This window comes from Enhydra lutris, unplaced genomic scaffold (assembly GCF_002288905.1).
Source record: "Enhydra lutris kenyoni isolate GAN:26980312 unplaced genomic scaffold, ASM228890v2 scaffoldscaffold29, whole genome shotgun sequence".
Classification (NCBI taxonomy): Eukaryota; Metazoa; Chordata; class Mammalia; order Carnivora; family Mustelidae; genus Enhydra; species Enhydra lutris.
This window is the reverse complement of record NW_019154113.1, coordinates 6,684,241-6,828,419: the sequence shown is the minus strand read 5'-3', so window position 1 is coordinate 6,828,419 and position 144,179 is coordinate 6,684,241. Positions and strand designations below refer to the sequence as shown.

The 144,179-nt window shown below is 46.5% G+C and overlaps 1 protein-coding gene across 1 annotated transcript; it reads right to left on the bottom strand.

Annotated features, from left to right (window-relative positions):
* Window positions 1-53,524: 53,524 nt before the first annotated feature.
* LOC111152640 (family with sequence similarity 169 member B) lies at window positions 53,525-118,696 on the bottom strand. Its single transcript, XM_022511179.1, is given in 9 exon segments — window positions 53,525-54,198; window positions 55,493-55,581; window positions 60,055-60,186; window positions 63,896-64,078; window positions 84,988-85,165; window positions 91,451-91,536; window positions 114,829-114,928; window positions 118,450-118,660; window positions 118,662-118,696. Coding segments are annotated over 9 exon segments (1,200 nt in total). The 3' UTR covers window positions 53,525-54,012.
* Window positions 118,697-144,179: the final 25,483 nt, after the last annotated feature.

Sequence of the window (144,179 nt, the reverse complement as noted above, 5' to 3'; positions counted from 1 at the left end):
TTAAAGTCCCTCTGAATCCTCCCCATTCAGAGTCTGCATCCCACGTGAAAAGTCATTTCTGTCCATATCCCTGGCCTGAGCTCACTATGCCATCTGATGTGAGGCCTGGAAAAAACAATTCGGTTGTGTGTCCAGGAAGGAGGGGAAACCAGCTATTGTGAAGGCAAGTAGCTCAGCCAACAGTCCCTGTGATTCCCAGGGGGCCATCATATGAGGGAATGTCTATGGAGGAGGGGAGAGCAGTGTGGAGGCAGCGCTGGGAGAAGGCCGCACTGGATTCAGTCCCAGCTCTGCCAAGGACTAAGGCTGTATCTTGGCCCAGATACTGAACCTCATGTAGCCTCAGTTTCCCCTATATGTGATATGATGCTTAAAATAACTGGTTCCAGGGTTGTTATGAGGACTGATTAGAGCAATGCATAGAAGTGTGGGCTTTAAATGATTAAAGACCAAATATGGGACCCTTTGCCAAGGAAGGACTTTGATAATCTCCAAGAGGAAGCAGGAGAGAGCTAATGATTCCTGCTGGTGGGAGGAGTGTTGCTCAGGAAGTCCCCAGCCTGAAAGCTGTTCCTTACCCCAATCCAGGAAAGCCTGCCCGGCACATGGCCCCTGCACTCCGGCCCCACCTTCTGACGCCACAGAGTCTGCCCTTCTCCCAGAGAGGCAAAGCAGAGGCGTGGTGCCCTGAGTAGGAAGCATGACCCCAAATAACAAGCAAGTCAAGCAAGTATGAAGAGGTTTTAGCAGAAGGTACCACAAAGGAGGGAAACATCCCCTGGCTCATCTTTGCTTGGATCCAATAGCATCATGTAGGATCAGAGAGAACCTCCAGTGTGTAAATCCACTCTGTCTTAGACAGTGACCTTTGGGCATTGGCAGGGAGAGGGACCGAAGGCTTTTTCCCAGTAGTCCTACCAGCCTTGATACAAGGATGTCCCTGTTCACTTCAGAACCAAGAGTGAAAGGAACGGATCAGGACCCTACAAATGGACATGTGATACACCAAGGGGATTGAGAAGACTCAGTGAAGACCAAAAGAGCCATATCCCTCAGCCACACACCAGAGGAAGCCAAAGGCACCTCCTCCTCCAGCCCCCCAAGCCCAGAGAACACACCACTGCTCACCCCTTGGGAAAGCCTTATGCCGAGCCATCCCAAATGACATCATGCTGCCCATGACTGGATTTTCTTTTGGCTCTATGCCTGAAGTCAGGAAAAGGCTTTTATTCTAAATCTCAACTTCATGGCTTGAGGCTTGATCACTTAAGATGCCTAATGGCAGGGCTCTCTCTTTCCCACTTGTCCTCAGAAACCACAAAAGGGCCGAGCTCCTTCTAGCTGTCAACACTACCAACCTGAGGACAGAAATTTCATCCCCGTGGTTACAAAATGGCTGTCTAACCTCCAGCCCTTCCACTGCTGTTCCAGGCCGGAAAAAGAGCAGAAAGGGAAGGCAAAAGGCAAAGAACAAAGGGCAAAAGGCCCATGCCAGCTGACCCTGCCCCTTTTAATCAGGAAAACCAAAAAATTCCTCAGAAGCTCCGCCCAGTAGACTTCCATGACTTTGGCCAACACTATATCCCATAGTCACCCCAACTGCAAGACTTCATGGGAACTTACATTCTTTGGCCTGTACATTGTTCCCCTAGGGGAAAAAAAAATCTGTTCATAAAGAAGAAGGGAAAACACATATTAGGCAGACAGCCAGCAGTATTGGCCACAGAGTATATCCAAAAGGCCCAGAGAACTTCACTTTGGGACTAAAAATTAAATCTGGAATCGGGACTGAGGCAGGTAGAATGCCTTTTTTAGCATCCACTCTGACAGTTCATTTCCACCAAGGCCCAAATGCCTGGGACAAGACTATCAGTACATCATCCCCTTGACTCACTCAAACAGCTCAAAATGTGTGCATTTCCACATAATTACTGATTTCCTCAACAGATTTAATGTCTAAGTTTATCTTCACTTTAATCCAATTTCATGCTTGGAGCAGAGGGATTTCGGCAGAAGGTCTTCCTTAACCTTCTGATATCATTAATTATTGCTACACTGGGAGTTAGTGCACGGAACAAGCAGGTTTTTAAATAGAAATCATTTGTCTCTCAGCAGGGAAACTAACGGCTTTATTTCCGAACACTCAAACTGCTGCGCTTGAGTAATCGGTTCATGGTGCTCTCCCTGCGCTCACCTCTGTGCGGGATCAATCCTTCCTCCTTGGTTCCCAGATCGGCCCAATTTGCCACCTGTAGCGGGAGGAGTCCATTTCCTCCTTTAATTGTTGAACGGGGTTTTCAAGAAGGAAAGGCCAGCCTTTCCCTGAGCTCTGGGCATTTGGTCATGGTTCCTGGTGATTTTCTGCTAAAGGAAATCCCCTAACTCATTAAAAAACAAAAAAAGAAAAAAAAATAGATTAATTGACCAGTTCAGTAACAAGTCGCTCCAGGACCCAATAAACTTTGCAAAAAGTACATTCCAATTACAACTGTGCTCAGCGGGAACCCAGTGGGTAGACCAGCATAGTCTTTCTCCAGCGTGCAGGAATTTTTACATTTTCGTTTAGATTCCTGCCACTCGTTTCCTTCAGTGTGGGCCATGGGTCCGGTCACGGTTCCCCCACCCTGTCACTCTACCAGCTGCTATGGCCCACATGGTCAGCAAATGACTCTGTGACACCAGGGCGGGGGGGTGGGAGGTCTCAGAGAGGGTGGCTGCAGGCTTGAGTTGGCAGGAGCCCTTGCATGAGCCATTTTGGCCACGGATGGACCATCGTCCCTAGAGCACAAACATCTGGGAAGCTGTCGGAACTCCCGGCTGCTGGTGTAGCTGCAGCCTTGCCCTCCACAGTAGGAGAAGGTCAGCAGGAAGAAGGGATTTGGGTAACTAGCCTGATTGCAAAAGCAGGCCAAGGGAGTATGAGATAAGGCACTTGCTGAAAGCCTCAGTGGGGACACTTCTGAATGGCTCTGCTCCCTTTAGGGTGAGCTACACCAGCATATGGAAGCCTCAGACACCAAAAAACATCCCCCCTGAAAGGACACCAAGTAGAGAGAGTAGAAGAGATTTCGTGCAGGTACGGATTCCGCATCAACTCCATAGATGCTCAAGCAGGACCCCGTGTGTCAGCTCTCATCTAGAACTCAGGGGCTGCAAAACCCGTTAAGTCAAGGTCTTTCCCTGCCTCTCAAATAAAACACAATTTAGAGGTAAAATTAAAGCTACTAAAGCATTCTAAATTCAGCATCTCTTTTCTCAGCTGTCTTCCCCTCAACACTTTTTTCCCACCCCAACTTCCTTGCACTAGTGTCTCTTCCAATGCAGGCCAAAGGAGCTCCTGCCACCAAGCACGGAACGACAGGACTTGTGGCACAGGAGAAAAGGCCAAGTCAACACCTGGGTCTGTGTGGGGACTCAAGGGGAGGGGCTCTTGCTTCCAGAAACCCTCGGCTCACAGCCCTTTGGTGACCTCTGGCTGCATGCCTCAAAGTGTGTCCTCGCCATAGCCGACAAACTCAAGGTCACTAATCAAGGCTGATTTATCTCAACACTCCCAGTCATTGGCACAGTGTCCAGAAGCTAGTAGGTACTCAATCAGGGTTTCTCAACCTCGACACTATTAACATTTTGGACCAGGTAATTTGTCATGGGGGCTGTCCCGTGCCCTGAAGGATGTTTAGCCCCGTCCCTGATTCCACCTGGTACATGCCATTCCAGTAGCATCCTCCACTCTGGTTATGACAACCAAAAATGTCTCCTGACGTTTTGCCTCTTTGGAAAACCCTGAAAGACACAAATGTTTGCTAACACAGAGTTAGAGGGAGAAGCAGGCTCTCCGCTGAGCAGGGAGCCAGACGTGGGGCTCCATCCCCAGGACCCCAGGATCATGACCTGAGTGGCAGGCAGATGCTTAACAAACTGAGCCCCAGCCAATACTGCTTTTGAATTCTTATTTCTCATAGTGTTTCTCATGACCTTTGTGGAAGACCCCATGGTTGGGGAACAGGAGGATCACATAGACTCACCAGGCTCTTGGAGTTTGCGACGTTTTCCCTGAGTGTTGGTGCTGTTGCCCATGAGATGTTTATCTCAGAGATGGAGTAGTCGTGGTCATGGTCAGAGAGCATGGCCCCTGCTGAAAATCCCTCAGGCTAAAACATCCACAGCCCTTGGTGCAACTTGCAAGTTTTCCCATGATCTCAAATCCCCATGTCCTCACCAGCCTCATTCTCCACCACCCGCTATGGGCCCCTTACGGGCCAGACACCATGCCAACCTGCCAGCATTCTCCAAGCCTGCTCTGTCCTTCTTCCTTCTGCCTGGACCATCTTGGTCCCTTGGCACTCTCCAGGATGCCTCCCGATGGTTCAGCCCTGGGCTCTGAGCTCACCACCCCTCCTGGAGCAGAGGAAACACCTCCCTCAAACCCCCACCTGCCACATTGCTGCAAATGCCAGCAGGGCTCTGCTCTAACACAGGGCCAAATGCACATGTTCCACGATGGGTACCATTACTGGGTTAAGGCCTGAAACACAGCTGCTGTGCCCACATCCACACGATGTCATGCTGAGTGACCAACTCTGTCCATGCTCCGCCCGAAGCAGTAACACAATGGTAACTCAGTTTTGTTTTGTTTTTTTAACGTCATTTACGGAAAAAAAATAATAACAAGCAGTTGATTAACTAAATTTGGAGTTGGATTTTTTTTTTCTACTGGTTATTTGGGCACTGTGAATATACAATCAGAATTCTTGGTTCGCCAGACCTTACAACAGTATTCTAAGCATGCTACAGATATTCAAAAATTACACACTACAGTGGGAGGTGTTTTAAAAAACACATTAGTAAAATTGGATCTACAGCACCAAGTGTTAACGACGGTTTAAAATATTAATGCATGTTGGATGCCAACTTATTCTGAAGGCTCAACCAGACTTCTAATTTGGCAGGGATAATTTCATATAGGCAATTAGATACACGTGCAAATATTTAACTCTAAGTTGCTGCTTATACCATCGGAATATAGTGGTTTGTCAACTAGCCGCCTGGTTGGCAGGGCCAATTAAGGGTGTGCCCATATGACAACAAAATCCTCTCCGCCTTTTAAAATTCTCCCACCTTTTCAGCATTCTGGGAATACAGAATAAGAAAGGTTCAAAGATACCTCTGAATTCTCAATTGTCAATGGAGTCGAAAGGGCTGGAAATATGCCAGCTATAGACAGTCACCCATACTTCCCGTCACATGTCTCCTAGGAGATCATGAATCGCTGAGTTGGCTAAACACACTCAAACTCATCCTTCAGTTTGGATGGATTTTCAACAATTGCACATTTCATGTAAGAAATGAACATTTTTGAAAAATCAATTAGCATATGAAAGATCAAGTTTCACCCTATATATTAAATAGTAAGTGCTAATGTGTGTATAAACACATACACACACGAATGGGAAAGATATGCCAATGGAAATGTGTAAGGAAGCCAGAATTTTCCAATGTCCAGCTTCACCACTTGTCCTGAAGAGCCAAATGACAGGAAATCCAGCATAACATACAGGAGCAAGAACCACACTTGGGATCAGAAGGTAGGATCCAGCCTGGCTTTTTGGTTCACAAGTGTGTGACCCTCGGGAGGCTAAACTCTCTGAGCCTCCATTTCCTCAATGGCAAAGTGGGAAAATCGTCTCAACCTTGGAAGGATGTGGCAAGAACTGCAACCGAAGAAGTCAAATGATCACTTTCTTCCTTTCTTCCTTCCAGAATAAGGGAACCCAGCCCTCCAAACCACCCTTGCCCAGGGCCCATGGTCTTCTGAGGGGCTTATGGTGCAGGGAGCTTTCTCCGTGCTCCTAGAGCACGCTGTGGGAGGGCTCCTTCAACAGCCACATGTCTCCTGAGACACATTTCTAAATTAATACAACACTGTATTCCAAATGAGCCTGACATTGGACAAGCACTGTGGGGCTGGATTCAATAACATGAACTACCCCAGTGTTTAAGTTATAGGCTTTCCAAGAATTCCAAGAAGCAACAATCTTTCAAGACAGCTATGGCACATTTTAGCCATGACACCCATATTTCAGGCTTCTAGCTTTTAAATATAGCAAGCCCTTCAAATTCCCTTAACAACTTAACTCACCAAGTCCATCCAAAAAATTCCCAGATACACATATTCTTTCTTATGTAGCCCAAAGCAGCAAGCTTATATGGCATTTTGTCATTTATTGAAATGCTTCTGTGCCTTGCAAAGATCAATCCTAATAATAAATGTACCTTATCTTTTTATCGGTTGGTCAGCCATTTTGCAAAAGACAATCTGATCCTCAAAATTCTCAACAGGGACACCTATTAGTATCTTCAAGCTGAGAGCCCACAAGAGTTCGCACCATTTTATGTCACAGTCAACAGCAGACCACGCAAACACTGTTCCCACTCCTTACACCCTTGTTTCAGTAGGACAGCAGAGCAGCATATGTGAAAGGACAAAGATGGAACCATTGGACAGAGAGGCCCTATCGGGCTTACTAACTGTGTGACTCTGGACTATTACCTACCCCTTTATAGCCTCAATGTCCTCATCCATAGAATGCAGTAAGAAGGACAGAGGACCAGAACAGATGTTGTCCCAAAGAAGACACACAGGTGTCCCACAGACACATGAGAAGGTGATCAATATCACTCATCATCATGGAAATGCAAATCAAATCCAACAATTGTTAGGATGCCGTGTATCAAAAAGACAAGAATAAACAAGCATTGGTGAGGGTGTGGAGGAAAGGTGAACCCTCGTGCACTGTTGGTGGAAATATAAATTGGTGTAGCCACTCTGGGAAACAGGAGGGAGGTTCCTCAAAAAACTAAAACTAGAATTACCATTTGATCCAGTAATTCCACTTCTGGGTATTTATCCAAAGAAAATGAAAGCACTTATTTGAGAAGAAATATACAGCCCCATGTATACTGCAGTGTTATTTACAATAACCAATACATGGAGGCAGCCCAAGTGTCTGTTGATGGGTGAATGGACAAAGAAGATGTGGTACACAGGTACAATGGAGTATTACTCAGCCGTAAGAAAGAATGAAATCTTGCCATTTGCAGCAACATGGGTGGATCTAAAAAGGTATTATGCTAAGTAAAATAAGCCAGACATAAAAAGATGAACAGTGCATGATTTCACTTATATGTGGAATCTAAAAAACAAATGCTCAAACCAACAGCAACAACAACAAAAAGAGAGAGTCTCATAAATGTAGAGAACAAACTGGTGGTTGCTACATGGGAAGGGGCTGGGGATGGGCAAAATGGATGAAGGAGAGTAAAGGGAGTAAGAGGTACAAACTTCCAGTTATAAGATAAATAAGTGACAGAAATGAAAAGTACAGTAAAGGGAAAACAGTCAGTAATATTGTAATACACTTGTCACAGTGAGCATTTCATAATGTATATAATTGAAGAACTATGCTGTACCCCTGAAACTAACTTAATATTATATGTCAATTATAATTCAATTAAAGTAAAAAGGATGCAATAATTACACCAATGACTTGGGATCACTGTGCTCCACTGTGTTCCAGGTGCTGTTGAACAGAGCCCGAGAAGGTCCAGTGCCTCAAAAGAACAAAGTGCTAAACCCTTCTTTCTGCACAAACAGAACACCACACTCAGTGTGCTCACCTCACTGCCCTCAAAGCCATTACCGGTAGTGGCACAGATTTGTGGTGAACAAAAATCCTCTCTGGAACTTTCTCTTCAAAAAGTTATTTCTAGAACTTTTTTCTTTCGAAAAATAATACTGTTTTTCAGATAACAGACTTTATTCTGTTTTCATCAGTTTATACAGGCATTCAGCGTGTGTGTGTGTGTGTGTGTGTGTGTGTGTCCTGGCAGTCTGATCCCATGAACAGCTTCTTGTAGCCACCACTACCATCCGAACACGGGAATTCCTCTTGTAACCCCTTTACAGGTGCACCTTAATACCAACTTTTTAAAATGGACTGGGGTGCATAGCAGCATAAGTCACAACAGAGAAAAGGTGGAAGGCATCCAAATGTCCACTATGGATATACAAAATGTGGTCTATCCATACAACAGAATATCATTCAATCCTTTTTTTTTTATTTTTTTTTTCAGTGTTCCAAGATTCACTGTTTATGCACCACACCCAGTGCTCCATGCAATACGTGCCTTCCTTAATACCCACCACCAGGCTCACCCAACCCCTCCACCCCTCTCCCCTCCAAAACCCTTAGTTTGTTTCTCTGAGTCCACAGTCTCTCATGGTTTGTCTCCTTCCCATTTCCCCCAACTCACTTTCCCTCTTAAAAAGGAAGGAAATCCTGACACCTGCTACCACCTGGATGAGCCTTGAGGACATTCTGCCAAGTGAAATACGCCAGTGACCAAAGGACAGATACTATATAACTCTGCCCATATGAGGCACCTAGAGTAGCCAAGTTCATAGACACAGAAATTAGAACGATGGTGGCCGGGAATGGAGGAGGGGAAGAGTTGGTGTTTAATGGAAACAGAGTTTCCTTTTACAGGATGGAAAGAGTTCAGGAGGTTGCTGTCCAATAATGGGAACATACTTAGCATGACTGAACCCTATGCCGAAAAATGGTCATGATGGCAAATGTTACGTTATGTATTTTACCATGATTAAAAATAAAAATAAACTAGAAATAAAACTGATTATGATTATGTGGACTTCCAGCACTTCCAGGCCAACTTCGGAGTCGTTCTGAGGAGGAGAAAGTGTCACATTGCAGTTACACACGCCACCCCTGGAAGCAGGAGGCCCCAGGCTCAAATCCCAGCCTGGGATGTTTACTATCTACGTTGGCTCCCTCCAGGAAGTTACCTATTCCAACCCCATTCCTACTCCTTCCCCATCTGAAAATGTCAATGGCAAGAGAACTTACTTCACAGGGTTCTGATGAAGATTAAATAAGGTATTGCTTCTGAAAGGTCCATGGCCTGTGTTTCATGCTCAGTGAATCCAAGACGTGGGCCTAGAAGGCCACTACCCTCCTGATGGGTTTTCCAAGCCTCTCCTGTAAGACAGGAGCTGGGGGCTGGTTTAGAAAGGAGCCTAGATAACAAAGTAGATCACCAAGCAGAGCAGGCCCCCTGTTCCCAGGTCGCCATCTGCCCATGGAAGGACCTGGGAACCCCAACTCACCCCAAGAGCGCTCCAACTCCTCACCCACCCCCTTTGCAGTTTTTATCACATTTCTATTGATCTTCAGTCACAACAGTTTTGTGGGTTTTTAAAATTTCAGTCCTAAATCCCACTTGCCCCGCATTGGTAGCTTAAAAATGTGAGAGGTCACAGAAAATATAGGCCAATGAAAATAACATTGCAGCAAGAAATTAATTGCTAAGCTTGTTTAATATGACAGGGGACTCCCTAAAATCCTATTATATCATTCCCTGCTTCCTTTCGTCGTGTGCACTGATTCTGTGCACAAAGGCCAGGGCAGGCTCCCCAGTGCATTGCTGCATTAATTTGACATTTCTGGCTCCAATTAACCTTACATTTTAGCTATTTTCTAAAGATTGTTCTTTTAATTTGCGATAAGGTTATTTTTTTTTTCTGTTGGTGCTCACTGGCTTGTGCACAAAGGCCTGTTGTAGAAAATCCAGCCCAGTTTCTGCATGCTTCAAGGTAACATACTTTGTCTATACTGGTAAGCAGAAAGGTTGGGTCAAAGACCGTCTCACACCATGTGTGTTAGCATGGGACAGGCCTGATTCCAGAGCTGGGTGGAGTGACCTACACAGGTATAGTGGGCATATTGAGCTAGCAGCCCTACTCAAGGCAAGATCAAGAAAATCAGATATAAAAAGAACACTGGGGGGCGCCTGGGTGGCTCAGTGGGTTAAGCTGCTGCCTTCGGCTCAGGTCATGATCTCAGGGTCCTGGGATCGAGCCCCGCATCGGGCTCTCTGCTTGGCAGGGAGCCTGCTTCCTCCTCTCTCTCTGCCTGCCTCTCGGCCTGCTTGTGATCTCTCTCTCTCTGTCAAAAAAAAAAAAATAAAAAAAAAAAAATCTAAAAAAAAAAAAAAAAAAGAACACTGGATTCTGACTCAGTGGATATGGATTCAAGTCCAGTCCCACCGGCATCTCTTACCAGCTCTGTTATCACAGGCAACCTGGTTCATTCTGTGGAGCCTCAGTGTTCTCACCCACCAAATGGGGCAAAGCCATCTCCCTCTTTGGAATATTAAATAAGAGATCACTAGGACACTGCCCTTCTCAGAAGAACCCTTCAGGAATAGGTTCCCTACCTGCCTCTCCTAATGTCACACACAGTTCAAGGGCAGCAGTCAACAAACACAGACTGTGGGCCAAACCCAGCCCACCACTTGATTTTGTAAATAAAGTTTTATTGGAACACAGCCACGCTCATTTATGTCTCTTATTATTAACAACGGCAGAGTTGAGAAGTGGTGACAGAGACTTTATAGCCCTCAAAACCTAAAATATTTACCTTCATAGACAAAGTATGCCAACTTCTAGAGGAATGAAAGAAAGCAAGGAGGTCATGGGACTTGGCACCATGGTACGCCTCCTTTACTGCTGCCTGGCTTTGCCTCGCGGCTGGATCCTAGAGGCTTGAGAACTAGGGAAGATGCTGGTGAGTGTACCCCACCTACGCCAAGCACAGCCGCACAACAGAGCTTCAGCTGATACTGTGGGTGATGCCTGCCTCTCAGCTGGGGACCCTGGGATTAAGAATTCTCAGTTTCAATCGTTTCTCTCCAATCATCTTCGAAATTGAAGCCCACTGTGGGATCAGATTTGACCTCTGCAAACACAGAATCGATTTCCCGTAAGGTATTTTGAACAAGGGACCCTTCCCCAACTTCCTTCTCTAAACTGTCACCTTACAGCTCCTTCCGTTGGAAGGGCACTGTGCTATGGATGACACTTGGAGGGGAACATAAATGAACCAGATGGCAGTCCTTATCGCCTTGATATCTATACTCCAATAGGTATAGAGTAATGGGTATATCTATACTCTAACAGGGAACATACACATAAAACGAAATGTGTGACACAAAGTGCCACCCAGGCAGCAAATGAATGTCTCCCTCTTACTCAGTGTGTGGTCCAGGGACCAGCAACAACAGGGTCACCTGGAGCTGGTGAGAAACTGGGAGTCACAGGCAGAAGACTGATAAACATATGTGTCAACAGGGTCCGCTGGGCATTAGAAATACAAGAGATTATAAAGGGAAAGGGGTTCCGGAGCAGGAGGGGGAGCCTTCAGTTCCGATCTGATGGCTGGGAGAGCAGGAAGACAGGCAGAAAGCAGACAGCCTCCCTGATAGATGCAGCCCCGAGAACGCTCTGGCCAGACCAGCAGCAGGTGGCAAATGAGCTGGAGTGGACAGTGACCATTTCAGTGACATAACCAACCCCCCTCTTTATCATCCTGCCCTTACTTCCCTAAGTCCTGTTTTTGTTTCTGTAAGCCTCAAAACCTATGCGTAAAATCACATAATTTTTTAAAAAAAATTCAGATAAACCTGTTTTTATTTCTTGAGTTTGAGTAACCTTTTCTCAAAAGATGACCCTTCTCGTTGAATGTTGATATCACTTTTCTGCCAAACCAGTATTTAATGAAACTGTTTTATGGCTGAAATGTCAGGGATCATTTTTAAGTGCTTCGTGGACCATCAGATATATTCGCACCCCCCCCCCCCCCCCCCCCAAGCCCCCAACACGATCTTCCTCTGTCAAAGCTTTATGTTCTCCGGTAAGCTAAGAAAAAACTTTTCCAGCTTTTGGTATGCACAGAAAGGATTAGAAAGATATTTTTTCACACTTCAGGCATCAGATGCTGGGTTTTAAAATACCCTACATGGTGTGAACTTAGCTTTCAACATCAAATGCAGCTTTAATCCAAGTTTGAAACCAAGTGGCTGAGAAATGAAGATGTTGAGCAGCAAAACACACGCCGCAGAGCGAGTGTCGTGCCGTGAAATTGACATAAGTTTGGGCAAGTGTAGCCATTCACACCCAAATAGACATCTGGAGATCCACATGTGATTCTGGATCCTCCACTTCCATCCCTGGTGGGGGGGGTAGGGGGGGAGTGTGTATGCACAAACACACACACACACACACACACACACACACACACGCCAGTTACTAGACATACCAACTGAAATGTCGTGTGTCCTTTGTATTAACACCCATTCCATACGTGTACTCGACATCTGTACTAGGGCAAAGCTGGGGAGATGCCCAATGAAACACAGTTGCTACTCTTCCCATTTTAAAAAGAAATAGGCCCTCACACCCTGGAAATCACTGTGTTCTGTGTCATCGAGATTTGCTCTGTTTTGACAACTCAGATTATTGAAGAACAGAAAATACTAGTTGAGCCTCTGTAGGACTGGGGGTTGACTGCCTGCAGGTACACCCAGGGGTGACACTGCTGGTGATGTGCACCCCTGGCCCCGGTGCTTGTCCCACATTTCCAAGTCTAGCCTTTGTGATGTGTGTCCTTGTGGCTGTTCTGTGTGCCGAACCTCAAAGGCAGGTGATCAGTGCAACAGGAGAAACCAGCTTCAGATTGTAAGATCTGGCCCTAGTCCTAGCTCGACAGCCTGGCTCCCTCTGTTTAGCAAGTGAGCCTCAATTTGCTCCTCTGGAAAATGGGCCCATGTCGTTTCCTTGCACGACTTAAGATTCAAGGAGTGGAGGTAAATGGGCTTCATATACAATACGGGGGCCCCCAAAGCAAGACCACCTTCCTGAGCACGTGGCTGTCACCAAGGAAAGGGCAGACTGGGGCCTAGGTAGATCCAAGAAACTACAAGGGGTCAAAAAGCCTTTCCTATGCTCACCCTCCAAAGTGCTTCTTCCCAGGGAAAAGCCCCTTTAATATTTAACAAAGTATAACGAAATCCTTTCAACATTAGCACTTCTTCCAACCCAACCACGCCCCTGAGAGTATCTTTGGAGAAGTCAGCTCTTAGTTTTTATTGCTTTGAAGCCTGATTAAAGTCATCCTTTTCAAGCATTTCATAACAGCATCTTTAATAGCCACACGATGTGCAAGAAAGCACTAATAATAAATGTTTTATCTTTAGCCCTCGTAGCAGTCCCTACTTCACAGATGAGGAAAATCAAGGCACATGAGGTGCAGTAAGTCGCCTTAGGCCACAGAGCTCACAAGCGGTGACGCTAAGATCCAAACTGAGGGCTGTAACTGGCCAGCACTCATTCCCTTCACCACCGAGCTCTCCTGCCTTACCAGCACTCCTTAGAACACACCCCGCCCCCAACTGATACTTTAGGGTATTTTAGATCCACAGGAATATTTAGGGAGCACCTGAAGGGAACACTGGGAAGGTGAAGGTAGAAACAAAGAAATGGCCGTGATGACATTGGTGTCTAGCTCCCAAAGGGACCACCCTGACTGTCCCAGCTGAAGCCTGTGTCCCTGCTTTATTTAGAGCTTCCTCCTTCATGCTCAGAAGTGGCCAGGCCAGGTCAATAAACTGTATGGTCACCGTAGGGTTAAATCTTTTGCAAAGATATATAGACAGTAAATGAATAATAAAAGGAATTTGCAAGAGGCTGTTCTTATGGAAAAACTTGCCACTGTTTCTCTGCAAAAATCCTGGGCAGACTTTATCTCATGCTTTACGATTTTTAGGACAAAGTCCTTAAACCTAATCTGGATCACAGATTATAACATTTCTCTATAAATTAAATATCCAACACCTTAGTATGCAATACCACAAATCTAGGGGTCCTGGAGAAAAAAGATCATTCCCAAACTCTGTTTTAAAACCTTGTCACTTCCTGTTTTAAAGTACACATTCGTGTGTGTGGCTCTGTTTTGCTTTGCTTTGTGAATTACATTCCAACTTCAGTTTACCTTTACTTTCTAATTTATTCCATGACTGTGGCTAGTAAATAAAGGAGACAATTATTTAAATCTTATTCTAATTACATAGTTTAAGATGATGTTTACCCGAAAATTGATAAATGTGTATGTTCCACTGAGTTAATAAAAAGTTCCATTTTATAGAAGTCTTTCTGGTTAGTTAACTCTAGACACCATAGCTAAGTCCATAAGGAAAGTTGAACAGAACCATGTAATTCCCCAAATCTTAGCTATTTAAATGAGGTATTTGGGTTAATAATAATTAAGGCATACTGGCGCATCGGTGTGAAGATTTCTCTCTGTGCTGAAAGGTGTTAATTTTGTGAGAAGAACCCGCTGCTGGTCCCCACCCCCACCACTGCAGGATCTCTGCTGGGGGATCAGAGTCCATGCTACCACCTGAGGGGTACCAGAGGAGGAATAAAGGATCTTCTGGGTTCAAACCTGCCAACACAAACAGCTGGTGTCCCGAGAGGCCACAGTTCTCTCCAGGAACCCATGGGTTTGCTCCCTGAGACCTGGAAGCCAAACCAATGCCTACCCACTACCAGCAATTAGCACAGGATACAGGGAAGCTCTCCGTGGCTCTGTAGGGTTCCTATGCCAGAATGTTCCCCTGACTAACTCGGGGAAACTGCAGACAGACAAAAGTTTGGGGGCCAGAGCTCCAACTTAATCAACCTTAAATAAAGCAACTATTTTCCAGGAACAAAGCTTTTTCTAAGCTGCCTTTTACATAATGCAATTACACACATTTCCAATTCTTTTCTCAGAGCCCCAGAGCTGGAACATTCGTTTCCTGTAAAATTGGGACCTCTGACCCCCTTCAACGTTGAAGTGTATCCCAGGTTGGGGCTACTGATTATCTCCTTTTTATTTTAGCTGGTTTCACTCAAAGGACAAAACATAGGGTCCTTGAGCGTTTGACCCTCCTGAAAATATTTAACATCTGAATTAAACCGACAGGCTTTGCCGGAGTGCTCTTCACATTTTATATCTGAGGCTATTTTCCCCCAGCACTGAATCACTAAAACATAAGTAGATAAAGACAGCCCTGATAAATTGTGTTCCCTGAACTAAACGCCATCAAGCAAATTCTTGAATTTTCCCTTTTCCGCAGCAAGTGTTATAAACCGTTCTACACCCTCCGTGTCCCCGCTGGATTCAATTATTCTGGAAACAAACATTATTGTTCAAAATGAAGATCCAGGGGCTATTAGCATGATCCAACAGCTGTACTAGGGGTGAACCCAGAAGCAATGAGGCAGAGATGCGGATGGAGGCGAGAAAGGCTGCTTTGATGGAGGATGAGAGACAATAAAATTATACAGCCATCTTGTTTACTACCCTTTCGGGATTAACGCCAAAAGACCCATTCCGTGACAATGGACTGCAAAGAGGAATAATGGGGCTTATTGGACATTTCCAGAAGGCATGTCTGGACTACCTTTTTCCCAGTGAATCAGTCAACAATATTTATTAAGCACCTCTGTCACATAAAACATGCTGCAAGGTGCTACAGGGATATGGAAAAGAAAGCAAGCACGGTGCCTTTCTCAAGAAAGACAGGCATTCTTCTGCCTGGTAAACTAAGTACCTATTTCATGCAAAGTAATAGGCTAGACATGGGGACTAAGAGGAGAGACACACTCTAGCTCGAGGCTGTGCGTGCCCAGCAACCATGCAGCCTGTGGCTTCGGTGACCGTGTCAAGGCTAGTGGTCTTGTGGTCCTGGCCACAGCTGGACTCAACAGGGCAAAACCCCAGATCCTGGGTATGAAATGAATGCTCCTGATGTCTGATGGAAACCAGCGGGAGTCTTTTTTGAGAAGCTGAGCCACAAAACAGAGCAGGTCAATGCAGTGCCAAAAAGGCCACACAGACTCGGGCTTAGAGAAGGGGCCAGAACACAGGAGGAGATAGCAGCAGAGATGACCAATGTCACGTGCAGCCGATGTGGCCAGAGCTGTAGGTGACTGTGTGGCCCCTGAGAAAGGGGACAGGAACTCAGGCACTGTCCTCTAGGCTTCAGCGTACACAGCTCTCTCAAAGTGGGGCTCCAAGCAGATCCCTGGAGTTGGGGGGAAGGTGGGTAGAGTGGCCCGTATCTGGCCCATCCTTGAGGGATCTAACAGAGAGGGGCAGAGGGTCTCACCTCTGCAGATGAGCTGGGGACTCAGAGAGGAATCCACAGGTGGGAGCTTGTCCTGGAAACATTTTTAAAGGGATGAGCCCATGGGGCACATGGGTGGCTTGGTCAACTGAGCATCTGACTCTTTGATTTCCACTCAGGTCATGATGTCAGGGTCGTGAGATGGAGCCCCAGGTCAGGCTCCATGCTCCCTGGGATTCTCTTTCTCTCTTTCTCTCCCTCTGTCCTTCCCCCTGTTCATGCTCTCTTTCTCTCTCTCTCTCTCAAATAAGTAAATTCTCTAAAGGGATCAGACCACAGAGAGGTATGTGCAGATAGACGGATGGAGAAGCTGAGCCTGAGGAGGGGGCAAGAGCTACCAGCTGGAGGCGAGCCCCACTCTCCTCCTGAGGGCCAGAACCTCTGAAGGACCGACAGGCACAGATGCATGATAACGATGGAGAGGTGGCTCTGGAGATTAGGTAGGCCCAGAGTAATAACTGCATCAAACAGGGGCACTGATCAAGTGCTACCAAATGATTTGTGTCCCCACCCCCACCCCTGCCAGAATCCATGTGTTGAAGCCTTGACCCCATGGTGATGGTACTTGGGGGTGGGGCCTCTATGAGAGAATCAGGTTTAGATGAGATCATGATGGTGAAGCCCCATGATGGGATTAGTGCCCTTTAGAAGAACAGACACCAAATGCCTTGCTTCCTTTCTCTCTTTCTGCCAAGTGAGGACCCAGTGAGAAGGCAGCCAGCTGTCTACAAGTCAGGAAAGAGGGCCCTCACCAGAAACCAACCATGATGGCACCTTGAACTTGGACTTCCGGCCTCCAGAACTGAGGAAACAGATTTCTGATGTTTAAGCCCCCTAGTCTAGGTTTTTTGTTTTATAGCCCACACTAAGATATCCATAAAGTGGTCCTTACCTTCTCTTCCATGCTCCTTCCCCAGGCTCCAGTCTTGAGGGGTCAGTAGCCAGAACTACAAGCTGAGGGAAGGACAGCAATGGAGATGACCCCATATCCTCCCATGGGGGAGGCCGCCAACCCCCGGCCTAGATGTTTTAACTTCTTCTGAATCCGATTCAGGGCATTAAATACTATGCAGGACTGGTATCTTCATTCCTGGAAGGAAACTCCATTTGCTGTAGATGCTACAGGACCTCCTATTCCTTTAGAGTGACAGGTAAGGTCATAGAGTCCAGGGGTGGCAGGAAAGTGGGGAGAAAATTGAGTTGCATTTTGATCACATCCCCAAGCTGTGAATGTTTAAGAAAACAATAAGGAGTGACTGAAAAAAACCGTCCACCATGGAGGTGGCTTCAAGTGAGGCACGTGGAATGAGCAAGTTCAAGTAAGTCAGGGCAGGGAAGGGAGAAGGTCAGGACAAGAAACTGGGAGGGTTACTGGTGACCAGAAATTTGACCTGGTCTAAGCAGGACAGTGGCATGAAGTAAGCCACGTTTGGGGATGATAGCAGAAGCAAGACCAGTTAGCAGCTTTATAAATTCCTTAGCCAAGAACATTATTAAGGCCTGCGGGTCAGACGCACAAACAGAAGAGAATGGGCACAGTGGAGGCATTCAAAGGTAGACTCCACGGGACCTGGTCACAGGCTGGCTACCGGTGGGAGGTGATGGACGAGAACAGTCCCAAGAGGATGGGATACCACTGACCTGGGAAGAGCAGAGCAGCTTCAGGATAAAGATTTGCATTAGTCAGCGCTCTCCAGAGACACAGAACCAACGCGAGACATATAGATACAGAGATTTATTCTAAGAAATTGGCTTAGTACCTGGATGGAAGAAATTGGCTCACATAATTATGGAGGCTGGGAAGTTCAAAGCTGCACCGTGGCTTGTAGGCTCAAGACCTAGGAGAGCCAGTGGTGCAGTTCCAGTTCAAAGGAAGTCAGCTAGAGAATCTTCTCTCGCTGTGGGAGGCCAGTCAATTTATTCTATTCGGGCCTTCAACTATTAGATGAGGCCCACCCACGTTGTGGAAGCCACCAATCTGCTTTACCCAAAAACCTACCAATTTAAATGTTCATCTCAACCTCAAACAACCTCCATGTTGACACATAAAATTAACCACGACAAAGAGCACTAAAACACCCATCTTGCTCAGTTGTCCACGAGCACAGTGGGAGCTGATTGCTCTCCTCAGTACAGAAATGTCAAAGTTCCCAGCCTCCAAGGATGGGTACACATCTCCTTGAAGAACCATGTGAGGACTTCTACTGATACCAACAGAAGCAAGTCCCCAGCTCTGCTGTGTCCAACCTGCAGCACAGAAGTCATGGCTGTTAGGTGGAGCCTTTGGAAACTTCCCAGCTGTGCCCATGAGCCAACCGGGGACATCATTACCAATTTAAGACAGAACTTTCCAGAGTTCACCCACATAGTCACTATGGTGAAGGAGGGGGAATATGAAAAGTTTTACCGATTTGTGCAGATGATAAGGATTTTCCCAAACAAGGAACAATGTCTTACCAAGCAAATATAGAATCTATTTTGTACTCTGTGTTCTCCAAGTTCTGGCTGGTCTAAACACTACAGGGTACCCAGTATCATCTTGTATCTGTTGGATTTTTTTTTTAAGATTTTATTTATTTATTTGACAGACAGAGATTACAAGTAGGCAGAGAGGCAGGCAGAGAGAGAGAGGAAGGGAAGCAGGCTCCCTGCTGAGCAGAGAGCCTGATGCGGGGCTCGATCCCAGGACCTGAGCTGAAGGCAGAAGCTTTAACCCGCTGAGCCACCCAGGCGCCCTGTTGGATGTTTTATAATGTGTTCATGCAAATGTGTTCCTGCACCTCTCATTTACACCTTAAGACAGCTTTGAAAGTTGGGTCATTATTCTCCATTTACAAGTTAAGAAAGAACACCAGGTGTCCTCACCAGCCTACAGCCGCTAACTCTGAGCCCAGTGCATCTCAGGCAACACAGCCTCTTCTAGAATGGAAGCCAGATGAATGACCAAACCGTGGGGCACTGGGATGGATCCTAGTGTAGATGTTGCTGATCATGGTGCATTAACCCTTAAAAGGAGGAAGGGGTGATATAATCAACAGGGGGGAAAGGTGCTGGGAATAAAAAATGGAGACCCTGCTCCCAGTAGGTCAGCAGAAAGCACATAAAAATGACGCAAGAAAATAACCCCTTCTTCATGTCACTGCAGCCTCTGCACACGGGGACATATTCAGAGGCAAGCAAACCAGAGTGCCTTCAGGGAGGTAAGCTACCCAAAGAGATGCTGGAAGGATGTACTTTCAGTAACAAGAATTATTATGGCGTTCCCTCTCTCTCTCTGCCTGCCTCTCTGCCTACTTGTGATCTCTGTCTGTCATATAAATAAATAAAATGTTTTTTTTAAAGATTTTTATTTATTTATTTGTCAGGGACAGAGGGAGAGAGAGCGAGTGAGCACAGGCAGACAGAGAGGCAGGCAGAGGCAGAGGGAGAAGCAGGTTCCCTGGCGAACAAGGAGCCCGATGTGGGACTCAGTCCCAGGACACTGGGATCATGACCTGAGCCGAAGGCAGCCGCTTAACCAACTGAGCCACCCAGGTGTCCCTAAATAAAATATTTAAAAAAAAAATAAAAAGAATTACTATGGCAGGCAAATTCTAAGATAGTCCCTGAGCTTCCCTCCGCCAGTATTACCAGTATACCCCTACCTTCTCCCAAATATTCCATCATCAAAAACAAATCTGTGTTCTGCCATGAAGGGATTTTACAGACACAACTAAGCTTCCAAGTCAGCTGACTTGAACTTAACAAAGGGTGAGTGTTCTGGGACTTCTGACACCGAACTAACCACCTGAGCCCTTAGATGGGACTGGGCTCCTCTTGGCCAAAGAGCCTCAAAGCATAAAAGGAATTTGATGTAGGGCACCTGGGTGGCTCCCTTGGTTAAGCATCTGACTCTTAATTTCGGTTCAGGTCATGATCTCACAGTGGTGAGGTCGAGCCCTGAGTTGGGCTCCCCACTCAGTGGGGAATCTGTTTGAGAGTCTCTCTCTCCCTCTCTCCCTTTGCCCCTCCCCCTGCTCTCACATGCATGTGCGCCCACGTGCTCTCTCTCTAAATAAATAAATAAATAAATCTTTCAAAAATAAAAAGGGATTCAAAGCAAGGGCAGAGCTCTGTGACTGACTTTGAAGATGGAGGAGACCATGTGGCGAGGCACATGGGTGTCCTCTAGGACCTGAGAGCAGTCCCCCACTGAAGGTCCGATTAAAGGAACAGGGACCTCATCCCCACAGTGGCAAAGAAATGAACCTGACCAGCTCCATGACTGAGCTTGGGAGCAGATTCTTGCCCAGATCCCCCATGAAGGAACACAGCCCGGCCCACACCCTGATTCAGCCTGTCAGAGCCTGAGCAGAGAATCCAGCCCTGCCACATCAGGACCTTTGACCTACAGAACTAGGAGCTAACACATGGGCAACCCATTAAGCCACTAAGTATGTGGTAAAATGTTACACAGCAGTAAAAAAATAACTAATATAAATGCTAATACTCAGAGCTTCCTCTTTGCCAGACAGGACAAGTTTAATTAATTCAACTCATTCCCGGGACCCGTGAGGTACATACCAATCCCCATTTTACAGGTGAAAAAATCAGGGCCCAGAGCATTTAGCCAATTCTTAACCATTTATTTTTTTTAAATAAAGATTGTGTATGTGTAAGACTTGCAACAGGTTTTGATATACAAACACGTAGTGGAAGGACTACAACAGTGCCCATCCCATACTTACCGCATCGTGGCTGCTGTTGTGACAGCACCTGAGGTCTCTCAGCAAATGTCCAGGCTACAATTCGGTATTATTAACTCTAGTCACCACAGTGCACTTAGCTCTCTAGAATGTATGCAGCCTACGTAACCGAAACTTTGTACACTCTGACCAGCATCTCCCCATTTCCCTGACCCTCCGGTAGCTGCTGTCCTTTGACTTTTCCAGATTCCACGTATAAATGAGATTCTACAGTATTTCCCTGTATCTGGCTTACTTCACTCGGCATAAGGTCCTCCAGGTTCAACCATGTTGTTGAAATGGCAGGATTTGCTTTTTTAAGGCTGAATAATATTTTATATTCAATATTTCATATATATATATATGACCCAGATATCATACTTTCTCTGTCCATTCATCCATCTATGGACACTTGGGTTGTTTCCATGTCTTGGCTATTGTGAATAATGCTACAACGACACCAATAACGTTGCAAGATACCAATTGCAGGCACGTAGGTGGCTAGCTCGGTTGAGCGACAGACTCAGTTTCGGTTCAGGTCATCATCTCAGGGTCTTCAAATCAAGCCCTGTGTCAGGCTCCATGCTCAGTGGAGAGTCTGCTTGTCCCTCTCCCTCCCTCTGCTTGCACTCTCTCTTTCTTAAATAAATAAATGAGTAAATAAATAAATAAAATAAATAATAAAATAAAATCTGTTTAAAAAGAAAAGATATTTAAAAAATAATAAAAATAAAAAACAAAAAGAAAAGATATTGATTTCATTTCCTTCAAATATATGCCTGGAAGTGGGATTGGTGGATCATACGAATTTTTGAAGTCATTCCATATTGTTTTCCGCACTGGCTACACCAGTGCCCATCCCCATCAACAGTTCACAGGGTTACTTTTGCTCTACATCCTCACCAGGAATTATTAGCTCACACCTTCTTGACAACAGCCATTCTGACATGTGTGAGGTGATATCTCATTGTGGTTTTGATTTGCATTTCCCTGATAATGGGTGAGACTGAGCCCATTTTCATGTACCACTAGTGTCTTATCTACTTCTTCTAACATTTAGTCAGCACTGAAATTCCACATGGCTGCTGGCCTCCCCCACTTAGAGCCCTGGATCACTTCCATAAGCCCTCATCTTTCTACTCAGAATTAGTCTGAGGAGTACCTGCCTCCTGCCTCTCCCACTGGGGCTCTAGTCTTACCTTCTTCAAGGCTGACGGGGTACCTCCTTGAGTGAGGTGACTCGGGGGCCCCCAAAATGGTGCTGAGTAGCAAATAGGTCACCAAATCCAGCAGAGGGTGAAAGGCAGTGTGTTGCTTTGGTAGGCTGTCGTAACAAAGTACCACCAATGGGGTGGCTTAGAAGACAGAAACATAGGTCTCACAGTTCTGGAAGCTATGGGGCCAAGATTGTGGTGGTAGCAAGGTAGGTGTCTTCTGAGGCCTCTCTCCTTGTAGACGGCCGCCTTCTCCTCTCTGGGGCTTCACATGTCTTCCCCCCCGCACATGTCTGTGTCCTAACCACCTCTTCTTATAAGGACACCAGTCCAGTTGGGTTAGCTCAGACCCTCATGCCCTCATGTGAACCTAATTATCTCTTAAAGGACCCTACCTATCTCCAAATCCAGTCACGTTCTGAGGTACTGGGTCAGGACTCCCGCATAGGAATTTGGGGGGTGAGGGGGCAGGGGAAAGGCTGGGAAGGAGACACAATTCAGTCTATAAGAGGCACCACATCCAAAACCAAAGGTTCGAACAAACTTGTTAGAGCCCAGGTGAAAGGCTCCTCAGGGCTCCGTGCCAGCATTTCATGGTCTGATGCGCAGCAGAGTTGCTGTCCCCCTGATTCTATCTCCTCTGTCTCCCCAACTGTCCCTCCACCTGCGCCCAGGAACCCCGGGCCTGGCACCCTTTCCTGCCCTGCTCCCCCACCCAGAGACACAGTCGGTGCCCCACAGAGCACCGGTACCACAGCACAATCAGCTCTTCTCCTCAGAATTTCAAAGGCGAGCAATATTTTGCAGTTCAAGTGGGGCCAAGGGCTGACATTAAACAAATTTCAAGGGTTATTTGAAGTTAATTGAGTTTAATCATATAATGATTTTATAATTAGTCATAGTGCTCTTGTGAGTGGACCCAGGCTCTGAAGAAACGACCGTAGCAGCCAGGGCAGCATTGGGGGAAGGCAGCAGGGCCAGGGAGAAGGGGGCGGCTTGCGGAAGAGATGCTCTCGTGCCCCTGCTGGGTCCCCAACGGCAGCAGGCTCGAGCCGGGATATCCCAACTGGGGTTCTGACACCCCACCGGGCTTGCTGGTGGTTCCTACATGTCTGTCCGGCTGACCTGGGGTGGAAACCTCCCCCCACCCTCGTCTGGGCTGAAATGGAGCCTTAGCACCAGGAGCACAGCACAAGGGAAACTTCTGAGGTGAGCAGACTCGTCTCCGGCTCCACAAATGTGGCGCTAGACCAGACCATGAATTTAGCAAGGCTTTTAGGCCAAAACACTGACTGAACGTAATCGAGCAATAGGCCTGAACTCCAGAGCAGGAATCAGCGATAGCTGGCGGCCAGGCTCCGATCCCTGCAGGTCTTCCAAGTGGCCGTGGCGTGGGTCCAGTGTCCCTCCCCGCAGCCACACTTGGGTTGCAGGTTGGCTTCCAATACCACAACATGCGGCGCTCAGGACCTCACCGTGCCCTTGACTGACTAGATTATGAGAGCCTGGCGGAGACTCCATGGACTGCTCCAGGAAGCTGGGCCTCTCAGAGACAACCTGACTATCTTGGGTGGGTCAGGGGGAGGCTGAACAGCCCCGCGTGACAGAGCACAACATATCCTCCTATATGTGAGTCCTCAAACAATCAGGTAATATTTTCCTTATGGCCACAAAAGGAATGGAGAAGGAAGCTCCCGTTTATGCAGCACTCGCTCATGGTCAGACCCTGTGTCGTCTCATTTGTTTCTCGGGGCCACCTTCTGAAGTCCCAATGGAACAGAGGCTCAAACAGGTAAAGTCACCTGCAGAGGTCACACGTACAGGGCCAGGTCTATCTAACCACGGCACCTAGGACCACACATCTACCACAACACACCAGCTGGTGGGTGGAAAGAAGGCATGGTGGGAAATCTGGGTGGGTTAGGGCGGAAGCCCCCCCACATTGGGCAAGGGCACCAGGAAGTGGCTCCAGCCCACTGCCCTTGCCAAGGGAAGTCCTAGGTTCCGGCTTACACGGAATGTCAACGAGAGGAACACTGAGGCTTATCTTTGCCTCCCCAACGCCTCCCCCACAGAGGTCACATCAACCATAAGGATAAGATTCCAGGGAAATGATTCAAGGAGAATAAGGCATGGGCAATTAAAGTATAGACTTCAGCCTTCTGGTTTTATTTGATGACAGAAACACTTTTAAAAGACAGTGTGTAGGGGCACCTGGGTGGCTCAGTGGGTTAAGCCTCTGCCTTAGGCTCAGGTCATGATCTCAGAGTCCTGGGATCGAGCCCCGCATCGGGCTCTCTGCTCAGTAGAGAGCCTGCTACCTCCTCGCTCTCTGCCTGCCTCTCTGCCTACTTGTTATATCTCTCTCTCTCTAATAAATAAAATCTTAAAAAAATATATTTAAAAAAACAAGACAGTGTGCAGTCTACATGCCCATTGGCAGATGAGTGGACGAGCAAAATGTGGTCTGCTCATACAACAGACCCGAAAAGGAAAGAGATTCTAACACATGCTACAGCATGCGTGGACTTGGGAGTCCGTCATGCTAAGTGAAGCAAACATATCACGAAGGACCAAACCCACATGACTGCACTTCCCTGAGGTCCCTGGAGTCATCAAGTTCATAGAGACGGAAAGTAGGATGGTGGTGGCCGGGGGCTGTGGGGGGAAGCAACGGGTGTTGGTGTTTAATGGGGGACAGAGATTTGATTTTGCAAGATGAGAAGAATTCTCAAGATGTGTAGTAGGGACAGGCAACAACGTGAATGCACTTAACACCATTGGACTGCAGACCTAAAAACTATTAAGATAGTAAATTTAATGTTGTGTCTATTTTACCACAAAAAAAAAGAATTGGGAAAAAAGGTGCCATGAAGTCAGGGCCTGTGCTACTTCCCGGAGCTCCTGGGTGGGCACCCCCCACAAGCCACCTCTAGTGGAGCTTCCATTTCTAGAACAAGTAAGGTGAGGCTATAGAGGCAAAGCCAGAGCCCAGCCTGACTGAGCCTCTTCCTCAACCTACAGAACTTTGTCCCTAATAAATACTTGACTGGGGCTACACCTAGGATAGTTGACTTTGTACAAGGTCAGGATCCAGACACACCCCCAGCTGGCGGTACCGCTGCGCTTGGCTGCCCCGTGTTGGCATTGCCTCACCTCCCCCACCCCAGGCACCTGTGGCTGCGGCTCCTTGACCTTCCCCATTCACAGGCAACCCCAAGTTTGATGGAACTGTGACATGCAGTGCCACATTCTAGATGGTGCCGTGACGGCATAGATCACATATGGATGACACACCATGGGTGACATACACTGCCTCTCTTACACACGCTCATGCACACAAATGCTACATGATTTGCAGGAGCCCACACCAACGGCACCGCAGGGAAGGGTATCTGCGTGCCTCCCCCGACTCCAGCCTACAATCCGCATGCTCAGCTCCTACTGACAAGGCCACCAGACAACAGTGACTGTCCTTCAGGATGTCGCCTCCTGAAAGGCCCAGCAGGAAAGGGAATGGCAATACAAGGCAATGGGGCAAGGACAGAGGGAAGCCCCGATGTTCCTGAGCACAGACGGAGGCCCCAACCTGGAGGTGGGATGGAGCAGAAAGGGGTTCCCCGAGGGAGCCACTGACTTGAGTCTTAAAGGACAAGGAAATCTGGTCACCAGAGGAGAAGAGTGGCCCAGAAGAGGGCCACAGCCCGTGTGGAGAAAGGTGGATGAGAAAGGCTAGCCTTGCTGTGCCCAGTCTTCCCTTCTCATCGCTCACTCGCTGACGGGACTTGCTCACTAAAATCCTACAAGTTTCCATTTTATCGTCCCCAGAAGGGGAGCTAGTGCATGGAGCTGTTAGGCTGCTTCTCCAGAGAAGGTCTTCTCCCCAGCCCAGCTGTCTGCCCACCTGAGGCTCTTGCTTCCTCAGCAGATAATGCTGTCCTCACTGCCCCTTCAACCTCTGGGCTCCTGTCGGTTTCTTCCTTAGGCCTCCTGGCTTCCAGTCACTTCTCTCCCTCTCTCTCTCTCTCACACACTCTCATACAAGCACATACACTCACACTCACACAGGCAATATACACTCACACACAGACACACTCACACACCCTCACATCTTATACACTCACACTCACACACTCACACACATTCATATATCACCCATACACGCTCACTCACACATACACTCTCACACCTTGTACACTCATACACTTACAATCACACCTGTTCTCACAACACTCACATATACTCTTACATTCACAACCTACAATCTTTCATACACATACCCACTCACACACACACCTCACACACATACTCTCCCAAAAGCATGTACATTCTCACACACAAACACAGGCATATACACTCACATACAGACCTTCATATTCTCACACATCTCACATACACACACTCATACATCTTGCACTCTCATACAGTCCACACACTGTGCTCTCACAACTCACATACTTTCACACACATATCCACACTCACACATCCCACACACATATATACCCACATACATGTTTTATGTGCATACACACTCTCATACTCACACTTCTCACACACTCACACATTCACACCAAGGCACACTCTTCCACACTCATCACTCACATGTTCTTGCACACACACACACACACACACACCACCCTTCGACACACTATCATCCACACACTAATACACACTCTCTCACCTACATACACACTCCCCCACACACTCACGCTCTCACATACATAATCTCACACACTCACAAATACACACACTCTCACACACGCAGTTAATCTCTCAGTCAATTCCGTTCATCACTTCCTTCCCGAGGGGATCCTGTCACCTTCAGCTTCCCTGCTGCTCCTGTCACTGCTGAGCCCTTAAAGCAATAGTCTACAACTCTGGCTACGTCCCAAGAAAGTGTTTCCCAGAACATTTGTTGAAAATGCAGACGCCTGAACCCCATGCTGGGAGATTCTACTTTGGGTAGGCCTGGGCCCAGAATCTGTGATCTTAACTGATGATTTGGAGGTGTGAGGATGAGCTGAACTGGTATAACCCCTTGCTTGCCCCCTGAGAGACTTCTCTTCTCTCCATGTGCTTCCAGGTCTGGAGTTCTCCTGGAGAGCTGAAGGCATGGGAAGGTTGGTCCCTGACCCTCTGAGGTTCAACTGTTCTTTAGGGAAAGCACCATTTTAAAGCGACACTAAATGCAATTTCCATCACTCATGGAAAGACAAACCATGAATGAGGGTCCCTACCATGGAACTGGTACTGTTGGTGACATCTGACTATCTTAACAACTCACCAGGCCAGGTCTGTGGCTTCCAACATCCATGCCCCCTCCATATGGGATACCACCACTAAGACCTTCCATCAAGAGATCTGTTATTAACCCCACTGACTTCCCATGCCATTTCGTTCAGACATTCTGAAATTCAAACCCTCTGTCCATACTCAGCAGCTCGAACTGTGGGTTTTTAGAAAGTTAACTAGCATTATTGAGCCAAAATTCAGGAACACAACTAAACCCACAATATCTGCCAGTGCCTGGTTTAGATGATTTCAATTCTAAGTGACACACCACCCAGATTGAAACTGTTTTAAAATATGGACTTTGGGGTGCCTGGGTGGCTCAGTTGGTTAAGCGACTGCCTTTAGTTCAGGTCATGATCCCCGGGTCCCGGGATCAAGTCCTGCATCGGGCTCCCTGCTCAGTGGGGAGTCTGGGTCTCCCTCTCCCATTCCCCCTGCTTGTGTTCCTGCTCGGTCTCTCTCCCTGTCAAATAAATAAATAAAATCTTATAAAATCTTATAAAATAAAATAAGGATTTTGATGACTTCCTATAACAGGGTGTTAATCTGTTAATCAGGTGGGACATTAATCTGTCCCTCAATGGTGTCTTCAAGGATTGTACTCTGCTATTCCCAGTCAACTTCCTCTTAACACTGCTCCTTTCAAGGTTCAAAGTGGCTACCACCAGCAGCCCTCCATCCAAGCAGATGGGCTGGAAGGCAGATTGTTCTTATCCTGCACCAGAGAGAGCTCCCCCTCCACCAGTCCATCAGGAGGCTCTGGAACTTTTCTTATGGGGCTTACATAGGTACAATGTGCACCCTTTGACTCAGCTCGGCCGCCAGAAGACTGCTACAGGCTGATTCCCCAGCCACATCTCCTGCTTCCCATAGCTATACTGAAAGAGGGGGGCCTAACAAAATTGGGGTCCCCTTAGGAAGGGAAATTGAATGCTAAGTAAATGGCCCCAAGAACCCCTACAGTCCCCATAATGTTAGCTCTTCTCACGGCAAAGCCTGGATCAGACGCCCTTGGCCAATACATGATCAGAAGCCAGCATACGCTCTGTGCAGCACATCTCTCCAGAAAGAAACTCATCCAAGTGGGAAGCTTCACGAGCCAGTCCTGGCAAAGCCAGACGCCTCCATCACAGAGCCCTTCATTGCTCTTATGGATTTGCAGGAGTTCTTTCAGTGCTTTGCTGTAAGCCCCTGATTAAACATTAATAAAAGGTCAAGGTTTTGGTCCTAGGGACCCCCTGACAAAAATCACTCTTTGTCTCTCTCCCCAGGAACCCTCCTTTTGCAACACTGGACTCTTCTCTACCTCCCTGCATGTCCCGTGGCAGATTAAGGGCTGAGAGACCATGAGAACAAACCGTCTTTGGCGCACACAGAGGGAGACATTTCCAAAGCTTTGGCATTTAGGAATGCTGCCCCGGATCTCAGGCCTTTGGGGCTCTGGCTGAAAGAGTTTGGGCTTCCCCACAAAGTACTTCCAGGCCACGAGGAACGGGTGGTCAGCATACTAGAATCTCTGCCTTCAAGGCCACCTTTCCTGTAGGTTAGTGTTATTGATTACCTACACCTCGGGCCCTGACAGGTAATCAATAGGCCCTCTGACCCAGAGATGTGACTTGGCCTGTGGGGGCTTTAAAAACAAGAAGTGAACATGGCAAGTCTGGTTTGCGCTTTTCATACACGAGAATTACATTTTTTTTTTCCCCAGAGCTGCAAAGCTGTTTCTGCTCAAATTACCCCAACCATCTGAGGAGAGCATAATCAGAAGGTTCTGTTCATTTTTCCTGCTGGTTAGTTCCACAACCAACTCAAGCCATTAAGAACAAGTGACAGGCCAAACTTTGGGGAAATCTATGGATGCCCCCAAAGAGCCAGGGCTCTCTACCATCATTGTTTAGGGGGGCTCACCCAAGCTTCTCAGGAAGGGATGCAGGGAAGGAGGATGCCGAGGTGGGGGGAGGGGAGAACACGAAGGGGACTGAGCATCTGCCAGGGAAGAGGAGAGAATATAGAAGCCATCTGACATTGTGACCCTCAAAAATGGAAGGTTCATGGCCAGCGATAATGACACTGACCCTGAGAATACTGATGTAGTGGGACGGGGTGAGGAGTGGAGCTGCGAAAAGTAAAAGACTCTCAAAGAGAAACAGAAACCCAGTACATCTGGAATGATTTCTGATGTCACCTCCTCCAGGAAGGCAGCCCTAATACAACTCGACACCCTATATAGACCAGGAGCCATCTTCTCAGTGTGCCCATATTCCCTGGGCGCATCTGTCATGCTTTCTGCGGGTCTCTGTATGTATGTATATATTGCTGTCCCCTCGAGGGTGAGTGCACTGAGGTTGAGGGTAGGATCAAACCAGGTCACGTTGAAATCTCAGCCCCAAATCTTTCATCTCTGGCCCAGAAACTGGCAAAGAATCAGCTGGATGCCATATAAAGAACATAGACTTTCACATTGAGGGCTAGGTCCAAATCTTGGTTCCACAAGCAAAGGGAGTTTAGGCAAACTATTTCGCCTGTCCCTCAGTGCTATCATCTAAGAAATGGGAACACTATAAGGCCCACCTTATCGAGGTGTACTGAGAATTAGAGATAGGGTACGCTCAGGGCCTGGTGCATGGTTGGCACTCAGTAAGTTGTAGTTACTTTGGGGCAAGAGAGCGGCGTGGGCAAAGCTGGGGTATCTGTTACCATACAGGAAAAGTTAACCTCACAACGAATGCCAGGGTCATTCTGAGATATCAGATGGCTGAGCTGAGTAAAAAAATATTAAGACCACGACTTCTTTCTCTCCAGTCTTAAAAATGATAACCAAGTCTAGACATCCAATAGGTCATCCGAGGAGACTTCCTCCAGGAATGTGAATGGCTGAACCAGGGAAGGCAGAGGCACCACCTCTGTGTAAATGAAGTTATGGCAAATATTAAGCTGTCAAGAACACCAATGCCATGTGTCAGCCAGGATATGCTAGGTCGTGCTGCTGTAACAAACGGCAGCGAAATCTCAGTGGGTTACAAGTCATGTCATACGTCCTTTGCCGGTCTGCAGAGGGACTCGCTTTGGAGGTCCGAGCATACTGAACAATTACCATGAATGAGTGAATTAATTTAGGAGCGAGCGAGTGAAGGCAACCACAGATTCCAACCAAACATGGCATTATCACAGTGCTCATATCCCCAAGGAAAATAACCTGAAGCACAGGGGCATCTCTCATCTCTTTCTCCCAGTGCCAGGGGGAGAGGGAGTTCTAGAGGGTCTCACATTGGCAATTAAATGCCCAGTTTGTGGGACACGGTCCATGTACAATCCCTGGGGCCCACCCAAACACAAAGGGCCCAGGAAGTATAATCCCAGATGTGCCTAGAGTGGAAGTTAAAGGACACGGTTGGTGAAGAGCAGTCCTGAGCCCCCCCCACACCACAAGAGAAGGAACATCCAGTAAGCTCCATCCAAACCAGCCCTGGACAGCGGCGCCATGACGATGACTCGGAGGAAAAGGCATCAAACTGCTCCAGGAATCCAGCAACTCAGAGAAGGGGGTCATGGCAGAAGATGGCTTTACTTTGCCTTTAGCAAAGGGTGGGGGGACTCAGAATTTCCTCGCTGCTCTCTTAAAAACAAAAGTCAGCTGTGTTCCTACCAACTGAGCACGCACGTCTTCTCACAATACTGCCTGTGTTGGGCAAGAATAAGACAGAACGCCTCCAAGAGTTCAGATTCTTGTACAGGGTGAGAAAGGGCTTCTTTCCCTAATTTGGAAGTGAGTTTTAAAATGTGCAAAGCAGCAGAAATTCCTCTGGGCACATTACTCTGCCAGGTACGGCTGTGAGTTATTAGCAGCAGCTCCCCCTGGCTCTGCCAAGGCTTACAGGGGACTCAGGAAAGGACCTCATTTTCCAGGTCAAGATCATTAGGGAGTTTAATTAGCACCTTGGCTTCAGAATCTTTATGTAAGCCCATCCTCGGAGGCTTATATAAAGTCGACTGGGGATCCCCATTCCTTGCCAGATGGAAAGTTCAGTACTCCCTAAGATATCTTTGGACTCTTGGGGCTTACATTCACAGGGTTCCTATGGTGCTGCTTCCCTTTTACCGCTGTTCGTCATCCCACCTACGGAAGGGAACCATGAGCAAGATGCAGACATGGGGAACTGTCTTGTGTGACTCTACCAGCAAGGGCTCTGGTGCTGCGTGAACAAAACGAGGACATGACAGTGGGCTGGCAGATGGGGCACCGGGGTTCTTGGGTATCAGGGACAGAAGCTGGCCTCTAGCCAGCCCTAGGTTGAATGGCAGGGGAAGATTTTAAGCAAGGAGTGAACAGAGTCAGAGACGTACTTTGGATGGATCTCTGGCTATTGGTGAGCAAGTCAACAGAAACGGAAAGAGGGCAGAGGGGAGGCTCCCACAGGACTGCTGGTGCAAGGCCAGGTGTCTGAGCTGGGGTCGGGGAGGGGAGGGAGTGAGTGAAGCAGGGACCGGATTTTGAAATAGATTGAGAAAGCAAAGTCAGCAGGGCTTAATAACTGAAAACAGGGATGAGGGAGAAACAGGGATTCAGAGGGTGATGGGAATCAGTGGAGGAAGAGGATGGGGAAGCCAGAATGTGTCCAGAAAAGAGCAAGTCATCCAGCCGAGCTGGCAGGTGTGATGTTCTTAGGAACAAGATATGGTGGGGGGCTTTGAAGGCCGGAATGGGGGGCGACTTTGTGCTGAATCTTGTAGGAAAAAGGCAGCCCCTGGAGAGTGTTCAGCAAAGAACTAGCAGGTCTGGCTACCTTTGCTGGCAGCTTGTCTGTCTTAGCTGGGATAAACCAACATGGAAGAGCCTTAGAGACTCACTTCCTTAGAAAAACAGAGAGCAACATTTCTATGAGGGATATGGTGATTCTGAAATAGCTCCCCAAATTCTTCAGAACTGCTCCCTCTAAAGGTGGGACCTAAGTCCCCTCCCTTAAAGTTGGGGCTGGCTTCTGACAAATAGAATTTGAGGGAAGAAACGGGATCTGACTCCAAGACTAGGTCTTAAGACACATTGCATCCTACCCATTGCTCTCTCTCATGGACCTGTGCTCTGGGAGAAGGCAGCAGCCAGGTGGTGAGAACACTTAAGCAGCACCGTGGAGAGGCCCACAGGGTGAGAAACTGAGGCCTCCCGCCAACAGTCATGGGAGCGCACTATCTTGGAAGTCCATCCTCTGGCCCCAATCAACCGGTCAGATGACTGGGACTCCAGCGTCTTGGTGCTGCCTCACCAGAGGCCCCGAGCCAGAACCACCTGGCTAAGACGCTGGCAAACTCCTGACTCTCAGAAGTGTGTGAGATAATAAATATTTGTTGGTTTTAACCACTCCATATGGGGGCGGGGTAATTTATCACACAGCAGTAGATGGCTATAGTGGGCTGCTCAGAATATCACTGGAAGCTGAGTGATAAAGTAAAGGGAGAAAGGAGACCCGTTAGACAGCTCTTGACAAAGTTTAGAAAAGATACGTGAGGGGCTGAAGGAGAGTGATGGGAACAGAAAGGACTGGACCACCCAGGACTGATGAAAACCAGAAACGCTAGGGATCTCAGTAACTGGTTGACCACAAGAGGTGTAGGACAGACAGATCGCAAAGATTACTGAAAGGTTTAGAGGCTGAGAGGTTTGAGAGGGACCTAAAAGCCTTTTGGAAATGGAAATTGCGTGCATATGTCCTTGTCATAAACATCATTCCCACCACTGTTAGTTTGAGTGCTTAGAACAGTTTTCCCTTTTTTTTGAAAGACTTACGGATGTATTTATTTTAGAGTAGGGGAGGGGCAGAGGGAGAGAATCTTCAAGCAGACCCCCTGCTGAGCGAGGAGCCCCAGGCAGGGGTCTCCATCTCACAACCCTGAGATCATGACCTGAGCTGAAACCAAGATTCGGACGCTCAGCCGACTGAGCCACGCAGGCACCCCAAGAACAGTTTGCCTTTTAAAGAATATATTCCCAAAGATGGCTTCTTTGAAAACTATTTCACTTAGAGGGGTTTCCAACACACCAACTCAGTTCCTGAAAGGACCAATGCGGGTCCTCTTCCACAAAAGAATCCCCATGTTGGTGTCGTGCTTTCTGAAATGTTTGTGATTGTCCTTGAGTATTTGAGGAACTTGGGAGCTGGCCTGGCCTCTTTCGGCGGTCAAGTGAGCAAGAGAAAAACCCTTTCCAGCAGCATCTCGGAGCACGTGGAACGCGTGCGTGTGGACCACGGAGCTGGCTCACATGCAAATGTGTCCACGGGCTCACGGCCGCCCCATCAGAGTCCCCAGGGGAGAGAACATCGCAGGCACCACGCTGATTGACCCGTCAACACTCTGGAGCCGAGCGGGGAGCAAAGCGCTCAGCTGGCCCCGGGCGGAGCGTTGAGCCGTCTTCTGCAGAGGACTCACGCATCAGTCGGGACTCTTCTGTTGGACAGCACAGGCAGCAGATGTAGATACGCCTCTGCCAAGCGCCAGATACAGCCCAACATTTGGCAAAAGCGGAGGCTGGCCCCCTGGAAGCTGGCACATTTGCACGCTCCTCGCCTGAAGGGGCCCCAGACACGCTGCGGGGATTCAAGGTTGAACGAGGAAAGGAGAAGCAGTGCAGGTGCCCGCCTGCCACCAAATGAATTCACACTCCTCCCCCGAGGTCATGTCAAGGTGAAGGGAAGGTCAAAGCAGAGTAACAGGGAAGGTCGTTTTATTCTTTATCTTATTCACAGGCACCTCCACCTCCTTCATTCGGGCACCCATCACGATCCTCCCGTGATGGCCAGTCAGGCTGACCCTCCAGGCTGGGGTTTTAGGGGCCTGTGCTCGGTCACCTGCTCTACAGGCAGGTACTTCGAACTGACTGCCAGCTCCACTGCCGGGCCTCTAGAAAGAGCCCCAGCAGAGGCCCTGCTCGCCTCCGCAGAGGCTCAGGGAGTGCTCTGTCTCTGCCATCGGATCAGCGGTTTTCAACCACTGTGTGCTCTGTGTCACCCAAGGGGGGCTGAGTGATGTCTGGAGATGCTGTTTGATTGTCCCAACTCTGGGAGGAAGGGAGGTGCTCCTGGCCTCAAGCGTGTGGAGGGATGCAGCTAAGGTCCTTACAGAGCCCAGGACAGCACACAGTCCTCCAGCCCAAAGGCTAGTACTGCCCGGGGTGAGAAGCCCTGGTCTGGAGGGTCAACTCCACCCAGGCAGGTGTGGGGTCTTTTCTTGTTCACTGCTTTGTCCCCAGTGCCTAGGACACCGAGACTGGCTCACAGGAGGTCCGAGGGCGGGGCAGTTGGCAGTGGAGGCACACTGTCTGGAAAAAACTAAAGGCTGGATGAAGGAGCATTACTAATCTTGGCTTCACCTATGTATCAGAGTTTTAACGCCCTCCAAAACCGCACCCATCCAAGCCCAGCTGTCGATGTCAAGCCAGATGCCCCTCCTGGCCCATCGGGCAGCATCACTCTTGGTCAGCACACTTACTGTGCACACTCTGGGACCTACACGTGATCTTACGCATCGTCCTTCACTCTCATCCCTAGAACCCACAAAGTCTGAGCCTGCACGCACACACGTGCACACGTGGGTATGCACACACGGGAAGTAGCATGTGGGGCCACGTGACTCTTGCCCAGTGCTGGAGCTCTTTGACCAGTGCCCAAAGACGTTCCCGTTCCCACTGCAGACAAGACCCTGAGTTCTAAACTCAGCCGTTGCAGAGTGGTCCGGACAACGTTTCCCTTCCCCTTCCAAGCTGCCCCCTGAAAGAGCAGGAACCCCAGTGAGACATGACACGGACACCAAGTCAGCGTGCCAGCCTCTTCCAGAAGGGTCACTGCTCTCCTGGGCCCCTCCAACCCACCCCAGACCAGCGTCCCTGGTGACTGCCCCGGCTGACCGAGCAAGAAACAAAGTAAAGAGAAGCTGCTGACCCGGTGTCCGCACCTGGCCTGCCGGCCAAGCTTTACATAATACTGGTGGCAGCTCCATTTGAATGAAAAGTCCAGCCTTTCTGCAGCCACCTGGGAAGACGTCATCTGCGACAGGGAACCATGCAGTCTAGAATACCAGAAACACAAGCCGAGACCTTAAGGGACCCGAGCACAGCCTCGATGGGGGGAGTCCCTGAAGTTTGACCTTCCTCCTTAGCGGGGACTGAAGGTGTCTCTACTGATCGCCTCTCTTCCGGTCTGTATGCTGATGCTTTGACATCTGAGGCCTGGCAGACCCTGGAGGGACTGCCCCCTCCAGGGCTAGCCAACTCCTAAACAATTCCATGATGTAGAGTTTCATAGGCAAACCCACCCCTCCAGCACACCACCCCCCAGTGCCTCCTCTATCATGCTGGTACACTCAGAGCAGCTAAGCCTCTGCCCCAATCACCTAGGACCAAAGCACCTGACAACTAGGGACAGACCCTACTCCCCAGAGCCCTGAAGCTATTCAACCCAGCCAATCCCAAGCTGCGCAACCTGCCTCGCTCATCCCTCCCACGGAAACCACAAAAACACTCTTAACCCCCATTTTCTCCTGCTCCCTGTGCCTCCTGATTGGCTGGGGCAGGCCCCCTGCAGCCCCAGGGGGAGTTCTGGGCCCCTGGCCCTAGAGAACTGTGAATATGATAAACTTCTTTAGGACAATCATCATTTCTGCTTCTGGTCAAAACAAAACAAATCCCAGGGGCCCTCAAAACAAGGCCAAACCAGCAGTCGTCCGGCATGCCCATGCCATCAGCATTTCTAGATGCCGGGGCCCACCCAGGCCTGGGTCGTGGCAGTCTGTCCAACACCTTCTCCAGTCTCAGTGCTGGAGGAGTTAAGGGAAAAGGCAGCCAGGATGTGAGAGCGGGAGAAAGGACACCTCGTTTTGGAAGCACCAACTGTGTGCAAATACGATGCCCATTAGGGACATTCTGCCTTTTCTCATGGTTACAAACTCTGAACACAGGAGGGACCCTGAGGCACTTGGCCTCACACTCATCAGATCTGGAACCAAGAATTGAACCTGAGACTCAAATTCAGACACCCCATCCCCATGGACACTTTAAAGCATCAAAAACGATGTGTCCTTTTTCTTTGCTAGGACTGGCAAGGATCATGCAGACAAAGCCACCTACAGGGTGTCCTTGCTACAATCATAGCACGTCCCCTGAGGCCTGGCTCTCCACCGTCCCCTCCCTGGGGACAATCGGTTGTCGGGTAGCCCATGGCCAATCACCACTTCCAGGGTCCCTTCTTCTTGGGAACAGTAGCATTTTAAAGCTCCAAGGGGGAGGAAGCCTTCTAAGTGTTTTCTCCAAACCCCTGCTGTTTGTACCCATAACATATGCTGAAGTGTTTTAAAAACTATGCAGCAACACTGCCAAAAAGGTAAAAGGTAGATTGTTCCCAGGCCAGAGCTGCTCCTTGGGGAGGACTGAACGGAGCAGCCCTGCCAGTAAGTCCAGAGAACGGGACGTCTGCGAAGCGTGGGAACCTCTAGCATCGCTCATGCCTGAAGTCGGGACTTCCTGCCAGAAGCCAGGAGGCCCATTCAGCTCTTGCAACCACAGCAGAGAAGAAAGACATTTTTTTTTTCCAGAACCCACATTGAAAAAGAGCCACCTTTTGACATGACAGCGTGTGCATAGATCCTGCAGAAGCAAAGAGAAACAGAACGAGCTCGAGCTAGGAGGAGGCACTCGGGGAAGGTTCTGACTTTAAATCTGCCTCCAGATGTCACACTCAAGAAGAACAACATCCCCTGCGCCGTGTCCCCCAGCACGATCGTACAGTAACACCAGACATGGGCAAAACAAGGAATGTCCTACTTAAAAAAAAAAAAAAAAGGCAGAGGTACTGTATGCTTTAGAAATGTCAATGTCATAAAAGAAACAACTATTGGGGCAACACTCCAGATGAAGGGGTCTAAAGAGACATGACTAATAAATGTAATCTCTGCTCCTCAACGGGATCTCATAGTACTGGGGGGGATGGGGGGGAAATGTGAAAAAGGACATTATTAGACCAAGTGACAGAACTAGAGTACAGATAGATTAGATGAAACTACCATATCGATAAAAATCGATAATCACTGTGATCCCACAAGCGAGCATCTCCGTTCTTAGGAAATGGAGACTACATTTAAAATTTTTTTTAAAAAGAGAAATATGCATTGAAATATTCAGGTTTGGGAGCACCTGGGTGGCTCAGTCATTAAGCATCTGCCTTCAGCTCAGGTCATGATCTTGGGGTGCTGGGATCGAGCCCTGCATTGGGCTCCCTGCTCAGCAGGAAGCCTGCTTCTCCCTTTCCCACTCTGCCTGCTTGTGTTCCCTCTGTGTGTGTGTTTGTGTGTGTGTGTGTGTGTGTGTGTGTGTGTGTGTGTGTCTCTGTCAAATAAATAAATAAAACCTTTTTAAAAAATTATGAAATATTCCAGTTTGTTAGGCCATGATAGACATAAAGACCGGGGCAGAAGAAAATATTACACACAGAGCAAATCCGGGTCAGGGGTGTGACGATGCCCTTGTACTAGCTGCGATTTTGCAGCTCCTGTCCATTTAAAATTAATTCCAAATAAAAACTTGGTTTTTAAATCTGATCTTGAGTGGCTACCGGCAGAGGGGGAGAACGTTCCACCATCAGAGCATTAGCTGTTGACAAAGCAAGATCGGGCAGGGGCGGCACCAGCACGGGTCCAGGAGAGAACTGTTCTGATCTTCTCCAGTACCTGCTATGTTCCAGAAGCTTCCCTAGGTCTAGATATATAGTAGGGATTGAAACTGAAACTGACAGTCTCGCGGAGTTTATAGATCAGACAAGCTGGAAATCACACAAGTAAATTCCTCCCCAGAAACTGCTGGAAACTCTAAGGGAGAAGTTTGAAAAGGTATCAAAAGCAGTAAAATGGTAACGCGAAATTACAGAGGAGTTAGCCCAGAACAGGAAGCAAAGGAGGGGCCAGGCAGAGCAGTGAGGAGAAGGGGCCCCCTCCCTGACACGAGACCACCTCAAGGGCACCATTCACTCCGCTGTTTCTTGCACTTGGACATCTTGCTCCCTCCAAGTTCATCTCCCTTAGGCTCTCTTGGACGCACCTGGCTCTGGCTGGCTGGCTTCTCGCCCTCACCTGGTCTTGCCTCCTGCCCCTGGGGCCCAGCTTCTCTTCTCTAGAAGAAGCCTCATTCTAAAACTAGAGCCTCACCCATGCCTCCCGGGGGCCTTCGCAGACTGAGCACTTTCTTGTCGGCCTCTCCAATGGACTCAGAACTGTGTCCTGTGGGGGCTGCCCTGATTTTCTCAGGCAGCCCTGGGGCTTGGGGAGCTGATCTGGGGGGGAGGAGGTAGGGATGCCAGTGGAGCAATGTGTCCCCAGAGCAGCAGAGCCCCCTGCCTCCTCTAATGCCCAGGAGAAGAGACAGATCTCAAGACGTCCCAGCAGGGGCAGCCCCCTCAGTCCGGACATGGCTTCCAGGGATGGCTCCTAGAGGCCACCCTTTTTCAGGTGTGGCCGCCCTCAGACCTTCTGTGCCTCTGTTTCCTCACCTGTAAACTGGTACACCACAGGCCCTCCCTCGTGGGGTGTGGGAGGATCCCACCAGTTCCTTCTTCTAGAACAGTGCCCAGCACACAGAAGGCATCTTATTGTCTCTGCTGTTGTTGTGCTTAGGGCTGGGCCAGCCTCATCTTCCAAGAGACAGCCAAGTCCGGGGGTGTACCTAGACGTGGCCCTGTGCCACCCAGAACTCCACAGAGTCGCCACGCCATGGTGTCTAGCACATGGGGAGGCTCTTGGATTGGCCCTGCCTCGACCTTTGACTAGCCCTAAACCCAGGGCCCGCCCTGTGCCGCCTGCTGTCCTGCGGCCCCCAACACCCACAGGCCCCCTCCTTCACGTGCCCTGGCCTGAAAGCCTCAAACCCAGCCGAAAACTCTGTCTCTCTGGAGGCCTTCTGCATGTCCCCTGCCAATCGGTGTTGCTTTTCCTTTTACTCCTGTCGCCGCTAAATTGATGCACAGATACACGAAAGAACAAGGGGGATGCAACCACATTAGAGGCTTTTCCGGGGAAGAAAAGAGCCTGTGGCCACTTTCATGAGCACTCCTCCACCGACCGATATTAGGGCCTGTGATCTGACCTATGCCACCCCACGGGGATAGGGAAGGGAGCAGGAGGGAAGGCATGCAGTGTATGGGGAGGGAGACTTGCAAAGTCCTAAAGAGCTTTCCAGCTAGTCCCGCAGTCAGCGTTCCCCCTGGCCAAAGCCTCCTGGCTGCATATCATTTCCTGAACATCTCAGTGAAACAGGCCTCGGCTCACAATGGCACGTTGTTATTTCCCTTCGGGAGGCTGGTGGAACCCAGGGAAGCTGGGAGGCGGTGCCCGCGCCACGCACGGCCCGCAGGAAAGTGCAACAGCGCCATCTAGTGGTCGCGTCTGGCAGCTGCGAGGTCCGCGCGCAGAAGACCCAGCTTTCATTCTAGAGAAAACGTGATCCTGCCCCATCCATACTCTCAGCGTGGTGACAGGACCTCCCTAGCTGCGAAGATACAGCAAGATCGGCTACGCGGCCACATCATTAAGAGACGTAATAGCCAAAACGTGTACAGAAGGCTGACTTGTTCGGCTTGGGCGTTGATGAGGAACCCAAAAGGGCAACAGCACAGGATTCCTGGAACTCCCAGTGCATGAAACCTGGTGCGGGGCCTCTGGGGTCTCAGGGCCTCTTGCCACAGTGAAACCAGCCAGCCCAGTGCCCATCTGCCTGGCCTGCCTGTTAGCAAAGCTGTCACAGAAAGGCCTCCTCCAAAGGGAGGAAGACTGTGTTCTTTGGAAGAGAGACCTCAAAGGGGCACAGGTTCTCAGACCTGAGTGTGCATCCGTGTCACCTAGAGGTTTTGTTAAAATAAGGATTCCTGAGCCACAGCCAAGGCTCTCTGACTTGTGGGTCTGGGGTGGGGCCTGAGAATCTGCATTTCTATCACATTCTTGATTACATTGATGGTGCTTATCCAGGGCCCCACTCTGAGATTCCCTGCTTAAGCCTAACAGTTATTTAAAAAAAAAAAAAAAAGTCTCATAGTTAATTAGCTGGACCGCTTCTCCCTAAACATTGCTCCCGTGGTCGGCACTTATCTTACTCCAGTTACACTGCCAGAATTCTGGCAACTCTCTTAGGAAAAGCCGGGGAGGAACCTAGAGGACGGGTCTCTCCCATTTTCACACCATCACAGGTTGGACTCCACCAGGAGACAAAGTCAGACCCAGTGCCAGGCCTGCTGACACTGCAAAGACCCTTGGTTCCAACCACAGCATCGAGCAGGACAATGAGCTCAGGATACCTACATCCACATTCACAAGGGGGCAGCTGTACATCATCTCTGCAAAGTTAATGCCTGTGTGCTTTCCACAACCTTCCCAAAAAGACTCGTACTGAGGTCATTCCATGCTTGAGATTTTGAATACAAATGGAAAACTTTTGCACTGGTACAACCAGCCTGATTCCTTGACAGGATCCTATTCTTAGCCTACAATTTTGAGCTTGCAGGCTTTGCCTGACACCCTGACCAGTAAACCAGCACATGTGTTCAGCCAATCAGAAGTGTGCCGTGCTCTTAGTACTAACCTATCACATTCTGTCCAATCAGACCGCAAGGGTATTTACCCAATCAGAAGTGAGCATTGTCCAGTGCCCCATCCCCATTGTGTACAAGCCAATCACATCATAAATGTTTCCAACCAATCAGAAGTGAGAGCAATGCTCTGCGTCCACCATCACAGCCAGTCAGACCACAGATAAATTTACCCAATCAGAAGTGATTAATAGGTTGAACTCTGCCCACAGAAATCTACAACACCGTTTATACCCATTCTGTTAAGAACGGTTTCTCAGTTGATATGGCTCTTAATTGCATCAAAGATCAATTGAAAAGGTGATTTGCTTTTGACTGGGAACTACGGATTCGTTACAAATGTTTGCCTGTGACAAAAATGTATAAAAGCTGGAGAAAAGCTAACCCCCTCAGAGTTGACTTAACCATTAGCACAGCAGGCACTCTGCCTAGGGCTCAAGGAAATTATTTTATTTTAAAATAAGAAAGAAAAAAAGAAAAGAATACACTCTGTCCTGGGTTCGATTCATCTTTATATTAACAGAGTAGCAAAATGTAACTTTTTTTTTAATGGAGAAAGGGGCCCACAGAGGCAAAAGCACAAAAGCCCATGGAAGTCACACATCAAGCAAATGGGCAGAATTAGATTGTCCTGAAGGCCAGTAACAGCTGTAACCATCTGTAGTTGTGTATAACTGCTTTGCCTTCTATAACTCTTTGCCTTCTTTCTCTTCTACAAAGACAGAGTAAACTGGAGTAAAAAGCATATCGGTCTGGACTCTTGGTTGCAAGTAAAAATCAAACCAAAAAAATTCAAACTGGCTTAAGCAAAAGAGAGACTGCTATCTCTTGAAAAATCTAGGGGGATGCTGGCTTCAGGTACAACTGGATCCAGGGACTCCATCAAAGCCACCAGGATTTGGCATGTCCCCATCTCTCTGCTCCAGTTCCATTTTCAGGCCCTCCCCTGTAGCCACAGGATGACAGCAGTCTCTCCATATTCACTTCCCACCAGCTTCTTCTTAGGCAGCTTAGACTCATTCTGTCTTGACTAACACATGCTCTGACTGGCCTCGGTCAGGGTCACCTGCCCCACTCAGACCTCAAGGCCGAAGAGCCACCATGACAACCCAATGGCACGTGCCTAACAGGTGAGAAGTCTCTGCATACATCAGGGTACAGGATCACCCAACAACCCTGGGGGGCCAGGATCTTATTATCCCCATTTCACAGATGAGGAGACTGAGGTCCTGACAGGTTAAAGGGTTCATCCAAGATCACCTGCACAGAAAGTGGCAGAACCAGAACACTAAGCCAAATCTCCAGACTCCGGATAAGCACTTGGCCACTTCACTACTATCTCCTCGCAGTCTAAGAATCAAGGAGAGAAAAGTATCACACACCCAAAAGAGGTACAGGGGGAAGAAAACAAGAAAATGTGAACAAACTTTTACCAACACCCTTGCTGGTCAGTTCACTGCTGTAAGTCCAAGAGACAGCCTTCCAGGTCAAGTCCTTGTGTTGTTTTCCAACCTCTGTCATACCCACATGACTCCTGCAATGTTGCCACGTGTACTATTACTTGTTTTCCTTAAGTCAACTTGCCTATTCTACTTACAAAAATGGGTTTTAAACATCCTGTCATAACAGTAAATCACAACAGTAGCCTCTTTCCTCAAACGAAGACTCCTTTCAAAATCAACCCAGAATGATTCAAAGTGGTCACCTGTACCCCACTCAACATCACCATGCCTCATCCCAGGCAGGGTAGGGTCCATGGGCTCTGTTTGGGGAATCAGAGCTAGCTGGTCACACCAGAACACAGGCAATCACTGTGCTGTTCCGCTAAGGTCCTCTCCGCTGTGCCCACCACATCCCACAAACACTGGGGTCCAGGGGAGGAAAGGCAGAGCCCTCTGGGGCAGGAGGCATGGATGGTAGGCCCCAAGTGTGGCCAAAGCACTGCTCGCTTAGGGCTCAGTCCCCTTCCTCCATCATAAGGCAGCTGGGTCTGCCGCAGCATCGTGATAGCTAATTTTATGTGTCAACTTGACTGGCTCACAGGGTGCCCAGATATTAGGCTATTATTTTGGGGTGTGTTTGTGAGGGTGTTTCCAGATGAGATCAGCAATCGAATCAGTAGAGTGAGTTAAGATGATGGACAATGGCCCTCCCTAATTGTTGGGCATCATTCCAATCCACCGAGGGCCTGAATAGAACAAAAAGGTGGAGAAAGAGCTCTCATTCATTCACTCTCTCTCTCTCCTTCCCTCCATCCCTGCCTGACTGCATGAGCTGAGACATCAGTCTTCTCCCCTTAGACGGGGACTGACATCCTCATTACCCCTGGTTCTCAGCCCTTCAGACCCAGACTGGAATTCACACCAACTTTCCTGGACCTCCAGCTTGAACATGGCAGATCCTGGGACTTCTCGGCCTCCATAATTGCAGGAGCCAATTCCTTATAATCAAGCTCTTCTTGGAGATGGACAGGTTGGCAGATAGGTGGATGGAGAGGTAGATAAACACTTTAGTAATTCTGTCTCTGGAGAGCCCTGACTAAAACAGCACCCTTGGCCTCCTACCCTCACTAAGGTAAGACGTTATTCAGGAGCCACAAGACCCTCAGTGGCTTCCAGAACACTCTTGGCTGGCCTGTTAGTCATCTCAGGTCCCCAGCTTACTTCCTCCATAATTATTTCTGTGATGCTCTGGGTGGAGGAGACCAAGGCAGCCCTGGGGTGAGCTGTGGCCATACCCACATCTTCGCCTACAGTTGCTCAGACCAGCTAGCCAGATGTATGGTAGTGTAAGTCTCTGCGGAGTTGGGAGAGAGCCTTCAGAGCACCCACAAGGAGCACCTCACTGTATGGAGATGGAAACCTGCCCAGGGGTCTGTGGCTTTCCACCCCAGGGTCAGGGGGGCAGAGATGGGCTAGGTCACAGTCCCCTGACTCTTGATACAATTTTCCCTCTTACTCGATCAAGAATATTCCCATTCCCAAATTAAACTGGGTCAATTAGGTTCCTAGCTCCAAATCCCCCAGAGGAACAATCTAGAAAATGGGCCAGAGTGATGAAAGAGAAGGAGAGAAGGGAATCCAAATCACAGCTGCATAGTGATCTGTCTCTAGGGACATGGTCCCCAGGGTTTCCTAAATCCCCTCTCCCAGGGGAGATTACGGAGGGGCTGGCAATGCTGAGAGGGAGCATGGGGTCTGGGGCATGGATGGAGGAACCAGCCTGGACTTGTGTTCCTCCCCTGCAAGATTTGCTCCTTAGTCAGTCAGTCAATGCACCCTCCCTTGGGAAGCTGGGTTGGGGCATCCTGGGACCCCCTGCAGTGGAGCGCAGAAGGGAGGAAATGTGCTGAGTAAGAAAAATAAAATGCCATCAAATGTCAAAAATGAGTCAGGCTTAAAGAGTCCTGCCCTGGGGTGGGGGGTGGGGGGGGCACCTTTAAAGAGACAGAATTGAAATCAGGATCCTGAAGAGGCATCTGCACCCCCTTGTTCACTGCAGCATTATTGATAAGAACAATGACACGGAAACAAAGAGCCTGTCCACAGATGAACAGGGAAAGGACACAGGGAATATACATGCCATGGAATATTATTCAGCCTTAAAAAGGGAAATCCTGTGACCAGCAGCAACATGGCTGCAACGGGAGAACATTCTGCTGAGCAAAAGAAGCTGGACACGGATAAATACCACAGGATTCCACGTATGTGCGGCACCTAAAATAATCAGACCCCTAGAAGCAAAGAACTGAATGCTGTTTACCAGGGGCTGGGGGAGGGGGCCGGTGACAGTCCGTGAGTGAGTTCTAGAGATCTAACGTACAGCAGAGCGCCTCCAGCCAGCCACACCAGGTATCATACACCTGAAACTGGTGAAGGGGGTGGATCTCAGGTCAGGAGTTTTTACACCAATATAAGGGGCACAGGAAACTCCTGGAGGTGACAGGCCAGACCATTACCCTGATAATGTGGTGATGGTTGCACGGGTGTGTGCATATGGACAAACGCACCCAACTGTACACACTAAATATGTGTAGTTTCATGTGTGTCAGTTTACCTCAATGAAGCTGTTTTTAAAAGAGAACTGGGGCGCCTGCGTGGCTCAGTGGATTAAGCATCTGCCTTCGGCTCAGATCATGATCCTGGGGTCCTGGGATCAAGCCCTACATTGGGCTCCCTGCTCAGCAGAACGTCTGCTTCTTCCTCTCCCTCTCCCCCTCCCCAGCCTTCATGCTCTGTCTCTCTTGCAAATAAATAAAGTCTTTAATAAGAGAGAGAGAGGGAGAACCAAAGGGAACAATCTCCCCGCTTCCCTGAATGGGAAGGATGTGGGCCACATGAATGGGTGTACGAAAACCAAGAAGGCAGGGTTGCCTTGACCAGCAGCACACCCGCTTCCCTTTCGAGACCACATCTTCAAAGCTCTCAACCCGTCGAGGGTCTGGGGAGGAAGCAAGGTCTCCCACTTTCCCCAGCAGCAAAGGGAGGCAGGGTGCACTGCACTGAGTCTTTATTTTTGCATTGGAAAGCGCACAAGGTTAATGAGGAAATGGGGAAATCTGGAACCTGTCTGCAATGCCTGGACTCCCAATGAAAGCTAAACATCTTTTCCTTTAAAGCACACCAACAAAACAGATTCACAGAGGCAGGTATGTGCAGTCTGCACTCTTGTTTCTTTCACTAATAAAGCTCAGTGTTCCCAATGACAACTAAAGACACCCCTCCCCGCCAACAGCCACACCGGGCCTCTTTGGTTTCTGCAGGAAAGCCGGCGGGTGTCCACTGCCCTGGGACACCTCCTTGGGGCTGCAGTCCTTGGTGAAGCAGGCTTTGATTTGTGCAAGGCTGCCATCGTGTGGCCGCCGCAGGTATTCTCCGAAAACTGCCCAGAGGGAGAGGGGGCGTGCTCTTTGCAAACCAAGATTGAGATCACCCTTGTTCTGCCACCAGCTGGAATGGGGGCTGCAGACATAGATTAAGAGGAAAATCAAGTTCTAATGTTGCCATCCAGGGCTGAGTCTTCCCCAGGGCACTCCCCGGGCCCTACGATGGAACTCAACTCTAGGCACACGGTGATTCCTCCAGTAAATGCGATAGAATGGTCTCACCAGTCAGGGCAGTAGGGAGGACCAAGATGTGAAGCAGCCCCAAGCACTGGCGTGGTCTCCGCTGGGTCATCCTGCGAGCCCCACCCCAGCCTCGGAGCTGTACACCCTCCCCGGGGCTCCTTGAACGCTTCTTGTGCAGGAACTGGGCCAGTACAAAACAAGCGCTTGGTCAACAGCACTTCAAGGTCTTCACCCAGGTCTCCTCAAGGCCTGACCTCTTGGCTCGCTCCGAAGCCCCATCCCTGCCTGGAGTTCCCAGAGAAGGAAAGGCCCCAAAGAGCAGCCTGAGTCCCAGGTTATGCAAGTGTCATGGGGATGTCTGAGCCTACCCCACATCAAAGCCACAATGTCCCCAGTGGAAAGCAAATTATTTCCCTTGTGGCCAGGAGCAGCAAGACACGGGTCGTGAGGCCATCGCAGCTGTTGGCATCACCCACCAGCGGGGACCAGTGAAGCACCAGCGGATGCCAGTGGGGCTGCAGGGCCAGAGTCCAGGTGTCCAGGTCCAATGCGGCCCTTTGCGGCCACGTGGTTGGGTCCCTGAGACCAGAGACATTGACAGGACAACTGTACACGTGAGCTGGTGCCAGTATAGGCAGGACAGGTCCAGGCCAAGAGGTGATGTCCCCTCCTTGCCAAGGCCCCTGTCCCAGGCAGCCCCAGAAATGAATACTCACTGAAGGAGGCCGCAAACGGCCCGAGTTCCACATACAGGGTTACGTTTAAGTAAGTTCCTTAAAGCGTTTCCTTGTGTAGTTTGTGTGGATTTAATTTATACAGATTTCTTTTTTTTTTTTTTAAGATTTGATTTATTCAACAGAGAGAGACACAGCGAGAGAGGGAACACAAGCAAGGGTAGTGGGAGAGGGAGAAGCAGGCTTCCCACAGAGCAGGGAGCCCGATGTGGGGCTCGATCCCAGGACCCTGGGATCATGACCTGAGCCAAAGGCAGATGCTTAACAACTGAGCTACCCAGGAGCCCCCAAATTTTTTCTTTTTAAAAAAAAGATCTTATTTATTTTAGAGAGAAATAGAGGACAAGCAGGGGGAAGGGCAGGAGGGGAGGGTGAAGAAGAGTCCCCGCTGAGCAGGGAGCCCGATGTGGGGCTGAATCCCAGGACCCCGGGATCATGACCTGAGCCAAAAGCAAGACTCTTAACTAACGGAGCCACCCAGGTGCCCTAATTTATACAAATTTTCTGAAGTTACTTTACAAATATAATATACACATTTATATGTATATGTGTGTGTGTGTGTGTATATATATACATATATATTCAATGACATGATTTTTACCTGCTGTTAGTACCCCAAGAATCCAGCAAACATTCCCCAAATCAAGCAAGTGTAGAACCAAGAAGGAATAATAACCATCCAAGCCTATTCCTGCAAATCACACTGAGCCAGGAAGACTGCACCACATTCCACCCAAGGACATGCCTTCTAATCCCATGAAGTTTGAACAGAGTCCGCTAAGACCAAGGGAGCCATCTGCTCAGTGCACACCTCACACAACCTCCATGAGCTGCCCACCAGTGAGCAGGTGCCACAAGTCGGGGGCAATGATGGCCCCGAGAGTCTGCAAGCTCTAGAGCTCATCTGCACACTGCCAAGGGTCACTGCTGGAGAGGTGACCTTATAGAAAGCCTGAGGAACACATTCAGGTAAGTCTTTCAGTTGCTAGGCCATTTGTAGGATTTTTCTTACAGGAAATTCCGCTTTCTGAGACGGTCTCATCTGATGCTGCGAATGACAGAAAGTCCCAATGCCTGGATGCTTGGTTGGGTGCTGGACTTGCAGACCATCCGTGGGCATTGCTGCGGTTTCCAGCTCTTTTTTCTTGCTTGGCCACAGTGACATATTGTGCCCTGTGTAAAATGGTGGAGATGGAGGGGGAAGAGGAAGGTGGCCAAGGAATTTCATGGCTTCTCAACATGGAAACCTAGATACCTAACATCAAAACTTCCAGATACTGACCATCTCTCCCTAGAAAGAGAACTAAATCAAAATTAACTTTTAGAATGTTTCTTGCAGAAAATGGGGGTTTTAGAAATTGTTTCATAATCTGTTACGTCCCTAAGGTTTCTGCAAGTAGCTGACCAGTTGGATTTCTTTCTTCCTCATCCCAAAGGGCATGTTCTGAAAGCCTTCCTGAACAAAATATCTGATGCTAAGAATGCCTAAAACCCCAGTCCCTGAAAGGAAATCTGTCTGAGGCCCCAGTAGGCAACAGTGAAGTCCATCACTACTGCCAGACCCCAAATCCATAAGGCAAGCTTCTGCAGGACCACGGACTCCCAACATCCTCTGCCCGCCTTGTATCTGGTTTTTCCCACTTAGCATAATGTGTTTAAGGGTTTTCCATGGTGTAGCGCATATCAGTATTTCATTCATTTTTATAGCTAAATACTATTCCGTTGTACGGATATAGTACATTTTGTTTATCCCTTTATCAGGCTTTGGGTCTGATTTCAGTTTGGCTGTTATCAATTATGCTGCTTTAAACACCTGTGCATGAGTTTTTGTGGCCACAGTTCTTCGGTTCTCTTGGTTATGCACCCAGAAGTAAATTTCTGGATCATATGGTAAGTTTGGGGTGCAGCAACACACAAGGCACTGCACCTCTCACAGGACATGGGCCTGGGATCCAGAGATGGCTTTCTTCTAAGTATTGACTGCTTTGTAGGTTTTTCTGTTATCATTGTATCATCAAACAACTTTCTCCCTAATAATGCCCTTTAGATGGACGGCATTTATAAGACACAATCATTACTGCTTCCACACCAAATGCACAAGCCACCAAAGAAAAGTAGATAAACCGTGCGTCCAGAATTCAAATTGCTGTGCACCTCAGAGGTCGCCATCAAGAACGCAAAGACACAACCCGCAGAATAGGAGAAATTATCTGCGAATGATACATGCGATAAGAGACTTGGTTCTGAAATATACAAAGAACTATTACAACTCAATAATACAACAACCCAATGAAGAATGAAAAGAGCCAGCAGACGTCATCAGCCGTCAGGGAAGTGCACGAGAAAACCACAAGGAGAAACGAGCTCTCTAGCACTGGGATGGCGGTTTGGCAAAAAGACAAAGAGCATCAAGCACTGGCTGGAGTTGGGAGACAGTGGAACCCTCATGCACTGCTGGAGGGAACGGAAAACGGTGTCATCACTTCAAAAGAGAATTTGGCAGTTCCTCAAAAAGTTAAACACAGAGTCACCCTATGCCCCAGAAACTCCATCTCAGGTATGTACCCAAGAGAACTAAACATGTCCACATAAAGACTTGTGCACAAACGTTCACAGCAGCATTGCTGGTAATGCCAAATCAATCTAAAAGCCCACTAATAGGAGGCACCTGGGGGGGTTAGTTGGTGAAGCAACTGACTCTTGATTTTGGCTCAGGTCATGATCTCAGGGTCGTGAGACGGAGCCCCATGTCAGGCTCTGCGCTCGGTGGGGAGTCTGCTGGCGATTCTCTCTCCCTCTGCCCCGGCCCCTTGCCAAGCTCACTCACACACTCTCTCTCTAAAATACATAAATAAACCTTTTTAAAAAATAAAAAGTCCTCGGGGCGACTGGGTGGCTCAGTGAGTTAAAACCTCTGCCTTCAGCTCGGGTCATGATCCCGGGGTCCTTGGGTGGAGCCCCGTGTTAGGCTCTCTGCTTGGTGGGGAGCCTGCTTCCCCCTCTCTCTCTGCCTGCCTCTCTGCCTGCTTGTGATCTCTGTCTGTTAAATAAATAAATAAAAATATTTAAAGAAAAAGAAATAAAAAGTCCATTTAAATTAAATTTAAAAGTTCATTTAAAAAATTAAAGCCCATTAATTGATAAAAAGGTAAGTGAGCAAAATGCAGTATATATCCCTACAATGGAGTATTATTCAGCTATAAAAAGAGGGAGGGGAAAATAAAATAAGATGAAATCAGAGACGGAAACAAACCATAAGAGACTTTTTTTAAGATTTTATTTATTTATTTGACAGACAAAGATCACAAATAGGCAGAGAGCCAGGCAGAGAGAGAGGAGGAAGCAGGCTCCCTGCCGAAGCAGAGAGCCCGACGCGGGGCTCGATCCCAGGACCCTGGGATCATGACCTGAGCCGAAGGCAGAGGCTTTAACCCACTGAGCCACCCAGGCGCCCCACCATAAGAGACTCTTAACTACAGGAAACAAACCCAGGGTTGCTGGAGGGGAAGTGGGGGGGGGGGTAACTGGGTGATGGGCGTTAAGGAGGGCACGTGATGGAATGAGCACTGGGAGTTACACACAACTGATGAATCACTAAACTGCACCATGGAAACTAATAATAGCCTGTATGTCAATTAATTGAATTTAAATTTTAAAAAACGAACAAAGAACTGATACAAGCTACAATGTGAATGAACCTTAAAAACATGACACCAGGTATGCGGGGGTGGCTCGGTCGGTTAAGCATCCAACTCTTGGTTTCGGCTCAGGTCATCATCTCAGGGTCCCGAGATCAAGCCCCATGTCGAGCTCAATGCTCAGCACAGAGTTGACCTGTCCCTCTGCTCCTCCCCCACTTTCTCCCTCTCATGAATAAAAAATGTTTTTTAAAAGAAAATCCTTAAAAGGGGCACCTGGGTGGCTCAGATGGTTAAAGCTTGCCTTTGGCTCAGGTCATGATCTCCAGGTCTTGGGATCAAGCCCCGTGGTTGGCTCCCAGCTCAGCAAGGAGTCTGCTTCTCCCTCTCCTTCTGCCTCTCCCCCTGTTTATGCTCTATCTCTGTGTCTCTCTCTCAAATGAATGAATGAATAAATTAAATAAATAAATAAATAAATACATCCTTCAAAAACATTATGCCAAGTGAAAGAACCCAGATGGAAATGACCACACACAGTATAATTCTACTTGTAGGACATGTCCAGAAAAGACAAATCTATATAGAGAAAGTAGGTTTGTGGTTGCCTTGGGCTGAGGGTGGGTGTAAAGGGAGAGACTACTAATAGGTACAGGGTTTCTTTTGCAGGTACGGATTGTGGTGTTGATTGTACAACTCTGTCAACATACTAAAAACCATGGAATTGTATTCTTCAAATGAAATTAACTTTATGGTTTGTAAATTACTGATTTAACAAAAACAACACAACACACATGCATACACACGCTTTATGGGCATTCCCCACACAAGCTACATGGAAAAGAACACTGCACATGGCCCCAGACCCAACCCAACTGTGTCACTGGCTAGAGTGACACTCAGAGCTCCAGTGTTTCCTTCTAACTCTGCAGGGTTTGTCTTTACATCTTTAAATGAACTACACCAACGCCATCAGTTCTTCTCCCTTGGGAGGATGCTTTTATTGAACAGTGACTTCATCAAACCCCTGAGACATTTTCATCAGTTCATTTCCATATAAACACAAAGCACCAGCCATTCACCCGGAACAGTGCCAAGTTCACAGCAGACACCGAGTCACACATTGAAGATCGTGTCTGCTGTAGAGTGCCCCTTGGTTGCAGAGTCCACTTTTATGGCCTGTGCCTCCTTCACAAGGGGCCCGCATGCACTGGGGGACTTCATGAGGTCTCCTTATGGAGCTCTAAACTCTACTTCTTTCCACTGGACTCTTCCCTCTAATGGGTGAAAGACAGACAACTCCAGGAGAACACTCCAGAAGAGAACCTTTCAGAGAGAAGAGTTTGAGTCCAGTAAACACCTTTCACTTATCTATATAACCCCCGTGCCCAGCACAGAGATCAATCCTGAGCAAGCATGCTGAATATTTATTATACATCAGGATGGATGGATGGAGAGAGGGATGGATGGAGAAATAAACGGGCCAATGTGGGCAGATGGATGGACAGACATGTAGGTAGGTGGATGTGATGGATGGATGGATGGATGGATGGATGGATGGACGGACGGACAGATGGATGGATAGATGTCAGGATGGATGGAAAGACAGGTGGGTAGATGGACAAATGAATGGAAGAACGAACAGATGATCAGAGGGGTGGATGGACAGATGTGGAGAGATGGACAGTTGAGTCCATCAGATGAATGGATGGGCAGGTGAATGGACAAATGTGGACTGATGGATGGAGAGACAAGCAGGTAGATAGATGGAGGGATGGCCTGACAGCTGGGTAGATGGGTGGATGGACAGATGGCTGGGTGGACAGAGAGATGGAGGAGTGAATAAGTAACAGGTCCCATCCAATGTGCCCTCTGACCACTCAGGGAAACATCAGTACCTTGTCAGCACAGGGTGCTGATGGTCTCCTCTCCATCCCCAGGCTCCAGGATGGGCTTTACTATAAAGAGCTGAAACTGTTCTCCATCCATCTCTAGGATCAAACCACAGAGGAAGAGAAGGAAGGTGTCACCCCTGACCCCCGGGGTGATCTGTTACCATTCATTCCCCATAGTTACTGAGGACTAGCTCTACACTGGCACTGAGGACAAAAGGGGCAACTGAGGCGGCCCAGGGCTGACCCTGTGGGTGGCTCATGGAAATCAGAGCTGAGTGCCCAGTTCTTTGAGGTCACATGGGAAGGGGAGAAGGAGGTGGTCAGGAAGGGACTAGATGTCAGCCTGACTGACGAGCTCTGTGTGTGTGTGTGTGTGTGTGTGCGCGCGCACACGCAAAGATGGGGTGGGGGAAGGAGGGAGAGACAGAGGAGAAGGAGGACGGAAAGAAAGACAGGAGGACAGGAGGAGGGAGGGAGGGAAAGGCACACGCCCAGGGCAGAGCAAGTGTGTGAGTGCCGACCCCAAAGCAAGAGCACAGGTGTGTCTGAGACGGAAAGCCCAGGTAGCCGGGATACGGAAGGCAAGGCAGGCACGCGGAGAGATGGGAGCAGCTGTCAGCGCCTCAGGTGCTCCAGACAGTGATCAAGCCTCAGAGTGTTGTGCCCAGTGAGGAGATCAGAATTCCATTCACCCGCAAGTAGGGGCTGGGACTGGGCTGACCCAGGCTGGTTAGAAGGTTAAGAATCCTACTGAGCATCAGTGAGACTCGGCCAACTGCAGAGAATAGCAACTTCTGGGGAGCAAGCCCCAGGCCTCAGGAAGCAGCCCACACTGCGCCTGACCCTGTGGAAGGCCTGCCTGGCCTGTCCTCACCAGGGCCTTACAGGCAGGGTCCTGGCTCAGCTTCGAATCCCCAAGTGCATGCCTTGAGCAGGGGGCGCAGGCAGCTGAGGCCAGTGTCACAGCAGGGGCGGCCACTAGTTGCACAGTCACCTTGACCTCACGGCACCGAATGCTGTCTAAAGGCCAGCAGCACAATATCTGCTCCAGTGGCTTCCCCTCTGAATGAGGTGACGGCTAAGATCCTGATGCCCACCTGGAGGCCACCTTGAGCACCTGCTGTATACTAGGCCAGACATGGGCGGGGCGCTAAGAAACGGTATGCACCAGGCAGTCCCCACCACCGTCCTCGGGGAGCTTCCACTCCAGCTGAAGCTTCTCTGGAAAAGAAACGAGTCTCCCTAGAAACCCGTCTGGTGTCTGTGGTCTCACAGTGACGTCTGGGGTAGGGCGGGTTGTGGGGGAAGGGGGTAAACCTGAGACAGATTTCTGCAGCGCAGACCAGAACAGGCGTAGCCCTTCTCAGAGCTTCACGGCGCTTAAGAAAGAGGCATATCCACGTGGTTCTAGTACAGTCTCTACCAATTCACCCAGGTAACAGAAACCGTATTAGGTTTAACAAACACACTTCTGAGATCTGAGCCCAGGAAAACGGCTGCTTGTACCTGCTTATTAGATCTCTGTGCTTGAGGAATAAAGCACTTTTATAGGCTTTCTATCACCTGAGCCCACAAAACAAGCCCGAGGTGGGCAGGGTCTGTGCCGTCCCTTTCTCCTCAAAGGACAACACAGCAAGGGCAGAGGCCAGCTGCCGGGTGTGCGAGCACGGAGTGACGGAGGCAGTGCTCACGCCCGTGCCCCCCAGAGCCCAGACAGGCCCCTCGAGGAGGCTCGGGTTTGCCCCCAGGAGTCAGAAGCTGGGCCGCAGATGCTTCTCCTGGGACTCCCAGGCCAGCCCCGCCTCCACCGCTGTCCTCTTGGCCTCCTTCCCCTCCGGCTGGGCCCCACAGGCTCCTCCAAGCCACCCCGCTGCTGTTTCTTCCACTCCGCAGTCTGGATCGCTCTTTCTCTCCTCCCGTTCTCCACGAGTCCTCTCCTGAATCAGAAAACAATCAACACAGCTTTCCGATGCTGCCATAAGGGGCCTGTCGGGTGTCCTGGCTGGGCGTTTGCACATGCTGTGTGCGCAGATTCAGGCCAGATGAGCCGGGCTCCAGCGCCCCAGCCAGGCATGGGGACCCCGTATTTTGTTCATCAGATGCTCTGAGGACCTTTTACTGGTGGGAATGTATTTGCTGGCAGGAACTGAAGAGCCCATCCATGGAGATCAGAGAAAGAGCAAAGCAAGGAAGCACTACTTTAAAAGGTGGCACTCTTAAACGCCTGAGTCTGTGGACTTCCCTGGACCCCTGGCCGTGGCTGTGACATCACACCGAACACCTCCTGCTTCCTCTAATGGCCTTCAAGGCTTACGAGCGAAGTTGGGGACCAACAAAGAGGTAAAGCACAATACTCTCGCTTCAGTGGTCTGGAAAGGCTGTCAATGAGTCCCTTTCTCCATTGCAAACCAAGGAAAAGGAGAGCCCTCTTCTGTCAGCTTTTCTAAAGCAATCCAGCACTTACTGGGATAGCTTATGCCTTTGATGTTGAGTCCTCTATCCCTGTACCATCTACTTTCCAAAATAAGCAGTATTGCTCACAAGTTGCAACTGGAAGTTCTGGAGTTTAAAATTATTAACAACTTTTTCGGACTTCAAGAGCAAAGACCCTTCCGTAGCAGAAAATGGACGTTACCAGAATTGCCCTGTATGGGCAAGGGTCTGTCTTGGCTTCAGGAAAACACTTAATGGAATCACATCGCTTCAAAGTCTTATAAAACATTGAACAACAGATAATGGGCCACGAATTAATACTTAGTCTCTGTCCTTATTCCCAGTTCTCTTCTCCCACCACTCTGAGTTCTACAATAATCTAATGCCATATTCCATTTTCTAGCATCGGGGCTCGAGGAACAGAGGAGGAAAAAAAGACATTTGTCCACACATTTGCTCTGCTTAAAAGATGCCGGTCCATGGCAAAATGTGAAATTCAGGTTTTTCAATATTTCCTTACCAGTGCAAGGTTACAGCTGATTCCCCTGTGCTCTGTTCAGTTCTGGCTTCATGAGAGCTTGTCAAGCTTGGAGAAGAGGACCGTGAAAAGTCTAATTACAAAGGCCTCTCCTCCTACCGCTGGACAGAGCCCTGAGTATGAATCAGCGACCCACTGCCATGGAGAAGCCCAAAGCCAAGGTGATTAGGAAGGGGCCCTGCAGGTTTAGAGCTCCCCTGAACAAGCACGACATGATCGCTGGGAAAACCGTTCCTAGAATGACACATTCACGACCATACCTTCTTGCCTTCTTCGGACTGTCCGGGTCCCTCATCTGGAGTAGTCTGCCCTTTACTGCTCACACGGTCCTTGGCATCTCCTGGGTGAGCTGCCCTCCCCAAGCAAGAGAACAGGATGAGCAAATGGGGGTGGTTCCAAGGGAGTGGACAATCAAAAGATTCATAATACACCGGGGACCCCTCTAAAAGCACTGATCACCACGACCCAATTTTATCCTCTTGACTTACAATATGATACCTGCTATAGTGCCCTCCAGAGGACAGAGAAACCTGCCAGGTTTGGGGAGACGGGAATGACGGTTCTACTCAATCACTTATGAGCTGGAATACGATCTTTTCTTCCATTATTCAGACATTAAATAGAGTCCGTCTCCAGTGCTACTCTTGGTCCTTCTCCATGCTCACTGGCATTTTTACTCACAAGAGAGCCCATAATCACACTTTTTAATTCAGTTCCCCTAACCCTCTTACCAAATCAGTCCCAACTTAGAAAGGGATGACTTTCTTATCCCATTGTGTACTTTCCTATACCCCATAATCTCTATGTGGAGGTATGTGTGTGTTAAGACGGCATTCAGATCCTTTAGAAAAAAAAAATAATCGGTTCCCCATTTGAGCTGAAAATGCAAATGAAACACATTTTGCAGGGCACCTGGGGGATCAGTCAGTTAGGCATCTGACTCTTGATCTCAGCTCAGGACTTGATTCAGGGTCGTGAGTTCAAGCCTCACACTGGGCTCCACGATGGGCATGGAACTGACTTAAAAAAAAAAAAAAAAAAAAAAGGCAGGGCGCCTCAGTGGCTCAGTCATTAAGCGTCTGCCTTCAGTTCAGGTCATGATCCCAGGGTCCTGGGATCCAGCCCCACATCCTGCTTGGCAGGAAACCTGCTTCTCCCTCTCTCACTGTCTCTCTCACTCTGTCAAGTAAATAAATAAATAAAATCTTTAAATTAAAAAAAAAACACTTTTCAAATAAGAATATATTATTTAGTTGTTACCTATATACATAAATTATAAAGTTTATTTACAGACTTTATGAATTAGCCAACTTTGGTTTGGCAAAACTGAGTAAGAAGTATTTAAAAATACCCACATACTTTAGTGCTGTCTTGGAGTTTCTATATAATGCCGTAATGGATGCCCACGTACTTCTCTTTGCAAAAATGTAAGCTCATAAATGAGTTCAGAGACTCAGCCAGCCTTATTCACCACTGTATCCTTATTACCTCTACCAGTGGCCTGTCATTGATAGGTCCTCCATCACAGTAATCCACTGAATGAATGAGAAAATACATGAATGAATGAATGAGGCAATGAAGTAGACAATCCATTATTTTCTACACTTTCTGGTGTGTGAAACTACATTTTTATGTGGTAGGGACCAAAGCATGCTAGAAACTACAAAATGTTAACTTGTATTTTATCCCTAACCAATAAAGGTCTGGTATCTTTAAAAATGAATGCTCTAACTTGGAAGCGTCAGGATGAGAATCTGAGAAGCAACCACACAGGTAGGTCAAGGTAAGGTACCATCCATGAGTGACCACACAGGACGCAATAGATGAAAATGGCCACTAGAGGGAGCCACATGACCTTTCAAAGAGCAGCATTAGGAAAAACCCATCCAGTATGGTGGTTCTGCTCTCAGTACTTCCCACCATAGTTCACCACCATAAAATTGCACTATATAATGTCCAACTCACCAGAACAAGCTGAGATAAAGTTAGAGTTGCAGTTTGCTAGGATTCAGACTTTTAGAAAAATGACTCCACCTCCCAGCTCAAATATTTCACATCCTTTTGTGTACACTCCAGCATTAAAAATTAAATATAAATAGAGGAAAACTATTTCCCCTGTGGATGACAATTGAATCTATTAAAAAATGCACCTGGAAAGAAGGCAAAACTATAATCTAAAGAATGAAAAAATTTATTTTTAAAGCTGTGGGCAATTACTTCCCGTCTCCAGCCACATTTTTGTAAAGCAACTTTCAACTGCTGGAGCATTCAATTTCATCTCCTCCAGTAAAGAAACTTAAGGCATGGGCAAGCTGAGAAGTCATACCAGATAGAATTATGATCCTATTGGTCAAGTTTCAAAGGCTTCATATGTCACTGAGTGTAGGAAGAAAAACATTTCCCACAAACGCCTTCTCTCAAAAGTTCTGAAAACCCTGTAAATATTTTCGGGGCCATTAAAAGCCACAGATGTTATCAACAGGCAAGATCCATGCAAGCTTTCAAAGACCTAGTCCATAAAGGTCGTTGCTTCAAAAATAGATTTTGAAACATTTGAAAGGAGCACAAGTTAACTTCCCTTTGGAACCATGTAAAATGTCCATGCCTTACTGAGAACGTAAAAAGCAATTGGCTCCACTGGCTTTTCGCTTACAGTTCCATCTCTACACCACATGAAATTGTAGGAAACCTCCAAAATAACAGCCAGAAATAAAGGAAGATAGAACTTGAAAAACAGAACAATTTAAGAAAGCGACTCTGAGAATCACTGATTAAAAACTAAAATTATATTAAATGGCTCCGTGAGATTTCCAAGGCAAGAGAAGATTCCAGAACCTGCATTGTTTGGTGACCTGTGGGAAAACCTAATGGGCTAACACTCACAGAGTTCCATGAAGGCAGACAGACTAGAAACTGAGAAACTGCAGAGCATCTGGGCTAGTCTGTGATTGCATATGCAGCCCCCACTCACCAACCCGGAAAAAAACCTGAAATGTCAGTGCTGACAAAATTGTTACAAGATGAAGCTGGCTGGCTGAAAACCCTCCTGAGTGAATTAAAATCCTGACTGCTGGCCCTGGAGGAGACAGAAGTTGTGGGTGAAACTGGGAACTAGCCATGATTTATACAGCCAATGAAAAGATCGTAATTTTGAATTTTATAAAAATTATAGTTTTAAGTAATCTAATTATATCCCAATTATAATGATGACCCTTCTTCCTTCAAAGGACTCAAAGCATGCTTCTGGAACATTCTCTGTGAAAGTTCCCTCATTTGCTGTTTTAAAGAGAGAGTTGGCAAATCTCACAGTGAGTTAAGGTGACAAGCCTGGCATCTGACTTCCATATCAGTTTCCTGTGACCAGACCACACCAACTCTCAGCTCTGGAAATAACTCCCAGAGGAATTCTCTTCGGCGGAAAGCGATCTCCCCAATTATGAGAAAACGTCCTCCCCCTGCCTAGCCTCCTCTGGCCTGTGCAATTTCCACATTATTTCCACATTCTGATATGAAAACTTTTTTTTCATTCCCAGCCAAGGAACGTCCAAGACACAAAGGCCTCATCCACGTGGGAGCTGCAGGCTCATTTGTGAAGCTCCTCGATAAACCCGCTCGGCTGTTCAGCTTAGTGCATGGGGATCCGGGCCAGCTCCCTCTTCATTTCTAGCTGTGGATGCCACAGGGCAAGTCACTTAACCGCCTCATTAGGATCACAGTCACAGTCCTGCCATGGCCTCCTTCCCAGGTGCCTGGTCACCCCATTAGTATCTGTAAAGATCCATTAAGCCTTCTAGCTGAAAGGCACCATAAAAGCAAAACCTATCACTGTTATCATCAATAAACTCTAAGGCGCTCTTCCCTGTCACCACCTAGGGTAAATCAGTTACCCACTGCCCCCTAATGAGCTACCTGCAGCCTGGTATATGGCATTTGATACTGACAAGAGCTTTCTTTCCCAGGAGGGAAGAAAAGCCAGTACTTTCACTTTGGCCAGTGAACTTAAAACTGTGAGAACCTCCAGCAACTCCCACCCATACGCTGCACCTGTAGCCTAATGTGCTCTGCGTGGATCCAGCCCTGCCCCCAGGGACCCTCACCTTGAGCACTGAGCTAAGAACCACCAGCAGTGTGCAATCCATGCTCGACGTGGGAGAGGTGTTAGACGCACTGTTAAAAAAGCACCTCGGAGAACCAGACACCAGTATGTCTGGTATTCCCGCCCGCTGCCTCCCTTTGCCTATTCTCATTGCTCAGAAACACCCTCCATCAAAACCCCGCCGGCAACACACCGTGGAGCTCTAACACACCAAACGGAGGGCAGTGTCTGTCTGTACGGGGCTGACCAAATAAACAATATCGCCACCCAGCACCCTACTATGCTGCCAGTAAGAAGGACAGGAAGGACAAGGCACTCCTTTGCAGAATGCTGTCTATGCAACACTACCACTTACACACGCGTGTCATCTCCCACAAGGGGAAAGGGGAGGGGGCATGGAAGGCTGGCTCCTCACAGCAAACCCTCGTGTAGCTTTCCAGCTGGTCGAACCGGGTGCACACACTCATCTTCTAGGTTTCCGAGATCCCTTCTAGTTATAAACGGGGATCCCCTCCGTCCCAGGGAGCTTCTGATTTAGCTAAATCGGGGGAGATCTCGCACAAGGTTTAGAAGCTGTCATTCATTCGGGAAAGGAGGGTGGGCCAAGGGCAAGAAGCCACCACTCTGGTCTCCCTCCCTCCCTCTGTTCTTGCAACCTGGACGGGCCTGACTTCATGGGTAGCATTAACCTGTGCTTCCAAGTGCACAGCGCTCACTGCGACTCACAGTCTGGAGGTCTTGACTGCTGAAGTCGAACCTTCAGCCAGATGCTGCCTCGCTGGCCCCAGGCTCCTGGGGGTTCCACCTCCCACAGGCGTCCGCGCTCCTCCGGATGGGCCAACAGGAACTTCCTGCAGACTGAGGATGCGCACGTGTGAACCAGGAAGGCCCGCCCCCTCTGTCCTCAGGGGAAGACACTTCCGGTTCCTGTTGAGGCCCCACCCACCCTGCTCTGGCTCTGTTCTCTGATCCCGCTCTGCGCAAGCTACCGTTTTACCGTCTCACCTCGTGCTCCCACTTGCACCCACCCCATCTTAGCTTGGGGCCGCCGTAACAAAGGGTCACGCACTGAGTGGTGGGCTTCAACAACAGATTGGCTGTCTCCTAGTCGGGGAGGGAAGTCCCACATCCAGAGGTGGGAAGACGCTTGCAGTGGGCCTCCGTGTCGCTGTGCCTTCACGAGGTCTTCCCTCTATATCTGTGGCCCAGGCCCCTCTCATAAATAAGAACCTCTTCCTACCACTCTACTGAATCAGGGCCTCACGCACATGACCTCACTTAATCACCTCTTCAATGGCCCCTCCTCCTAATACAGTCACATGGGAAGCTAAAGCTTCAACATAAGACTTGGGGGTACCCAGTTGAGCCCGTAACATCACCCCACACTGTCCTCTCCTTAGGCACTGTCCTTCCTCCGCCCGAACCTCCCCAGCTCTCCTCTCCCACAGAACCTTCCAGTGCATCCTCCACGAATGCCTTGATTCCAGAGTCACCTCAAGGCTTCTATGTCCACGTTCACAGGGTGAGCACTTTCCACGGGGCAGTGCCCCAATCCTGCCAAATGGGAAGCTGCTCCTGGTCCTTCAGGTGCCCATGGGGACACCATCGGGCCCTCTCCTAATATTTCCCGGCCCAGGGCAACAGCACAGATGGAAACCTCCAGAACCTGACACTAAGTATTCAGAAAGTGTAAGCCGAGCTAGCAGAGTGTTAGATAGAATGTTCTGCTCTCCTATCTTGACAAATATAACTTCATAACAACAGGGAAAGCCAGTTTCAAATTTAGAATTTCTTGGACTCCTTGGAGTTCTGCACCAGAATGTGGCAACACCAAGAGAGCTGGCCCCCAGCAGACAGCCCACTTGCTTCTCCTCCTACCCCTGCCCCACACACATACACCACAAGGGACCTGTGCATACAAATGTGGACACCATGCCCACACTCCATCCACATCCCACCAATGGCTGCCCCTGGGATCTAAAGATATGCAAACTGGTGGCATGGTCCACCCTGAGATGCACAGATCCAGGGATGGAGTCTACTTGGGCCCTGAGCACCACTGGTAGGAATCCTAGGGTCCTAGTACCTTGAGCTGGCTTAGAAAGAGTGATCTGGACCCAGATAGGAATATTCTCTTGGGCCCACAGATTCCTCACATCATGGAGAGAGACAGAGCTGCCAAGGGGCTCTAAAGCATAGGGCTGTGGACAGGAGTCCCTCTTGTCCATTCAAAGGGCAGGACTGTACTCAATAAAAGCCAGTCAGTGAAGGAAGTGGTCAGTGCACCTGGACCCGGCCTTGAGCGTCCAGCAGCTTCTTTCTCCACATTCTACCTGGTTTACCTACATGCCCAGATACAGCCAGGTGTGCTGTAAAAGACTGAGGACCCAGCATCCTTGGCTAGGCAGCTGAAACTCCTAAGACAAGTAGCATGCTTCAGAATAAGAGCCTTCATATCTTCTTTCTCTAAAAGGCAGAGACAGAAAAGGGAGAACAGAGATCCGCAGAATGCTGCAAGGGTCTTAGCAGCACTGTCCCTGGGGCAGCCTCCCCCCTGGAAGCTTCTATTACCCTGGGAAACCTGAGGTGGCTGCCCTGGGAGTCCAGTGCACTCAAACGAAAGTCTCAGAGGCATAGCAAAATTAGGGCCGGGGGAGGAGCCCCTGGGTGGCTCTATCAGTTAAGCAGACACCTTCAGCTCAGGTCATGATCTCGGGGTCCTGAGATCAAGTCCCACGTCTGACTCCCTGCTCAGCAGAGTCCACTTCTCCCTCTCCCTCTGCCTGCCACTCCTCCTGCTTGTGCTCTCTCTCTCAAATAAATAAAATCTTAATAAATAAATAAATAAATAAGGAGAGGGACCAAAAGGACAGGTATGTGGACAGAGAACCAGTTGCCTAGGTTCTGAAACTTTCCAGCACCTCAAAGTGAGCAACATGGTCCAGAAAGCCTGGAATGCTCTTTGCAGAAATTTAAGGATCTTCAGAGTTTAATTATAGACAACGACTTTGGAAATACAAAGAAATGACTAAACCTACTTGAAATACATTTCACCTGCTTTTCTTAGGACTTCAGAGTAATGGAAATGTCCTTATCTTTCCTGCCTTTTCTCTTATTTGTTGTCCCCATATGATAGTGACACTGGAAACTCAATACTAAGGGCTCAAAATCACCTGTGGTTTTGACAATAAGTGAAACAGAACCCAATGTGGGGTGGGTGGGGTGCAAAGGGACCCTGAGAAATACCCATCAGAATCTGCTGTCCTTACTGACTTGGAATGTGATGTTTAGCATCAGAGCTTTTTTCATTTCCTCTGACAAATATATATAAAGCTTTCTCTTCCAGAATGTGGAAAGGAACTGAAACAGTTCATTTTAAGTCTCAACTTGACTGAGCCAAGGGTGCCCAGATATTTGGTCTAACATTATCCTGGGTGTGTCTGTGAAGGTGTTTTGGATGAGATCAGCATTTGAATCAGTAGACTGTGTAAAGCAGATTGCTATCCCATGTGGGTGGGCCTCACCCAATCAGTTGAAGCCCTGAGCATGGAACAAAAAGGCTGACATCCCACAAGTAAGAGGGAATTCCTCCTGTCTGTTGAGCTGAGACATCAATTTTTTTAATGTAGATTTTATTTATTTATTTATTTATTTGAGAGAGAGAGAACATGAGAGGGGAAAAGTTCAGAGGGAGAAGCAAACTCCCCATGGAGCTAGGAGCCCAATGCGGGACTTGATCCTGGGACTCCGGGACCATGACCCGAGCTGAAAGCAGTGGCTTAACCAACTGAGCCACCCAGGCACCCCAAGGACATCGATCTTCTATTGCCTTTGGATTTGAACCAAAATCTTGTTCTTTGCTTTTCTTGGGTCTGGCACCTGTGGACATTTGGACCCTTAGGACACCATTGGCTCTCCTGAGTCTCCAATTTGCTAAGAGCTACAGATCTTGGGAGTCTCAGTCTCTACACCATGTGAGTCAATTCCTCATAATAAATCTCTTCTCTCTATATATCTACATCCTACTGGTTCTGTTTCTCTGGAGAACCCTGACCAACAGAGGGACTCAGTAGGTCAAGAATGGAAGAGGGGACTGTCTCCTGCAATAGGAGCTACAGAGGCACGTGGGGTCTCATGCTGTCAGAGCTCGCTTTTTGTACTCCAGCTGCCCTCCCAGCTGAAGCTCCTGGGGATCCCTTGCAGCTTCTAGTGGAAAGGACAAAGTCATGGGCTCTAAGCTTCAAGTGAAGGAGTAAAGGCTCTCTGAGCGCCAGCAGCAGTTAGCAGCACAGGTGCACTTCTCTGGATTCTGCCTCTCTCTGAGGTCATGCAACTTCTTTTTTATTATCTCTAAATCCAATTATTTCTCAGGCTGGGAAGGGCTCGCCCCCTGTAATGCAGCATAAAGCCTCATCTGTGCAGAAGCAATGGGAGAGTTCTAAGGAAGAAGAGAAAACCCAGACACCGAAAGTGCCAAGGAACCTCCCTCCCCCACAATCACCTAGAACGCACATGCATTATCCATCACCATTCCTCAACACTTCCTCCTGATACAAAGTTGGTTTACCTTGGTACATAGCAGGAGAAATCGGCCAACTGACGCCCAGGGCTTCATCCTCTCGGAACGTCTCACAGAAGTCCTGCAGCATGGCCATGCCCAGGCCTTGGCGACGGTACTTCCTCCTGACAAACACGGTGTCGAAGACAGGTAGCAGGTAGCATGCACCCATACCATCACCACACAGGCTGCCTGTAGGGAAAGGAAGTGATATGCACTGGCCGCAGACTTGCACCAAGCCACCAGGACCCTAAGGAATGTTTGCACAGCCAGGTCATTGGTACCACCTGGAAGAAGGGCTCACATCACTAACTAAACAACCTGCGACAAAACAGCACTTCCTCCCAAACCACCAGTGCTCCAGCTGGCCGATCAGCCCATATGTGATTGATCACTGGGAGTACAGCCACCAGACTATTGTACTGAAATGAAAAACAAACCCAGATGAATGCACCATTCATGCGCCCAAGACCCTCAGATGCTGCCCTCTCCGCATGCAGGTCACGGAGACACTCGAAGCCAATGATGAGCATCTGGGTGACATCAAAGTTCCCCATGAACCCAGGGAATCCAGGCTAGGAGACCCACCCAACACATCTTTAGGGCATGGACTTGTTTTGGTAACTCTAGCAAGCAGTTATCGCATCTTATTAAGGTGAAGTACCTTTACCCTGAATAGACTAAGCTCCTACAACATCAATGACCTTGCTATAGCAGAGCAGGAGAAGCAACAGCTGACACCCTTCCCACTTTTCCACCCTGAACTGAACTTCACTGCAACCAGCCCCAGTTACCAGCACGGTTGCTATTTCTGCAGTGGGAACTTAGAGTCACAACCAGTCACCTCTGTCATCACCCTAACCAGAAAATCAATGCTACATGGAGCCTACTACAGCATCTTTCTCACTTCCAAACTGCACAGGTGCCTGTGCCCTAAAGGCACTAGAGTCCAGGAAAAGAAGTATGTAGCATATTCAGTTCCTATTGGAAAAAGAGGCATTCATCCCCGCCAAGATTCAGAAGGTGGGTAATTTCCCAAACAAAAAAAACTGATTCCAGTTCTAATTGGCCAGACTGAGTTGCAGAGACATACACTGCTGTAGTTAACTGCAAAAATGGCCACAGTTATCTCCCTTCCTGTATCCACATCCCTTCACATGTGGTTCTGAAGCACCTGCCATCAAGAGATGGGGTCTGGCCTCATAGGGTCCAGTGCCCATCTGTTCCCTCTCATATCTCTGCCACTCGCCCCAAAACAAACCTGGACTAGCCTGTCACCATGAAAGAAACATGACCTGGGCACCCCTGTGGTCTCAGCAGACATCAAGCCACCCCCAAATAGCAGAGCCACCTACTGAACGGGTTAAAACCCCATGGAAACTGTCAATCAAAAGAATGGGGAACTAAATGGTTGGTTTTGTGGAAAAATGAATGAATGAATAAATAATCTGTGGCCAGCGATCAATACCACCTAATTCACTTAAGATGGTAACAACAGAGTATTTGAATTTCACCTTCAGTGTTCTTGAAATGATAGTACAAACTTGGGCTGGAATTTTATAACTACCAACTTTTATAGATGATGACAACAACATTCCCCAAATGATAAAGACTTCCAAAGCTGAAAAGGTTTAAAATTAAATAAAAATATAATTCCATTCACAATAATCTTTAAAAAGAGTCAGTATTTAGGAATACAGTTAACAAAAGAAACACAAGCTGTGAATACTGAAAAACTACAAAACAATGTTGAGGGAAATTAAAGAAAATCTAAATAAATGGAGACATTCCATGTTCATGGATTGGATGGCTCAATACTGTTGAGATGGCAGTTCTTCTCAAACTGGTCTATAATTTCAATGCCAGCCCTACCAAATCCCAGCAGGCATTTTCTTTTTTTAAAAGAGAGCGTGAGAGAGAGGACAGAATGGGGGCAGGTGGAGGTGGCAAGGGGGGAGAAACTTAAGCAGGCTCCATGCCCAGCACAGAGCCCAATATGGGGCTTGATCTCAACACCCTGAGATCATTACCTGAGCTGAAATCAAGAGTCAGACACTTAACCAACTGAGCCATCCAGGCACCTCACCAGCAGGCATTTTTGTAGACAATGAGAAGCGGATACTAAAATTGATATGAAATGCAAAGTCTTTATAAGAAGCAACCCAGTTCTGAAAAAGAAGAGTACAACTGGAAGTTTTACACTACCCAATTTCAAGGTTTCTTATAAAATCAAGGCAGGCAAGTCAGTGGGATACTGGTGCAAGGATAGGCATGCGTATCAGTGAAACAGAAATGAGTCCAGAAAGAAACTTATACTTTGAACTTCAAAACAGTGCCCTTTTCAAATGAGGAAAAGACAATCTTTTCAAGAAATGGTGGTAGGATGACTAGATATTGAAAAATTTTTTTAAAAAATTTTAAGGAAAGAAGAAGCTGGAAAAGAACAGAAAGCCCAGAATTAGACCCGCACCGATACAGTCAAATGATCTTTGACAAAGGAGCGAAGTCAAGTCAGTGGAGAAAGGACCGTCCCCATAAGTAATACTAGACAACTGGATATCCACATGAAAAATAATAATAATAATAATAATCTAGACCTTCAACCCTTCAAAAACTTTACCTTAAAATGAGTCGCAGGCATAATGTAAAATGCAAAACTACAAAACTCCTAGAAAATAGCATGAGAGAATATCTAGATGACCTTGGGTTTAGCAATAAATTTTTTACATACAATACCAAAGGCATGACCCATGGAGGGAAAAAATGACAAGCTGAATTTCATTAACATTAAAATTTGCTGCTCTGTGAAAGACCATGTCAAAAGAATGAAAAGGCAAGGCATGAACTGGGAAAAAACAGTTGAAAAAGACACGTTTGTCTGATAAAGGACTGTTATCTGAAATATGCAAAGAACTTTTAAAACTCACTGGTAAGAAAACAAACAACTTGATTAAAAAGTGGACCAAAAGGGGCATCTGGGTGGCTCAGTGGGTTAAGTAAGCTTCTGCCTTCGGCTTGGGTCATGATCCCAGGGCCCTAGAATCGAGCCCCGCATCGGGCTCTCTGTTCAGCGGGGAGCCTTCTTCCCCCTCTCTCTCTGCCTGCTTCTCTGCCTACTTGTGATCTCTCTCTCTGTCAAATAAATAAATAAAAATCCTTAAAAAAAAAAAAAAGTGGACCAAAGATTTTAATAGAAACCTCACCCAAGAAGCTATACATACAACAGATGAGCATATCAAAAGATGCTCCACATCATATGTCATCAGGGAAATGCCAATTTAACCAAGAAGATATCACTGCCCACCTAAAACACTAGCCAAATTCCAGAACACTGTCGACACCAAATGCTGGTGAGGATGTGGAGCAACATTCCTTGTTGGGGGGAATGCAAAATGGTATAGCAACTCTCATTCCTCTCATTCCTTGTTGGGAGAATGCAAAATGGTACAGCAACTCTGGATGACAGCTTGGTGGTTTTTACAAAAGTAAACATACTCGTACCATATGATTCATCAATTGTGCTCCTTGATATTTATCAAAAGGAGTTGAGAACTTATGTCCACACAAATGTTCATGGCACCTGGATACATAATTGTTACAACCTAGAAGCAACCAAGATACCCTTCCATACCTGAAAGGATGAATAAACTACAGTACACCCAGATAACAGAATATTTAGTGCCAAAAAGAAATAAGCTATCAAGCCACAAAGACATAGAGAAATGTTAAGGCATATTGCTTAGTGAAAAAAGTCAATCTGAAAAGTCTACAATTACACCAATGATAAAACATTCTGGAAAAGGCAAAACTAGGAAGGCAGTGAAAAGATCAGTGGTTGTCAAGGGGTCATGGGGAGGGAGAGACGAATGGGCAGGGCCCAGGAATTTTTAGGGCAGTGAAGCTATTCTGTATGATGCTACAAGGGTAGCTACATGTCATTATACATTTGTTAAAACCCATAGAATATACAACACAAAGAATAGACCCTGATGTAAACTATGGGCTTTAGTTAATAATAATGTATCCTTCTGGAATGAATTGTGTCTCCCCAAAGTCTTATATTGAAGCCCAACTGCCAGTACCTTGGAATGCGACTATATTTGGAGACAGGCACTTTAAGTGGTGATGGAGTTAAAGAGAAGTCTTTTGAATAAGCTCTCATCCAATCTGATGGGTGCCTTTATGAGAAAAGGAAATTTGGACACACAGAGAGATGTGCACACACAGAAGAAAGACCGTATCAGGACACAGTGAGAAGCGGCCATCTACAAGTTAAGGAGAGAGACCTCGGAAGAAACCAAACCTGCCAACACCTTGATCTTGGACTTCCAACCTCAGGAACTGTGAGAAAATTACTTTCTGTTGTTTGAGCCACCCAGTCTGTGGTGTTTTGTTATGGCAGTCCCAACTGATTAACAGGTGTATCAATTTTGGTTTACAAATAGTAACAAACGTGTCACTCTACTGTAATGCATTAATAATAGAGGAAAGTGTGTATGCATGGAGGAGGGTGGGGGGATATTGGGGAACTCTCTGTACTTTGTCCTCAATTTTTCTATAACCTAAAACTGCTCTAAAAAATAAAGCCTACTAATTTTTTAATGTACTAGGTGTTTTTAAAAATTAAGTTGAACACTCACCTCACATCATATATAAAAACTTAATTCAAAGATGGATCTAGGCATAAATACAAGCTAAAACTACAAAGATTTTGGGAGAAAACATAGAGGAAAATCTTCACAACCTTGGGTTAGTCAGAGAGTTCTTAAATTCAATACCAGAAGCATAATCAATTGGCAAATCTGACTTCATTAAAGTTAACTTCTGTACTTCGAAGTTAGACTATAAGAAAATGTTTATGAATCACATTTCTGATAAAGGACATATCCAGACTATATGAAGAACTCTTAAAATACAGTAAAAAGAAAACAAACAACCAATTAAAAATGGACAGATGATGTAAATAGAAACTTCTTCAAAGAAAACATACAGGGGCGCCTGGGTGGCTCAGTGGGTTAAAGCCTCTGCCTTCGGCTTGGGTCATGATCTCAGGGTCCTGGGATCGAGCCCCACATCGGGCTCTCTGCTCAGCAGAGAACATGCTTCCCCCTCTCTCTCAGCCTACCTCTCTGCCTACCTGTGATCTCTGTCAAATAAATAAATAAAATCTTAAAAAAAAAAGAAGACATACAAATTGTTAATCAATGAAAAGATATTCAACATCATTAGGAAAGTGAAAATCAAAACCACAGTGCAAAGCTACTTTTGACCTACTAAAAAATGGCTATAGTCAAGGCAACCAGCAGTCATAAGTGTTGACAAGATATGGAGAAATTCAGGGGCGCCTGGGTGGCTCAGTTGGTTGAGCAACTGCCTTCGGCTCAGGTCATGATCCCGGACTTCCGGGATCGAGTCCCGCATCGGGCTCCCAGCTCCTTGGGGAGTCTGCTTCTCCTTCTGACCTTCTCCTCTCTCATGCTCTCTCTCACTCATTCTCCCTCAAATAAATAAATAAAATCTTAAAAAAAAAAAAAAGAAAAAAAGATATGGAGAAATTGAAACCGTCACATAGTGCTGATGGGAATTTGTAATGGTAAAGCTACTTTGTCAAATAATTTGACAGTTTCTTACAGTTAAACATGTGTTTATCCGATGATCCACCAATTCTATTCCTAGGAAACTAATATTTGCTACACTTTGGATGAACCTCAAAGAACATTAAGAAAAACAATTCAGGCACAAAAGGCCACATGTTGTATCATTCCATTTAGATAAGTTGTCCCAGAAAGGCAAATTGATAGGGACAGAGAGCAGACTGGGGTTGCCTAGAGCTGGGGTGGAAACAGATTGATAGCCAACAGGCAACTTTTTCGGGTGATGAAAATATCCAAAATCTATATAGTGGTGATGGTTACACAACTCTAAATTGTTCAGAAATCACTTACCCTTGGCAAATTTTATGCAGTGTAAAATTATACCTCAACAAAATCGATTTTTAAAAGATTCAGTGGGGGCAGCTGGGTGGCTCAGTGGGTTAAGCCTCTGCCTTCAGCTCAGGTCATGAACTTAGGGTCCTGGGATCGAGCCCCGAATCGGGCTCTCTGCTCAGCAGGGAGCCTGCTTCTCTCTCTCTCCCTGCCTGCCTCTCTGCCTACTTGTGACCTCTGTCAAATAAATAAATAAATAAAAACTTTAAAAGATTCAATGAATTGTATTAAAATTATTGTATTGGGGTACCTGGGTGACTCAATGGGTTAGGCATCCAATTTTTGGTTTCAGCTCAGGTCATATGAGATCTTTCAGTCATGAGATTGAGTCCCATGTCCAGCCCCCCACTCATGTTCTACTTCATGTTCTTTCTCCCTCTCTCTCCCCTTTTGCCCCTGTCTACTCACATGTTCTCTCTCTCTCTCTCAAATAAATAACATCTTTAAAATAAATAATAAAAATAAAATTATTATATTGAAATTATATGAAAAAAATACAATCAAGAGTAAAAGAGGGAAAACAGTAACTTTAGGGTGGAGAAACCTGTCAGACACCCCCGTGAGTGATCAGGGTGAGCATGGCTAATAGTAATGCTGGGATCATGTACTTTCACGTGTGATGGAAGCATGTGAGGACCAGGACACTTACTTCCCTTTCCCCCAAACCCATATCCCAGTGTATTCATGAGAAAATATCAGACAGACCTAAATTAAGGGACAGTCTGCAAATCTCCTGACCAGTACTCTTCAAAAGTATCCAGGTCATGAAGGACAAGGAGAACAAAGAAATGGTCACAGATCAGGCAAGGGAACTAAAAAGATCTGAAATATGTGCAAGGTGGTATCCTGGATCAAACCTTATAAGAGAAAAAGGACATTGCTGAAAAATTAACCAATGTTAATTTCTTAGGTTTGATCCTCATACCGTGATCCTGTCCTATGTTACCAGTGGAGGGAGGGAGGTGAAGGGTATAACAGGAACTCTGAACTATTTTGCAGCTGTTCTGTAAATCTAAAATTATTTCAAAATAAAAAGCTGGGGAAGGGGAAGAGGCAGAAGAAACAAAAGCACTCCACCAGCCCTTTTAATGGCTAATCATACCATCAGGTTGGTCAAATAAAATCTGTCCTCTAAAATCAATTCCCGGGGCACTTGGGTGGCTCAATGGATTAAGCATCTGCCTACCGCTCAGGTCATGATCCCAGGGTCCTGGAACTGATCCACCAATCAATGGGGGATCCATTGATCCCCTGCTCAACGGGGAGTCTGCTTCTCCCTCTCCCTCTACCCCACCCCCAGCTCCTGCTTTCTCTCTCTCTCTCTCTCTCAAAACAAAACAAAAAAAAAAAAAGACCTTTAAAATCAATTCCCAAAACCAAAGAATTGCCTTTTTAAGAAGGATACTAATTAACTGTAATAAGAATATTATGTGATTATGAACAGGGGCAGAGATAATGAGCTGGCTGCATGCCAATGGACTCTCCACTCATAATCAGAACCTCAAGTCCAAGGAATTCATATCACATGGCATGGAATGGTTGGGAAGAACCTCAGCGATGATCTCAGTCATTCTACCCATTATACAGACATGGCAGCTGACAGTGTCAAGAAAGGTTCAAGAACAAACAACACAAAACACAAAGAGAATAAAGGACTTGGCTCTCTTCTGTCAGTAACATCTGCCCAACGGGGTCTCATCAGCTCACAGAGAGTCTGGTGAACCCAGAGCAAACTCAGACCAGCCAAGCCACCAAGGTAGCTGGGGGCAGAACTAAGCCAAGAACCAAGACCTCCTGGTACCCTTTCTTCTTCTTTCTGGCTGCTTCATGTCCAAAATTACCTTCAGGGATTACATAGGTTGTCTCTACCTAACAACACTTAGAAGATTAAAGCGTATTCCAGATGGGCACTGTTCAAAATCAGAACAAAGATGCTGTCTCTCAGGCAAATTTAAATATCCAGAAAGGTCTTTTACCTGGGGACAATGGATCATGGAAAGAAAGTTCATGGGAACAGATCCATAGAGATCACAATTCATAGTAAATGGTGGGGATAAAACAAAATAAAACAAACAAAGTCTGGTAAAGCACAAACCAGTCAGAACTGGCTAAATGAGCAGCAGGATGAGATCATTTTTACCATAAATGCTGGTAGGAAATAAACAAGTAAAACTGAAAATTAACAAACCAAGCATCAGAATTTAAAAGACTGAAAAAGAACAGAAAAGAGACCTGAAGAAAATAAAGGGAAGGAGACAAGGATAATAGAAATTAATGAAATAGGGGCGCCTGGGTGGCTCAGTGGGTTAAAGCCTCTGCCTTCGGCTCAGGTCATGGTCTCAGGGTCCTGGGATCAAGCTCCGCATTGGGCTCTCTGCTCAGCGGGGAACCTGCTTCCTCCTCTCTCTGCCTGCCTTTCTACCTACTTGTGATCTCTGTCAAATAAATAAATAAAATCCTTTTTTTAAAAAAAGAACTTAATAAAATAGAAAACAAAAATACAACATAAAGGATTTTTTTTAATTTCAAGAGTTATTAAAGGAAGATTGAATACACCATACATAAAGCATGTTGGGAATTAAAATAAAGATATCACTATAGACATGCAGAAATTTCAAAGGTAAGAGAATATAATAAATATCTCTACACCAATAAACTGGAAAAACAGATGAAAAGGACAAATTCCTAGGACAATACAAACCACCAAAACTGACTTATTAAAAAAAAAACAGAAAGACCAACCTGTCCTATGAGCATCAAAACATGAACTCTGTAGTTTAAACCTCTCCCACACTGAACACATCAGGCCAGGTGGGTATAAGTTCTACCAACCTTCCAAGGAAAGCCTTCCAGAGAACAGAAAAAGGGAGAATATTCTCCAACTTAGTCTCTGAGTCTCACCTTTTAAGGAAAAAGAAAAAGAAATAGCCAAGGGAGGGGTGCCTGGGTGGCTCAGTGGGTTAAGGCCTCTGCCTTCGGCTCAGGTCATGATCCCAGGGTCCTGGGATCGAGCCCCGAGTGGGGCTCTCTGCCCAGTGGGGAGCCTGCTTCCCTCTCTCTCTGCCTGCCTCTGCCTACTTGTGATCTGTCTGTCAAATAAATAAAATCTTAAAAAAAAAAAAAAGGAAAAGAAATAGCTAAGGATCAGAAAAAAAGGTAAATAACAGTAATTCATAAGCATAAGACAAAAAACTTACACCCATATTAACAAACTGCATTCAACAGGGTGTACAAAGTTAACTTCGATCACGGTAAGGGGCTGGTTTTCTGCTCACCGCTCTGGCTGTTCTGGGGGAGACGCAGAATCAGTAAGGGGCATGAGCTAAGACTACACATAATGAAGACTTTGCCTTCAACAGCCTGGGAGGACCTGAAGAAGGAACTTCTGAAAGAAGGAAACAAAACTTACCAAAGAGTAGGCAGGCAACATGGTACCAACAGGCTGTCCATTAAAAATAGGCACCCCAACAAAACACAGAAAAAGACAAGGAGGGTTACTTCACGAAGACATTGAGTGAATTCTTGGAATACCTAAGACAGCATTCACAGATGGTGCACCATGGGGGAAATGATAGCAATAGGCAGCCAGAAAGTAAGGGAAGAAATGGAATCTGCTTCAAAGAGAGAGATTTGCTGGGAGGAAGATAAAACAGGCAGGGGGCGAGATGACGGTCACAGTGTGTTCCCCCCGCCGGCTGCTTTTGAGAACTAAGACCTGGGCACCAGGGAAGTTTTTGGTGGGAGGCCCTAAGGCACAAAACAGCCAAGCGCCTGGCCAAACACAGCCCAGCTCTTGGTGCGTGTCCTTTTGCAAAGTAGCATTTGTGTGGGCTGGGAAGCACCTGTCCAGGTTTGTCCAGCTGATCCCAAAGACAGTTTGCTGTCCGTGGCTGCTGTAGAAACTTGGCCCTGCGAAGCATTTTAAGCATAACTGCTCTAAAAATCCAAATTCAGGCCACAGTTGCTAGTCCAAGAGATTCAGTTCAGCATGGGATACTCTTAACCCATGGACATAGAAATAGCTAAAAGCGTTAACTTTCGCTAGCCATTAGCACTATCTTTTTGTTACAATCATATTAGATGTGGGTGGTGAACCCACTGTACAAGGTCAGAGCCAAACATCCCTCAGAACCGGGGTCAGAGCCAGACTTCCTGGGTACCCATTGCACAAGGTCAGAGCCAGACTGCCTTGGAACCTGGGGCAGTTGAGGATGTACTGACGATTCTAGTAAATGACCTGGATGTTTCTGAATTCTTCCCACCAAGGAGCGTTGCTAACACCTATCCGCATAAAATCTTTTTTTTTTTTTTTTTTAAGTATGAGACATTTAAGTTGTATTTGCTGGACTAGGCACTGGCAAACTTTTTCTGTAAATTCCAAATAGAAAATACGTTTAGGCTTTAGGGGAAACTGTTCATCTCTGCAGTTGTGCAAAATCAGCTGTGGACATTATGAATGGGCATGGCTATGTTCCAATCGATTTCTATTTACAAAAAGAGGCAATGAGCAGAATTGGGCCAACAGGCCATAGTTATTAATGCCTGCTCCAGAAAAAACATCACTTTTACAGGTAGGACTAAGTGTTTATAATACCTATTTGTAATAATCATCTTTTCTCAAGAACAACTGAAAACAATGCATTAATGTCAACCACTCCTAAACATGATACATTTATTTTTAATTTTTTCTTAAGATTTTATTTATTTATCTGACAGAGAGAGAGACAGTGAGAGCAGGAACACAAGCAGGGGGAGTGGGAGAGGGAGAAACAGGGTTCCTGATGAACAGGGAGCCCGATGTGGGGCTCAATCCCAGGACCCCAGGTACACGACCCGAGCCAAAGGTAGACACTTAATGATTGAGCCACCCAGGCGCCCCAAAACAAGATACATTTAGAGATAAGAATTAATTATATCATTTTTTTCTTCTAACATTTCTTTGTATGTATTTTACTATTATAAGAGGAATTTATTTATTTACTAAGATGCCATGAAATTCTCTCTTAAATATTGGGGGAAGAAAGTTTATCTGCTTGAAGAAATAACTTTGGCCAAGTTGACTTTATCTCAGATTGTTAGATGAAAATCTGTGTCAGTAAGTCACCTCCTTTTCAGATTACAGGAGCAAGAACTGTCCCAGTTCAACTCTGTGCTAGAAGACCCTGCATGAAATCCAGTCCATATGGCATAGAACAAAGGAAAATTATAAAAGCAGGTGGTGGGTATTGGAGAGGGCATGGATTGCATGGAGCGCTGGGTGTGGTGCAAAAACAATGAATACTGTTACGCTGAAAATACATTTAAAAATTTTTTAAAAAAAAGGAAAAAAAAGCCTACCAGTTCCTCCTTTTTTTTCTTTTTTTTTTTTCTTTTTTTAAAGATTTTATTTATTTATTTGAGAGAGAGAGAGAGAAAACAAGAGCAGGGTGAAGGGCAGAGGGAGAGTCAGGCTCCTTGCTGAACAGAGAGCCCAATGCGGGACTCCATTCCAGGACTCTGGGATCATGACTTGAGCTGAAGGCAGACGCTTCACAGACTGAGCCAGCAGGCACCCCTAGCACTTCCTCTTCTAAGTATACACTCAAGTGGTGTTGCCCAAATGTTTTCTCATTATCACCAACCTAAGGAGCCATTTTTTCCTAATCGTGCACCCCCCTCCAACTAGATACTAAGGAATAAGGCTTTGTTGGATAGGGCTGAGGTTTGGAGGGCCAGAGACCATTGTATTATCCATGATTCCTTTGCTCCCCAAAGGTTTGACGGTCAGGGGCAATGCCACCCCACTGAGAATGCATGCCTTGGGTGAGTGGGTCTCCAACTTCAGAGTTCTTGGGAGTCACCTGGAGTGCTAAGACAGATCACAGGGGCCCAATCCACTGCCAGGGTTTCAGAGGCAGCGGGTCTTGGATGGAGCTTGAGAACTCCTGTAGCCCATAATATGTGAGCAGCACGAACTGCCTGCTGAGCACTCCATCCATTACACACCAGCCACTGAGCAAGCAAGGAAGGGCTGCCTGGTGGTGGTGACCACAAGTATTCCAGGCCAGACTGAGACTACTTTATGAACAGGATTCTTCCATGGATTATGATGGGCTGTCTAACCAGCCCACAGTCCTTTAAAATTGCCCCTACCGCAGCCAAGAACGAAGGCTAGGTGGCCATACCTGGACCACAAAAGCCAGCCACCCCCCCAATCCACAGTCAGTTGAGATCAAAGTGAACCCATGATGCACAAGAAAACCAATCCACGAGCCAATCTGATTCTTTTAAGAGACTTTAAATGATGTGAAAAAGGTATCACAAATGATCTTGGCCCTTTAAGGCAGGTACAAGGAGAGGCCAGGGGACATGACGGCAAATGAAAGTCAAGGTTACAAGGAGGCAGGAGATACAAGTGGGTAATGTTAGCAGCTTTGCAAGGCTGAGAATGTAACAGCTGCTGGTGCACATCCCAACAGAAGAAGCCTGGCTGCATCCCGTGCATTTCCCCCTGCACCTTCCAATGCCGCATCTCCACGGGGACCTCCATTCCTTGTCGACAACAACCCCTTTCTCAACAGACAGCACAGTAGGTACATGAACCAACACTGCACTCCCCACTCACGCCACCTTTGCTACTGATATTTCTGCTAAAGTCCAGAAGATGGCCTGAGGGGGGCCTTCCTGATGAGACAACCCAGCAGGAGGGACCTGTGGCATTGGAATTCTGGGGGAGGGGAGAACAGAAAACCCTCCCCACCCCCCACTTCAAAGAGCAGGACAGCCAAGGCCACTTCGAAACATCACTGCTGTCCCGAAGGTCACGTGCTTGTCTGAATGGCAAGTCACCTAATTTAATACTTTTCAGTGACACTCCTGTTTTTATGATTTGCATTAGTGTTGGAACTTTCAGGCAGCTCAAACAGAAAGCTGTTCTTTTTAGATTTTCATACAAAAGCAACACACGTCTTAGCTCTGCCTCAAATTAGCCAAACTCGCCACTTACCAGTCCAGTATTTTCTTCCCTTGAAAGCTAACAGTCAGTGGACTAGTGCTCTGAGAACAAAAGGTCAAGTAAAACCTCATTAGTTTTGATTATCTAGGGAGAATTTCAACATAAAATAGTGATCTGGCTGAAGTGTCGATATTACTGAGCAGTCAAATGAAGGCAGAAATTCAAACCAGCCCATTCAGAATATGTCCCCAAAGAGAGGTCTACCTGAAAAGATCTCATTCAGTCCATACAAAAGCACCCACTTGTTGTAAACTGAATGTGCACGTCAGCAACAAAGAGGCACAAACTACTGATCTACACATTGACTTGGATGAATAAAGGCATTATACTGAGTGAAAAGAGTCAGTCTATTGGGGCGCCTGGGTGGCTCAGTTGTTTGAGCGGCTGAGTCTCAATTTCGGCGCACGTCATGATCTTGGAGTCCTGGGATCGAGCCCCGAGTCAGGCTCCATACTCAGCCTGGAATCGCTTGAGAGTCTTTCCCTGTCCCTCTGCCCCTGCCCTCTGCTCATGCTCTCTCAATATATATAACATAAATATACAAAATCTTTAAAAAAGAAAGAAAGAAAGAAAGAAAGAAAGAAAAGAGTCAGTCTCAAAGGGTTATAAATTATATGATTCCATTACACGACACTTTAGAAAAGACAAAACGATAGTGATGGAGAACAAATCAGTGGTTTCCAGGGCTTTCAGGTGGCAGTTAGGGGACAAGGAATGACAAGGGATAACATGAAGGAGGTTTTGGGGGTGGTGGATTTTATTCCTTATTTTAATTATGGTTGTAGTTACATGAATCTATACATAGGTCAAAATCCACAGAAGTGTAAAGCAAAAAAAAAAAGGTCAATTTTACTGTCTGATAAATTTTTAAAATACTTAAAAGTATGTGCCAAGGAAGTGTTTAGAAACAATGTATACTCTTTTTTTTTAAAGATTTTATTTATTTATTTGACAGAGAGAGATCGCAGGTAGGCAGAGAGAGAGAGGAGGAAGCAGGCTCCCCGCTGAGCAGAGAGCCCGATGTGGGGCTCGATCCCAGGACCCTGGGATCATGACCTGAGCCGAAGGCAGAGGCTTTAACCCACTGAGCCACCCAGGTGCCCCCAAAATATATACTCTTAAATAGATGGCCCCTGACCCCTGTGATCCAATTTATGCAATGAATCTGCACATTTTCTTTTCCTTTCAGAATGAAATTATACACTGCAGCCCAGCTTAGGCTAAATTAAGATATTCTAAATCAAAAGGACCTAATCTCATGAAGAAAAATCGTAATGCTGCAAAGTTGAGAAGCATGCCATGTGCTACGCCAGTATCAATACAAAAACACTACATAATGTCATGACAAACACTGAGGACAGAGCCGAGACTAAAGAAACGTTAACTGTTCTGAACTTGTGAACTACAAACTCCTCCTGCAGGCCATTAAATTATATGTATCCACCAGTGATTTTTTTTTTTGTAAATCGTGTGTGCAAATAATGAAACATAATAAAATATATTTATCCACTAACTAAATTATGTTTTGTTTAATCTACTTATATGTTGTTCTATCAACCATTTCCTTTTTTTATTTTTAGATTTCATTTATTTATTTGACACAGAGAGAGAGCACAAGCAGGGGAAGCTGCAGGCAGAGGGAGAGGGAGAAACAGGCCTTCCACCGAGCGGGGAGCCCCATGTGGGACTCAACCCCAAGATCCCAGGATCATGACCCAAGATGAAGGCAGACATCTAACAACTGAGCCACCTATGTGCCGTGCTGTATCAACCATTTCTTAATTCATCAACATAAATATCTTTTTCTGATTATAGAAAAAGATGAGAAGGAAAGGAATAAAATTCTCTGATCTACACCTAATAGGATCCCTATCAGAAAATGGTGGTGGAAGGAAATGTTTGGTTTTGGTTCCTGCTGTTTAGGGGTTCTGTACTTTCATTATGCAAATCATATTGTGCAAATCCCACATATAATAACTACTTAATAAATAAATAAAGGTGAAAAATCATTTAAAGTTACCACTGGATAGAGGAAAATTTAATTTCAGAAATTTGCAACTGGAAATGGTGCCTCAGTGGCCTCAGTGGTTACGCATCCAACTCTTGATGTCAGCCTAGGTCTTGATCTCGTCATGAGTTGAAGCCTGGCAGTGGTCTCCACACTGGGCATGGAGCCTAAGGAAGGAAGGAAGGAAGGAAGGGAGGAGGGAGGGAGGGAGAGAGGGGGAGGAAGGGAGGAAAGAAAGAAAGAGAGAGAGAGAGAGAGAAAGAAAATAAAGTTGCAACTGGACCAAGTAAAACCTATGAGTTTGCAGCTTACTGGCCATAGGGTATAATTCAACCCCCAAAGCTACAGAAAACACTCATGGGAAAAACTGAAACATTACCCATTAAATGTGTCACAGATCAGATTTACAATTAGGAAAGCAGCTGGAAATGTAAAGCAGCATGAGATCCACAGAATGAACCAAACTCAAATTCAAAACAACTGCCACAGCTAGCCAACACATGAGTGAAGGAGACCCCATGGAACCCAACAAGAAAAAAGTCAAAGACCAGAGAGACAATTTGAAAAATGGCACCACACAGGATCAGATGTGACAGTTTGATGCTTTTCTCAAAAATAGACCTTCCTCAACTGAGACAGGTCAAGCGGCAGAGAGCTGAAGCCAAATGAGCTTTAACAGTGAAAGTACAGCACCCCCAAACAGCAGGAACCAAAAACAAATAACAACAAAACAAAACAAGCCAACAACAACAACAAAAACAACAAACGAAAAGCAAAACAAAAACACAAAGCCACACACACAAAAAAATACCCTCAGGAAAAGTAAATCAAATCCATATGAAAATCTTTGGCCACCAAATCTGCAGGCACACTGAAGACCTCTACAGGGCCAGGCTAAAGAAACAGCCATGGGAAGTCACACAAACAGAAGTCAGCCGCTATAGATCACAAAGGAGACAAAGTCTACCCTTTGAAGATAGGCAGGTTGAACAGCTACTAGATCAAAATCTAAAAATCCTCAGAAAACACACACCAAAAAAAATTGAGCTGTTACACTATATCTGCAATATCTAATTTTCGACCAAAAATTATTCAACACACACACACATACACACACACACACACAAAGCCAGGAATGTGTGACCCATACTCAGGAGGGAAAAAAAAAAAAAAGTTGTTAATATAACTGATTTTAAACAAACCCAGATGTTGGACTTTGCAAAGGCCTCAAAACAACTTTATAAATATATTTGAAATATTAAAATAAAATAATTCAAAAAATTAAAAGGAAATATATGGAAAATCTCAACAGAGAAATAGCAACTACAAAAAATAATGTAAATTCTAGAGCTAAAAAGTACAATAACTAAAAATTTTCAATGAGCTCAACAACAGATTGGAGATGGCAGATGAACTTGAATAGGTGCCAGTAGAAATTACCCAACAAAGAGAGAAAAACGTTTGAAGAAAAATGAATAAAACCTCCGAGACAAAACTTAAAGACATTATGAAGCACCCCAGCACACACACAACTGGAATCCCAGATAAAGAACAATGAAGGCAGCATTTTTTTTTTAAGATTTTATTTATTTATTTGAGGGAGAGAGAGAGAGAGAGAGAGTGAGAGAGAATATGAGAGGAAAGAAGGTCAGAGGGAAAAGCAGACTCCCCATAGAGCTCGGAACCCAATGCAAGACTCAATCCCAGGACTCCGGGATCATGACCTGAGCCAAAACAGTGGCTTAGCCAACTGAGCCACTCAGGTGCCCTGAAAGCAGCATTTTTAAAAAACTGAAGAAATAATGGCCCAAAACTTCCAAAATATGGCAGAAAACATAAAGATTCAAGAAGCTCACCAAAGCCCAAGAAAGATAAACAGAACTAAAATCATTTCTAGACACACTAGTGTCTATACAGTCATATAATCTATATAGTCAAACACAAAAAAAGCTAAAGTTAAAGGGAAAACTTTGAAAGCAATCAGAGAAACCTATGTGTTATGTATGAGGGTATAACAATAAATAACTGGCTAACATCTCACCAGAAACTATGAAAGACAGAAGCTTGGAAAAACATATTCAAAGCACTGAAGGGAGTGGGGGAATTATCAGTAATAATTCTATAGTCAGCTAAACTATCCTTCAAATATGACTATAAAGTAAAATACATTTCAGTAAACAAAACCTGAGATATTTGTCGCCAGCAGAACCACACTACAGCAAATTCTAAAGGAAGTATTTTAGCCTAAAAGAAAAATGACGCTGGATGGCAAGTGGGACCTATATTAAAATTTTTTTAAAGGTAAGTATGTGAGAAAGATTTTAGCTATACTTATTTTATTTATTTTAAAAGATAAGACTACTAAATTAAAAATTATAAATCAATAAAGATAGGTGTATAACATGAACAGATCTAATATATAACAATAGCACTATGTAAATAAGGGATGAACAAAAATACACTGTTAAAAGATTTCTATATTTCACCTGAGGTAATTCAATATTAACTGTAAGTAAATCAGGAAAAGTTTAAGAAGCATACGTGATCCGCAGAGTAAAAACTAAAAATGCAAAAATATAGAACTAGAAAGCCAATAGAGAAATTAAAATGAAATACTAAAAAATATCTGATTAAAATAAAAGAAGATATGAAGGAGGGACAGAGGAACAAAAAAAAACAGAAGACACAAAACAAATTGCAAATGAGAAGACCTTAGTGTAATCATATCAATAATTAAATGTAAGTGGACTAACACTCCATTCAAAAGACAGACGTTTTTAAGACTAGGTTTAAAATCCAAGACCCAGGGATGCTTGTGTGGTTCAGTCAGTTAAGTGTCTGTCTTCGGCTCAGGTCCCAGTTTCCTGGGATTGAGTCCTGCATTGGGCTCCTTGTTCAGTGGGGAGCCTGATTCTCTCACTCCCTGCACTTCCCCTGCTTGTGTGCACACTCTTTCTCTCTCTCTCTCTGACAAATAAATAAATAAAATCTAAAAGTAAATAAATAAATAAATAGGATCCCATACCCAGCTGTATGCTATCAACAAAATATATGCTTCAGATAATAAAGACATGAACAGAATAAAAGTAAAAGGCTACAAGCTACAATACAAGAATATATTCCATACAAATCATAAGCATAAGAAAGATGATGGGTCTATATATATATTAATATCAAACAAAACAGACCTCATAATAAGAAATATTACTGAAGACAACTGGGGACTTCATAATGATAAAATGGTCAATATATCAGGTAGGTATAACAATCATAAATATAGATGTGACTGATAACAAAGCTTCAAAACACATAAAGTAAAAACTAACAAAACTAAAATGAGAGATGAATGCACAATTATAGACTTTCACAAACTCTCAGAAATTGATAGAACTAGACAAAAATAATCGGTAAGAATGTAGAAAATCTAAACATTATTAATTACCTTATCCCAAATGATATTTCCAGAACACTAAACACAATACCTGCAGAATATACACATTCCTTCAAGTCTACAGGGCATGTCTACAAATACAGACCATATAATGAGCCATCAACAATTCTCAATAAATCTTAAAATATTAAAAAATTCAAAATATTTTTAAACTGTTAAATTTATATTTATATTAATTATATTTCTATTTATATAAATATAAATTTAAATTGATATTATAAATTATGTCTATTTATATATGAAATAATTATTTATATTATAAATACATATAAATTAACCTTATAATTATAAAATTAATGTTTAGAATATTTAACAATTTAAATATTAATATTTAAAATAGTAAAATAGACTACATTCTTTTACTGCAAAGGAATTAAGTTAGAAATCAAAAATAAGGGGTACCTGGGTGGCTCACTGGGTTGAGCCTCTGCCTTCAGCTCAGGTCATGATCCTAGGGTCCTGGGATCAAGCCCCACATCAGGCTCTCTGCTCAGCAGGGAGCCTGCTTCCCCCTCTCTCTGCCTGCCTCTCTGCCTACTTGTAATCTCTCTCTGTCAAATAAATAAATACAATCTTAAAAAAAAAAAAAAGAAATCAAAGGCAAATCAATAAGTAAAACATTTGGAATACCTGGAAATTTAAAACTCACTTTAAAACACTCATAAAAATCACAAAGTAAATTTAGAAAATATTCTGAACAAAATAATAATGAAAATTGGTAAACTGATAAAATAGATTCCATCAAAATTTCAAATGTTTGCTCTCTGAGAAATACTGTCGTGCCAAAATGAAAATGTTTTCCAAATATATATCTGATAAAGAACTGACACCTAGGGGTGCCTGGGTGGCTCAGTGGGTTAAAGCCTCTGCCTTCGGCTCAGGTCATGATCCCAGGGTCCTGGGATGAAGCTCTGCATCTCATCGGGCTCTCTGCTCAGCAGGGAGCCTGCTTTCCCCGTCTCTCTGTCTCTGCCTGCCTCTCTGCCTACTTGTGATCTCTGCCAAATAAATAAATAAAATCTTTAAAAAAAAAAAAAAAGAACTGACACGTATAACATATGAAGAAACTGCAATAAGCAAAAACCCAATAAAATATGGACCAAAATATTTAACGAACACTTAAGTGTTAATAAGTGACCATCAACAAAGCACGCGACAACATAATCAATATCGTTTGCAATTAGGGAAATGCAAATTAAAACCAAAATTAAATACTACTTCCCACCTTGTAGAATAGGTAAAATTAAAAAGACTCACAATACCAAGTACTGGCAAGGATGTAGAGTGGCTACAACTCTCACACTTTCCTGGTGACAATATGTATGCAATTATTCTAACAGAAATATTTTTATTCTGTCTCTCCAAAAATAAGCTAATCCAGCAAAAGGCAGTAAAAAAATTTTTTTCATTGGCAACATATACCTGAAGCATATATTTTCATTAATTTTATACTGGTTTGGTACTTCTTAAATGAAATAAACTGTTGAGTAACTAAAAGTCAATTGCCACTTAAAAAAAAAAAAATCAGTTCATGGATGAAACGACGTGACCCAATAAGCAGCTTCAGAGAACTTTCCACCACATTTGTGGAATTCATCAAAAATGAAGAAGAAACAGAAATCCAAGCACCTAGTCTGGTCTACCTTAGCTTGACAATCTTTTAAGGTCCTCCTTCCACTTTGAGTTCTGGGTCAGCCTCGGGAAAAAGGAGGAGGCCACAACCAACCTCTCTACTTGAGTGTCCAGACTGACCTTGACAAGTAGTTAACTAATGGAGTTACTTGCATGGGAAACTGGTCATCTCACACGGCGGGGGGCGAGGGGGGGGTTGACCAGGAGTGGGGAGGGAGAGAAGTGGATTTGTTCCATCCTGGACAGGTGGAACAAACACATAGTATGAACAACGTTCTACAGCACAATCAGCCTTCTGAGCCCCAAGAAAAACACGTGACCCAGGAGAACGGCATGTCCATGGTGGTTCGCCGGGAGATTATTCTTGCTAAAATTTAGGACTTCATAAGAACTGAAGGACAGGGCTGGGTCCGCTTGGAGTAGAGATGTTGACAGCCTTTAAAAAATTCAATAAAGTATTAAAGAAAATGACTTTAAAGAAACAGACCAATCCCCGAGGCAAAATGGTCCTAGGATCACACTCATTTCTCCTCAGAGCCCCTAAAAATAAGTCCCAGTGTTTCACCACGACCTTGTTATCATGGCTGACGTCCCCCTCCTCTGAGGTAATGTCTATAAATCTTGGCATCCCGTGTGCTTTTGCGCCACATGTCAGCTATTAGCGATGGTATTTTTCCTGACAGCTAATGGGTAGCCTTAAAGAAAAGAAATGAAGAGTGTCATGCTTTGCAGAGTCACTTTACACCATTAGTAGCAATAAGCCTTTATGAGGGACATGGCTCTGCCTGGGAATCAAAAGGATACGTTTTTCACCCTATTTGCCAGTACAATGAGAAATGAGAAAATGAAATCCATACCTTGGGTTTACTTGGGTTTATTTACAGGACGGCCGAATTAGTGACACTTTCTGTGCCAGAAGACTCTCTCCAAGGAACACATGTGCTGAGGGAGTCCTCCGACGCAGGCAGACATCTACGGGGCCTCCCCACCCCATCCTCTGCCTCCTCCCCAGGGCTGTGTGTCCCTTACCTTTCCTTTTGATCGTGTAAAATCCAACAGCTGACCCATCCCGCCACAGAATCTTTGCTTGCTCCTTCACAGAGTGAGGTAAAAAAAACATGTCTCGGTCATCCAAATTTCTCTCCAGTCTTCCAAAAATAACGACATTTAGAATGAAAAGCACAATCCTTTCCCCAAATGACTGAACCTTTGAAGGGGGGGAAAAAAGAATTAGAAGAAACAAAGGAAGAACAAGCAAGTGAGAGAGGAAAATCACACATGATAAATTTTGCACTTGGAATCAACCCACACATCAGGGCCAGGTGTGCGTGCCACCATCACACGATTCCCCTTGTGCTCAAGAGCCAAAATGTGACTCACAGTTTCTCACCAAGGTTTTCACAACCCTGACCTTTCACACCCATCGGCCTCCAGGAGTGAGGGGCAGTCCCAGAGGGGCCTCCCTGGTCCCCAAGGCTACCTATGTGTAATGAATATAAGTAGACAGAAAAAAGTCCATTGCAGGTCAACAAAACAGGAAGTAACCTCCAGGGGGGTCAGGCAAGACATTTCAGCAGATCCCCTGAATGTGTCTAGAAATAAACCCAGTCCACCTTTTTTTTTTAAGATTTTATTTATTTATTTGAGAGACAGAGATCACAAGAAGACAGAGAAGCAGGCAGAGAGAGGGGGAAACAGGCTCCCTGCTGACCAGAGAGCCCCATGAGGGGCTCGATCCCAGGACCCTGGGATCATGACCTGAGCCGAAGGCAGAGGCTTAACCCACTGAGCCACCCAAGCGCCCCCGTCATTTTTAATAACAGACCCAGAATTCTGGCCTTCAGAAGGAGGGCAAGGAATTGGGGGGAATTAAAAAAAAAAAAAAAAAAGAACTGGGAGGATCAATGGCTACATCAGAAATGTGATTTTTCGATGGCTTGTGACATAGTAGATTTGGAGCACATGCTACAGTCCCAATCCCAGAGAACTACCAAGAATCAAGGGCCATCTTGTTCTAAGGCCATCAAATGAAACCACTTCTTGCCCACCACAATGTCATGGCAGGTAAAGAAAGTATGTGGTCAAGGTCAGGCCCACACAGAGTTTTAGCATTAACAAGTCGAAATAAGGGGCGCCTAGGTGGCTCAGTGGGTTAAAGCTTCTGCCTTTGGCTCCAGTCATGATCCCAGAGTCCTGGGATTGAGCCCCGCATTGGGCTCTCTGCTCAGCAGGGAGCCTGCTTCCTCCTCCATCTCTCTCTGCCTGCCTCTCTGCCTGCTTGTGATCTTTATCTGTCAAATAAATAAATAAATAATCTTAAAAAAAAAAAAGTCAAAATGACTTCATGGTTCTGTCTGTTAAGATTTTCTGCATTTGGGGGCACCTGGATGGCTCAGTGGGTTAAGCCTCTGCCTTCAGCTCAGGACATGATCCCAGGGTCCTGGGATCAAGCCCCGCATTAGGCTCTCTGCCCAGCGGGGAGCCTGCTTCCCTTCCTCTCTCTCTGCCTGCCTCTCTGCCTACTTGTGATCTCTGTCTGTCAAATAAATAAATAAAATCTTTAAAAAAAAAAAAAATTCTGCATTTGGAGAGCCCCCGGGTGGCAAATACATAGCAAAAACGGAGGCCTCCAGCTTCTGCACCTACAGCAGACATAACTAATCAATCCCACTCTATGTGGCTCAGCTTGGATAAGGTCACAGAGTCCTTCTACATGCACTCCTCTGGACAACCACAAGCCCGCACTAAATGTGATTCTTTTTTTTTTTTTTTTAATTTTATTTATTTATTTGACAGAGAGAAAGATCACAAGTAGGCAGAGAGACAGATGGTAGGGGGGAGCAGCCTGAGCCGAAGGCAGAGGCTTAAACCACTGAGCCACCCAGGCACCCCTAAATGTGATTCTTGACATGAACCCAATCAGCTATTGATCAAGGGACAGCATTGTTTTATTAGATTTTACTCTGGCAAGACATGTGTGACATGACAAGATTTTACTCTGACAAGACTATGTGACAGCCTACGTGTGGGGGTGTTTGTCCCCCATCCTATGCAGCACCATGGCATCAGCAATGCCATTGAATGGCCTGTGACTCCCACCCACAAGCTAGCATTCAATTCTCCCACCTGCGGGAGGTCCTGATTTATAGGTAAGGAAAGAGAAACCCAAGGAGGGTAAGTGATCGCATTTATTCATTTCCCTGTCTCATTCCAAAGAGGACTTAGGACACCTGGACAAGGGCTCTGTCTGAGGCATCAGGCTCAAAACAACAGACCAGGGCTTTCCCAGGTCCCAGGCTGGTCCCAACCCATGGTTGCCGCAAGCATCTTCATCCATTACAACTACGGCTTTGGAAAAGGGAACATTAATATAAATATCTACACTTCGTTTTATATTGAATACTTAATTCTTACATTTTTATCATCATCATCATCATCATTTGTGACCGTGACTTCTCAGCCTAGCTTTGCTGGGAGATCTTTAGCAATGCCCAACTTTCTGAGCCTCCGTTTCTCCCACTGATCAAGGGAGAAGATTGTCTGACGCATCCTTAAACCACTTGTTTAAGGGAAGGATGGGTAAAAAAAAAAAAAAAAAAAAAAATACATTTGTTTTCAAATGCTCCAATAACAAAAAATAAGGCAGCTGTTGCCCCCCGCCTTACAAACAGCACAAAGTGTTCAGTGCCAATAAATCTATTAATTGGTCCAGAATGTAAAATAGTTCACCTTCATCTGGAGCCAAATCTTAAATGAGGAAAAGATTTGTGAAAACCACACCAGCTCAGCTCTGAGAAGCTGCCGCAATTTTGTATCTCAGACAGTAGCAGCCAAACCCAGTTCAGACTTTGAAGAATCACTAGCTGGTCACAAAACCTGAGTGGGGTGATGTAGGAGGTTATATTTTTCAACTTATAAAACCAAAAAGTTCAGAGGAAAGCCAGAAGAGAAAAGCAGATTGCATCTGGCAGAAGGGAAATATCCAATCAAAAACTGGCAGGAGAAAAAGGAGAAAAGAAAATGCACTGAATTTATCCAATTTCATTATGGGGGGCGGGGGGAGAAATGTGTGTGATTCTGACTTGGAAACATTTCTGGAAACACAAAGCCGAGATCCAGTTCTAATCCCTCAATTAGGACCACTAATTATGTTAACAGAAAGAACATTAAGCATTTTTTTTTTTTGGTAATTTATGAAGAATAGTTGGCTAAGAAACAAAATATAATTAAAAGGAAAAAAAAGTCAAGACCCCAAAATCTTGGGGGATGGTTGGGGGAGATCTATCTTTACAACACGGTTCATTAAGAGCAGGTAACATCCAAGTTTCTTTCTGTTCACAACATAGGCCACATTTTTCAGAAAATGTGGGGTTTCCCTCATCTAAACACAGAGGAATTAAAAATGAAACAAGTGAATACTCTTGTTCTGAAAATAAATAAAATAAATAAAATAAAATATGAAAGAATTATTTAAAGAGCACGTTAGACTTCTCCTGGCATTCAAAACACCCAACCAGTAAATATCTCTGGCCCACCTGTGGGAAGAGTCCAGCACAGCAAGACAAATGGGCCAGGCCACCCCACTGGGTACCTCACACTCATTGGCTGAATCTCAAGCCATAGTTAAATCCCCTGGCGTCGGGGTGGGGAGGGGGAAACTTTTCAAAACAGTATCTACCGAGTCAATTAAAACCAGACCTGAAAATATCCTGCTGTTTGCAACAATATGGATGTAACTAGAGGGCATTATACAAAGTGAAGTAAGTCAGACAAAGACAAATCCTGCGTGATCTCACGTGCACGTGAAATCTTAACAAAGCCCAACTCATCACAACAGAGACTAGAATGGTGGTTACCAGGGGCTGGGGGTGGGAGAAGAGAGATGTCGGTCAAAAGGTACAAACTTCCAATTATAAGATGAATAAGTTCTGGGAATCTAATATACAGCAGGGTAATTATAGCTAATAATACTGTATTATATTAAAGTTGCTAAGACAGTAGATCTTAAATGTTCTCATCACACACACAAAAAATGGTAACCATGTAATACAAAGCTGGTGTCAGCCAACACCACGGTGTCCATCATTTGGCGATATGTAAGTATACCAGATCAACACCTCCTGTGCCTCAAATTCACACAATGTTTATGTCAGATATATCTCAGTAAAGCTGGGGAGGGGGAACAGGCACGCAAAAGACAACCCACAGACGGGAAAACAATATTTGCCAATCAAAAAAGGCAATGTGCTCAATAAGGACTTGCATCCAGAATATATGAAAAATGTTGTAACTCAACGGTCAGACGTCAAGTAACCCAATTAAAAAGTGGGCCAAGGATTTTAATAGATATTTTCCCAAAGGGGATGTATGAATGGCCAATAAGTACATGAAAAAATGCGTCACAGCTTTGGCCATCAGAGCAATGCGGCTCAAGACTGCAGTGAGATACCACTTCCCACCCAGTCAGATGGAGAGCATACAAAAACAGACAATAAACAAGTGACAGGATGGACATGGAGAGATGGAAGCCATCAGAGGTTACCAATGGGACTATTCGTAGTACACCTGCCGTGGAAAATAGTTCAGTGGTTCCTCAACAAGTTATATAGAGAATTACCACGTGACCAGCAACTCCACTCCTGGGTATATACCCAAGAGAATTGAAAATACATGTGCTCCCAAAAACTTGTACACAAATGTTCATGGTGCCGTTATTCGTAATGGCCAAAAGGTAGAAACAACACGTGTCCATCAACAGATACACGGATAAACACACATGCTCGATCCATGCAGTGGGAAATGATCCAGCCATAGGAAGGAATGCGGCTCTAACACACACGACAGTGTGGGTGAACATTGAAGACATTACACTCAGTGAGAGAAGCTGGACACAAAAGGCTACATATTATATGATTCTAGAGATCTCAAAGTCCAGGAGAAACAAATCCACAGAGGCAGACTCCTTGCCAGGGGCTGGGGAAAAAGAGAAATGAAGGGTGACTGCTGATGGGTAAGGGGTTTCTTTTGGGGGCAATGAAAACATTCTAGAATTCAAGAGCGGTGACTGGGGCACAACTCTGTGCAAATACTGAAAATCACTGAACTGTACACTTTGAAAGGGTGAAATTTATAGGACATGAATCGTATCTCAATGAAGTTGTTGTTTGAAGGAAAATAAAACTAAATTTTGTTTTTCTTTTTTAATTCATTCAAGCGAGGGGGGAAAAACTGTATTATCAATTCCTTCTCTAAACCAGACCCAAAAGAATACTGGTCATTCATTCAGCATTTGTAGGTCCCAATGAGGGAAGTCAAGTGGAATTCCAGACGACTACAGACAGATCCACCATTTTAAGACTGCCGAGAAGCACCTATGGAATTAAGGTAAATATGCCAATCAAATGAAAATGGGCAGACATGAGGCAAATAGTCTAAATTCTACACTAGTTACTACCTTTCTCATCAGATCTGCAGTGGAGCAGATGCCACAGGGACATTGAAGAGCTGCTGTGGCACCTGCCCTCACCCCTACCATCCTAGGTTTTGGCTTTACAACTGCTCCATAAAGCCACAGCCCAACCAAGACCTTCAGGCCTGACATCACAGAGACTGAAGTTTGTGTCCAACCCAATCACTCACTAGCTGTGTGGTTCAGCCTCAATTTCTTCTGCAAAACAGTACCTTGAGGATTCTAAAATTAGATAATCCCTGTAAAGAGTCTGAGGACATAGGCGAGTACCTAACACAATGTCTGACTCAGAATGAGTACCAAAAAAATAATATTTGGACACAATAAGCAAAAATTTTCCTACACACTAGAGAGACGACAGGGATTTAAGTTTTAAAATGAAGACACAAGAGGCCACTCAGGAAGGTAAGAGAGATCTGCCAATAGCCAGATGTCTGCAGCATACAGCCTTTTATTACTATTTTCCTTACTGGCAGGGCATGCTGGATTGAATCGCATCCCCTGGAAAGATGTTCCAAGACCTAATATCCAGTACTTGGGGATGTGACTTATTTAGAAATAGTCTCTACAGATGACCAAGTGAAGATGAGGTCATGGGGGTGGGGGTCCTAATCCAAAATGACTGGTGTCCATATAGAAAGGGGGGGATCTGGACAGAGGGAGACCCACACTGAGGGAAGATGATGTGAAGACACAGGGAGAAGGCCATCTCCAGGCCAAGGAACTCCTGAGGCCACCAGCAGCCAGGAGAGAGGCCTGGAACAAAGTCTCCCTCGTGGCCCTCAGAAGGAACCCTGATTTCAGGCTTATAGTCTCAGAGGCTGAGAGACAACACCTTTCTGTTGTTTCAGCGCCGCCCCCCCACCCCCCCGCCGCTCCCCACCCCATCTGTGAAACTTTGTTTCTTGCAACCTTGGAAGATGAGTCCACAGAGGCCAAGTGCTTTCGATCATTAACATGATAATCAACACACTGACTTTAAAACCTGTTTCGCAGTATCTATTCTGGTCTACACCACCTCACCTTCATGAGACCTTCTCTGGCAGGATCAGAGGTTCGTAGGACGTCTTCGGTGGGCCACCAGGACTCCTTTATGTAAACAGCCATCACTAGAGAGAAAACCAAGTGAAAATGAAGAGGAGCGCATAGCCAGCCGGCCACGGCCACCTTGGGGGCGGGTTCAACAGAGCGCAGCCGCTGTCAAGGTGCAAAGGACAAGTACGTGTGGGCAAAGAAGGTGATATTTCTAGAGCTTAGATCTCCAAGAGCACTGACCAGGACCAAGTGGCCACTCTCACCCAAAGAGGACTTCACTGAGGTCTTCACAGATGGCCTGCTGCCACCTTCAAAACTACAAGTGCGTCTCCGGATGAAACTGTGCAAAAAGTGCTACACACCAACACGGACAAATTCGATGGAAAAGAAGGATGCCTGGGGGGCTCAGTCGTTAAGCGTATCTGTCTTTGCCTTGGGTCATGGCCCAGGGTCCTGGGATTAAGCCCCCCATCAGGCTCCTTGCTCAGTGGGAAGCTTGCTTCTCCCTCCCTCTCCCCCTCCCCCCACTTGTGTTCCTGCCCTCGCTGTCTCTCTCTCTATCAAATAAATAAACAAAATCTTTTTTTAAAAAATTGATGGAAAAGAATCACATTTTCTTTTCAAAGTCCAGTTACATGCCACAACTCAGAACTCCCCATGCAGTCAAATCCAACATTATCAAAGGGCATTGAGCACAGAATCTTCTAAGTTTTTTAAGATTTTATTTATTTGATTGAAAGAAAGCATGAGCAGGGGGAGGGGCAGAAGGAGAGAGAGAAGCAGACTCCCCTGCTGAGCAGGGAGCCTGACATGGGGCTCGATCCAACGACCCTGAAATCATAAGAGGAGCTGAAGGCAGACTCTTAACCAACTGAGCCACCCAGGCGCCCCGTGAGCACAAAATCTTATCGCTCTCCACACTAGGCCTGGCACTGTCTTCTTTTCCATGATTTTTTTTTCCTTTTCACAGTGAAACTGCCACCTGTGTTTTTCTGAAGAGGACACTGACACTCTGAGCAGTAAGTAGCTTGAAGGCAGCCAGCAAGGGGGGCCTGAGGTGGGTCCACCCCCAAGCCAGGGACTCCAAGTGCAGTGCTCTCTCACAGAGGCCAGAAATGAGTCAGGGGTTAGGAAATGGGGTGAACCATGCAGGGGTTGGGGGTGCCTTTGAATAAAGAGGCTCTCCTGCAGAAGGAAGAGAGATACCTTCTCCCCCCACTCCTGCCCCATCCCAGTCTAAACAGTCCCTGAAGCTTCTGGATTCTGCCCATTCCATGTTTGGGCATCAGTCCTGCTATGGTGGAGGTGACCTTGGAAAAACCACAACCTCACAAAGCCCCAGGCTCCTCATCAGAGTTGCCCAAACTGATCACCCGAGATGGCTGACAAGTTCCAATGAAGACGGGGTGTGAAACACCCACCACAGAGCCCAGTGTGCCAAACGCGCTCGGTGACAGCTGATAAATGTCAGCTCTCCCCTCTTTCCCCCAGACCCACCCACACCGCTGCCACCAAATCAACCAGCTCCACCTGCCGCCTCGTGATGAGCTCTGTCCCCTCCTCCCCAGCCCCAGATGCCAGCAGGGTCCTGCCACCATCCACAGAAGACTGGGATAGTACCTCACCTAGTCCCCTGCCTCAGTCTCCCCCTCTGATCCATCCTTACCGAGTGGTCGCTCCAAAGGCAAATCCGGTCATAGCCTCTGCCTCTTGCCTCTCAGCTGAGCAGCCTTCCTTTCCTTGCTTAGGGATTCCATTTAAACAGCAAAGTTACTTTGGTTGTTTTCTTGTATGTTTGTTTTTATTTAATTAAGATCATTTTTTATAGCAGTTTTAGGTTCACTGAAAGGAAGGTACAGAGACTTCCCACGTGCCCGTACATATCACGTCCCCCAGTGTCAGCATCTGCCCCAGAGTGGGGACATTTGTTACAAGATGAACCTACACGGACACATCAGAGTCAAAGCCCATAATCAGCATTACAGTCCACTCTTGTTCTACATTCTATGGGTTTGGGCAAATATGTAATGACATGCATCTATCATTATGGATAGATTATCATATGCATCATAATTTTCACTGCCCTAAAAGTCCTCTGGTCTTTATCTATTAAACCCCTGCTCTCACCCCCCACTCCACCCCTGGGAACCACTGACTTTTTTTTTTTTTTTTTTTTTTAGTCTCTATACTTTTGCCTTTTCCAAAATGTCATTTAATTGGAATCATACGGTCTGTAGCCCTTTTCAGATTGTCTTCTTTCACTTAGTAATATACTGTTAAGTTTCCTCCCTGTCTTTGCCTGGCTAGAGATCTCAAAAATCTTTTTAGCACTGAAAAATATTCCATTGTCTGGAAGTACCACAACTTCTCTTCTGGTATCTTTTTTCCACCCGCTTTTATAAATATTGCCATTTTTACACCAACTTCTCAAGCCACACGTCTGAGCCTGAGCCACGTGATGAAAAGATGCACCTTCCCAGTCAAATCATTTTAGCTGAGGATATGTAGGAAAATAACATGGAACAGAAAACAAGAGTTACTTGAATACTTATATAAGGCTCAAGACTTTTCAACTAATTTTGTGGGCCAGTGAGGCAAAGTTTGCTACCACTTTCTTCCCTATTTCTGTCTGCTCCTTGAGGAACTTCACAGAAAATTCTGTGAAGACCAGGTTACAGTGACATCAGTCAGTGATTAAGCGTGAACTCTGCCCAGCCAGCCTCTCTTCCCCAAAGACATGTCAGTTTCATCTCACTGGTAAATTACATCATCAACAGTAGTTCCAAAGCTGATTGAGCTGGCTGAGAGAGAAGGGCCAATTAAATGCTTGACACCTGCCTTCATTTATTCAATTAAATTCATGTTCGAAATGGTACCTACTAGAATTTACAGGAGGTTTATAAAGCCATAAGGATTATTTTCCTGCTTAACAAGGTGAATCAATAAAAGATGTTCCATTTACTAATACAGTCTATTACTATAATACAGATGTTCATTTTGCTAAGACAGTTTCAAACAGGACACGTGTTACAATTTGGCATTTGTGTGGTGCCTTGCAAGTTTTATGGTTTTCTGCAGAGCATTAATTAGTCACACAAGTTGTCACAAAATAGATTGAACTGTTGTTTTTTGTTTTGTTTTGTTTTGTTTTTCAAAACGTATCTGAAGCTGGAAAGGATATATAACAGCGAAGGGGAAGTCAAATCAAATTTAACAGGCCTAAAATAAACTGTCCTCCAAACCAAGTTTAAAAAAAAAAAACAAAAAAAACACAGAATCAGCCTCCTGGAAACCAGCAGCTTTTGATTGGAGAAGCATAATACCCAGTCAAGAGGAAACGGTAGGAGAGAACAGTGGTAGAGTCCTGGGAGAGAGGCTGTATCCAGCTCAGCGAGGACAAAGGACAGATTCTGGGGACTCTGACAGGCACTGTAGGGCCAGCCTCAGGGCACCACTGAGACCCTGAAGCCAGCTAGTTCCAAGAGTTAGAAAGTAGAAGCCACGCATCTGTGGTTTTAAAAGAAAAAAAAAAAAAAAAATGATCAGTCTCCTCTAGGCTCTCTCGCATCTAGGGCCAGAGCAGAGACTGGATACTCACAGAAGGCTGTCCAGTGGTGACAACAGTCAACAGGGCACTAAGAGTTAAAAGCCAGCCTCTCTGCATGAATTTAATTTCCCTACCCCCCTGAGTGACAGGCGATGTGGATGACAGAGAAATGTCAGTGATGGAGTCTCTTCTGTGACGCTCCAAGGTTTCCCAAACAAGTTAAGACAGTGAGGTTGCCTAAGGCTATGTCCCAGTGGTCCGGCTTCTCTGAAGCTCAGTATGATCAACTCCATCCAGCTACCCGTGGCCGAGTCCCTGAACGTGTGAACAGTGCTGTCTGTCCCAGGGCCCCAGCAGCGGATGAGTCAGTCCCCATCCCTGCCCCTGGGGGGTGACGAGCTGCAGAGGAAGAGAACAAGCAACACTCAAGTTGCTCCAGTACAGTCTGGGGACATGAAAGGTGCTGAACTCGAGATGGGAACCAATGTGTCACCAGGACCCAGAGGACAGGCAATTCTGGGGAAGGGTATTGGAAAAGCATCCCCAGGGATTTCAGACAGCTTGGGTTCTGGATCAATGGGTAAGGTTTCAACAGGCAGAGACAACAGACAAGGGCGATACCGGCAGGGTAACCTGTGAGCAGAGGCACAGAGCCCTATAAGTCCAAGGCCATACTCAGGGCATCGCAACAACAGGGATAGCTAGAATGAGGCCTACACAATGGAAATATGTGGTTGCAAACTTTGATTACAAGGAGGTTTCAGAGTACAAAGCTAATATACAAAAGCCAACTGCTTTCCTATATACCAGTCATGAACAAGTGGAATTTGAAATTAAAAAACACAACACTATTCACATTAGCACCCCCCAAAATGAAATACTTTGGTATAAATCTAACAAAATGTGTACAAGATCTACAAGAAAAATCACAAAACACTGAAAAACAAAGTCAAAGAACAAATAAAGAGATAGCCTATGTTCATGGATATGATGACTCAATATTGTCAAGATGTCAGTTCTTTCCAGTTGGTTCTATGGATTCAATGCCATCCCAATCAAAATCCCAACAAGTTATTTTCTGGATATCAACACACTGACCCTAAAGTTTATACGGAGAGGCAAAAGACCCAGGATAGCCAACATGAGATTGAAAGAGAACAAATTTGGCGGAATGACACTACCCAACTTCAAGACTTACTATAAAGCTACAATAATCAAGACAGTGTGGTTTGGTGAAAGAAGAGACAAAAAGGTCAATGGAACAGAATGAAGAGCCCACAAAAATGAACTATTGGGACTTCATCAAGATCAAAAGCTTTTGCACAGCAAAGGAAACAGTTAACAAAACCAGAAGAAAACTGACAGAATGGGAGAAGATATTTGCAAATGACATATCAGATAAAGGGCTAGTATCCAAAATCTATAAAGAACTTATCAAACTCATCACACAAAGAACAAGTAATCAAATCAAGAAATGGGCAGAGGACACGAACAGACATTTCTGCAAAGAAGACATCCAGATGACCAACAGACACATGAAAAAGTGCTCCACATCACTCGGCATCAGGGAAATACAAATCAAAACCACAGTGAGATACCACCTCACACCCAGTCAAGAATGGCTAAAATTAACAAGTCAGGGAATGACAGATGCCAGCGAGGATGCAGAGAGAGAGGAACCCTTCTACACTGTTGGTGGGAATGCAAGCTGGTGCAACCATTCTGGAAAACAGCATGGAGGTTCCTCAAAAAGTTGAAAATATGACCCAGCAATCACACTACTGAGCATTTACCCTAAAGATGCAAATGTAGTGATCCGAAGGGGCACGTGCACCCAAATGTTTATAGCAGCAATGTCCACAATAGCCAAACTATGGAAAGAACCTAGATGTCCATCAACAGATGAATGGATAAAGAAGATGTGGTATATATACAATCGAATACTATGCAGCCATCAAAAGAAATGAAATCTTGCCATTTGCGACGTTGTGGATGGAACTAGAGGGTATTATGCTGAGCAAAATAAGTCAATCAGGGAAAGACAATTATCATACGATCTCCCTGATATGAGGAAGTTGAGAGGCAACGTCAGGGGTTTGGGGGGTAGGAAAGGAATAAACAAAACATGATGGGATCAGGAGGGAAACAAACCGTAAGAGACTCATAATCTCACAAAACAAACTGAGGGTTGCCTCAGGGAGGGGATAGGGAGAGGGTGATTGGGTTATGGACATTAGGGAAGGTATGTGCTATGGTGAGTGCTGTGAAGTGTAAACCTGGCGATTCACAGACCTGTACCCATGGGGCTAATAATACATTATATATTAATAAAAAAATAAATATAGTAAACTGACTTTTATATAGTCAGTTTTATATAGTAAATATTGTCAACTGACTTTTGACAAAGGAGCAAAGGCAATACAATGGAACAAAGAAAGTCTTTCCAACCTACGGTGCTGGAACAACTGGACACCCACACACATAAAAATGAAGCTAGACACAGACCTCTTACCCTTCACAAACACCACCTCAAAAAATGTAATCATCATGCATTCCCTGATCTCTAACGGACTTCACTGCCAACAAATAAGATGACACAAAGCATTTAGATGTGGCCCCATCCACCTGTGTAGGGAAAAGATTACAGACTTCAGAACCAGATGGGGCTCAAATTCCAGCTTCTTCCACTACTGATTATGTGACCTTGACCCCCTCCCCAAGCCTAAATTCCCCCACCTGTCAAGTGGAGACCAGAACATCCTCTCACCTGGTCATTATACAGGTTAGGTGAAAGAGCTCACTTCCTCAAACTGCTTTTCCTAACGTGTCTGAAGCTTGTCAGTGGTTTCCAGAAACTTCCTCCACTTGCTTCAAGTGGTGCTCTGGGGTTTGGAAGAAGGATGAAAAGCCCTTTGTTATTTGTTGGCTTTTGTCAGCGAGACAATGGAAACTTGCTTCATAACATTCCCATCTCTTCCTGGGAACTCCCATTCCAAACTTTCTGTTCTGGTTTGCAGAGAAATGTCTGTCTTTCTCCCCTCCAGCTTGACTACTGCGGTCCTGCCTCCTCCTTCAAGAGGATATAGGTTTCTACCCACCACATCTTCTCATGCCAGCTCCTTTTTCTGTTAGGGAGTGTGAAGCTGACCGCAGCATCCTTCTCCTTCCATCACGCTTAAGACATACACTTGGTACACTGGGTACCTCCCAACAAAACTTTTAAACCTTTCATCTTGCCTACTAAGAATTCTTAAAAGAGCTATCAGAAGAGACCCTAAATTGCTAAGGAAATGTTGGAAAAGAAAAACAAAACTGCCTGATTTCAAGCTTTACTACAAAGCTGTGATCACCAAGACAGCATGGTACTGGCATAAAAACAGACACATAGACCAGTGGAACAGAGTAGAGAGCCCAGATATGGACCCTCAACTCTATGGTCAAATAATCTTCAACAAAGCAGGAAAAAATATACAGTGGAAAAAAGACAGTCTCTTCAATAAATGGTGCTGGGAAAATTGGACAGCTATATGTAGAGGAATGAAACTTGACCATTCTCTTACACTGTACACAAAGATAAACTCGAAATGGATAAAAGACCTCAATGTGAGACAGGAATCCATCAGAATCCTAGAGGAGAACAGAGGCAGTAACCTCTTCGATATCAGCCACAGCTACTTCTTTCAAGATATGTCTCCAAAGGCAAAGCGAAAATGAACCTTTGGGACTTCATCAAGATCAAAAGCTTTGGGGTGCCTGGGTGGCTCAGTGGGTTAAGACTCTGCCTTCGGCTCAGGAAATGATCCCAGGGTCCTGGGATCTAGCCCCGCATCAGGCTCTCTGCTCCGCGGGGAGCCTGCTTCCTCCTCTCTCTCTGCCTACCTCTCTGCCTACTTGTGATCTCTGTCTGTCAAATAAATAAATAAAATCTTTAAAAAAAAAAAAAAGATCAAAAGCTTCTGCACAGCAAAGGAAACAGTCAACAAAACAAAGAGGCAACCCACAGAATGGGTGAAGATATTTGCAAATGACAGTATAGACACAAGGCTGATATCCAGGATCTATAAAGAACTTCTCAAACTCAACACACACCAAACAGATAATCATATCAAAAAATGGGCAGAAGATATGAACAGACACTTCTCCAATGAAGACTTACAAATGGTTATCACACAAATGAAAAAATGTTCATCATCACTAGCAATCAGGGAGATTCAAATTAAAACCACATTGAGATACCACCTTACACCAGTTAGAATGGCCAAAATTAGTAGGACAGTAAACAACAAGTGTTGGAGAGGATGTGGAGAAAAGGGAAGCCTCTTACACTGTTGGTGGGAATGCAAGTTGGTGAAGCCACTTTGGAGAACAGTGTGGAGATTCCTTAAGAAACTAAAAATAGAGCTTCCCTATGACCCTGCAATTGCACTACTGGGTATTTACTCCAAAGATATAGATGTAGTGAAAAGAAGGGCCATCTATACCCCAATGTTCATAGCAGCCATGGCCACGGTCTTTGGATAGAACTGTGGATAGAACCAAGACGCCCTTCAGTGGACGAATGGATAAGGAAGATGTGGTCCATATAACCCATGGAGTATTATGCCTCCATCAGAAAGAATGAATACCCAACTTTTGTATCAACATGGACGGGACTGAAGGAGATTATGCTGAGTGAAATAAGTCAAGCAGAGAGAGTCAATTATCATATGGTTTCACTTATCTGTGAAGCATAAGGAATAACACGGAGGACATGGGGAGATGGAGAGGAGAAGGGAGTTGAGGGAAATTGGAAGGGGAGATGAACCATGAAAGACTATGGACTCTGAAAAACAATCTGAGGGTTTTGAAGGGGCAGGGGGTGGGAGGTTGGGGGAGCCAGGTGGTGGGTATTATGGAGGGCACGCATTGCATGGAGCACTGGGTGTGGTGCATAAACAATGAATTCTGTTACACTGAAAAGAAATTAACTAAATTAAAAAAAGAGCTAACTCCTTTTTTTATCTAAACATGCTCTTCATAATGAATCAGTAAACAAAGAAATCGTTGTTGGGAGGCTGATATGATGTTTCCATAGCACGGGGCAAGGAGAACTGGTTGTCACCTGTCTCCTCGAAGGATGGGCCATGACAGAGGGGAGCTTTCCTGAGGAAGATTCTGAGGCCACATTCCAAGTCGGCAAGGAGGAAGGAGCACTGGGACGGATTAGCAATGTCCGGGAGGACAACTGAGGCACCCTATGGTTATGTCTGTCATCCCTCCTCATCTGCTCCAGCACAGGGGACAGCGGTAGGCGGCACCCCAGTTGTACACAGACCCTGCGAAGGTCACAACTCTGAAGCATTTGTTCCCCATTGAACCCACATGTTGAGTCACTAGGATGTGCAAAGGACCTAATAAACCTACTCGAGGAATTAAATTCAGACTCAGGCTTAAGACACTGACAGCTCAGAGGAGGAGGAAGTGCCTGGGACATGAAGCAGAAAGAAACCAAAAATCAGCTCAGGACCTCAGAGAGGAAGAAGCAGGCATCCCCACCGAGGGGCCGGAGTCCTTGGTGGAAGGTACCTGTAGCAGACCTCAAGAAGGAGGCAGGAAAGGGGACTCCAGCTGGGGCAGGGGAGAGAGCCTCAGACATGTGAGGCACACAGCATGCCAGGTAAGGACAGGAAGGCGCAGGGAGCAGGGAGGAGGCCAGTCAGGGAAGACTTCAAGACCCTACTCTAGAGACCACCGCCACCGGGGGAGGAAATAAAGGGACATGACCCAGCTGCAGGTTTAAAACAGTAATGCGTCCCACAACCACAGGTGCAGGTCCTCACCACATGTCTGGCACGATGCCAAGGGTGGGAATCTCAGTTCCTGCTTGCCACAGCTGATTCTTGTGTTCGAGGTGAGGCTCAGAGGGGCTAGGAAACCGGCTCAAGGTCATGTGCCTACAAACAGCAGCACTAGGACCGGATGCAAACGGGGTCTGCTGGTTCCAGAGCCCCCGTGCTCCAGGTGAAGGAATGGACAGACAGCCAAGAGGACAGAGCTGGGGGCCAGGCCCCCATGAAAGCTCACAGAGTCGGAAAGAGAGAAATGAAGGCTGAGGAAGAGACAAACCAAGACAAGTGATAAGAAAGGAGAGATCAGCACGGAAAGACCTTACCTCGATGGATGCCTGAGGATTTCATTTAGCACTTCCGGAGGGGGCAGGGTCTGCCATTTACTTAGCACTAACAAGTATCAGGCACTGTACCTGGGACCAGCGGGGGGTAAGATAGGTGACCAGGCCATGACCATGTCACACACACCATGACCTCCGAGACATGAGCGGCAGTCACGCCCCCTCCCAAGGGCTGTATGTTCATCCGTTTCGGCTGCCACGAAAAAATACCATAGACATTTATAGGTTTATCAACAGCAGAAACATAGTTTTCACATTTCTGGAAGTCTGAGATCGGGACGCCAGCATGAGCAGGTTCTGGCTGGAACCCTCCCTCCTTCAGGTTCCAGGCTGCTAACCTCTGGCAGGGTTCTCGCATGGTGGAAGGGGAAGGGGAGACCTCTGGGGTCTCCTGGGTAAGGACATGATTCCCATTCATGAGGGTGAGGCCCCTCCCCAAAACCCCTCATCCTAACGCCATCACCAGGGTTCGGATGTCAACATATGAATTTGTGGGGAGACGCAAACCTTCGGACCACAGCAGTCTTTCTGGAGGGCGGGGGGAGAGAGAGCCAGTATGGGCCAGAGCCAGAATGGGCTTCACAGCTGGGGGCTGCGGGGATCAGGCTGAGGGAGGACCTTCATAGGAAGCCTCTGGAAGGGTCTGACCAATGAGAGACATAATCAGAGTGATGTTTTAGAAAAAGAAGACTTGGATTATGCCCTGGTCGGAGGAATTAGCCCTTTGGGGGTTTTTTTGTTGTTGTTTTTTTTTTTAAGATTTTATTTATTCATTTGTCAGTGAGAGAGAGACAGAGAGCACAGGCAGGCAGAGGGGGAAGGAGACGCCCTGCTGAACAATGAGCCCGATGCGGGACTCGATCCTACGATGCTGAGGTCATGACTTGAGCAGAAGGCAGACACTTAATGACTGAGCCACCCAGGCGTCCTGGAAGTAGCCCTTTTGAAGTTTAGAAAAGGGGTGGGGGGGCGCCTGGGTGGCTCAGTGGGTTAAGGCCTCTGCCAGGGTTGCCAGGGGAGAGTACACATTCCCTGGGAATCGGACTGGTCTAAGGCAGAAAAGAGGAAGGCCGGGGTGGCAGGGGAGGCTGGGGTGGCAGGTGGCTCTGGAACCTGAGTGAAAGACACAGGTGCTTGAGCAGGAAAAAGGCAAGACAAAAAGATGGAGGCATGAATTTTCAGGTTTGAGATGCCTGTTAGAGAGAGGTCAGGGCAGTCAGGAGGCAGCTGGATACACAGCCCGGAGCCGAGCAGGGCCACAGAGAAGGTCCCTGCCCCCGTACCATCCTGGGAACCAAAGACAGAGGGTTGACACAAAATATATCTCACCTCCTCACCCTAACTTCAAGTTCACGTACTGGTCCCTCTATACGTGTTCGATCACAACCGAAAGGCCTTTAAGTCCCCTGCTGCCCACCCCTCACTCCATCTTGAGGGCTCCCCTGGAGTCTTAGCTGCCGTTGATTGCCTCGTTACAAATTGAAGAAATATGTAGTTGGACCAAAAAAAAAAAAAAAAGAGCACAATTAAACCAAAGTGACAGGCCATCTTCTCAAAAGCAAAATACACGTAGGGGGGATAAAAAAAAAAAAAAAAAAAAAAACGCTGAAAAGTTCTGGCAGAGGACAGCACATAAACACATTCCAAGGCATTGCATGACTTTTATGCAACATTGAGCGAGCAGGTCAATAATTTAAGGGGAGGGGAAAAATACGCAAGTTGACATAGCAACTGTCACATCGCATTACTCGGGCGACCGTTTCCATACAGATGTCTTCCTTAAAGGAAAACACTTCCCCAGATGCCCTGTGAACTCCGGCGCCTCTCTGCCACGGAGGAAGAAACATCTGGTTTGCGGTATGTTTGCAACAGGCTTCCCTGTGGTTCTCGGGCCTTTCTTGCCTTAAGCAATTTTTGTTTTCATGAGTCTAGATTTTAACTCAGGGAAGAGGGACAAGAAGGGGTGCCTGGACCCTGAGCTTCAGCTGGGCTGCAAGGTGTTGGAGCAGAGAGAAGCCCGCACCAGAGCTAGCGCATCGAGGAAAGGAATCTTAAAATCACCAAGCTGGACCGAGGCAAGGGGAGGCAGAGAGTGCAGACAGCCCAAAGTGCACTGGTAAAACCGTCAGATGCCTCCCAGACGCACTCCCGGCCCCAGACAATGGCTCCATCCCTGGCACTAGAAATATTTTCCTTGGACCTTCCCTGTTTTGCAAATACCATTAGTCCCTTGGTAAGAATGACATGTCTTTGTCTGCGGGATGCTGTTTTCCCCTACGTTGAAATCCAACTCACAGTAAGTGCTATAAATTAACAGGGAATCAAGAAGAAAATCCCAAACAATAGCCAACATGTGTTCCCAAAACACGATGCTGTCACTGCACATAGTTCTTCAATCTGCATCCATCGCTGCCCAAGGAAAACAGAACCCTCCGTTTCAGGCACGGAGCTCCTCTGGCTCAAGTGAACTCAGGTCCTCCCAAACCTGGGGGGTCGCCTTTGCAGCAAGAAAGAGCAGGTTTCTAAACTGAAGCTGCCTCCCTGGCCAGAACTCTTTTCCCCCTCACTGTCAAACTCACTTAAGTGGGACTCTACCCGTGTGGAAGATGGGATGAGGGGCCCGTCCTAGGCTGACGTTGATCTTTGCTTTACCCAAAAGGCAGGCACAGACTCCAAACACCCCGATCCAGGGCCCCTGGGTGGCTCAGTTGGTTAAGCGTCTGCCTTTGGCTCGGGTCATGATCCCAAGGTCCTGGGATGGAGCCCCATGTTGGGTTCCCTGCTCAGAGGGGAGTCCGCTTCTCCCTCTCCATCTGCTGCTCCCCCTATTTGTACTCTCTCTCTCTCTCTCTCTCTCTCTCTGTGTGTGTCAAATAAATAACTAAAACCTTTAGGGGAAAAAAAAAACAAGATCCAATGTCCACACGATCATGGGAAGCTACCCCGGTGGAGTGTCAAATAACCAGGTGGTCCCTGGACACTAGGATTTGTGAATGTGTGGGGTCCTCATGCTTCAAAGCAGAAAAAGTGAAATTACTTCTCATGCTAAAAATCAGATTTCACCAGGCCTGCAAGCCTTGCCTCCATCCAACCCCCATGGTAGCTTGCTTCTTACCGCACATACAGAAGCCCCCATTTCATTGGGTCAGATTGACAGGCCCATCCTGCTAAGCAGAGCTGTGTTTAAGCCCCATCCGTGCCCCCCGTCAGGAAGCCAGGCCTCTCTCTTTAAGGCACACTCAGGACAAGGAGCTGCCCTAGTGGTTCCCCTTCTGGGCGTCAGAAGTTCACGGAACCCTTCTACCTCCACCTTTGGACCTTCCATCCTTGCCCCGCCCCCCAAAGTCTGGACAGCACGCTCCAAAGTGAGGAGCGTCCCAAGTCTGAAGGTCCCTGGGCAGCTCAGGGGCAAAACTCCCATCCCCGACCCCTTGACCCCGACCCACCACCCACCTGCCCCGAACGCAGCCCCCAGTGGGCCTGGACTCAGGCCCAGCGTGTCGCAATCCCACCAGGCCCATGACAGCCCCTGGGAAGGCGGGCTCCGCAACGTTTCCAGTTTCCTTTGAATGTTTGCCTTGGCTCCTGCTGTCACTGAAGGCCTAGCCTGGGCATGCTTTTCCAGGAAAAAATCATCATTTTTTGATTCCCTGCTTGTTTTTCTCAGGGTGCGCATGACATGCAATCACCAAAAACTGTAAATAAATTAGCAGCAATTTGAAGGATGAGTGTTATGCTTGGTCACAAAACGTCCTGGAAGCAAGCTAGGGGGAGAGATGTTCTAATCAGAGAAGTCAACATGTGGTAAAGACAGCAAACAGTCGCTCCCCCGGCTGCCTTCTCCAGAAGGATCCTGCTTTCTGTTTGTCAGCCTCGCCGCCTCCCCGGCTCACGTCTGTCTGCCCTGCACGGGGACTGATGAGAATTTAGCCAACACCCTCTGGGAAGAGCGCCCCCTGCTCATAGAACTGACCGTCCACCTAAGAAGATCAGCCACAGGAAATGACCAGAGACATGAACAACCACCGACGACCAACTCCAAAGTGATGGGTCCCCCCACCCCCGACGGTGCACCCAGGGCACAGGGCCCCACCCGGAACCCTCCCTCCAATCTGAGGTCCCACAGGCCCTTCGGACTGAGCTCAACTAACCCTCACCCCAAATTTTTCCTTCCAAATCACCTAGCACTGTTGACAGCACCACCAAGCCCAGCTACAATCCAAGCTACTCCCAGCCCTTTGTCCCCGCACCTGCCATCCACCCCCAACCCTGTGATCCCCACTGTTTCTCCAACCCGGCCCTGCCCGCCAGGCAAGACCTCAGCATCCCTCCCCTGGACACTAAGCACCCCCAGAGGATCTATTGGCTCTTCCTCCCATCTGGTCATGCATGGCGCATTCTGCTCAGGGTTGAAGATCCAAACAGCCATGTCTCAAGCCCCAGAAGCCCCCCGTCCTCCAGAGCATCACCCGGCATCGCCTTCCATGCCCTCAGCACGGCCTCCCTGCAGCCAAGGGCTGGGAACATAAGGAGAAGGTTCTGTGAAAGGAAACTTCAAAATATTCAAAGAAGGAACTGATGTGAGTCATGGCCAGACCCTCCAAGATGGAGAGATGCTGGGAGGGGGGAGGGGGCACCTTCCAGGTCCCCTGTGCCTCTGCAGGCACTCCTTCAGGTCCAGAAGCCCCAGCCCTGGCAGAGGAAAAGCCTCTGTGACCATCATGTGACCACCGGTGAGCTCAAATGCCCGGAGAGAGAACCAGAGGTCCCAGGAGATAGACAGTGGACAATTCCTGCCCCCTATTTTGACCAGATCACCACTTCCCTACCAAGAACTAAGGTTGGCCCCTCCCTACACCCAGCAAGACCCAAATGGCCCTTTATTCTGGAAACTTCTGTAGCACTGTGGCATTAGTTCTCCTTCATTTGGCTTAATTATAAATTATAATTTTTTTAAGACTTTGTTTATTTATTTGACAGAGAGAGATCACAAGCAGCAAAGAGAGAGGGGGAAGCAGGCTCCCTGCTGAGCAGAGACCCTGATGCAGGACTCGATCCCAGGACTCTGGGATCATGACCTGAGCCGAAGGCAGAGGCTTTAACCCACCGAGCCACCCAGGTGCCCCTAAATTGCCATTTTTAATCAGCCTCTGGACATTCTTCGTCATCCCCTCTGATCATCTGACCACTAGGTTTTATATGAAAAACAAACACACACAAAAAAAACGCTGAACAGATACTTGTCAGAAACATGCTGGGGGTAAAAAAATCTGGCAAGTTTCCTAACAAGGAAAACAGGTAGGGATCATCTAGGAAAATGATACATGTGGCCCAGAACCTTGCAGAAAGACCTTCCAACAGAAAGGGTCAGAGGTTAAAAGAGTAAGCATAGAGGATGGGCGACCCCTCATAACCAAGGACAGGTCCCCAGGCCTGGCACGATCCTTTGAGATCACAGGGGAAAGGCTGGAGCACTGAGTAAGTCTAGGCAGGCTGGGAAAATATTCAGGAAAATAGAGTGCCCAGCCTGGGGAGGCTGGCCCGAGTCCGAGGGGAGAACGCGGAGGGAGGAATGCACCCTAGCCAGATGCGTTAATGATCACAGAGGACCAGCTTCACTGGGAAGGTGGAGGGTCTCCAAATGAGGAGCAAGGTTGGCAACTGGAAATAGTGGAAAGGCAAGAGGGCTGCATTGGCTGCTTTCAGAGCTCAAGTCTCTAGACACAGTGAACTGATGTCCCAGGGGCCAAAAAAATCCTACAAATGTGATCCTAGAGCTGTAACCCTTAATCTCAGGGAGCATGGGAGGCCAGAGAACCCCAGAATGAACCAGTGCTTATCCTAGTGTGTCAGGGGAAGATGTAGATCTTGGAACCAATGCCTGGTTCCCTGAACATCTCCTCCTGATGACAGTCTAGAGTGAATGATAAAAGATGGTCCGTAATGACCCCAGAAAAAGGAAGACAGAATTTAAAATCAGCAGGATTTCACCACAACCAAAGAAGACACACTGGCCTCACTCCCTCTTCTAACAAGCGTTCCAGGCTAGCATTAAGAAAATAATTAAACATAAGTAATCTTAATTTCACTGGCCAGATTTCCCACCATTCTTAACTTCAGACATACATTTCATAAAAGCTCCTTAAATCTCCTTGTGGATGAACGAGAGATGTATGTTAAATAATGGCTTGTGTGTGTAATAACTGCATGAATTTAAAAAAAAAAAAAAAGCATTTTCGGGGAGTGCCTGGATGGCTCAGTCGTTAAGCCGCTGACTCTTGATCTCAACTCCTGTCTTGATCTCAAGATTTTGAGTTCAAGCCCTACGAGGGGTTCTACGCTGGGTGTGAAGCCTACTTAAAAAAATAAAATAAAAACCAGCATTAAAAAAAAATTACTTGGATTTAGAAATAAAGAATGCACACCTTCAGGGGCACCTGGCCGGCTCAGGCAGTGGAGCACAAGATTCGTGATCTCAGGATCATGATTTCGAGCCCCACGTGGGGTGTAGAGATTACTCAAAAATAAAATAAATAAATAAACCTAAAATTCAAAAAAAAAGAACGCACACCTTCAGAAGGTTAAATGACATTAACTAAATGGCCAGAAGGAGGAGTTCATCTAACTGGATAGAGGGACTTACTCTTCTAACAAGCAGAGTTTTCTTAGATAGGACACCAAAAGTACAAGCCACCAAACACAGATAAACTGAGCCTAATAAAAATTTTAAACTTCTAAGGACACTATCAAGAAAGTAAAAAAGACAACCCACAGAACAGGAGAAAATTTTTGCAAATCATATATATAGTAAGGATCTTATATCCAGAATACATAAAGAACTCCTACAACTCAAAAACAAGAACACAAATAATCCAATGTAAAAAGAGGCAAAGAGGGGCACCTGGGTGGATCAGTCATTAAGCCTCTGCCTTCGGCTCAGGTCATGATCCCAGGGTCCTGGGATCGAGCCCCGCATAGAGCTCCCTGCTCAGAGGGAAGCCTACTTCTCCCTCACCCACTCCCCCTGCTTGTGTTCCCTCTCTCGCTGTGTCTCTCTCACTGTCAAATAAATAAATAAAATCTTTAAAAAAAAAAAAAAAGCATAAGCGGGCAAAGAGTCTGAATAGATAGTTCTCCAGAGAAGATATGAAAATGTTCAGTAAACACTTGAAAAGATGTTCAACATCACTAGTCATCAGGGAAATGCAAATCAAAACCACAGTGACTCTAAAAAATAAAAATAAACATAAAATAAATAAAATTTTTTAAAAACCACAATGACTCCTTGACATTGGTCTTGGCAATGACCTTTTTGGATCTGACACCAAAAGCAAAGGCAACAAAAGCAAAATAAACAAGTGGGACTACATCATACTGAAAAGCTTCTACACAGCAAAGAAAACCACCAGCAAAATGAAAAGGCAACCCACCAAATAGGAGAAAACATTTGCAAATCATGTATGTGACCAAGGGTTAATATTCAAAATATATAAAGAACTCCTACAATTCCACAGGAAAAAAAAAAAAAAATCCGATTACAAAATGCGCAGAGGATCTATGTGATACCATAATTTACAATTTATATACATAGTTGATCTTCATCCCCGGTTTCTGGCAGAGCTCCTAAAACTATTGTAATTTCTTAAGGGACTAAAGTGTCTGTTGTTATGTTAACAAGGCGACTTTTGGAGCTCCTAAGAATAGAGGCTAGTTGTCAGGAGAACCAAACATGGGATTTGTCCTGGGGACTTTCAGTCCCATCACCTTGACCTCTGAGAAGAGGGGGCTAGAGGTCAAATCAACTGCCAGTGGCCAATGATTTAATCTCTCATGTCCATACCATGAAGGAGAGGGTTCAAAGAGCCTCCAGGCTGGTGAAAATGAGGAGCCCCTCACCCTCTCTCCATACTTTGCCCTACACGATTCTTCCATCTGGCTGTTCTGAGTTGTATCCCTTGGTATAAACCAGTAATGTCGTACGTCAAATGTTTCTCTGAGTTCTGTGAGCTTCATTAGCAAACAAATCAAACTAAAGAAGTGGGAAACTCTGATTTCTGAAGCACAGCTAACAACCTAGTTGTTCAATTGGGATCTGAAGTTCAAAGAGAAGGTTGTGGGAACCTCCAATTTGTAGCCAGTTGGTCATAAGTCAAAGGAGCAATCTGGGCTTGCAACTCGTGTCTGAAGGGGGTGGGAAAGTCTTGTAGGACTAAACCCTTACCCCATGGGATCTGATGCAAGGAGGAGTTCATCTAACTGGATAGAAAGACTTACTCTTCCAACAAGCAAAGTTTTCTTAGATAGGACACCAAAAGCATAGGCAACCAAACACAGATAAACTGAGCGTAATAAAAATTTTAAACTTTTATGCTTCTAAGGACACATTTACCTCTACCCTGTCCCATCTACCTGTGGGTAGATAGCATCAGAATTGAGTTGAATGGTGTAACACCCAGCTGGTATAAAGAGAATTACTTGGTGTTGTGTGGGAAAAGACCCCCTCTACCCATTGGAAACGGAGTCTCAGAACACACATAACATGAATAGACATTGTTCCAAAGAAGACACACACACGGCCAACAGGTGCATGACAAAGTGTTCAGTATCACCAACCATCAGGGCACTGCAGACCAAAATAATGAGACATCACCTCCTTATCTGTTAGAATGGCTAGTATCAAAAAGACAAGAAATATCAGCTACTGGTGAGGATGTAGAGAAAAGGAACACTTGTGCCCAACTGGTGGGAACATACATTGGGGCAGCCACTATGGAAAACAAGTCTGGGGGGTCCTCACTAAATTTAAAATAAAACTGTCATGCCATCCAGCAGCTGTACTTTCTGAACAAAATAAAAACACCGACTAAAAAAGAGAGAGGCACATCTACCCACCCAAAACCTTACACATGAATTTCCACAGCAGTCTCATTCGTAAGAGCCAAAAGGCAGAAATGACCCAAATGCCCATGCACAGTAATGAGCTAACTGTAAGCTGGACGCAAGTCAACCTTGGGTTGGTTCTACTGAAATGCCAAGGCACACTGAGGCTAGATTGGCAGAAGACGAACGTCCGAGGAGAGTGGGAAAAGCTCTCCGCCACCACGAGCGTCTTGCTGCTCCTGAGCAAGCATTTCTTAGGTGGTAATAATGTGTACCAGTTACCCTGGGATCTTGTTAAAGTATAGATTCTAACTCAGCAGGTCTGAGTGGGACCCAAGCTCCTGCATTTCTTTTTTTTTTTTTAAGATTTTATTTATTTATTTGACAGACAGAGATCATAAGTAGGCAGAGAGGCAGGCAGAGAGAGAGGGGGAAGCAGGCTCCCCGCTGAGCAGAGAGCCCGATGCGGGGCTCAATCCCAGGAACCTGGGATCAAGATCTGAGCTGAAGGCAGAGGCTTTAACCCCAAGCTCATGCATTTCTAACAGGCTTCCTGGTGATGCCTTGCTGCTGGGCCACGGGCCAGACCACTGAGTAAAAAGACAGCATCTCTGAAGCTCAGAGATGCTCAGTAACTGAACCCAGGGCCACCCCTCTCACCAGGCACGGAGGACTTGAAGTCCAGTCTAACTGACTCCAAAAACCCAGGCTCTTTCCACAGCAGGCCCCATGACGTGGGTCCTGGATGCCATGTTCTGGGAGAAGCCCAGATCTGAGTGAAGGAAGAATCCAGGATAAAATGAGCTCTGGAGCCCACGTGATGGGAGGAACAGTGGAAGAATGAGAAATGTGTGACAGCCTCAGCAGTTGGTCCAAGCCTGGGGAGGAGTCATACCTAAAGGCTGGGATGGCCCCAGGGGGGGCACCATGCCAGGGAGGAGACATACGGGCATATCAGTTTGGACTCCTTAAGAATGTTCTCCTACAGCTGTCCCAGAATAAAACGAGCCATCCCAGACTAGAAGCCAGCGCTCCCCAGACACCACCTTCCTCATTCCAACAGAATCATACACCAACCTTATTAGCCCTACCACAAAGGAGGCATCATTAGCTGTGACAAAAATAAATCTTAGACAAATCTTTCAATTCTAGCTACGGGCTTTCAGCTGGGAGACCTATTTTCTTTTTTGCCTTTGTTTTTAAGATGAACAAGGGTTAGAGAAGCATCAAAGGCATGTTTGTGGGAAAGGAAAACTTTTTCCTTGATACATTTAGGATTGAACTGAAACTCAAAAGATCACCTAACCTTTTTCTCCTTCTGGAATTCAATCGCACCACAGAAAATCATCTTGGAAAACACTGAACCTAATGATACTGAACCAAACAGCCCTTTGATCATGAGTCTCCGGACCCCCACATCTCTCCTCCAAAGCCGAACAACCCTGGGTTCGGCAAACCTTGTTCAAATGGTCTTCAAGCCCTCTCATCACCCGGGTCTTCTCCATGGATAAGAGCCAATTTGTTTCCTGGGGGGCCTGACCGGCTCCAAAGAGAACGGAGCTCTAATTGCACTGGGGGTTCATCCTTCCATCAATGAAGTCCCAGGTCATGTCTGATTTCCAGCAGCCCCCCCTTTAGTGCCGGGGCTCACTGTGCTTTCTGAGGATGAGAACTGCCATCAGTGCCTTTCTCTGTGTAGAGACACAGCCTCCTTGATCATTGGTTGTTTGTGGATGGACTGCATGACCTTCATCCAATGAGGCAGTCTGGGATCAGTAGAAGGAACAACTCTTTTACAGTTAGGGTTGTTCAAAAACAGACTAACCCAGCCTATCGTGGTACTATCTTCCTACCCATAAGGTATGCAAGCAGAATTAACCAGGGAGGGAATTCAGCGGCCAACATTTGGCCCACAGTGGACAAGAAGGCCTCGCACACTAAAATCCCAGGCTTCTATCACACAACACCAGAAGATGGAGGAAAAGCAAGCAGAGGCACGCCACGATGGAAGAATTCTGCTAGGGTCATGCCTGCTCTCTGCCCGGGGCCGGGGCTGGGGGAGGTCCGGATTATCACACATCACTTCATTCCCCCAAGCACCCTATAAGCAGGATGTCCCATTTTGCAAATGACAAAATTGGCTCGGACCAAATCACTCCTCTGGGTCCCCTGTCAGGTGGCAGAGCCAGGACACCAAGTTCGTTGTCTCTGACACCGCCGCCCAGGTTCATCCGATTCTATTCTGCAAATCGCAGGAAATGAGAAAGGCAAAAGGCCATCGGCTGATGGGACTCTGGCATGCTAGGGTAAGCAGTTTTGATTTAACACAGGAAATAGGAAAAAGACCACAGCTTTTTTTGATAAGGAGTCTTTTTTTTTTTCATCTCTGTAAACAGTTGACATCAGTTAATAATTTAAAAATAGGAGGAATAACAAAACAAGGGGGAAGGAATGAAAGAAAAGGCCCTTGAGAGATACAGAGGTAACTAAACAATGTGGGGGGTCCTCAGCAGCCTTGGTGACAGACCAGCCTCTGACCGAGAAACAGTCCAGACTGAACCCCACGGGGACGAAGGCACGTGCTTCCCAAACCACCTTTCTGGAACATGCCTCTCCAGCTTCTTCAACGGGGGAGCTAGAGACTTATTACTTACATCCTAACAACAGCGGGTCATGAGCATTAACTGCTTGTCCCCCAGCCCAGGAATTCAGAACTCCAGGGTGGTTTTCCTTTGCTTGTGGGCTTGTCCCAAATGGCTGTGATGGCTTCAATCAACTTCTCCATAGTTAACGCATACACGGACAGGGCTTATCAAACAGCGTGAGATCCATCTAACCACACGCATGCACACACACACACACACACACACACACACACACACCCGGTCTTCCCAGACACAACCCTTCCAACAGAATTACAAAGGAACCAAGGACCATAGGACCAACGGTCACCATTGAGCCCAGGAGGGAAGTGGCAAACAGGTCAAAGCTGGGAAGAGGGTCTAGGGATACCATCGGCTGCTTTGAGTCCGTTTGCTTCAAGCTATGGGAAGTGCGTTTATGCAATCGTGCTGGCTTCTCAATACTAGATTGAAGAGCATGAGGTATGGATTACACCTGTATGATTTTTGGAACTCGTGCAAAATTTCAGCGAGCGCCATAGAGCCCCAGCCAGTGGGAAGACATTCGAAAACGTTGTTTCAGGCACTATGATATATAAGGAAAGGTCCGGAGTGAGATTGCTTGGAGCTTATGAATATTTATTACAATGCATTCTTGAAAACAACCAAAAAATTAAGTACAGTATAAATAGAAAACAGATTTAGGAGTCAGTCATAGGTTTACATTATGCAAATGATCGTTAAAGACCTACAACCAGGATGTTGTTAAATGCCGGAAAAAAGTGGGGGGGACTGCTATTTGGACATTTTCTTAGAATCGACAAATGATATTTTGAGTTTTTTGACAATCTGTTCGCCGAGGAGTGCCTGTGGGCACATCTTGTCACTTTCGCTAACCTGGTGGGGGAGTCCCAAATTCAAAGCAAAGGCGCAGGCCTGGGGTTTTCACAGCCCCCCTTGTTCATGGCAGACAAGGCTTTGGGGGACAGAAAGGGGTCCCGAACCTCAACCCAAAAGCTCTCACACACAGCTCAGCCAACCCTCAGCCTCAGAGCAATGAAGAGGCTTTGCCAACATTCAAAAACTCCCAGACAGCTAGCTGAGCGCATTTGTGTCTCCAAATTAACAAGAAAAGAAGCATGAACAACAGTCTTTGTGCTGAGTAACTTTATCCCATCGAGGATGTCACCTTGGGCTTTGTGATACCACTCAGGCAGGCCGTCCTCTGAGCGCAAAGCCCAGAGAGGCACGCAAGGGTTAAAGGCAAAGGTCTGTCTCTCGGGGAGCAGGAGAGCCGGGAGAAGCCCCCTTTGCAAACTGTAGTGAAAGACATCTAACCCCTCCTCCCCACCTCCTGCTGCCCACAGCCCATAGCTCCCTGCCTCATACCCAACTCAGCACACACTCCAAGGAGCTGAAACCAGTCACCAATGGTCTCTTCATGATGCGGAGGAAGAATAAATGAGTTACAGATTCCATAAACTTCCCCACCAGAAATACAACCCCACCCGACCATCACCTGGTAAAAATTCCCTCCCAGGCCCCGGCTGCATGGCCCCGGGCAACTCACTAGACCATCAGATGTCTCCCGAGGCCCAGGGCGGTGAGACAGTCACACAAACGGGCGCCACCCTGTGCACGCACCCCTGCATGTTATTAAGGAGACCAGCAAGGGCTCCCCTCCAAAGCAGCTCGGAATATAGTCATCGTGGCTGAGAGGGAGTCCAGTGTCAATACAAAAATCCACATGAGCGTCAGTAAACACGAATAATGCGCCAGCTGTCAGCGGTCTAAATGCCGAGAACACAGCCCTCGGGCTTTGATACTCCTCTAGGTCCAGCCTCAGAGTCCAGCCCTCATTTCTGACATAGTTCCTCCTGTCAGTTGTAAACGATAAAATCAGAATCCCCATGTTTGGTTTTGTTTTTTAAGATTTTATTTATTTATTTGACAGACAGAGATCACAGGTAGGCAGAGAGGCAGGCAGAGAGAGAGGAGGAAGCAGGCTCCCTGCTGAGCAGAGAACCCGATGGGGCTCGATCCCAGGACCCTGAGATCATGACCTGAGCTGAAGGCAGAGGCTTTAACCCACTGAGCCCCCCAGGCACCCCAGAATCCCCGTATTTTAAATCCATTAGTAACTACCAACCTGTCTTCGTGTCCTGGGGATTAACCAAGACTAATATTTTATGTTGAGGTTCGTCACGGTGCACAGTGCAAAGGCAAACAGACGAGGCTTCAAGTTTAACCTGAAAAAAAAAAAAAAAAAAACGAAATCGCCATTTTGTTCTGTCATCAAAGTAAGGGCACGGGAAATTAATTACCAATTAATTAGCACCGTATTCCCTGAAAGAACACTGCTGCACAGAGGTTAATTTGACAGGATGGAAGCAAGGTAAAAATGGAAACCTTACCCACTCTGAGCTAAACACAAGTGGGATGTGACAAAGGCCCTTCCTCCGTCTCCCACCAGCCAGCCCTCCCCGTCCCTCATGCACCTGTCCATCCATCCCAGTACTGATTAAACACCCACTCAGCAGATACCCTCCAGCCTCTCCCTTCCAAATGCTTTGGGCCCCAATGCCTTCCCCACCCTGGTCCCCTTCCGGCCTCAGCCCACAAAAGCTGGTGACCACACCCCCACCTCAGGCTTCTACCTGCCATGCCAGCCTCAACGTTCCTCCTGGGGCCACTCCACAGAAACAGCCCGAACAAGCCTGTGTCCACCCCGCTGCCTCTCGGGCTGCCGGCTGCACAGCCTCGGATCCCGGCAAGGAGTCTCAGCAAACCCTTACCCCTTCTGGGCCCTGCAGGCTCGGCTCTGACTTTGAGGCACTCCAAGGGCAGAGAAACTCTGCTGTGAGAGACAGAGAACAGTGCTGGTGCCTGTTTGCTTATGAGCAAGGGCAACACCAAGCGGCGTCTGGGGGCCTCCAACACTGGGACCCTCCCACCCAGAGCCTTCTCGCAAGGGCTGGTAGCCTCTCTGTGGCCATCAGACATAATGTTCCCAGCTCCAAAGCAAAAGGTCAACACGTTCCCTTGCCAAGTCTGTTTGGAAAACGGAGGAGAGCAGAAGAAAATGAAAAGAGGATGTGTCGTCTGAGCTAGGCGGGCAGGTCGCCTGTATAAGTTTATAGCAGGCCTCTGTGGTTTGAGAGAAACGTTTCCTGACAAATTCTGAGAGCCGCAAACATCTGGGTGGCTCCCTGTCTTCAAGTCCCCTGCGGGGAGCGTCCCCGAGCTGGCTGTCTCACGAGGGGGCTATTAGAGGCCATTAAAAATACGCACAGGAGTGTCCGGCTGGCTCAGCGGTGGGAGGAGCATGGAACACTTAATCTCAGGATTGTGAGTTTGAGCCCCATGTTGGGTACAGAGATTCCTAAAAAATAAAATCCTTTAAAAAAATGTACAAAGCATTATATCGACATGGAAATTTATTTCCATTATATCGACATGGTATTTATTACACCTGAGAGTGTATTCTGAGAGTGACCTAAATGTTTAAAAAGTATATGCAGAAATAAAAGTCAAATGGAAACATATCAAAATGTTCACAGCATCAACTGTGATGCTTTTTTCATTTTCTCTGTCTCTGGAGATAGTTCCCAAATATTATACAAGGAGCATACACCGGCTTATTACCAGAAAAATCAGTAAGTATTACTGTATTGTATTTTTTTATTGTATTTTTAAATGTGATAGGGCAGTTTCAAGACTGGAAACAGTTAACTGGGACTTTCCAGAGAACCAGAGCAATGTGGCATGATGTATCCTCAAATCATTTTCTCATCTTTCTCTCCGTTTGGAAAAATTTCTCTGGACTCCAAAAGAAAAACTAAATTTGCTAAAAGCCATGAGGAAGTCTGATACCACCCCAAAATGAGACTATTTCAACTGCTAAGTGATAGGGAATGCCTACCATTTCTTAAGTAACTGTTAAAATGGTAGGAAAACAATTGAAAATCTTCTCATGAAAATTTATTTTTTCTAAAGGGGGGAGAAGCAGATAGCTATAAAGTCCTTTCAGCATTTCTATCACATAAAAACAACTTAATTTTAAGAGCTGTCTTATTTTATTATGTTTTTGCTAATCACACTAAAATTATTCACTCACTGCACAGACTCACATAATAGGTTTATGTAATGCAATCTCGTAAGTAAGGGTGAAATGAAAGCTGAGAACTGAAACTGCTTCGAAGAGCCTTCCGGAGCTAGCTTTCAGATTTCACCCGCTTCTCAGGTTGCCCTCCCCACACTCCAGCCCACCCTGCAGCCCACAGCCAGTGTCTCCCCAGAGAATTAGCAACCCTAACCCCAATGGAGAGCTGGCTTCCGTTTTCGGCTTCATTGCCACTAGGGGGTGCTGAAAGCGTGTGCGTGCAGGGACCTCGGTCCGCAGCTCAGCACTGTAGAATCAATCAGGGGATTCTCGTAGCACTTTATCTTCAACTAGCATGATCTCCAAGATCTCAAGAAAGCCACAACTGTATAAGCTGCACAAGCCACTGTTCTAATGAACTCTGGAACAGCTTCAGTACAGTGAACTAAAACTCGGCAGTGCTGGATACAAGGCAATGGTATCAGTAGGTACGAGCAAAGTCTACGTATAACCAAGAAAATCTTGTCTCTTGGAACAGATCGGACTTAAATCTGAAAGAAGTGTTACAGACTGAGGTACAGCCCAAGATGCACATTTCTTTTTTTTTTTTTTTTTTTTTTTTTTACTTACTGCATGGGAAAAAATTTTCTTCACAGTAACACAATTTAAAAATTTTACCCACAGTCCCTCCATCCTAACGAACAAAAGGTTTTCATTTCTCTCTGTTCTCTCCCAGCCCTAATCCAAAAGGCTATCTTATCAGTGCCTAAAATCATATGGATATAACTAAATTTTAAATATAACTATTTTAAATAGTTTGAAATTGTAAATATAACTAAATTTTAAAGCTGAGCCAAACCACAGAGACCAAAGAGCAACCAAGCCCCTCATTTGACACATGGGGAAACTGAGGCCCAACCAGGCATTATGTAAACAGAGTCTCATTTAGTTCTCCTTAAGGACAATTCAAGGTAAGTTCCAGCAGGAGAAGGGGTTGGTTTTTTTGGTTTTTTTTTTTTTTGCTTTTGTTTTTGTTTTCCAAATAGGCTCCATGCCCAATGTGGGGCTTGAACACAGGACCCTGAGATCAAGAGTCTGATGTTCTACTGAGGAAGCCACCCAGGCACCCCAGTAAGCTCTGTTATTGTCCCAATTTTTTTTTTAAGATTTTATTTATTTATTTGACAGAGAGAGACACTGCAAGAGAGGAAATACAAGCAAGGGGAGTGGGAGAGGGAGAAGCAGGCTTCCCGCCAAGCAGGGAGCCTGATTCAGGGCTCGATCCCAGGACCCTGGCATCATGACCTGAGCTGAAGGCAGATGCTTAACTGACTGATCACCCAGGAGGCCCCCTTTCTTTTTAAAGATTTTTATTGTCCCAATTTTAAATATGAGAACATCAAAACCAGAAAAGTTAAGACACTTGCTCAAGGTCACACAGCTAGTAAGCGGTAGGTGTGGGATGCACAGCAGGCATTTTGTTCACTGCCTTGCATAACCGGACTCATCCTCAAGACTCCAGAATCCCATTCTAGAATTCCTCTGCTTCTCAAAGTGTAATTATTCTAGTATTCACTCCAGAAGTTGTTGTTGTTTTTAAATCTATAATAGTCTCTCTAGTACTAACATGCTACTCTCTAGTAAGTTAGATTTTACGATCACACGTACCTGCTCCCCCGTGGGAAGAGAGAAAAGCTCTTCTGAGGGCTGCATCCCTTCCCTAAGCGTGGCGTAGTAAGCCAGGGCTGCTTCCCGATGCCTTTCAGGGTCATCTTCCAAAATATCCACAGGGTAAACACCTTCCAGGAGAAAAAAGACAGTAAGAAATGACATTAGTTTTATTCTTTTGTTAAAGGGGAGTCCCTTATTTCTTGAAGATTTTGTTTTTTGTAAGCAAACAAGTAACATTTGCCATAAAAATTATGTTCCCCTATTTTTTAAATTTTTTTTTAAAGATTTTAATTATTTATTTGGGAAAGAGAGAGAGAGTGAGTGAGAGACGAGCCCGGGGAGGGGGGTAGAGAGAGAGGGAGAAGCAGACTCCCCTGCCGAGCAGGTAGCCCCATGTGGGTCTCCATCCCAGGTCTCTGGGATCATGAATTGAGCCGAAGGCAGACACTTCACCAACTGAGCTACCCAGCTACCCCGTTTCCTTAATTTTTCTTTTAATGAAAAAATAGTTCCATATCAGGTGCTAAAAGAAAATAGAAGACATTCCTAATGGCGGGGTTGGCAGGAACACGGGAGAGATAGGAAATTCCACCTAGGGGAGTCTGGTTGGCTCAGTCCTTAAGCAGCTGCCTTCGGCTCAGGTCATGATCGCAGGGTCCTGGGATCGAGCCCCCATCAGGCTCCCTGTTTGGCGGGAAGCCTGCTTCTCCCTCTCCCACTCCCCCTGCTTGTGTTCCCTCTCTTGCTGGGTCTCTCTCTGTCAAACAAATAAATAAAATCTTAAAAAAAAAAAAAAAAAAAAAAAGGAAGCTGCACCTGACCCCCACCTTCGAATGCTACAGAAACTTCCTTGCATACCCAAACCACCAAATTGTTTCCCAGGGAGGGAAGCCACAGCAGCCACAGGCACAAGCAGGGACATGGAGAGCCCACAACTAGCTGGTGAGAACCTTGATAATGGACAAAATTGAGCTCGAGTTACTATTTTGCCGGCCTCCGTACTCGCTGTGTGGTTGATGAGATTTGCCAGCCCGTCTCCTTGCGCTCGGCCACTGTCACGTAGAGAGCTGAAATGTACAAGTTGGTGGGAACTGCAAACCTGTCCATACACAGGGAGACTCCTGCATACATTCCTGTGCAAGTTTCCCGCAGGATCCTCCTCAGCATCTCTTTCTTGTCCTCATACTTGCGAGGAAAGTTATACCCTTGAAGAATTATCCAAATTGAGAGCATCCAATTCAGCTCGGAAGCAGTGGTCAGTTTTCCCGGGATGCTGGCCAGCCTCGGCTGGGCATGTCCCCAAGTGGGAGGGGGCTCTGCAATCCCCTCTCTTCTGTGAATCCTGGATTCGGCTCTGGGCATCCTATGTGGAGAGGAGGATGTCCAGAGCACCTGTGGACCAGACCCCCACCTATGCGTAAGCCCACCTCCTGCCCCGGGCTTGACATGCTGAACGTGTCCTGGGCACACGCAGAGAGTGACAAGTCACTGAGCAAATACGTTCTCCCACTATTCAATTTTTTTTAAATATTTGAGGAGAACATGGGTCCCAAGAAATTACAACTATAAATGCATGGATACAAATGTTTCAAATAAAGACAAAGAACTAACAGTCCTCTTGGTGACAATGAGTAAGTCAGTGAGGAACTCTGGGATCTCACCCTCTCTAAAAAGAGCTGTACCCCCAGCCAACATATTCTGCTGTGAAAGGCACATGCTTGTGGACACACATATACGTGCAAAAAGCCAAGGAAGCCCAGACTCCCCACCATGAGCCCCAAAGCCCCCCGCAACTGACAAGACAGAGCGCCGGGGCTGAACCTGTAGGCGCCCCTACTCCTTACTGGGCCTTCCAAGCCTAGAGCCCAGGAGCCGGATGGATCCAGGCTGGAATCCCGGCTTCACCCCCATTTACAGACGAAGAAACTGAGGCCAAGAGGAGAATGCTTGGCTAGTCAGCAGCAGGTCTGACTGCGCTCAGGATCTGCACAAAACACTCAGATTATGTTAGTGACCCAGCCCAGAAGGCCCTTTAGAATTCCACACCCCCCCCCAAGAGCACCCAACAGGTTCCTAGACCCCCGTTTCCCACTCCTTCTAACTTGACATCCTTAAGGCCCATCTCAGACACCAGCACGCCCAGAAGCCTTCCTGGAACCCCAAACAGCAAAAGCCCAGGGGGCCCCTGAGTCCTATGTTCCAATCCCAGCTCAGTTTAGGATGGGAATGAATCCACCTTTGTCGCCTCCCTGGTCCCTCAGGACAACACACACACACACACACACACACACACACACACAGGAACTCGGTGGGCAAGAGAGAGTGCGTAGCCCTGCCCCACTCTCTCCTGACCCAGGAACACAGAGCACTCCTCAGAGCACCCTGTGTGCACCCCCTCCTCTCCCGCCCTGCACAAAGACACCCCCATCCCCCAAGGCCTTTCTCACACTGAGCACTTGGGAAATTCGGGTAGGCAGTCGGCTGGGCTCTTCCTTCAAACTGCTGGTCATCCTTCTAGAAAGTCAGGTGGCTTCCCACAGGGATGAAAAAAGACTGTGCACATTGAAATAAATCAAGAAGATCAAACGGGAGAGAGGGTTGCTTCGACCCTGAAGTAGCCAGCTCAGGCGGCACGTTGCCCCATGAAAGCAGCTTGAACAACCACGTTTCCCTAACTGCCCCCAGGAGGGAGTAAAGATCCGCCTCCCTCCACCTCCCTGCTGCCTGGGGCTTCTCAGGAGAGACGCTTGTCAGCCCCAGGCCTCGAGAGCTCTCCAATGAGGTCTGAGGCTCCCAGAACAGTGGCATCCCCCAGCTGCACTGAGAAGCCCAACTGGGCCCCTTGGGACAGGGGTCAGGGAGGACACTGTGGTCTTCGGGGCTTTGGGAGAGGGGGCCTCACCATGGCCACAAGGCCCAGAAGCCTGGGTGCTCCCGGGAGGGCCTGGGGAGTCTCCTGCCTCACTCCCTCACAGGCTGTCAAGGGTTACCTGGCCTCAGTTCTGGTCGCCTGTGGTCAGGAGAAATGCAATGAATGTGTTTTGCTCCTCACACACCATGAAATCATTTCCCCTGCTGGTTCTGCCTCTGACGCTGTGAGACCCCCCTCAGAGAACTCCTTGGGCAGTAACCCCAGGCCACCCTTGGCTCTCCTTTTTGGGGGGGAATGTTGGGGGCGGGGAAGCTCACAAGAAGAATCAGGCCTGCCTCTGGGGAGCAGGGCCCTGAAAGGCAGAGATTAACCCTCTGGGAAGTGGAGAGCAGCTGCAAACACCTCAACACTCACAGAACAACCCGGCAGCCATGCTCTGTTCCCCCCTTTAAATCCTCCAAGCTGGGCACAGACCCCAAACTCCTAAGAAGTGTCCTGGGGCGGGCAAACCAGCCTAGGGTAGGGAAGCTCAATTTTCAGCCCTTTGGGTTTTAATTAGTTCTCCTCTGTCTGGCTGTGGGGGGTGTAGGGGTGGAGATGGGTAGGGAAATCCCCCATTAGAAAAGCTCCAGCAGCTGAGCTCTGACACACAAAATGTTTGGGTTTTCTGGAAATCTGGGTGGGAATGAAAAAAGGAGATGCTTACAGCAGGAGGGGAAGCATTCAGTGCTCAATGGGAAAGGGAACCCCTGCCCTTCTGGAGGAAGAAAGACCCTTCCCCAAATCGGTGGGAAGACAGACTCCCTCCCCAGCCCAGGAGGCATACACACACACACACACACACACACACACACACACACGACCCCCAGAGGAAGGAAGCCTCCCACCCACCCAAACCGCAAGGGCACACTTGGGCAGTGCCCAGGGGCCTCCAGGAAGTAAACAAGTCTGGGGTGTTTCACACATGCGCTCTGGAGCTGAGCTGGACGGCCACACTCCCCTCCCTGGTGATGGAAGGCTGACTCTGGGCAGGGGCTTCCAGATGTGAAATGCTAACAGGCTTTAATGGCTTGAACTGAACAGGAAATATTTTTCCAAAGCCAAAAGAATGTAATCTTTTCAGTACAATGTAAAATGCTTTTATGAAAAAGGCACACAGTTGAAATGATAATTCACTGCAGACCGTAAAGAAAATGAAATCCCCAAACGAGCCCCCAATTTAAGAATTCACTTTAAGCATATGTTTGCTGTAGTCACCAGAACAACAACAAAGTGGAACCTCTTAAAGCATACTTCTGGGGAAAATACTTGAATCATTCAGGATCTTTGTCCCAAAGCTCCAGTTCCCAGGGCGGGATGAATGCTGTCCCACTGAGCCACTACCTGTCACCCACTGCCCATCAGCCACAGCCACTACTGGGTCAGCAGTGCTGCTCAGGCCAGCAAAGCCTAATGCTCTAGGGCATTCCCAGCACTTTTGGGTCCTCCTGATATAAACAGCAATGCCAATTAATGAAAAACCTGAAAGAGGTCAATGCTCTGCACTTAACCATTTATTCAGTATCACTTGCAGAATATTCTTCCAAGTACTACCTCACCACGATGATGAGAAAAGTTCTTTCATTTTAGCAAAGTGAGATTTTTCTCATATGGGACTATTATTATGAGAAACATTAACAGATATTTTAAGTTTTACTAGCCCTGCTCTTGAGAATTTTGACCTCAGTGAAAGCCTCTATCCATCCATCATTTAACTATAAGGCATTATGTCACTGGAAAAGCTGACTGTAATCACTTGATTTTTTTGTAGTCATGTGGGTTGTCATTCTTGAATTATAGTTAAGAACAACTCTTGCTCATAACATGTGAAAAAAATTTCAGGGACACAAAATTATAAGGAAGTAATCTACTTTTATTTTTCAAAAATGGTTTAAGTGTGGCTATTCCTGATATAGAATTTTTTTTTGCCTTTCTTTATTTTTCTTACCAGTGTCCTGCTTTTCCCTCACAAATCAATTTTCTTCTGAAAGGAACTTATAAGAAGGAATCTTTATTATAGAAGAAACTGCCAATGGGGATTAAACTACTAATTTGGGACTTAGCAGGAAATATGGAGACTAGTTTATAACAGAGAGAGGAGGGCACCAAGAGATCCCAAGGCATGTTGCAAGAAGGGATTGTGGAGTTCTGAACGCAGGTGTTCTGAACACCCAAGGCTGTGAGGGCAGCACCTAAGGGAGAAGAGGTTCCCCAATGCTACCTCAGGAGCTCAGAATTCAGGACCAGGAATTCATCAGTTTCCCCGATTTCTAGTGAAATGTGTGTTACCACACAGCGAAATCCCAGAGCTGTGTGTCGAACTGTATGCTTTAAATCTCCATAGGCACGGGGCACCTGGGTGGCTCAGGTGGTTGGACATCTGCCTTCAGCTCAGGTCATGATTTCAGGGTCCTGAGATCGAGCCCCGAGTCGGGCTCCCTGCTCGGTGAGGAGTCTGCTTCTCCCTCTCCCTCTGCCCCTCACACCCCCTTGGTGTGCCCTCCCCCTCTCTTTCAAATAAATAAATAAAATCATTAAAAATAAAGATTTTATTTATTTATTTGACAGAGGGAGAGAGAGATCACAATAGGCAGAGAAGCAGGCAGAGAGAGAGGGGGAAGCAGACTCCCTGCTAAGCAGAGAGCCCGATGTGGAGCTCGATCCCACTGAGCTATGAGACCATGACCTGAGCCAAAGGCAGAGGCTTAACCCACTGAGCCACCCAGGTGCCCCAATAAATAAAATCTATTTTAAAAATTCCATATTCAGGGTGCCTGGGTGGCTCAGTGGGTTAAGCCGCTGCCTTCGGCTCAGGTCATGATCTCGGGGTCCTGGGATCGAGTCCCGCATCGGGCTCTCTGCTCAGCGGGGAGCCTGCTTCCCTCTCTCTCTGCCTGCCTCTGTCTACTTGTGATCTCTCTCTGTCAAATAAATAAATAAAATCTTTAAAAAAAAAATAAATAAATAAAAAATAAAAAATAAAAATTCCATATTCACAAACTTCATCTTGGGTCTCCAAAGCTTTCACCACAGGATGCCTTCAAACCGAGAATTACTTTTAACTTAAACGATGATTACGTTTAAGCAAAAAATTTTTAAAATACGGGGAGGGAGGTGCTGTTGCATATACAGGTATCCCCGGCTTTCCCAAACTTCACGTGACGCTACTTTGCTTTTATGAAAGAGCTCCCTTTTTTCACTAACTGAAGAAATCCAAAGAGGACTTCTGCTTTAATGATCAAAAGTGAAAAGCAAAAATAGTGTTCAGCATCCGTTCTGCAATGAGCCCTTACAGACACACCACACAGCTGAGCCGTGACCATGGTCCTGACAAGCTCCTTCCCCAAGAACAACATCATGTATCAAGCTAAGCTCCCAGAACTCTGCACAGTGTCTGTGTGCCTCTGTCCTTTATCTTGATTTATTCCATGTATCCCTTAGCAAGATGCATCCTAAGGAATCAGAAAAGTCCCAGACAGGTCAGTTGTGGGTCTAGGCATGCAAAACCTTTTGCATATACGTTAATGGTAACTGATTCTTCTCTTTACCCGGTTCCAGCTTACGAGAGGTTTCATGGGAACACTCCACTTCCAAACAGTCTGGGAAACCAGTGCTGAGAAAACCCACAGTTGTGCAAAACGTGGCCTGGCATTTACTTTCTATCAAAGAATCCCAGTCCCTCCAGCCAGCACGATGACTCTCCTCGGGCCATTCCAGCCTTTTCCCAGGCATAGCCTGCGGAGCACGAGCTCCCTAAGATAGACTGTGAATAGGGCTCCCACGGCCAGCACGTTTCAAAAAAGGAGGTCTCCTGTGGCTCTTAGGGGCGCCTGGGTGGCTCCGTCGGTTAAGCACCCAACTCTGATTCTGCCTCAGGCCATGATGTCAGGGTTTTGGGATCGAGCCCCCTATCAGGCTCCGCAGTCAAGCAGGGAGCCTGCTTGAGACTGTCTCCCTCTCCCTCTGCCCCACCCCAGCCCCGCACGTTCGCACTCTCTCCCTAAAATAAATAAAATCTTAAAAACAAAGGAAAAAGAAAAAAGGAGGTCTGTTGTGGCATCTAGAACTCACTGCTGGGAGTTCCACAGGCCTATCAGCAAATGGAACATTTAGAAATCCTAAAGCAAAAAAAAAAAAAAAAAAAAAAAGAAGAAGAAAAAGAAGAAAGAAAGAAAGAAATTCTGAAGTAGTGGAATTTGCTTAATCCAGCATTTATTTCCCAGATTTATTGAACCAAGAACCTCTTGTCCCAAAACACTGAGAGATGACAAGCATACCTTGGAGAAGAGTGTTTTGTTGTTGTTGTTGTTTTTGTGATTTATTTGACAGAGAAAGACACAGCGAGAAAGGGAACACAAGCAAGGGGAGTGGGAGAGGGAGAAGCAGGCTTCCTGCTGAGCAGGGAGCCTGATGCGGGGCTCGATCCCAGGACCCTGGGATCATGACCTGAGCCCAAGGCAGATGCTTAACGACTGAGCCTCCCGGGCACCCAAGAACAGTGTTTCGAAGTAGCATCAGGGCAGAAGCAAGCATCACTCTCAGGCAGCAAAGGTGCAAATGCCTGGGGCCACCGGGCAGGAGGCCACCCTGTCAGCAGAGTGCCTGTCTACGGAAAGGAGCAGAAAACAGAAGGTGAAGCAAACACACACTTGGATATTTTTGTTGGTTTTGAAGAGCATCTGATTGCCAAAATAGTCTTAGCAAAGAATTGAAAAAAAAAAAAAAGTTGGAAGACAGAATGTAGAATCTGTTAGAATTTTTCAAGCAGATGAGCAAAATTGTCAGGGAATGGAGGCACGCTGGGGAAAGGTCTGCAGGTGGTGGCGGGAAGGTTTCGTTCCCCAGTAATTGACAGGGTGCCTGTCGCTGTGTTATCACATATTTAGGACTGGCCCACTTGCAGCTTGTCATTGCCTTGGCTGAGAATAAATCACTTGTCCCAAATCTAAGATAGTAAAATATGCAGATGACTTTATGTACCTCCCACACAAAGGTTTATGTAATCCTAATTGCTTCTAATATGAAGGTCTAGTAATCTGAGCATTGGTGCATCTTACTTTCAGGCAAAGGATACAAAGATAAAACTATCTTTTCCCCCTGCATCATTCAAAAGGATTTGAGGTGGGAATGAAAAGACTCTTCCTTTTGCATATAAAGGAGGACAAATGTGAAGCCCTGTTTGGGGTAGAGGGGACAAAACAGCATCTCACATATATGCTTCCTGATGAATGGTAACAAAAGAGGGGCCCTTGCTCCCACAACTGCAGGAAGCTCAGCCTTCCCTCACCCCCGAAACCAAGCCGCTCTACGCCATGTGGTCATCAGCATGGTGCCAGATTTATTTAACCTTTACTGAGAAGGAAGAAGCCTTTTGCACATGCCCAGGAGAACACAGAAAGCCTGACTCTTTGTATCCTGCGTGTAATTGACCAAGAACTTGAAGAAAAGCAAAAAAGGTACCCAGCCCCAGTGTCAATAACACCACCATTAACACATGCTGGCTCTAGAGCTGGTGGGGTAATGATGCGGGGAGCCACCATCCAGGGTGGAACCAGAGCCCTAAACCACACAGCACGCGACGAGAGGAAGAAAAATAACTCTTCGCCAACGTAATGCTTTTACCCATTACTCACAGAATAACATTTCACAGAACTTACCCCAAAATCATGGTTATTAATGGATTTCACAAACCTTCATCCAGAAATCAGATCTCTATATGTTCATCCATTACACTGCAAACGATAATACCTCTGAAGGGGGGGGGGGGGATCACTTCTATTTGACATGCCCAGCCCCGTGCCAAGAAACAAAGGGAGCTGAAAATAGACCAGTGCTTAGTCTCCGGAACCCAGTCCTAGACGAAGTTGTGCACACGTAATAGTACTTACAATCATCACCAGAGTACCACGCAAGGAGAATGGATGGAAAACAATAGGTTTACCTTAAACCTCAAAAGTTACTTACTTAGGAAGAAGGCTGTTACTCTGCAGTAACTGGAAATGTATTGAGATAGCTACTTTTTTACAAGGGCACTGGACTTTTGTGTAAAACTAAAAAGTAGATGAAGTAACAATTACTTGCATCAAAGTTAATACCAGCACAGTTTTAAATGGAAGAAATTAAAAAAAAAAAAAAAAAGAATATTCTGCCTTCTGTGGATAAAGTTTCTAAAGTACTGGCAAAGTGGGGCACCTGGCTGGTTCATTCGCAAGGACATGCAACTCTTGATCTTGGGATCGTGAGTTCGAGCCCCACGTTGGGCATGGAGATACTTAAAGGAATAAAAAATAGAATTTTTTTAAGTATTAGCAGGGAGAAAAAGTATTAGGAGATGGATGATAACTTCTCACCTTAGAATGAACCCTTTTACATCTTATATTCGCAGAGTGTTTTTGCAATTTACAAAAGGCCCTTGCAATTTACAAAGGGCTCCCACACAAGTCCTTGCTGGTTTGAAACTTACATCAACCCCTCCAAGTCAACAAAGCGCTCACCCCCATTTTTCAGCTGTGGAGGCAGAAGTTCAAAAACAGAAAATCAGTAGTAGGGCTGGACTTAAACTCAGATCTGAAGATTTCCAGCACAGCCTTTACCAACGCCCCTGCTTACTAATTTATATCATGTCAAGAGCCACACATTATCTACCAGCACCAAATGACAGCTAGTCCTCGGCACAGCACTGCTTAAAATACCTTTTTAAGGCTGAATAATATTACATTATATAATACGTGTATGTGTGTGTGGGTATGCATGTGCGTGTGTGTAAAAATACCATTTTGTTTACCCATTCGCCCGTTGTTGGACACTTGGGCTGTTATCATCTTTTGGCTATTGCAAAGAATGCTGCAATGAACATGGATTTAAAATATTTCTTTCAGTCCCTGCTTTCCCCTCTTTTGGGAACTAGAACTGTTGGATCTTATGGTAATTCTATGCTTAATTGTTTAAGGAAATACCATACTGTTTTCCACGATGGCTGCACCATTTTACATCCCCACCAAAAGTGTGCAAGAGTTCTAATTTCCCCACATTCTCGCCAACACTTGTTATTTTCTGGGTTTTGTGGGGGTTTGGGTTGTTTTTGTTTTGTTTTGTTTTGTTTCCCTATAACAGCCATTCTAATGGGTGCAAAGTGGTATTTGTTATGGTTTTAATTTGCATTTCCCTAATGATTAGTGATATTTAGCATCTTTTAAAGGGTTGCTGGCATCTGTATGTCTTCTTTGGAGAAAGGTCTATTTGAGTCTTTAGAAAATTATGGTCATACTTTCAACATGTGCTTTGAAAACCTTGTGAAAAGTAAAGGGACATGAATTCGCAAGGGGTCAAATGACAAGGCTGATGTGGCCTAAGTGGGCTAACCTGCAGAGGATACGTTCACAAGACCGGCATCACAGGGCAATGATGCCCACCTCTGCCCCCTGTCCAGCTCAGACGCACTCCAAACAAAGATAGCAGTGGCTGGGAGGTGGCTAAAGTCAAGAGTGTACAGACTGAGTGTGCACTGTCATTTGGTAAGTCATTTTAAAGCTTGGAAGGGGGGAGCGCCTGGGTGGCTCAGTCAGTTAGGCGTCTGCCTTTGGCTTGGGTCATGATCTCAGAGTCCCGGGATCGAGCCCTGGGACTCCCTACTCAGCGGGGAGTCTGCTTCTCCTTCTGCCACTCTCCCTGCTCATGATCGCTCACTCTCTCTCTCTCTCAATAAATGAAATTTAAATTTAAAAAAAGAACTTCTACCAGTTTAAATAATAATAATAGTAATATAGTAATGCCCTAAAGCTTCTATGATACCTGCTCCTAGGGTCCCTACCCAAGAGTGACACCAGCTTAGACCAAGGTCTTCGTGATACCCCAGGGTCCTAGGAAGAGTTCTAATCAGACCCTGGTCACATTCAATACTAACCCCACAGCCAAGGTTTGCAAAATTTTCTTCTATAAGGCTATGTTAAAATGTGCAACATAAAACATCATGGCCATCATTTAGGGTGCCAGACAAAAGCGAAAAAAGCAGAAACAGTCTCTACACTTATAGGACTTAGAGGCTGGTCGGGGAGACACAAAAACATTGAACACCCCCATGGTATGGCAGGAGAAGGGAAGGGGAGACAGGAGACAGGATGACTAAGGAAGTATGATGTGGAGGCAACCATTCAGCAGAGGACCGAAGAAGAAAATGTCAGCCCTGTGCAGAGCAGGGGCAAGGGCCCCCCAGACATACAGGAGGAAGAAAGGAGTGGAGGGATTCCAAGAGCTACAGGTCAGCCAGTGTGGCTGCAGCATGGCTGGCCAAGGGAAGAAGGGCAGGAATCATGGGAAGCGGGTGGGTAGAAGCCAAAGTTACAGGACCCTGGCCTTGTTCCTGACTTCAGGGTTCAAGGACAATGCAAGAGAAGGCTGCTGAAAGGTCCCCGACTGGGCGTGATAGCTGGAAGGCATGTGTACTGCTTCTTCCAGAACACAATGCGGCAGGAAACCAAAGAGATGATACAGGTTAAGGCAGCCAACGACAATCGCTTGGATCAGTGATGGCAGTGGAGATGACAAGAAAGAGATGGCAGGCATGAGCCAGATGTGCGGTAGACATGCCAGAACTGACTGCTACTTAGACGTGTGGGGTGAGGGGCCAAGGTGACCTTCTACTCTAACCCCTCCCCTCCACATAAGTCAATGAAATTCTACGGGGAGCTTTCAACTTGTGACAGATTTATAAACTAACATTGGAAGCAGTCTCAGTCTGCTAAGATCCTAGTTCTTTCCAAAGGGGAAAATCAATGAACCTGCCAACAGAAAGAATAAGATGTACATTATTCTAAAATATTAAGAATTTTCCTTAAGGTATTATGAAATGAGCCCATCTTGAAAGATAGATGAAGCAGCCATAAAAGGAGCTCCCCAATACTGAGCCACACAGGTCATGATGTTTGAGCACAAGCACTGGGGTCATTCAGACCTGATTTCAAAAACCTCTGAACATGGGCAACACTCTCAGATCCCCTCCCTCTTTGGGAGATTTGTGCTATCAGTCAAAAAACTTTATTGTCTCTCAAAAAAAAAAAAAAATCTCTGAACATATGATGAAATAAACAGCCACAACAGGGGCAGCACAAATCCGACCCACAGAGACCATAGATGTTGAAATTATCCAGTATAGAAGATAAGGAGAGTAAATACAGCTAAAGAAATTTAAATTTAAATTTAGGATATGTAAAGAGCCAAAATTATTGTTTGAGCAGTAAGATTCTAGGGGAAAAGAAAGTAGATCTAGATATGAACGTCTTAAGTAGCCGATGAACTGGAAAATATGTCTGGAGAAATTACCCAGAATGCAGCCCAGAAAGACACTGATGTCAGACATGATAGGCAGGTTAAGAAAGAGGGTAAGTAGGGTAACCAGGTCCAGTAACAATCTTTTTTCTTTTTTTAAAGATTTTATTTATTTGACAGATAGAGATCACAAGTAGGCAGAGAGGCAGACAGAGGGCGGGGGGGAAGCAGGCTCCCCGCCGAGCAGAAAGCCCAATGTGGGGCTCGATCCCAGGACCCTGGGATCATGACCTGAGCCAAAGGCAGAGGCTTTAACCCACTGAGCCACCCAGGAGCCCTGGTCCAGTAACAATCTTAACTGAGGTTCTAGAAAGAGAAAATAGGATGAACAAGAGTCAGGATTTGAAGAAATGATTGAAATTTTTCCATAATTGATGAAAGATACCTATCCTCAGATATTAGAATCCCAAACAATCCCCAAAGCAGGAAAAAGAGAAATCCTCACCTAGACACACTGTGGTCAATCTGCAAAACAAAAAACACAAAAATAGGACCATAAAGGCAGCCAGAAGACAAAGACAGAGCCTCCAAGGCCAAGTAGACTGACAGCGGCCTTCTCCACCGCAACGATGGCAGCCAGAGGACAATAGAAGAACATTTTTAAAGGACTTTCGTCCTCTCCCTAGCAAAAGTAACTTCCAAGAACATGGGCTAATAAAGACATGTTTAGAAAAGCAAACTCTGTGGGAGTTTGCTACCAGAAAATCCTCACTAAAGTTATTTCTAAAGGATACACATCAGGAGAAAGGAAAATAACTTCAAGAGAAAGTTAATGAAGAAGGCATGAGAGACGGCCCCTGGCTGGCTCGGTAGGTTGAGCGTCTGCCTTCAGCTCAGGTCATGATCTTACTGTCCTGAGATCAAGCCTCTGTGGGGCTCCCTGCTCATCAGGAAGTCTGCTTCTCCCTCTCCCTCTGCCCTCTCCCCCCAACCCCCTACCTCATGCTTGCTCTCTTTCTCTCTCTCAAATAAATAAAATCTTAAAGGCGGGGGGAGGAACGGGAACAAAGAAAATAATAAACACATGACAAAATCCAAGCCTGTGCAGACCATACAAAACAAAACATCTAACTGGAGGAAATTAAAAATCATCATAGAACAAGTTGCTATGTAACAACAGCACAAAAACTGGGAAGGGGATCTGTGGAATGAAAGTACTATAAGGCTTTTAGATGCCTCCAGAGAAGGTTTAAAATTCATTAATTTCAGAATTAGAATTAACATGCATATTAAAATTTCTAAGTTAGCCCCCCAAAGAATAGAAACATAGGTATCCTCTTTCAAAGTAGGAGAGAAAAAAAAAAAAAAAAATAGAATTAAGGCAAGAGTTGGTTGGGGTGGGGGATCTCAATATAAAAGACATAAAAACAAGATGATTTGTTTACATTCACATTTTATTGTTATGATTAACAACAGATATTCCTCAACAAGTAACTAGACGATCCTTTAGCAGGAGGACATATTTTATTACCCCAAATATTTCTAAGTATTTTAGTATTTCTATTCAGTGTTCGTGTAGTACGGAAAAACACAAAGCCATACCTTTCTTTCTGGATAGCTTAAAATAATTTTTTCCCCAAGATGTTCTAAGAGCCCAAATGTAGGCAATACACTCACCTTACAGAAATCACTTGTTGAAAAAAAAAAAAAAAAAAGGTCAAAACGAACACCAACTATAATTCACTGTTTGGGCATTATACCACTCTACCTGCTACATACACTGGGTAAAAATAATTCACAAAGTTGGGGCACCTGGGTGGCTCAGTCAGCTAAGCGTCTGCCTTTGGCTCAGGTTGTGATCCCAGGGTCCTGGCATGGAGCCCCACATTGGGCTCCCGGCTCAAGAGGGAGTGTTCTCCTCCCTCTCCTTCTCTCCAACCCCCCTTCTGCTTGTGTGATCTCTCTCTCCGTCTCTCTAGTACATAAATAAAATCTTTAAAAATAATAATAATAATAGTCCACGAAGTAGCAGTCTAAGAGAAGAGATCTGGACAGGGACAGTACCACCAGAAGAAGGTTTATGCAATGGGGAAGTCTCCATAACATCGACTTCTCAAGCTCTGAATGAATGAAATATTCAGGGACTCTGATTAGGGTTTATTTCAGCAAAATGCAACGAAGACATGAACACAGCTTTCTCCCTCTCTTAATGGAATTCAAGAGTAGTGGTTAGAAACTTGGTTTCCAGGAAAAACACATTTATCTTAATTTCTACAAGTCTAGGAAACCGAGCAGTCTAGAAGAGATTTGGGGCCTTGGGAGCCCCCAAAACATGCAGGGATGGGAGCTCCCCCTCGGCCCTCCCTTTGGTCCCTCAGCCCTCTCCTCAGCTGGGTCCCAGTGGTCCTGTAGCTGCCCTGGTTTGGAGGAGCAAAGAAGCACAGAAAAAGGTTTCTATGCCTGGACAGACAATAGGTACTGGGTTAAGTAAGAAATGAGGCCACAGCCCGGGCATGGGGAATGCAAAGGGTCTGATGGGAGAGAGCTTCCAGGGGGCCAGAGTCGGGTGGGAACAGCATGCCTGGATGTCAACAGACATGCCTTTGGGGTCACACACGCTATGTGTCCCACCCTCTGACCCAAGCTTGCTGATCGCAGGCCTTGGGGAAGAAAACCCACAACAGAGGGTGAACTAAAAGGCATGGAATTTCCAAGCCAAAGCTGTTACATCCTAATGAGCCTTATTCAAAGGCCCCAACCCTCCGCTGCTACTGACAGTCTTAACTGCCACCCCCCCCCCACCCCCCCCCCCCCCCCCTGCAACCCAGCAACCCTGACTTTAAAAGTCACAGGACACCGGGGGCATCTGACCAACAAAGGTGCCTGAATTTTGTCCTGACTTATCTTTCTGTATCACACGACACAGCAGAAAACATGGTCATTTTCTACAATCCTCTGTTTGGAATTTCCCAATGCTGAGCTACAAATAAGAATGTCATCAGAGAGGCCAGGAGCCAACTGCCATCAGGAGCCTAGTGAAGGCCAGTCAGCAGGTCAGCAGACTAGGGTTTCAAAGGTCAGAAAGACAACACCTCAGTGCCCACTGTCCTCCCACCATCCAGCCTGAGTCTTGGCCCCTCGATCATTCACTCCATCCTGCCAAGACACGGCAGGAGGTCAGAGCACCAGCCATTTCTGGTTTGGCTTCATGCAATGGAGATCACCACTGAACACGGACATAATACAGCCCTTGTTTAGAATTGGAGGCGAGCGAGAACCATCTCTAGCATGGAGAGCATTCTAGGGCGGGAATCACAGCCGAGGGGTGGGGGAGGTAACATGAAATGCCCAAGCCTGTGGGAAGGCCTGCTCAGGACCGGATCTCCCAGGACAAGTAGGACCCTGGAAAGATATTCCAAGGGATGCACAGACCTCAGCACTGTTCAGGGGCCCCTCTGCCCCAGGGATGGCAGGCCAGCCTGTATCATCACCCCGTATCCTGATACCCCCAATCTGCAGAAAATTTCCCAGTAATCCTACAGCCACACAACCCACAAAAGCTTTCACCAGCTCCTAGGGGAAATGATTTCTCCATTCAAAGCCCAGGTAGCTCCTGCTATGTGCCAGGTAAGGGCAAGGTACTCAAGAAGAAAGATCACTGGAGGTCCTACCCTCAGTCTGGTTGCGTGGGAAGTAACTGACCAACCTCACAGCCAAAAGGATTTTTAGAGACCATCCCACCCAGCCTTTCCCTTCCTCCCTGAAGAAGGGACGGAGACTCGCCAAGGGTCATGAATGCTCTTTGTGACAATGACACGAGTCCCAGTGGCCAGCCCAGCCCTCTGCTCCCAGTGACACCCTGCTTCCAGAAACTCACTTGGCCACATGCGTCTATGGGAAGGCTTCTATACCTTGAACTAGAGAAGATCCAAAACACCTGATTGATATTTGATTTTTTTTTTTTTTTAAGTTTTATGATCATAAGAAGTCCTCCCTGAGGAGGGAGGCCTCTTCGGGACTGGCTCATGGAGTGCTTCCTTCCAGAGCCTACACTCTTTTGGGGTGGGGTGGGGGGCGGTGGCGGTTCCCCCATCAAACGTCACCATAACAACAGGCTCCTTTCTGTGGGGACTCAGACCACTACCACCCCGGCCATGTGACTCCCAACCTTGCCACTTCCTAGCAAGTGACCTTAGGGTAAGTTACTTCTCCCTTGCCCTGACCTACTTCCAAGCAGACCCCACTCTGCACCCGCCTCAGCCTCTCTCGGCACCAGGCCCTGCCAAGGGCTTCTTTGCTTCCTGGTCTCTCCTCTGGGTCTAGGTCTCATAATCTCAGAACTCCACCCTCTCTGAGCCCTCGGGCTGTGCCCTCAGCTCCTCTCCTCCTCCCACATCCCAGGGCACACCTCAGCAGGCCTTCCGGGGTCCCCAACAGGGCTCATGGCAGGCACTACTGGCCTTTCTAGATTCTTCCCACACACCGGCGTTAGTGTTTCTGACTAACTCTTCAGTTATCTCCAATGAGAGGCATGTTCTGGAACATTCTGAAATCACTGTGTCTAGATTACTTCATGTTTGCCCCCTCCAAAAGTTGGTTCCTTCCCTGGCATCACCACTCGCCCTGTTCCCCTGACCCAAGCTTCAGAGTCAACCCATCTTTTACAGTCTTCCTTGCTCGCTAGCTTTCCTATAAAGCTCAGCTTGATTACTAGTGCAAACTGTCCAACACCGAACTTTTCTTAACCGGAACACTAAGCTGACTTTCTAAATGGAGATCATCAAACCGGCAAGTCTCACAAATGCTTCAATTTGGGTATAAACAGAAGGGATGAGGGCAAACCAAACGGCCCTCTCAGAAGGGACCCCAAATTTTAATCTGGGCCCAGCCCTCGGCTGTGATGAGCACAGGGTCTCATGGAACCCTTCCGAGGTAGATCAAGTCCTTATCTCACCAAGGAGGGAAATTCAAGGTGAAGGATGAGGGGAGTACAGAACTAGAACACGTGTGACTTTCCTTCTCTTCTCCAGGATGCTCTAAGCTAAAATGACAGCAGCAGAAGGGCTGCTGGAACCTAAGAAGGTCTTCAGCATCAGAAAAATAAAAAACACATACAAACTCTGAGAGAGAGAAAGAGAAAGAGAGAGTGTGTGTGTGCGTGTGTGTGTGTGTGTGTGTGTGTGTGTGTCTCCCCGGGGCATGTCTTGAATTACTGGGGGTAGCTCCAGAGCCCCACTAGATAGTGTCCCCCAACTGGACACCCCAATATTGAGGAGATTCATCTAGATATAGAACATGACTCCCACGGAAATGTCACCTGCCCTTTCCCTATATGTTAGGGCTAAAGTAGTGACCGAGACACAGCCTTGTCTGAAAGCGTGTCTTAGTTTAATGCTTCCTTGTGAAAGGAAAATGGACTCCAACATAGACACAGTTTGTTCAAGCCCTTTTTGGAAACGGGCTATAAAAGCTCAGGCATTGGTTCGGCTAACGTAAAAAGTCCAACCCATTAAGCTCTAACACACATGGAAATGATTAACGTGGAACCGCCATGGGTCCTCTGGTCCATCAGCAACCATGAAAGCCAGAGCCAACGCTGAAAGAAATACAGAAAAACCCTGAAACCACTTAGGCCAACTACACTTTTCCAGAAGGTGAAGTTACCATGACTTTTCCCATGAAACACAGAAAGAATGGGTAGGATAAGCACAACGCCAAGGCCATAGCTGGGAGAACTCTCGGACCCATTGGGACCACTCAGAGGAGGAGGGGAAGGGAGAAGGTATGGATTGAGCAACTCTGTGCCCACCAAGTGTTGAGAGTAAGGGAGATAGCTCTGAACAGTAAGTCCCTAAGTGGCCAAATCCTCTCCATCTAGCAGAGGTGTTGGATGAGATCAGAACAGCCAGTCACTTGTGTTTCTTGACTCAGCTCTCAAGCAAACCGGCAGCACCACTCCCACAACTATGGCGACCAACTTTCCAAAAAGGACGAGGGAGTTGGGGGGCGGGTTAAAAAAATGAAACAGTATCCTCTCCCTCTCTAAAAACAGAGAGAAACCATGTCTCAATCTCTAGACCAATGAAAACTTTCCCAAGGAATGGAAAATTCATACAATTGGCTAGTGGCCACTTTCTCTTAACTCACTGGAAATCTGGGGCAAACAACTCAAAGTCACAGCTTTTAAAGGCAGGCCATAAAAACCAGTTATCTGTCGCTGTTGGCTTCCAATAAAAGGCAGAGGAGCTTCCATAAGATTGATTTTTTTTTTCCTTACACAAATGTGTGGCGGGAGAAAGCGCCCAGTCTGGGGTTGGAGTGCACTTGGGGGCAGGGCTGGTCAACCGTGGCCGCGCACCTCCTGGCTGGCCTGACGTGCAGGGGACCAGAGGTCAAGAGGTACTGGCCCCGGGGGGCCCTTCCAGCCGCCTGTCCCCGAAGGAGGAAGAAGATGCAGGGGCCAAGGAGGCATTTCCACAGCACTTAGTACCCAGCATCCAGTACCAGGACGCCAGCTCCCTTGCAAACACTCCTTTGGCGGAACTGGCAGCCACCCCGCTAGGGATTTGTTCCACGTGCTTTCAAAGTCAGAAGTGGCACCGTTTTTGCCTGATTCTCCAGAGACAAAACGGGCAGGGCCCCTCCCGGGGCTAGCGAGAGGAGGGGGTTGGGGGAAAGGAAGGGGCGCGCCCTCAAATCCAGAGTCTCCAGTTGGCCTGCTGGGCTGGGGGCCGGGTGCCCTTCGCCCAAGGTGCCTGGGGGCACAACAGGCTGTCCCAGAGGCCGGGAAGGGGGTGGCGCGGGGGCAGAAGTACCAGCTGTAACCCGAGCTCTGTACTGATTTCTCCCCCACCGAGCGGTTCCCATTTCACAGACAGGGCCACCAAGGCTATGGGAAGGCGGGGAGCTCGCCAAGCCCGGGTCAGCGGTCAGGACGCCGGGTGGCCCCGGAGACGCGCTGGAGAGCCATGGCCGTGACCCTTCCAGGCCGTGCCCCTCCTGGGGGTGAGCGCCGCAGCCCCCCCGCAGCCGACGTCCGGGGTCTCCGCGTCCTCCTCGTTCCCCGGCGGCGACAGGTGCGCGGCCTGTGGCGCCCTGGCGCCGACTCCGGGGGAAGTTTCCTGGCCGCCGCGCGCTGTTTACGGTCTCGTTTTGCAGCGCTGGGGCCCCGAGCTCTCGGGCCAGCCCAGCCATTGAAACCCGACACGCGGGGAGGGGCCATCGCGGCGGCCAGCGGGGGTGGCGAGCGGGCTCGGGGCCCGGCCGGCCGCGGCTCGCCTTACCTGCGGTTCTGCGAGCGGCCTCTGCCTCCATGCTCCGCTCCGGCGGCGCTGCGTCCCTCCCCGGGGGCTGCCCCATTTCCCCTCTCCGCCTCCGCCCCTCCCCGCTCCAGGGCTGCCCCCGCCCCCCCCCTGCCCCGGGGCTGCCCTGGCTCCCTGCTCTCGGCTCTAGGCTCCTGGCTCCCTAACCCCGAGCTGGCCCTGCCCCCGGTCCCCACCCCCTGCCTGGGGCCTTCACAGCCAGCCAGCGACCTTGACTCCCCAGTTTGCAAAGCCAGTCCTACACCTCCGAGGAGTTTCTTAATTCTTTGGACGAGAAAACTATTAGCACCGCACCCCATAGCCAGTGGCCCTCTTAGGAGCTCCTTCTCAGTTCCTTCTGCTATTTCTGTTTCCAGGAACAACAATCATTTGCGTTATCCCTTTCAGAAAATGTACACAGTTTGAAAATAACAGAAAGACCATGAGTGGCACACTTCGGGCAGAAGAGCCAATAACCTGTTCTGCCCCTTTCCAAATTTTTTTCTGATGACTGTAATGTGCCTGTTTTTGCTGATAACTAATACTTTCATCGATTAAATGTTCAGGCTTGTGAGCAACTTGAGCTAGCGTGATTCATTGACAGCCAGCTGTTTCTCCAGTATTTCAAAGTGTTTTTTACAGGAAAGGTGTGGAGCAGGGCTGCTTTTGAAAATGCTGATGGCCTTGGAACCCAAGGCCTGTGGTCAGTCAGCTAGTGCTTGTTCTCCTGTTGGCAGCTCTGAAATTGGCCCTTGTGGACAGCCACCCAAGCTGCATCCTGGGTCCTTATGGACTCAAGGGTCTAGCGTTCATCTGCCTGCCTATCCCTCCACCCCTCCACCAGCAACCAGCTGCTCAGAGAATACCCCCAACTGCTTCCCACTGTGCACCCCCAACTTCAGACCAATGGACTTGCCATAGCCCAGGGTATCTTCATGCATGGTATGAAAAATGGCCCCAGTTCCGCTTCCACTGCTCGTTGTAGCAGTGTGCAGGTTAATAGAGACTAGAGCTGGGGACCCTCCTTAGATCCAGCCTGAGTCACTTCCTGAAGTCTGAGATTTCATTTTTCTACAGCAATAAAATGCAGAGCTCCTGGGCAATAACTTTAACTTCTCCAATCACCTGTTCTCATTAAACACAGGTTTATTAGGCTCCTACTATGTGCCCTATCCTGTTCCAGATTCTAGTGATTCAGTAGTGAACAAAATTAATAAAACCTTGCCTTTGGAGGCTAATTTCTAGTGGGTAAAAGTGAGCAGGAGATAGAACATAATAGTATGGTAAATAAGGGCTAGAGGGAAAAATAATATAACAGAGAAAGGGAAGCAAAAACATGAAGGGAGGGAGGTAAGTATGTGGGAAGAGGAAATGGCGAAGGTGGCAACAAGTGCAAAGGCCCTGAGGTTAGGGTTAGGAACAAGTCTCTTTTGGGGAGCCATGCACCTTTGTTGAACCCCTCATATTTGTGGGTGTTACTTAAGCTATTGACACACACAGCTAAAGGCTTATTAATCTCTTCTCTAAAGTATACTTCTTCAAGGCCTTGTTACATTTTTTTTTAAGTTTTTGCATTGTTTTTTTCAATTACTCAGAGTTCCAGGGCTGGAGAGTGAGGTTCTTGTCTCATAGAGTCCAAGAATGAATCTTGAGGACAAAGGAGAGTGAGTAAAGCCACAGAGTTTTATTGAAAAAGGATCCAGAAAAAGCTCTTACGAGAGAGAGGGCTCCCAATAGGGTGGCCAGTGGGACCTCCATGGACAGTCTCTTATTTAGAAGTAACCAGAGAGCCTGTGGCCTTATCATTCTTGTGATGTCTTGGTTTGAGTAAGGCCTGGTGATAACATCTTTAACGCCTTACTTCTTCTTTGGGGTCTGGTTATTGTTTGTTGGACACCATATGACTGCCATTAAAAAAAAAAAAAAACCACCACCGCCACCAAAAACAAACCCACCCCCTACCCTCCTACTCCCCCACCCTCCCATCCCTCACCCCGCTCTGCTCCCCAGAGCAGGGTGGTCTGGTTTGTTCCCTTGTCTCTGATGTTCTTATACCTCAGTATTTCTGGGATTTCCTTGAGCCTGATCCATAGCCCCCTACCTATCCCTGCCTAACTAGCTCGGCCTGTCCCTTACTCAGTTACCTGAATACATGTTCCTTCAGAAAAAAAAATGTTTTTTAGATGGAAAGTTCCCTGTTTCTCATTAAACACCTGTTCCCGAAGTTGGTATTTAGTCAAATATTCCCTCTTTTCCGTAATAGTTTCCGGGTTTTCTGTCTCACTTGGGTAGGCTAAAACTACCCCAAAATTAGAAAACAAATTCTTCTACATTTGCTTCCAATATTTTTATTGTTTTGGTCTTTAGCTCTGATCCCACACCATCAAATGGGCCATTCTTTGCCCCATTACTATAAATTACTTCCTAAATCATATATTAAATTCCTATATACATTATAGCTCTTCTTTTTTTTTTTAAGATTTTATTTATTTATTTGACAGATAGAGATCACAAGTAGGCAGAGAGGCAGGCAGAGAGAGAGAGAGAGAGAGGAGAAAGCAGGCTCCCTGCTGAGCAGAGAGCCCGATGTGGGGCTCAATCCCAGGACCCTGAGACCATAACCCCAGCCAAAGACAGAGGCTTAACCAACTGAGCCACCCAAGCGCCCCCATTATGGCTCTTTTTTTATTGACCATTTTTCCTATTTCTACTACAATACCACACCATCTTAATGACCACAGCTTTATCATGTGTTTGGACATCCAGGAGGACAAGCCCTTCTTAATCAAATATTCAAACAAGGTAGTTCAGGATACTGGGAGTTGGCATAGATTACTTCTTACCTTGAACATTAATCTGCATAGCATTCATATCTTTAAAGTTTTGAGTGTTCCAATCAAAGAACAGAAGCACACCTAGGTTTATTTGGGTGTTTTGGGGGGGCAGGGGATGGCTGAAGCTCCATTCTTACAAACGGACCTCAGACATTTCTTTTTTTTTTTTTTTATTTATGTGACAGAGAGAGAGATCACAAGCAGGCAAAGAGGCAGGCAGAGAGAGAGGGGGAAGTAGGCTCCCCGCTGAGTAGAGAGCTCGATCCAGGGACCCTGAGATCATGACCTGAGCCGAAGGCAGAGGCATAACCCACTGAGCCACCCCAGTGCCCCCGGATCTCAGACATTTCTTATTCTGGGTTTATTCCTATACATTTCTGATACTTGTTGGCCATTATGAATGGGCTTTTTCTTTTTTCCGGTTATACTTGCTAATTGGGTATTGAGGGTACATAAGAAAACTATTGGCTTGAATATATGCCTGTCGTATCCTGCCACTCCTTTGAGGTCTAATAGTTTTTAAAGTCAATTATCATAGATTTTCTAAGTAGCCCCTCAGATTGTCTATAAATTAAGTTGCTGGGTGTCTAAACCTTTCTCAAACCTCAGTGACTCAGCACTCACTACTGACACTAAAATTGCCCTTAATCCTAACCAAGAACAGAGAAAAATATTATTTATATACATACACCAGAAAATAGGGGCCCCATAAAGTCCTAGAGCATGTTTTCAGTATGGCTCTGTCTAATATCCGGGAGGTAGTCTTGTCCTCCCTCATTTATCTACATGGGAATTTCTTCAGTGTTAAGAACACAACTATTCTGGGTGGCTCAGTCAGTTAAGCCTCTGCCTTTGGCTCTGGTCGTGATCCCAGGGTCCTGGGATCAAGCCCACACTGGGCTCCCTGCTCAGCAGGGTGTCTGTCTGTCCCTCTTCCTCTGCCTCTTCCCCTTCTCTATCTCTCCAATAAATAAAAATCTTCACATTAAAAAAAAAAAACACACACACACACAAACACACACACACACACACACGCACACACAACTGTTCTAGCCATTCCCAAGGTATTTGTGAAATTTGAAAGAAAAATCCAGTATTTAAACAAAAGGGCTAGCAAGCTACTAGATTTTGTTTAATAAGTAGACAAATTCCTCTTGTAGCTGTTGTTACTTTTTGGCCAAGGAGCTGTAGTCCTGAAAAAAGGAGAAAGAAAAAGCCAGATCAAGGCTTAGCAAAAATGGGAGGAAAGATATATAAGACAGAAGAAAAATATAGACAAACCTTTCTCCTATAAAATGCAGGGGAAATAGTACTTTGTGATGTATCAGAGCAAATTGCTTGAAATTTTAAAACACGAATCTTCTATTAATTCACAGTTCTTCAGTGACATTATACAGACTAGTATCTTTCTATACCAGCTTCCCATGGAATATGGAACATAATCCCAACATTGTCGTATGGTTTCTAACATATCAATTCTCTGATTGTTTTAAAACAGTTTCGAATGGTTATTTCTGAATACTGTAAGTCTAAAGCTTTCCTTTTTTAAACACTTTTTTTATATTTTATTTATTTATTTAACAGACAGAGATCACAAGTAGGCAGAGAGGCAGGCAGAGAGAGAAGGAAGCAGGTTTCCCCACGCAGCAGAGAGTCTGACATGGGGCTCAATCCCAGGACCCTGGGATCATGACCCGAGCCAAAGGCAAAGGCTTTAACCCACTGAGCCACCCAGGCACCCCTAAAGTTTTCCTTTTTTAAAAAAAGATTTTTTTTTATTTATTTGAGAAAGAACACAAGCAGGGAGAGTGGCAGAGAGAAGGAGAAACAGACTCCCCGCTGAGCAGGGAGCCCAATGCGGGGCTCCATCCCAGTACCCCAGAATCATGACCTGGACCAAAGGCACTTAAACAACTGAGCCACCCAGGCACCCCTAAAATTTTCTACTTTTAAATCAGTAAATGCCGTGAGCATTTGAAAGCTATTCTTTTTTTAAAAGATTTTATTTATTTGCTTGACAGGGAGAGAGAGCACACAAGTAGGCAGGGCAGCAGGCAGAGAGAGAGGAGGAAGCAGGCCCCCCCAGTGAGCAGGGAGCCAGATGCAGGACTCGATTCCCAGGACGCTGGGATCATGACCTGAGCCGAAGGCAGTCACTTAACCAACTGAGCCACCCAGGCACCCTTGAAAGTTATTCTTTAGTGGGAAAGTTAAAAGCATGAACACGTGGTGTCAGAAACCTGCAAAAAGGTGAAGTACAGCTTTAGGTCCTTCCTCACATGGGTGTTGGAGCCAAATCTCACCTAGGAAACCAGCAATAGCACAAGGAAAAAATATCTGTTGCTAATTGCTTCAGTGAGCAAGTCCACAGTAGTAAAAACCATAAATACTATAATTTTGAACACAAAACTGTTTGCAACATTCATTCAGAATGCTCTTCCAATTTAACGTGGTTAGGAATTAGTTGGACAGTTAGGTAGTGAGGGTGTCAGGACCACGGTCCCCAATAAGAAAATATGGAGCCAGGACAGCTAAGATACAACGGCCCGGCCATCCTGTTTTGCAGCTCAGACGAGACCGCACTGACATTCTGCTTTGCAGCCTTTGCAGAAATGACTTCTGCAGAATGTCCCAAACTGACATTCTGCTTTGCAGCCTTTGTAGAAATGACTTCTGCAAAATGTCCCAAAATAAAACAATGAACCACAAAGCGTTTGTCAATATCGGGGGCAAGAGGCAGTGAAGACCTAAGCCTCCAGATGTCAGCCAAAAAAGAAAAAAAGACCATCAGCACATGGACATTAACCTAATAGGTAGACAGATACATGACCAAAGCCCTGATTGACACGACACAGCACACCCTGATTGCTTAAGAAAGTTCTGCAAAAGGGCTCATAAAATCCCCCAACTTAGAAAGGGGGGGCAACCCATTTGGGTACCCCCTCCCTCTCCAGGAGCTTTATACTCTTATTCAATAAACTTTGCTTTGCTGTCCACCACTCTTCGTTTGGTCTACCTCTTCTTTCTTCAAAGCAGCGTCACCAAGAACCATGGGCGCTAAGGGAACACAAAATCCTGGAACACCAGCCCAATCTAACACAAAAGGGAAAGCCAAAAAAAAAAAAAAAAAAAAAAAGCGGGGGCTGTTGTGTGGAATACGGAATAATCTGAATCGCTCAAACCTCACTTTGATTTTAACTAAATCTAGTACTCCTTTAACTGCAAATTTGTTCGTGTATCCCATAAGATCACTTTATCATCAACCATATCCCCGGTTCCTTACAGAAAAAACATTGTATCGTAGCACGCAGGGTCTGGCAAATGACTGTCCACAGCCCCAGCCCAGCCCTCCCTCTATTTTTTGTACAGCCTGTGAGCTAAAAATAGTTTTTACACTTGTAAATAGTTAAAAAAAAA